General features: G+C 31.8%; 8 protein-coding genes across 17 annotated transcripts; 2 read left to right on the top strand and 6 right to left on the bottom strand.

Annotated features, from left to right (window-relative positions):
- Positions 1-32,984: 32,984 nt before the first annotated feature.
- On the bottom strand, positions 32,985-34,694 carry LOC130796749 (uncharacterized). Its single transcript, XM_057659126.1, has 5 exons — positions 34,591-34,694; positions 34,397-34,514; positions 33,581-33,700; positions 33,412-33,482; positions 32,985-33,329 (listed from the first exon to the last, which is right to left on the bottom strand). Exons 1-5 carry the CDS (start codon positions 34,692-34,694, stop codon positions 33,098-33,100), a joined length of 645 nt encoding a protein of 214 aa, XP_057515109.1. The 3' UTR covers positions 32,985-33,097.
- Positions 34,695-40,186: 5,492 nt separating this feature from the next.
- On the top strand, positions 40,187-48,640 carry LOC130798424 (uncharacterized). 2 transcript variants are annotated; one of them, XM_057661405.1, is made up of 14 exons: positions 40,187-40,434; positions 43,081-43,192; positions 44,575-44,687; positions 45,839-45,961; positions 46,037-46,332; positions 46,560-46,635; positions 46,976-47,062; positions 47,150-47,230; positions 47,343-47,375; positions 47,549-47,602; positions 47,683-47,724; positions 47,924-48,002; positions 48,109-48,179; positions 48,262-48,640. In XM_057661405.1, exons 1-14 carry the CDS (start codon positions 40,270-40,272, stop codon positions 48,328-48,330), a joined length of 1,401 nt encoding a protein of 466 aa, XP_057517388.1. In that variant the 5' UTR covers positions 40,187-40,269; the 3' UTR covers positions 48,331-48,640. The 2 variants fall into 2 exon arrangements, with proteins under 2 accessions (XP_057517388.1, XP_057517396.1); XM_057661413.1 differs by lacking the exon at positions 43,081-43,192 and having other exon boundaries at positions 40,237-40,434.
- A 906-nt stretch (positions 48,641-49,546) lies between these two features.
- Positions 49,547-51,944, bottom strand: LOC130798438 (uncharacterized). The gene is made up of 4 exons (XM_057661425.1): positions 51,674-51,944; positions 51,470-51,564; positions 50,432-50,686; positions 49,547-49,925 (listed from the first exon to the last, which is right to left on the bottom strand). Exons 1-4 carry the CDS (start codon positions 51,798-51,800, stop codon positions 49,761-49,763), a joined length of 642 nt encoding a protein of 213 aa, XP_057517408.1. The 5' UTR covers positions 51,801-51,944; the 3' UTR covers positions 49,547-49,760.
- A 1,849-nt stretch (positions 51,945-53,793) lies between these two features.
- LOC130798414 (protein DJ-1 homolog C) lies at positions 53,794-60,404 on the top strand. 3 transcript variants are annotated; one of them, XR_009039050.1, is made up of 9 exons: positions 53,794-54,329; positions 54,828-55,028; positions 55,539-55,688; positions 55,804-55,983; positions 56,870-56,938; positions 58,557-58,757; positions 59,306-59,443; positions 59,576-59,931; positions 60,017-60,404. XR_009039050.1 is itself a non-coding variant. In XM_057661387.1 (8 exons), the coding sequence occupies exons 1-8, from the start codon at positions 54,081-54,083 to the stop codon at positions 59,786-59,788; spliced, it is 1,401 nt and encodes a 466-aa protein (XP_057517370.1). In that variant the 5' UTR covers positions 53,794-54,080; the 3' UTR covers positions 59,789-60,404. The 3 variants fall into 3 exon arrangements, 1 of the variants encoding a protein (XP_057517370.1); XM_057661387.1 differs by having other exon boundaries at positions 59,576-60,404; XR_009039051.1 differs by lacking the exon at positions 56,870-56,938 and having other exon boundaries at positions 53,853-54,329.
- A 787-nt stretch (positions 60,405-61,191) lies between these two features.
- LOC130798396 (uncharacterized) lies at positions 61,192-68,890 on the bottom strand. Of its 3 annotated transcripts, none has more exons than XM_057661356.1 (5): positions 68,613-68,890; positions 64,867-65,124; positions 64,272-64,415; positions 63,036-63,791; positions 61,192-61,967 (listed from the first exon to the last, which is right to left on the bottom strand). In XM_057661356.1, the coding sequence occupies exons 1-5, from the start codon at positions 68,724-68,726 to the stop codon at positions 61,737-61,739; spliced, it is 1,503 nt and encodes a 500-aa protein (XP_057517339.1). In that variant the 5' UTR covers positions 68,727-68,890; the 3' UTR covers positions 61,192-61,736. The 3 variants fall into 3 exon arrangements, with proteins under 3 accessions (XP_057517339.1, XP_057517355.1, XP_057517347.1); XM_057661372.1 differs by having other exon boundaries at positions 61,192-61,858; XM_057661364.1 differs by having other exon boundaries at positions 61,192-61,611.
- A 4,378-nt stretch (positions 68,891-73,268) lies between these two features.
- LOC130798379 (serine/threonine-protein kinase ATR) lies at positions 73,269-97,349 on the bottom strand. Of its 4 annotated transcripts, none has more exons than XR_009039043.1 (17): positions 97,121-97,349; positions 96,882-97,026; positions 95,737-95,849; positions 89,357-89,691; positions 89,149-89,273; positions 87,133-87,277; positions 86,455-87,027; positions 86,272-86,347; positions 85,330-85,639; positions 82,933-84,207; positions 79,246-82,576; positions 78,587-79,150; positions 77,304-77,927; positions 76,910-77,104; positions 75,119-75,397; positions 74,664-74,849; positions 73,269-74,413 (listed from the first exon to the last, which is right to left on the bottom strand). XR_009039043.1 is itself a non-coding variant. In XM_057661327.1 (15 exons), exons 1-15 carry the CDS (start codon positions 97,275-97,277, stop codon positions 75,230-75,232), a joined length of 8,136 nt encoding a protein of 2,711 aa, XP_057517310.1. In that variant the 5' UTR covers positions 97,278-97,349; the 3' UTR covers positions 74,858-75,229. The 4 variants fall into 4 exon arrangements, 2 of the variants coding, with proteins under 2 accessions (XP_057517310.1, XP_057517326.1); XR_009039044.1 differs by having other exon boundaries at positions 73,269-74,408; XM_057661327.1 differs by lacking the exons at positions 73,269-74,413; positions 74,664-74,849 and having other exon boundaries at positions 74,858-75,397.
- A 5,659-nt stretch (positions 97,350-103,008) lies between these two features.
- LOC130798359 (mechanosensitive ion channel protein 6-like) lies at positions 103,009-110,927 on the bottom strand. Its single transcript, XM_057661304.1, has 5 exons — positions 108,437-110,927; positions 107,817-107,940; positions 106,671-106,964; positions 106,386-106,588; positions 103,009-106,196 (listed from the first exon to the last, which is right to left on the bottom strand). The coding sequence occupies exons 1-5, from the start codon at positions 110,638-110,640 to the stop codon at positions 105,881-105,883; spliced, it is 3,141 nt and encodes a 1,046-aa protein (XP_057517287.1). The 5' UTR covers positions 110,641-110,927; the 3' UTR covers positions 103,009-105,880.
- A 2,799-nt stretch (positions 110,928-113,726) lies between these two features.
- On the bottom strand, positions 113,727-123,370 carry LOC130798367 (serine/threonine-protein kinase STY46-like). 2 transcript variants are annotated; one of them, XM_057661311.1, is made up of 16 exons: positions 122,665-123,370; positions 122,455-122,569; positions 121,625-121,692; positions 121,364-121,480; positions 120,574-120,628; positions 119,954-120,064; positions 119,268-119,318; positions 118,298-118,473; positions 118,103-118,210; positions 117,717-117,790; positions 117,382-117,557; positions 116,283-116,378; positions 115,147-115,227; positions 115,015-115,068; positions 114,807-114,941; positions 113,727-114,478 (listed from the first exon to the last, which is right to left on the bottom strand). In XM_057661311.1, the coding sequence occupies exons 1-16, from the start codon at positions 122,904-122,906 to the stop codon at positions 114,401-114,403; spliced, it is 1,737 nt and encodes a 578-aa protein (XP_057517294.1). In that variant the 5' UTR covers positions 122,907-123,370; the 3' UTR covers positions 113,727-114,400. The 2 variants fall into 2 exon arrangements, 1 of the variants encoding a protein (XP_057517294.1); XR_009039042.1 differs by lacking the exons at positions 113,727-114,478; positions 114,807-114,941 and adding an exon at positions 115,322-115,428 and having other exon boundaries at positions 122,665-123,356.
- Between the last annotated feature and the right edge of the window lie 20,809 nt (positions 123,371-144,179).

The following is a 144,179-nucleotide window of genomic DNA, read 5'->3' as shown; positions in this document are numbered from 1 at the left end:
GATAGGTGTAGGGAAGAGGATGTTTATGATAGGAGCATTGAGAATTGAACTTATTAAGTCATTATGTGAATTTGGTTGGATTTAAGTGTATAGATCATTTTAAAATCGAATTGGAAACTATGAATAAATTTTTTAAAAATTCCCAACATTGTTATAGCAAGAAAAATTCAATCAAATGCATGTACATATCAACCTTATAACCTTATTTGCTTGTAATTAATAACCTAAAATTTGTTAATTTTTTTAGTTGGTGGAACTTCAGAACATGTATGAGCTTTATTAGATATTATAGCTGGCATATTCCCTTACATTTATGTGTATGTGCCTTTTCAACCCTTATAATTGAAATTTGACTTGTAATATTTATAATTAATAGATAAATAAATAAAAGTATTGGCTATCTTTTCATTTCAAATAAGAAAAATTATGGTTGCTTTTATTCTGATCAACTTTCTATTTATTTTTTAGCATTATTTTTTAATAATCACACTTAGTTTGGGTTTTATTTTCAATTTATAAGTTTAAAAGTAGTCAAATAAAAATTTATTTGATTCATGTCTATGTAAATTTTATTAATATATACTTTAATTTTATGTTTTCAACCAAACACAATTAGAGGACAAATAAGGACAAAATTGTAATTACAACCAAATTTTCAAAGGAAATTTGTATAGCGTACGACACTAATTTGGAATTAAAATTTGAACATTGTTGATGTTAATTGTTATAATTTATAATGTAATAACTAGGATTATCATCGTACTCAATGTATTCCGCTTATAAGAACTACGATTAGGCTCTAAGGATGAATGAAACGCAACGTACAACTCTTATCCATAAAGGAGGATAATACGGCTAAAGAGTCTTTTACAACACAAGTTAGACCATAATGAGTGAAGTTGAACCCATCAGAGAATGAGTGAACCTAAACCCGTAAGTTTGCATCTTACAACACAAGTTATACCATAACCATCAGCATAATAAAAAAAAAACTAGATAAAAATATGAGTAAACGCGTGATAATGTAAATAGACAAAGAACAAGACAAAAACAGATAAGTGATCGAGAAAGTATCAGTGGGCTAAAACACGAATTATAGGTGACCAACTACACTTATCTCTAATAAGATCTTCTAAAATAATAAGTATATAAATAATAATAATACACAGATGAAAAGTGGTGAAATAAGAATATAGTAATAATCCATGAAAAAAAGGGTAAAAGTAACATAAAAATAACCTTTACAATGTTAAAACAACCAACATCCCAGCACATACTAGGAGTGGAAAAAAGGTGGAAAAATACATATATATGAACATTAGCCAATCTCAAGCTCTCTAAGAGTACTTTGGCCAAAAAAAATCTTAAAAAATACATGATGTACCAATACTACGATCAATAATAATAATAATGTTACGTACATACCCTCAAAAATAATGGTATGTGATCAATTTAGTTGTGTCAGATTTTTGTTCAACCCAATTTGTCCGGCCCGCTCTATTAAATACCTCTATTCTTCGGGAATGCTTTGAAGAACAGGCATCCAATTGCTTGATTTGCTTGGTTTTTTCTTCTTTTTCATAAGATCATACAACCGCCGTTCGATGGAGGAAGATGAGATTGATGAAGCATTATTTGTACGGTCACGATTTGTCCCTGTTGATGTATTGTTCATAATTCTCTTTAAATCTTGTTTCTTCACCAAAATTTTCATTTTAACGGTTCCATCTTCTGTTGTGTAAGAAGCAATGCTACCACCTTGAGCAAGTATCTCTAAAAGACATGTTTTAGAGAATTTTTTTCCCTTTGTGCTTTTTAATTCTCTCTTAGGAGATGCCTTAAATTCTTCTACCATCATTCCCATAATAAACCTTTTTGCTTGAAATATGAACTTTCTTGAGTTTGTTAATTTGGGTGTGTTTTTATGATGTTTAGGAGGATGTTTGTGTCTTGCAATGATCAAAAAGTTGGATCATTGAGCCATATATATAGGGATGCTACCTAAAGTTAGTTTGTGTAACATAAAAATATTAGTTAGGTGAATTAAATATCGCCTAACTATATTAAAAATAGATTCATGGTATTATAGGGGTAAAATGGTCAACTATTCCAAATCATCATAAATAGAAAACATAGTGTAATGCCAACAATGCAAAAGTTATCGCATTAAAAAATTGAGATCAACTACAAAAACATATAGATCATTTTGTTTTACTACCATATCAACTTATATATCGAAATTTTTCATATCACTTTTCTATTTTTTCCTTCAAATATTAAATTATGTTTCTTTAAATATAGTCTCTATTTCACATTAGAATAGAGCTTTATGTGCAAAGACATTTAGATCATTTCTACTTCTATTACTTTCTCTCCATTATTATTGCTAAAATTTTAACATTTATTTTAGAATGAAAAACGAAATTCTAATTTTTTTTTAATTTTTCTCTATTAAGCAATTTGTTGAGGTAATGAAAAAGATTCTAATTTATGCAAATTAAAGTTGACGTCATCAAATTTAGTTAAACAATTTCTAGTCCAAATTAGGCATAGAAGTATTATTCCTTTGTTATTATCTCATACTTTCTTCATGATTCATGAAATTTAAAATTTTTCATTAATCATCATCATTAAAATCATTGTATTTCGTTCATAGAAACTATAATCAAATTCCATTAAATTTAGTTAATTTTGATAAGTTATAATAATTTTAATTTATTAATTAATATATTACCATAAATTATAAAATTGAAATTCAAGTGAAAGAACTAGACTTTTAGTGTTTTAATTTATGCCATCCAATAAATGAAGAAAGTCAATAAGGGCATGAGTAGGGTGAACAACATGGGTTTGCAATGATAAATGGGTTATGTTAGCGGAAGATCACACCGACTCCGCACATGCATCGCTGGTGGAAGAATCATTTTAAGACCGCGTTAATATTTGATTAGGTAACGTAATTATTAAGACATTTTTTAATTATTTAATTTAATTTACTAGGATTAGTTCAACACATACACTTTTGTTGTACAGATGGCTCCTAAATTAAGTTTGCTAATCATTGGGTGATTGTCCCACATCCAAAATGTAATTAGAAGTTACCAAGATATACTATCCATAATTTAAAATGTTGAGATGGTATTGTGAAGAGAAGTAAATCGTTAGGTGACAATTAAATTTAAATTTTTATCTGAGAAAAGTTATATTTATATTAGCTAAAATTTACTACGTTAAAAATTTGGGAAGTTTCTTTCAATTATATTTCAAACTTAGGCTATTTTGTATAAGATAATTGTGTGGATAGGTGTAGTTGTTAGATATTTAACTCTGTAAATTAAATAATAGTTATAATAGCTACTAAATATATTTTGTTGCGAAAAAAATAAATTAATCTAACTGCTTCTTTTTATTTTAAAATACTACAATTTAATTGTAATATTAATATAATTGATAAAGTTAATATGGTGTATAACTTGATCTAATTTTATTTAACCTAAACATCCTAATTTATGCTCTACGTGTTGTACAAAGCTTTTTAATGAGTTTGAAAGCACAACTACATAATTTTTTTTATAAAAAGTCATTCATATATTTCCACTAATAAGAATTAAGGTTAGTTGTAGAGAAGGAATTTAAAATTATATAGATTTAAGTCTTTCTTCGATGCCAATCTTATTTATGTAAAATTATATAGATTTAAGGTTAGCTTCTTTGAACAATTGGTAATATCGATTATTTTTATTTGATAGGTTGAGTAAAGAGGTTAGTGATAATTGAGCCCAGAGTCTTAATAACTGGAAGAGTCGTATTTGCTCTCCAATTAAGACAATGTAAAATTTGATTTCCAATGTTGATTATTTTTATTGGTCATTAGCTAATTAAATAATTCAACTCTTGATGAAGTCGCTAGAGTAAAACTAGTTACTGGTTATTGCTTCTTTATCAGGGCTAAAGTGAGCCAACAATCTAAATGTTAAAGAAAAAATTAGAAAAAAGTTATTCACCAAATAAGTTTTTTTGACCGTTGAACAACCAAAAGCTAAATGTTAATGTCATCCACTAAAATGATAAAAGTCAATTACCAAACAAGTTCACTGTACTAACGTGGACTCAGTTTGATTCAATTTAATTCAGTTTAGCACATTACTTTTACTTTTTTTATAAATTAATTTAGGAAAAATTATAAGAAACTACCTAATCTATAGGTCTATTTGCAAAAAACTACCTTACATATTATTTTTTGCAAAAAACTACCTAATGTAATATATTTCTCTGCAAATGACTACCACTTAACGGAAAACACATAAATTAACCGACCCTACATAAAACACATAAATGACTACCTTACATAAAATGTTGATTGACCTTTAAGTTTGAGGGTTTCCAATTTGAGAAGTTAAGTTATCTATGTGGCAGTATCTAATTGCTCCTCGTATTTTTAAATAATTAAAAATTAAAACACATATATTAACAAAATAAAAATAAAAGATATTTGACGTCATTTTTACCCATCATAACGATTTTTTTAAAAAACGGATTCTCGATTGCCCTTATGGGAAAACTATTTCGAAAATTTGGTTGAAACAAGTACTTATTCGCCTATTTTTCGATACCCAAAAAGATATTTAACGTCATTTTTACCCATCATAATGATATTTTTTCAAAAAACGGACGTCGCAATTATACTTAAGGGATAACTCTTTAGAAAATCCCAAAAGGGTGTTCCGACTGGATTTTCGAAAGAGTTATCCATAAGGTAATCGCGACGTCCATTTTTTTAAAAAAATCGTTATAATGGGTAAAAATGACGTTAAATATCTTTTTCGGTTTACGTGTCAAGAAATAGGCGAATAAGTGCTTGTTTCGACCGAATTTTAGAAAGAGTTATCCCATTAGGATAATCACGACAATCGTTTTTTGAAAAAAAATCGTTACAATGGGTAAAAATGACGTCAAATATCTTTTTTCGATTTGCGTATCGAAAAATAGGCGAATAAGTACTTGTTCGACAGGATTTTCGAAAGAGTTACCCCATAAGGATAATTGCGACGTCCGTTTTTCGAAAAAATCGTTATGATGGGTAAAAATGACGTCAAATGTCTTTTATTTTTATTTTGTTAACTTATGTGTTTTAATTTTCAATTATTTTAAAATACGAGGACCAACGAGATACTGCCACATAGACAGCTTAACCTCTCAAATTGGTCAAACCCTCAAACTTAACGGTCAATTAACGTTTTTCGTTAAGTGGTCCTCATTTGCAGAGAAATCTATCACATTAGGTAGTTTTTTGAAAAAAAAAATACATAAGGTAGTTTTTTGCAAATAGACCAATAGACAGTGGCGGATCCAGACCTCATGTTCAGTGAGAGCACTAGTGTAGAAATAATTCATTAAAAATATTTCAAACATACGTAGATTAAAGATATATCAATAATAATAATATTTTAGATTCAAAATTATCAATTACAAAATTGGCATACACTTTTATAATAATAATATTTTAGATTCACCTGAACCGTCATAACAACCATAGTATTCACCCCCACGATCAAATCTGACGGCTTTAATCCTTTTGTTAAGTTGATTTTCATCTTCAGCCTTATAATTTTTGAACGCGTCTAGTGATTGAGCCTTTTCATGAATGAGATACATATAGCCATATGAAATAAAATACAGTTGTCCATTCCAATAAGGACTTGGAAATGGACCACAAATATATGTATGAATAAGTTTTAAGACATCTAAAGACCTGTTGGCATCATATCTCCTTTGATTGGTTTGTTTTCCTTTAATACATTAAACACACACATTCATGTCTGTAAAAATTAAAGTACCTAAAATGCCATCAGACACAAACCTTTTCATTCTCCTTTTAGAGATATGGCCTAATCTCTTGTGCCATAATGACGCTGAATTTTCATTAGTTGTCTTTCTTTTTATTCCTTGCGAAGATAATTGTAAGGATTCGTTATATGAAGCAATAGTTACAATTGTATATAGATTATCATTTAACAATAAAGAACCAGAACCAACCAACTTTGAATCATGAAACAAACTAAAAATTACATTTCCAAACGAACAAGAAAAACCAAATTTGTCCAAAGCAGAAACTGAAATCAAATTCCGTCGAAAAGACGGTACAACAATAGTTTCATTAAGATCCCAATAAAATCTAGTCTTTAACAATAATCTAAACTTTCCAATTGCTTGTACTTCAACCGTCTTGCCGTCTCCCACATAGATGTATCTTTCACGATCAGTTGGTTTTCGGCAACTCAGGCGACCCTACAAAGACACATGATGTGAGTGGTTGCCTCAGAATCTATCCACCATGTGTGTCTAGGCACTGAAACCAAATTAACCTCAGAACAAACCAAAATAAGAAGCATACCTTTCTTAGCACGTCAAGCGTGATAATTGTTGCATTGCTTCTTCCTGTGATTAGGATTTCCACAAAAGAAACAACCCTTATTTTCAACATCGGTTGATTTATCCTTTTGTTGTTTCTTTTGAGAATCCTTATCTGCAGCTTCTTTCTTTTGTGGTCTTTTCCTTTTAGATTTTGAGGTAAAGGCAAGATGAGCACTTTCAGTCTTTTCTAACTTCAACCTTTCCTCTTCCTATGTACAGTGTGAGATGAGCTCATTAAAGACCAGGTCTCTTTCTGACAATTATAGCTCACCTTAAACTGATTAAAACTTGCAAGAAAAGATATCAAAACCAAGTACACTATTAGATCCTCAGAAATTTCCAGGTTTAGTGTCTTTAGTTTTGAAGCTCAATGAAACATTTCCATTATGTACTCCCTGATATTACCATTACCTTTATATCTCATTGAAATAAAGGTCGTCAAAATTGTACCAATTCCAGCCTTTTTATTTTTGATAAACCTTTTTTCAATATCCGTAAGGAAAGCTTTACTTGTAGTTATGTCATCAGACATTTTACCCCTGAATGCTTCAGGAATGACCCTTTTGATAATCATCATACACATGCGATTTGATCTCTTCCACGTTTCAAACTCCCTCTTTTGATCAGAGGTACTCAAATCAGTAACTGGTGCGGGAGAGTCAACCCTTAACGCAAGTCGAGATCCATAACTCCTAGAACAGTCGAAAGATTTTCTTTCCATTCTTTAAAATTTGAGCCATTCAAACTAGAAATTGAATTGATGTTGGAAGTAATATTAGCAGAGTTAGATAAACTGACAGAGAAAATAAACTTGATAGTCTCACAAACTTTAATTCTAAAACCAATAATAATACGTTTAATTAAGTAATATCCCATTACAAGATGTCGGTTTTCCATTAATATTCTATCTTTGGATGAAAACACTAACTTCTTACTGACAGCTTGTTGCAGTAATCTAACATTGATAATAAAGTACACGTCGATTATAAAACCTTCCTTTGGGCCGATTAAATAATCACATGTAATCCTTATAATTATCACATGTTTATCACCACCCGAAAAAATTCACATAAGTATATTATTAGAGACCTTCTTTTGAGCCGATTGATGATAATATAATTTTTATGAATCATCCTTTTATACTGTTAATAATTTAATTTCAACAAAAGAGGTCACTTTTGGTGACGTATTGTATCAACTAAATTACCTCCAGTATATATAAAACCATACTATAATTAAACTTAAATTATTCCGAATAACCTTATTTTACAATAACATTAAAATTATTGTAGTACAAAGGCATTTAAAAGGTAATTCCAAATACAGTATTTTTCAAAACTTAAAATAAATAGATTTCCTAAAATACTCCATTAAAAGTGGATGATTAAACCATAACCCAAAAAATTAGAAACTTAATAATCTTAGTCAAATTGTGGTAATAACCGAACAATAAATCAATTTCAACACTTAAAAAAACTAAATTTCCTAAAAAGTAGGAAACATTCAAAGAAAACCGAAAAAAAAAAACATAACTTCCAAGAAAAAAAACTGATTTCAAAGTTCATGAACAACCAAATTCTATTAACAAATATAATTAATGAAATAAAAGAAAATAACTGATTTCTTAATAAATATTAGCAAAAAAATTATGAAACCAAATTTTCTGATTTCAATGACAGAAAACGGATGAACAAAAAACTATTTAATTACTCCATACCCACTTAACCGACTTCTGGGTTCTAGAAATCGAAAAAACAAAGCAAAAATATGGCGACGGAAGACTTTGAGATCTTGAAATAAACGACTGAATTATGGAATTTTCACCATATTCCATTAAAAAACCGGTGAACAAAATAATTGTCCAAAAAACTCAACATAAGAAGTGACTGATACCACTTGATACGACAAAATATGCTGAATACTTTTACTAACAAACAAGATCGATTATGTTGAATTAGAAAAACAAAATAAAAGAACAAAACTGAAGAATACCTGGTTCCATGGCGCAGGAGATAATATTGGAAACAGAAGCAATTAGATCTTTTAGATTAACACGTATTCCCTAACGTGACGACCCTTAATGTTATCACTCTTTAATCTCTCCGATAATGGGATGGTAGGAGAAAATAAATATATATATAACCTAGGGACCATAAGTGCTTTCTCTCTATATATAATAACTTGTGACTAGTATTCGACCCATCATGAAACTCAGTCATAAAAAGAGACTCTTCACAACCTATTGATGCATTTAAGCCCAAACCTCTAACTTTAATTATATCACTTTAATTAGAACATAAAGACAATTTTAATTAATTATAATAACATATAAATATTTACATATAAGCCCAACCGTTAGACTTTGGTCGGAACATAATATTCATCTAATTGGCTCTTGGGATATTATGTACATATTTCCACATGGAGATGACATGCACATTATGGCACTAATTCTTTCCACATTTCTTTACTTTTTTATTTTTCATCGTATGATAAGATTCTTCCACATGATCGACTGAGGGTGACGGTCACATGCTAACGAGGTAATTACTAATCACTGCAAAAAGAGACATTTGTTTAAGCTAATCATGTTATCTAATCACTAATCTTGTCTTAATCAACCATTATAGTATTTTTCTGATGTAATGGCAAATCAATAACTCTAGCTTGGCTTAAACATACTAGCTAAAAGTTATCTCATTAAGCGGTGTTCAATTTATTGACTTTTATCGCATACTCATATCATTTAACACAAGATTATATTCGTTTTATTATACTATAAGCTTGAACCGAGTTATTTTGAAAAGTTTTATTTATTTAAATATTTAAAACATTTTAAAGTTTGATGAATAATTTATTTTCAAGTCAGATCAGATATGAATAAGTAAATTTTTAAATAATGCTCAACATTGTTATAGGAAGAAAAAAATATAACTAAATGCATGTACATACTCACCCTTAATTGTATGAAATAACCTAAAATTTCTCTAAATTTTTTTAGTTGGTGATGCGCTTTAATTTGTAGGAGATTATAGCTGGCATATTCCTTCACATTAATGTGTATGTGCTTTTTCAACCCTTATAATTGATATTTGACTTATTAAATTTATAATTAATAGATAAATAAATCTTTCTTCTTCTCAAAAAAGAAAAGTAATGTATTGGACTTTTCATTGATGATAACTACCTTAATATATTCCTCTAAATGAGTGTATATACATGATTGGAGTTGATCATAGGAATGATGTGAACTTTTTAACGTCTACCTAATTCAAATTATTTTCCCAAATCTTGGATTCTAACATCAATAAGAAGTGCTAGGGAAGTACTTTTGGATTTAGATTGGTTTAAAATAGATTCGACGAACTGATATTTATTCAGCCATATAATCGAATTCGACTTTGACTTAACTTCAAAATAAATTTAAATTTATATAAAAAGTAATGTAGATATAAGACTCAGATTTAAATCATATTTGACCTAAAATTAACTCGATGACCTAAATCTTTATTTTGACTATATGCAAAAATTTGATGCCATGCATGATTTCTTGATATCTTAGGGAGATTGCGCAATCAAAATTGATTAAACCTAACCTAAATGTGGCCCTCTTTTATAGGTGAATCATCTAAAAAACTCTTCTAAGTTCAATAGATTACTGTGATCAATACCTAACAAAAAATATATATTGCTAAAAAACATTAATAAATAACAAATTTTGATTTAAAACGGTCTCTAGTTGCGAGATAGTCTTAATTCGGTCATGTAACTCAACTAAATTAATTAAAACATCTGTTTTCGTACGTAAAATACTTACTTTTAATTGTTTAGTGTTTAAGCCGTCATATTGAAAGTTTATATTGACACTTTGAATATTATAATATTCATTATTAAAATTTGGACTTTTTGAAAGAATGTGTCTCATTGTATCATCATTTGCATTTACTTAAATAAAAGGTTAAATAAAAAATAGACGCAAATATTTTAATAATTTTTTTAAATACACATCCTTAAATACATTAAACTATATTGAATAAGATGTCTTACCAGTATAATATCATAATACACAAAATGATTATTGTATACAACTTATAAAGCATAAAGAGCCGGTGCAAATTAGTAATTACAATTACATTACACTAAATTATTAACCTTTTCAGTTGAAAGACAACCTTATATACCCAAAAGAAATCTAACTTCTCTTCACTCTTCTCACAAAAACTAGCTCCATTGTTAACTTTGGGTTACCCATATGTCTTTATTTTTACTTTGTTCATTTTTAATTCTAAATAGAATCAATTCTTTAAATATTATGGAGTTATTCTATCTATTTATTGAATTTGATTTAACTATAAATTAGGTTTCACGTCTCTCAGGGTAAGAGTTTGGAGTCTTGTATGTTATTAATTCAATGGTAAAAAGGTATATGACATCATCACGAGTGTTCCTTCTGCTAATACAGTCAATGTATCAAACTTATCACTATTGTAAAGCTACACCAGATCTAAAGGCCCCTCGGAGGAGGCTGTATCAAACAACGATGTGATAGAGAATATGTTTTAGTGTTAGATTTCTTTTATAATGTTAGATAATTTTGAATATAAAAGGTGTAAAAGTATTAAGTATATAAGATATAAAAGTGCAAGTATAATTATAAGTTCTAATTATACTAAAGTTTAATTCCATAAAAAGTTAATGGCAAGTACTATGAAAATAGTAGGACCAAAAAGGAATATATATATATATATATATATATATATATATATATATATATATATATATATATATATATATATATATATATATATATATATATATATATATATATATTAGTTAAGGACAAGATGCTAAAATTCCTATCCAAATTTTTATTGATTATGTATTTTTACTTAGTTGATTCTAAAAGCATTTTCTTGGGTTCATTTTCAAGGCTATTTTTCTAAGCCTATTTTTTTGGGTTTAAACGGGTATTTCAAATGGTTTAATTGGTTTTATTTATTATTAATATGATTATTTTAAGTGCACAATTTAAAATATATAACATATATTGAATGTGACTTTTCTATATAGATATTTTATTTGATTAAAATCATTATGTATTTACCAATCGATTCATGAAATTTGTCCCACGTCAATGATAAAAACAATTGCACTGGCAACTACTGATATGAATCTAATTTGTTTGCTTGCTAGTAATGAAGTTTCTTTTGGGCCAAGTTGGGTAAGAAAACTTGCAAATACTTTTTTAATTCAGAGTAATTATCTCAAACATTACTTATTAAATTTATTAATATTTTTTTTATGATTTTTAATTTTGATAAAGAGTTTATAAAAATGATTGAGTGTAATGTTTTGATGGGTTTTATCAAGTAGTTATACATATGAACGTAAGGGCCTGGTTTTTATAGCCTTTAAAGGCTTAAATATGTGGATCAGATTGTGTTATATGTCCTTAATCCAGATTCTATAAAATCATTCAACAGGGGTAAAATATTTACAAATACTAATCTTTAACGTCCTTAAACATTCTTGTTCTAAAGCTTCTTAAAAGTATCTAGACTTTACAAGAAGTAATTTTATGATTCAAATTACTCTAGATACTACTCCTTCCCTCCCTTCTCAAAAGAAGTTCCTAATTTTCATGTTAGAGTGTTTCATTTGTTGTTCTCATAAAGAATCTTTCTATTTATATTACAAATTTTGAACAAAAATAACTTTACTCATTTTCATTTTAATATTTTAATAATGATTATGGTCCCACGTATCTTCCACTAACTTCATTTTAACATTTTTATATTCCTTATAGTCCCTATATAACTTTATAAAAAATATTTTTTTATTAGTTGTGGTCTTTATATTTTTTTTACTAACTTTCTTTTAATATTTTTTTTAATATTTATGGTCCCCACTTATCTCCCATTAAAATTATTATTCAATAAAATAATATCTCAAAATATTCAACTTTTCTTAATTTCCGTAAACATTCCTTATGAGAACTTCATTAAGGAACGAAGGGAGTACTATCTAAGGTGCTTTAGGCCAGCAGACAACACAAACACATTTTCCAATGCTACTAATGTCAATTACAATTTAATATGCACCGTCATTTTTAATTTGTCAATGTGGGATAAATCATCCCAACACCCCCACATGCTAACCCCTGTTAGATATCATGTTAAATTGGATTTAAATTATTGTGAAAGCAGCATATTATAGGGGAAACACGAGGTACACACTTCATATACCAAGGATATATACCATCCCAGAACCATATGACTAAGAGAAGAAGGGCTCCAATAACTTATAAAATACGTACACCATTTTTAATTTATCGATGTGGGATAAAGCATCCCAATATTTACATTTGTTCATCACTCTAGAAACCAAGAAATACAAATCACGTCATGAAGAATTGATCAAGAATCCAGTTTGTGTATATAGTATATAGTCAATACCATCCAAATTATATTGCATTAATTAATGTAGTATACATTTTTCTATTTTGTTAAGATAATAAAAGAATATTAATTATATAACAAATTATAACTCTGTGTAATATACGTCAATGAAATTTTGATAGAATATATTAGAATCAATACTCCTCAGGAATGCTATGAAGAGTAGGCCTCCAATTACTTGATTGACATTCCTTAGCTTGACTTCCTTTCTTCTTCTTCATCAAATCATTTAACTTTTTTTCAATGGAGGACGACAAAAATGAAAATATTCTAGAAGTAAAGTTATAACTTCCACAGTTAGTATCATTCATACTTTCTAGTATCGATTTAAAATCTTGTTTCTTCACCAAAATCTTAATCTTCGTCTTTCCATATTCAGTTGTGTACGAAGTTACACTTCCTCGCTTTGCAAGCGCCTCAAGAAGAGTTGTGTTTCTTACAATTTTCGCGTTATTATTGTTATTGTTTTCTTTATTAGATGTAGACATTGGAGATATCATGAGATCGAGTTTTTCTCTTTAATTTGCTTTTAAATGTGTAAGTAATGTATTTTTTTTTCTTTTGTTGGGGATTACAGGCTAATATTTGGGAAGTATATATAATAATGTGGTAGTGTTATATATATTTTTTGGTTATGTTTTGTTTGAGTGATTTGATTTATGATGATTTTGTAGACCTAAATGAAGTGTGGTATATATATTGAGATGTTACGTAATGGTCATATACATAATACATACTAATATCCCTATAAATTAATAATAAAGGTTCGGTGAATTAATTAATTAGTTTTGATATCTATCATTATCTATAATATATTATTATAGTCTATCCACAATAATTTGCATTAATAATGCATCTACGTTAAAGTTGACAACAAATTGGGACTCGGCTTGATACATTATGTTCGTTGCAAGTCAAAAATTTAAATTAATCTAAAATTACACTTATTATCGGAATTATTATTAGTTAATACATTTTAATTTTAATATTAATTTATGTTTGATATGACTTATTTAAGAAAAAAAATTCAAGTTAATCTAAAATTAATTTATGTTTAATTCAAAAATTCTCCATATGGTTAATTATCGATCAAATCACGACTTGCAATTCAAGATATATCCTATTTTGTAACGAGTCCAATCACCGGCCATTCACCTTATAATTTTTCTTATTAACCAATGAATATATCGCTTTACTTGTTTGACTTAGACGTTTATCAGATAGATGATATAATTAATAAGTACTCCATAATTTAATTATGTTTTCTTAAAAATTATTAATTTAAAACATAAGCATTCTCTAAAATTAATTTATATTTCCAGCCAATATATACACATAATATCTAATAGATGCTAAGATACCTTAGCTTATAGAATGCAAATAGAGAAAGTCAATAAATAAAAAAGCATTATTTCTTCTCCCATAATGAACAATTTGGCTTCATAGTATTCACATACGTAAGGCAAGATAAGAGTCCAGCATAGTACAGAATAATAGGAGTATTTGCATTTCGTAGAACATGCAAGACTACGTGAAACCTGGAACTTGTTTCGCTGAAAGAAGATTATTTTATACGCATACGGTATATATACGTAAGAGCGCGTAAATTACAGCAAATTAGAATAGTTTTTATTATTAATTATCTATGTCTTGTGAAATACTCGCAATTAATTATAACATATACTATTAGAAAATGTCATTATCGATCAGTTAGAAGTATATATATGATATGCTAGAAGCCTAGAATGGGAAGAAATATAACGTTTTCTAATTTTATTTTATCTATATTATAATATGCTTTATTTTTAGCATATGTATTATACTCTTTGTCTCACGAATTTTGCTATATTTTTCTTTTTAGTCCGTCCTATAAGCTCTACTACATTTGTTTGGCCATAACATACAATTTTTTTTATTTGTCATTCTTAAATTTAACTTATTTTTTCATTTTATTTATATATTTCTCACAATGTCCCATAAAATATCCTTTTTTCTTTTTTATCTTAAATTTCTCATAAAAAAGACAGTATATACTAGCTTAACTAGTTGGTGCTCTAATTATTGCATGAAAGTTGAAGACATTAATTCTTTAGCTTTTAATTAGAGGGAATGGAATATATAATCAGGGATTTTGTGAACTTGTTGGTAACTTCATAGAAAGAGAACTGTTATTTAGCAACTTAAAAATATGGGAAATTTATTTCTTTTCTATAGGAGTACAACTGGTCAACAATCTATTACAAATTTACAATGATATAGCGTGCAGAATCAACACAAATTATTGTTGACAAGATTTTATCCTAAGACGTCACTGCAATATAATTTATTTTTAATGGGATAGATTTAGCATAAATTTTTGTGAGAGATGGCTTATTATATATTTTTTAAAATATTGTAAGCAGACATTAAGAATGATGTAAATAAATATTTAAGATATTAAAAGTAGACATTAAAAATATAGTACGTAAGCATTACGTATAATTTAAATAGACATTAAGAGTACGATAAGTAGATATTACTCTTTAACGAACTGGACTTTACATGCGTCTCTCAAAAACACAGTTTCTCAAAACACTAACTGTATATTTAGCAATATTTAATTTAAATATCACTACTATCATAATTATAAAAATTAAAAATGGATCAACCAATATTTGTTTGGTCTCAATATGAGAGTTTTGTGTTGTTTAAAAGATATTATTACCAATTAAAAATAGCCTTACAATTTTGAAGGCCCAAAAGTTTCTTATCGAAAAAGTGTTTAATTAGAATTATCTAAAATATCTAGATGTTTAGAAAATATCCTAGAAAATGTGATAAATATCTAGATATTTTAAAAATTTTTGAGAATGACAAATGTATGGTCTACATTGTTTAGACCCTACTATAAATACCTTGTCACCCCTATAAAGTTTTGTATTTAAAAAACACAATAAACACAAAAGTTATACTTTATCGTTTTAAAATATTTCCTATTCTGGACATTATTTACCATTTAAGTTTTTTTTATATATTGTAATTAAAATAACATGTAAAATTGTATAGTAATTAAAAAGAAATTTTTTCATTATCTATCAAAGTGATATTAATCACAAGAAACATGTTTTAATTGTGGTTTTTTCCTCTTTATCCTTTAAATAAAATATATTTAATATTGGATTTAAATTTTTGTTTTAAATCTGTATCTTTTTGTTATGACTATAAAGCAATTGCCTTTAAAAAGCATAAATAAGGAGAAAGTTTAGAAATTAAAATAGCAGTTTATTAAAAATTGTTGGAAAATTAAACCAAATTAGATTTAATGTATTAAAAATTCTTGTGTATTTTGGCTTTGCATATAAACATTTAGAATGACGAACTACCAAATATTCTTAAGAAAAATTATTTGAGAATGGTAATTGTTGAATCATTTATTTAAAAAATTATATTTGTGTACAACTTATAATTTAAAAGTTGATCGTGGATTAAAAATTGAATAATTAATTTTTGTTGTCAAATTACATTAAATTACACACTTAATCTCTCCTCTTTAATGTTAATTGAAATTTACGTTAATGAAAAATAAAAAATAACTTATATATTGAATTTGTTTTCAAACTATTTAAATTAAAAATAATAGTAAAATTTTAGGATGTCTTTAATATAAGTTAGCGTTAATAAATATCAAATTACTTCTTTGATGAAAAATATATAAAAAAAAATTCTTGATATATTAATTATGTACGATCTATAAGGCTTTAAATAAAATTTAATATGCTCCAGTGTACACCTAAGAAAATAAAAAACTAGAAATATTAATATGAGTTGTTGGAGCTTAATAAGTATAAAAAGTGTATAAGGGTATAAAATTATTCACTGCTTGTTTTGTTATTGAGTAAATATTTGAAAATCCGAAAAGTTTTCGATTGTTAGGGTTAGGGTTACGACTTTTTTTTTTTATTTAATGTTAAATCAGGTTTTAGGCAAAAAAAATTTTAAGCTTAAATATTTTTGGTTAGGTTAGGTTTAAAGTTATATTTGCTATGTTAACTCATCATTTTTGTTCAATTCACACTTAAGCAAATTATGAGTTAGGCTCCGACATATTATTTTATTGAATAATAAATTTATTGGGTATAAAGTGAGACCATAAACATTAGAAAAAAATAAAAATAAAATTAGTGAAATAAATATGAAGACAAAATTAGTAAAAAAAAAAAATTAAAACTATATGTATACCATGATCACAACAATGTACAATCTAATATTTTCAATAGGAAAAAAATTTTCTAGGATTATATGTCAACAACCCATAGTAGCACTGTAGCATTAAAATAAATTAGAGTTGAATCAACTATGATTTATTACTAAGAAATATTTCTTTATAAATATGTACTTCTAATCATATTATATCATCATCATATCATACAATACTATAAACGTGATCCAAGTACGCGTGGTGGTTGAAGAAATTACGCACGAATGGGATTTAATACACAAACACAAGGGGATATTCCAAGAAACTGACACGAAGAATAGGTGTAAGAACCGGACTGCCGGACTCCTTAATCACTCAACTCTACGCTTCCTCCTTTGATCTGCAAGGGAGTTAACAGCATCTTTGGATAGGGTGATGTATGATCTTGAAGAACACTCAAGATCACGTTCATCAATGAAGGGCAAACTGGCCCTAAGTAACCCAATTGCTAGGCAATTGCAAGGAAAACACTTAGTGAATTCTGAATTTTTATTGATTCAAACTTAAACTTCTACAAGGCTAGGGACGTCTATATATAGACTTGGGGAACGGGGAAATACAATGACAATGCTAAGGACACGTACAACTAACTATAACGGTCATTTAAAGCCACGTGCAAAGCATGTGCTTCATTAGAAACATAAAAAACAAGCTAAGTATAATCCTGACAGAAGGCTGCTGACTGGGTGACCTTCCACTCACTTTCTTGTGTTCTTCCAAAGGCTGATAATGGTCACTAAGAGTCCCGGTAGCAAGAACCTAGTGTAGAGATTCCATTTCTACCCTTGGTGGTCCCATAAGTCAAGAGATACGATCTGGACATGACTCACAAGGTATGCTGGTCAGAAGATCAATGCTGTTTTGTTTGAACCAGCTGTTGAGTGGGTGACCTCCATCCACTTATCTAGGGTCCTTCCAATGGCTCGTAATAGTATCCTTGAATCATGGTAGATAGATCCAAGTGTAAAGATTCCATTTCTATCCTTAGAATCCTCCAAGGAGTCAAGATACGTTCTAGACACGAAGCCCAAGGTCTGCTGGTTAGCAGATTCGTTCCCCTCTGTTCTAAGCAGATTCCGTGACATCTTCTAATTATTAAAGAGGCATGAAAAATCATATCATACAATCATACAATACCATAAAAGTGTTGAAAAATTCCAAGTGTCATCTTCTTCTAATTATTAAAGAGGCATGACAAATGGACAATATAGTAAATGAATAAATCATATCATCATATAATACTATAAAAGTGTTGGAAAATTCCAAGTGTCATCTTCTAATTATTAAAGAAGCATGACAAATGAAGAATATAGTAAATGAATAAATTGAAACATATAACAATAATTAAGAAAATAAATATAGTAAAATCTTTTACTTACATAGTTTGTCTTAGGATGGGAATTAATTAAGAACAAAAGATTATGTAAAGTTTAATCGTTGATTACATGAAAATATTTATCTATTGTAAAATCTATGATTTTTTTTGTTTAAAATTGAAGCTAAATTAGATAAAGTATTTGTATGATTTACTACCGTAATTCTATTTAGTTAACTTAGAATTTAATATGTTCAATTGAATGAAAAAGAGTTATGTATTGGGTAACTAATCATACAACACTATAAAAGTGTTGGAAAATTCCAAGTGTCATCTTCTAATTATTAAAGAAGCATGACAAATGAAGAATATAGTAAATGAATAAATTGAAACATATAACAATAATTAAGAAAATAAATATAGTAAAATTTTTTACTTACATAGTTTGTCTTAGGATGGGAATTAATTAAGAACAAAAGATTATGTAAAGTTTAATCGTTGATTACATGAAAATATTTATCTATTGTAAAATCTATGATTTTTTTTGTTTAAAATTGAAGCTAAATTAGATAAAGTATTTGTACGATTTACTACCGTAATTCTATTTAGTTAACTTAGAATTTAATATGTTCAATTGAATGAAAAAGAGTTATGTATTGAGTAACTAATCATACAACACTATAAAAGTGTTGGAAAATTCCAAGTGTCATCTTCTAATTATTAAAGAAGCATGACAAATGAAGAATATAGTAAATGAATAAATTGAAACATATAACAATAATTAAGAAAATAAATATAGTAAAATTTTTTACTTACATAGTTTGTCTTAGGATGGGAATTAATTAAGAACAAAAGATTATGTAAAGTTTAATCGTTGATTACATGAAAATATTTATCTATTGTAAAATCTATGATTTTTTTTGTTTAAAATTGAAGCTAAATTAGATAAAGTATTTGTATGATTTACTACCGTAATTCTATTTAGTTAACTTAGAATTTAATATGTTCAATTGAATGAAAAAGAGTTATGTATTGGGTAACTAATCATACAACACTATAAAAGTGTTGGAAAATTCCAAGTGTCATCTTCTAATTATTAAAGAGGTATGACAAATGGAGAATATAGTAAATGAATAAATTGAAATTTGAAACATATAACAATAATTAAGAAAATAAATATAGTAAAATTTTTTAATTACATATTTTGTCTCAGGATGGGAATTAATTAAGATCAAAAGATTATGTAAAGCTTAATAGTTGATTACATGAAAATATTTATCTAATGTAGAATCAGATTTTTTTTTTGTTTAAAATAGAAGCTAAATTAGGTAAAGTATTTGTATGATTTACTACCGTAATTCTATTTAGTTAACTTAGAATTTAATATGTTCAATTGAATGAAAAATAAATATGTATTGGATAACTAATTTAAAAAAAAACTTCAGTAATTATGTTTTGATCTAAAAAAGTCATGTATTCCGAAATTTAATAACGATAGTATATACTTGCATTATTATTTGAAACTATTTTATATATAATTTGTACTAAAAAATTCGTGCATTGCACGAGTTTTATACTAGTTTTATAATAGAATTAGTATAAAAACTCGTGCAAAGCACGAATTTGTTTATAAAATACATATATAATTTTCAAATAATGCAAGTATATATTATTGATATTAAATTTACTAAATACATGACTTTTTTAAATCAAAACATAATTACTACTCTCTCCGTTCTTTTTTGATCTTCCACATTACTATAACGGGTAGTTTCAAAAGTTCTTCCACTTTAGAATACTTTCTATTTTTAGAAAGCTTTTATCCCACTTTTACCCCTTAAAACCCCCCTTTTCTTTTAATGTAATCCTTTTCTTTTATTTATAATTATTTTCTCTCTCATACTTTCAATGCAATCATTACTTCAAACTACTATTTAATTAAAATAATACCCACTACAACCTCATACTTCCAATACAATCATTACTTCACACTACTATTTAATTAAAATAATACCCACTACAACCCAAAGATTTTATCTTCCTTAATATGTGTAAAAAATCCAAAGTGGAAGATCAAAAAAGAACAGAGGGAGTAACATTTTTTTAAAAATTATTTACCCAATACACAACTTTTTTTCATTCAATTGAACATATTAAACTCTAAGTTAACTAAATAGAATTATTTATTAAATCATACAAAAAATATTAGATTTTAAATTTGATAAATATTGTCATATAATCAACTATTATCTACTTTACATAATCTTTTGATCTTATTTCCCACCCTAATACAAAACATGCATTGAGTGAAAAATTTTACTATATTTATTTCCTTAATTATTGTTATATGTTTCAATTTGTTCATATCATGTAATTATTTTATACCTAATAATATTTTTCCGTTTGTCATATCTCTTTAAAAAATGACACTTAAACTTTTGCAATATGATTATAGATTAGTGAGTAAGTCCAAAAATATAGAAAGTTTCTCTTCATTCTACTCGAGGTTTCATTCTAAAAAAAAAACAATTCCTCATTCCCCTCTTATGATGTTGAAACTGAAAAGAAACATAGATACAAGTCATACAACTCGATTGCAAATTTAAAAATAAAAAAAAATAAAATCGAGTGCAAATATTACAAAAGTGGACAATATTGACCTTGTTGACTTTCGTATCTTTGACAAACAACAAGGGTATTATAATAATTTCAAAACGTACTAATAAATGGTGAATCCTCCTATCATTAGAAGGACCATTATTTGTTTACAAATTGCTATAAAAAAATTAAAAAAAAAAAAAAAAAAAAAAAAAAAAAAACTTAACAATACTTAAAGGATCATTATATAAGTTCCCATACTATATATTATAAACCTCATACACATTTGATATCTCCCTTCATAAAACAATACCAAAAACCAAACACAACACAAACACAATTTCATCATACACAATAAATTCCGCTAACCCATCAGAAACGTATCCTAAATTATCTGATGGCAAGAATGAATTATCATGCCGAACTTTCAAAATTAATTGAAGAAAGAAGATCATTAAGAGTTAAATTTGTGGTTAAAAAGCAAGATTTAAATCAAATATTAGAAGGGATTAAAGATGGTAAGCGCACTAATTTTGAGATAATGAAGGCATTTTCTGCAGCTGGTTCATCTTCAATTTTAGAAAAACGTTTACATGATCTTGTTATTATTAAGCAAAAAAGAATTAAAGGTTTATCAGGAATTAAAGTAAGGTGTCAACACCCTTGGACACCTTCTTTACATAGTATTCCTGAAAATTAATTAATTATTTTTATTAATATTTTTGTATTAATTACTTAGAAGTATAAAAAATATATATATTGATAGAAAAATAATATACGCCCTGAATATTCGATATATTCTCCATCAAAAATTAATAATGTACCTAAAATTTTGTAAGCAATTCATTATTATTACTGTTATAATAATAATCTCTTTTTCCCTCTCCTTACTCTTAATGAGGATTTTTTGGCGAGGTTTGTTGTATTTGTAATTCATATAAATTATTTCAATAATAGTCACAAATATTATTATGTTTTCTTTTTCTATTATTAGGGTTTAAGTTGATGCTTCTCATTCTTGATCCCTTGATTTTATAGTTAGAGGTTATAATTACAATGTGACATATAAAGTAAAACACATTATTTAATATGATATTAAATTCATATTTTTGGGAAAAAAATATGGATCAATCAATTTATTGATAGAAGTATTATATTTTTAGTTGTTTAGTTAGATTTTAATATTTTATTTTAATTATCAATCCTTTTGGTTATACATTAGCTATTTGTGATCAATGTACTTTACTGTCACTCATTTTGCATTATTTGAAAAAATATTTTCACATTATTTTTGATATGATTCAAAATGAGTGGAATAGATAAATATGCGCATTAGCGACAAAATTAGAACTCATTCTGAGCTTATTGTGGGCAATAGGGAATTAATGAAAATACACAAAAACAATTTGGCAAAATTAGAAGTATGAGCTAAAATGTGGTTGAAAAATAAATTAATCGTATTCAATAATGATTATTCCAATTTTCATTATTAATCATTAAAATAGAGACAAACAACTAGTCTTTGACTTTTATTTTATTTTTCCCATTATAGTGCATGGTGTGTACTTAGAGAATAATTTGACAACGATTCCAAGACCTAACAATTATTTTCCACTTCTAATTTGGTAAACTTAAATGATATGAGAATAATATTATCTGTCCAAAACAAACAAAACACACCGAACAATTATAATTAGGTGATGATAATAGATGTTATGCTGTTATTATTATTATTATCAATCAAATTTTTTTTTTATTTTACTTTTTTTTTTTAATATAGAATAGGTCAAAAAAAACGAGGATATTAGAAGAGGAAGGCATCGAGAACCCTATTTTTGTGGTGGATAATTGGAATATTATTATGCTTTCTATGTATGGTTAAAGTTTGTGTTTTCTTATCGAATAAATTAAACTATTTCACATTAAAAAATTATAGAAGTATTTTTTACAAAAGAAACTAAGAGGCTATCATTACTTCCTCTTTCATTAAGAATTTGGCACTTTTTATTTTAGTCATTTTTTTTATTTTACAATATTTTTATTTTAATTATTTTTTTTATTTTCTCTCATTTTTAATCTTATCTACATAATTTGGTGTTTCCTATTAATTTCTTAATTCTTGTATCAATTGGTAGTGGTGCGATATTTTAGGGACCAAGACTAATAACGAATAAACTAAACAAAATACAAAAGTGTAAGTCAATCTACAATATTATGAGTATATGTACCATTTCTTAATCTTTGATTCACATCCACATCTCCCACTATTCACTTCACTAAAATTAAATTTTATAACACGTATTCCCTAAAGTTGAAGTTGATGCACTCTATTTAGTGTGCATTAAGTCCATAAAATTATAAGATACTGCAGCAAGTTTTGTATGAAATCCACTCACTATGAGATGAGTTCATATATTAACTCATTTTTAATTGATCAATTTAAGATTATTAATAATCACTTTAAAATTATAAGTGATAATCTTAAGACAGTAACTTTAAAATATATAAGTATTTATCATGAGACCGTCTTTGAGAAAGTGTGTATGATTGGTGAGATGGTTTTGGACTCGTTATTATGAATTTGGGCTTTAAATTCCTTGACCTTGTGGATATCAAATATTGGGCTGCAGATTGGTGGACTAATGTTAGTTTTCATCAGAAGGGACCAGCTCCATTAGGGCCCATGGGAGATCCATGCACAAGCAAAAAGATTGAAATAATTAAGATTATTTATCTACTTAATTCCAAATATAAGATTCGGAAAAACTTATTACCCAAAATAAGCTTCCATACGTCCAAGCCTAGCCTCGGGTAAGTCGCTGTTAGTAACAGCGAATTAGGGGAAAAAAAAAATATAAAAAGTTGAAAGTCGCTGTTAGTAACAGCGACTTTCAGGTTTTTATTTATTTTTTTTTTAAATTTAAAAACTAAACTAGCCTTTGTTAATTAGAAAAATAGCCGTTAAGAATGTGAAAATAGCCGTTGTAATGTTGTTGTATAAATAGGTCCATCATTTCTCATACTTCATTTTATCCATTCTACATCATTCTTCTTCTTTTCCATCAATTGTTAAAGTTAACATAAGGTATTTTGTTAGTTTTATTATTGTAAATGTAAATATTATTTTTGAAAGTTCACTAACGTTAATATATTATATGTATTATGTAGATGTCAAAGGAGCATTGTATTGAAGAGCTTTGTGATTGTGGTTATGAAGTTGAGATTAATACTGATTGGAGCGACTTCGATCCAGGGCGTGAATTTGTTGCTTGCCCTTTCTACTTGGCTGACGGATTAGGATGCACATACTTTCGCTGGATTGCTCCGGAGGGTACAAAATGGCAGAGAGACTTAATAATACGGCTTAAGAAGGAAAAACAAGAGCTTAAAGATGAGGTATTTAATCTAAAGAGACAAATGGATGATATGGCACATAGGAAAGAAGAGACTGAAAGAATTATGAGAAAGTTAAATAAGCCTTCTTAGTTACGGACGCTAGTTTAACTTAATGCATGAAGTATGTAATTGGATTGGATTTGTTGAACTTGCTTGAAATTGTGTTGAATGTTGAATAGCAACATCCTTATTTGAATATGATTGTATGTTTGTTTTTGATTAAATTTATGCTGCATTGTTCGCGGAATGATTCATCGCCCAAAAGTCTAAGTAGTTAACATCAATTCACTCATAATAAACGTGTGATATTACGGTAAAAATATATACATGTACATATATGTTACAATTTACACACAAAAGACCAACAGTTACAAATGAGTATGTACAAATGTTCAATAATTACAAAACTATTGTAATGCTAATCCTCCTCCTGTACCCTGTCTAATTGTGACGGTTTACGACGCCTCCTACGATAGTAAGATGCAGTCGCATGACGCTCGGGTAGGGGAGGGGATTGATAGTGTGATGATGTGGCACCCTGTGAGGACCCGACACCGTAGTCCGGGCACGTTAAGTCAACCTCCTCAAGATGAACGTCGGTGTGATGAGGAGATGACTCGTACTCGTACGTAGTGGTGTGGGGCGCAGTTACTTCCGGAATGAAGTGTTGAAACTGCGTGCCTAGGAGTATGCTTTGGGCAATCTCCCGTACGGGCTCCTCTTGGGAGGAGCCGATGACTGATGCAATGCCCTGTGCCTGCAGTAAGACTTAATTATTAATGAAATGTTTAAAGTGTAAGTTGTATGGATAATAATAAAAGTTGAAGAATACTTACAAAGTGTGTCATCGTCGGTGCTGCGGGATTGTACTGGGATGCCGCCAAGATACCTCGTGGTGTCATCCATCGGCGAGTAATGGAGAGGAACCACGGCATGTAATCCGCCGTAGTAAGTGCGCCTGCAGCGTCGATCGGCGCACCTTGGGCAAGCAGATCTAGCCTGTGCTCCCAACGAGCGACATGGCGCCAGTTGACCTCTAGCCAATTCTTGGGATCCCGACCCTTGCGAGAGTGGTGGAGCTCCGCTTCTGTGTCATATGGTTTCCGTATCGGACACCTAAATCAAAATATTACGTTAGCTTCAATTTAAAGTATTATGAAGTAATAATTTCAAAAGGGGTAAGCTCAATGACCTGTACATCTCATAGCACACTGCTCCTATGACTCGCCTGCATCGTAAGGACACTAGGGTCGAGAGGGCCTGGAGCTGCTGGATCCATCTCTCCTGCAATTAAATAATAAGTAAGCCTTATGTAATCTAAAAATAATTAAGAAGTACTGAAAATATTTATTTGTTTGTTTCATAATCTTTACGTTTATATACTCAAATATAGATACTATTTACCTTGACGAGCAAGTTCTAGTGTTATGACCGTCAATACCACACCGTCGACAAGCGTTGCGTCTCCGCGATCCCTCGTCCATTTCGTTCGCGATCCTCCTGGACTTAGGTCTTCCTAATCCACGAATGTGATCTGGATCGTGTAACACCTCAACACCGGTGTATTGAGGCCATGCCCTCTTATCAATTAACGGCAAGAATATGCATTCATACGTATTAACATAGCTCTGGGTCTTGTAGCAGGAGTCCACAAAACGCTCATAGGATAAGTGTCGTTTAATGCAAACGGCAAGAACATGAGAACAAGGTAAGTGAAATATGGACGTTTGTTACAAGTGCATTTCATCTCGCTCATATCCACACTTTGTATTTTACCACCCTTGGCCAATCCTCTATTACCACGCCCAGTCTTAACTTGGAAAAGGCCTCGTCTGTAGTCAAATGCGATGATCTCATGGTAGTTTGCCTTCTCGGTGTTACGGGTGATAATTCTAGTGGCGTGTGAAGTGTACTTGTTTCCCCCAATTAACCACGCGTTTGCATTCTCGCGTCTTTTTACAAAATAATCCATAACACGATAGAAGGTAAACTCCACAAGAGTGGTTATAGGCAAGAAACGCACACCCTTCATCACGTTATTGAATACTTCGGCCAAGTTCGTATTAGTAACACCGTACCTATACCCTCCATCGTGACATATTGACCATTTAGACATATCACCAACTTGATCAATCCAAAAAAGTGCTTCACGATTAACAACACCAATGGCCTTTAATCCCTCGACGACTTTATTGGGTTGTCTTTGCTCTGCAGTCCTACCATACATTTTCTTCAACTTCACATTACCCATTTGACGATTGAAGTTGCTTAACAAATGCCGCAAGCAAAACCTATGATGGGCGTTTGGAGGTTGCCATTCCGGCTCCTCCATAGTTGCTAGAATGCCCGCATGCCTATCGGAAATAACGCATAACCCTGGACTATGCATCACATGCTTACGAACACAGCCCATAAACCAAGACCACGCGGCTATGCATTCTTTTTCGACCAAAGCAAAGGCAAGCGGGAATATTTCCTTGTTCCCATCTTGGGCAATCGCAGTCAACAACGTATGGCGATACTTACCATACAAATGTGTTCCGTCAATGGCAATAACGGGTTTGCAATACTTGAATCCCTCAATACTAGGTTGGAAAGCCCAAAACACGCGTTGGAAAGTTCTAATACTAGGACGGACATACACACCGACATCATTATCTTCCTTAAAGAATCACTCAACTACGGTACCGGGGTTTGAAATTTGCAGTGCCTTCAGGAAGCGTGGAAGAAGAGGATAAGAATCTTCCCACGTACCGTAGATGGAGAGAGGGCTTGCTGTTTAGCACACCATGCCCGCTTATAGGTCACTTCGACACCGAATTGGTCTTTCACCATTTGCCGGACAACAGAAACCTTAATTGATGGGTCTTGAGCAACACAATTTCTAATACGATTGTTAATCACGGAAGATGTCAAATGAATGTGCCCAGCTGACACGTTTTCAGTACTTAAAACACAACCCCCATGCTTCCCTTTATAAGTAATTATCTCCCATGACGGTGAATAGGAGGTCTTCCTAGCCCTAAGCCTCCAACCACACCCTCTCTTACACTTCAACGTGAGCACGGTTTGATTTGAAGTCTCAGTTCTGTACTCAACGTTCCTACGAATATGATACAATCTAACAGCGTCCAACAAGGCATCCTCGTTGTCAAACATCATACCCTTTTGAAACTCTCCTTCGTCGGTGTAGGTTGTATCATAATCCCAAGACCTCCAAGAGTTGTCCTCAAAGTGTTCATCTAGAGGGGGAACAAGTGCATAGGGTGTAGGAGCAACGATTGTGGGAATGTTTCTTAAGGTCATGTCATTAGCTAGAGCCTCCTCGTCAACACCCACATCGTCCTCAGAAGGAGCCTCAACGAATTCATTACTCTCACTATTAACATCATCCCAAGGCTCATTTGTATCTTGTAAGTTAAAAGTAACATCATTTGAGACTTGAAATTGAACTTGATTGGGTTCATTACAAGGATAAGAGGAAGATGGAATAAAGGGATTTTCGGTTTCTTGGGTAGGGAAGGGCGTATGAGAAGGGGCAGAAGAAGTTATATTCATAAATGCATTTGTTTCTACAACGTTCACATCTTCGTTCCCTAGGGGTACCTCTTCTACATATAACTCTAAAGAAGGACTAGGGGTAGACCTTGAATACTCCCACATTGCATCTATAGCCTCCTCATCCTCAACCGGAAAAGCTAACAAATCTCCACTCAGATTGTATTTAAAACTTAAATTAACAGTACTTCTTGTAGTGTCAATGCCAATCCTAGAGCATATAAAATGTTTAAATTCATTCAAATCCATGTATGAGTTGCATGCAAACAGTTTACGTTTTCCCCCAACATACTTAACATTATTACTAGTTGATCGAATTGAACCATTCCAAAAGCATACAACAGTCACACGAAATGAAGCCATTTCTACAACAACACATAAAAAATCAACATCACCATCAAGTTCATAAATATATGACCACTATACATTTTACATTCAACAAATAATTCTGGAACAAACTTTTAAAAGTGAGGATCAATGTAAATAACAACTACATTTGACATAATCGTAGAGCTCAAGTGTAAATGCCCACTACACATGACATACAGTTTAAAATCACCACCAAATGAAAAAATTTATAATAAAAACGAACCTCAATTAGCTGTAGATCAAGAAGAATTACGTAATTGGAAGCTTGTCAACCTACATTAATGTGAAAATTGATTAAAACACAACAAACCCTAATTTTTCGAATATTGAAAAAAAAACCAAAAAAAATTACCTTAGGTCGATCTAGGAAGACTACAACACTAATTACTGGTACAAACTTGAAACTTGATGACTTTAGTTGAACGAATGAAGATCCTTACAAGGTTCGAATGAAGAAGGAGAAATTAGAGAGATTGCGGCTGAAAAACAAAATCGCGAAATGAACTGAGGAAGAAGAAGGTTTCTGGAAAATTATAAACCTGAAAGTCGCTGTTACTAACAGCGACTTTCAACTTTTTATATTTTTTTCCCCTAATTCGTTGTTACTAACAGCGACTTACCCGAGGCTAGGCTTGGACGTACGGAAGCTTATTTTGGGACATAAGTTTTCCCGAATCTTATATTTGGAATTAAGTAGATAAATAATCTCATTTATTTCAAATGTCCGCACAAGCATTCATTTTCTTTTATATACTCCAGTTCTTGAAAATTTGAATCATTTAACAGCGAATAAAGAAGGCTAGTAAAAAAAAGTCAAGCTCTTCGTTCATTGTTGCAAACACAGACTTTGACTTTATTTACCAGGTCTTTGCAGTAACAACCAACAAAATAAAGGAGATCTGGTCAAATAATGTCAAACCTTTGTTCGTTGTTACTAACAATGAACGAAGGTATAACATTGCCCGGGTAAAGTGTTTGATCGCTGTTACTAATAGCGAACAAAGAATTTGACTTTTTTTTTTACCAGTCTTCTTTATTTGCTGTTAGTAATAGCAAACAACTCCAAACCTCAGCTCTTGGAAATTCGTGCTTATTTTAAGAAATAAGTTTATTCCATGCCTATTTTACGAATTTTTTATACTTCTTTTGCTTAAATGATTCAAATTTTCCTCCGGTTTTCATGTTATAGTCACACAAGGAGGTTGCCCCACTTTCGGCCCATTTGGTCTCGTAAAATTTTGGTACTTGAACTAGCCTTTCAAGACGGGATTCAGGAATAGTCTTTTAAGACGAAAAGTTAAAAAGTCTGTAAAAAAGCTATTTATAACAGTTTTTATTTTAACTTATAATAAAAAATCTATTTAACTTATAATAGTCAAAAATTATTTTTTTGATTATTTGATTAAATTAAATATTATTTGAGCAATTAAATCCTAACATTTAGCAAGGAAGCTTCTTACCCTTTTCTCGGTGTCAATCAGGACAAAATAATTCGTCAATATTTCCTATGTACACTCCACAACGCCAGAACAATTATTGATTCAGCTAGTCTCTTTGAGAGACGTATCTCAAGTCCGGTTTATTAAAGATTAATGTCTATTTACCGTATTCGTAATGCCTACTTACATTATCCTTAATGCTTATTTACTGTATCCTTAATGCCTACTTTTAATATCGTGAATGTTTTCTTACATTACTCTTACGGCCCGTTTGGTTGATGGTAATGAAGTAATGGGAATGAAATGTTGTAATGGCAATAGTAATGAAGGAATGGATATGAGAATTGGTAATGAAGATTCTTTTGTTTGGTGTGCATGACTAAAGAATGGTAATGGAAGATAATATTCCATTGATTGCATTTGGTTGTTAGTAATAAAAAATGGTAATGACTCTTAGTTTCATTATTGTATATTTGTATCTAAAAGCGTTATTGTATCTAAATTATTCTATCTAATGATTCTTTTTTTAATAATAATATTTTTTTGGATAATTACATACATTACCTTTTTTTTCTTCATTATTTTTTTTCTTCAGCTCAAAACAACATTACCTTATTTTATTACCACAGTAATACTTCATTACCATTACCGCCTAATACCATGTTGTTTGATGTTAATGAAAATGGCCCTTTTTGGTAATTTCATTACCTTATTTTATTATCATCCATTACCATTGAAGGCATCCAAACAACCAAAATTTTCATTACTTAATTTTATTACCATTACCGCCCTCTAATACCATGTACCAAACAGGCCGTTAATGCCTACCTACAATATTTTTAAAAATCCTTCATATAATATTGTGGACAAAGGTTGGTGTGTAATTACTCCATACTATTTTAGTGTACGTTATCCTTAAAATGTACTCCCTCCGTTTTCGAATCTTATTCCCGTTTAGAATATTTTATTTTGAAAAAAGAAATTTGATTAAGATTTTTAAGACATATGTAGATGATAAAATATATTCACATGAGATCTCATTAGATTTGTCTTAATGTATACTTTTTAACTATATATTTTTTATTTTTTTTTTATGATGCGTATTTAGAGATATTGAAGCTCAAATTTTACCTTAAAAACTGTGCAAATAATAAACGAGAAGAATAAAAAGAAACAGAAGGAGTATAAAAATAGTCAATATTTTTATTCAATAATTATAATCAAGTACATTCATTAAAAAATTCTTATTATTATGAGGTTGATATACATTAAAATAGCGTGAATTAAATCCATACAAAACTTTTACACTTCTATAAACTTATATTATTGTCTTAGACATGAACAAGGACAATCATTGAATATTTTTCAAAACGTATGAAGAGCCACATATAACACTAATTTAGATGAGATTTAGGATTGACCCGACCTACTAATTCTTTGAACGGATTTAAATTGAAACTTTTAATTTGATTAAATAAATGGGTCAATCCGACTTAATTTATTTATTAAATGAGTTAGTTTAAGGTTAAATTTTTTTCTTTAAACAAATATGTATAACTCATTTAATTACATGAGTTAATTCGAGTTAAAGAAAACATTATAACCGGAATTTGATGCATTTAATATTTTATATTTTTCATAGCAAATACAAAATAAACAACTTATGAACGAAAAGTTTAAAATTCAAGCCTAAACAATAAGATGTAATTAATATTAAAAACCTTAAAGTGGAAATAAATATCTCTACATGGGTTCAGCAGGTTGAATCAGATCAACCTAATCTATTACACATAAGGGCATAGCTGTGATTTTCAATTCAATTAAATAAACGAGCTAGGTTTGGCTTAAGAGGTTTTTGACCAGTTTGTAAATTACTCGAACCTGAATCCGACGCAAACTAACCTGGTTTCACTACAAGAAAAGTTATTTTTAGCAACAGAAAAAGTCGTTGCTAAAAACCTGATTTCGTTGCTAAAAATGTTTTTTGCAACGAACTACATTGTTGCGGGTACAGCCGTAGCAAAAGCTTTTAGCAACGACTATTGTGGTTGCAAAAGGTATTTGTTTTTTGCAACGAGATCTATTGTTGCAAAAAAAATGTCGTTGCAATTCCTTTAAACGTTTTTAGCAACAAAAAAGCTCGTTGCCAAATTTCCTGCATTTTTAGCTACAACTATTTTCGTTGTTAAATTTCTGTTTTTCACAACAATTCAAGTTGTTGCAATACATGATAGTCAATCTTTTGCAACGACTTTACTGTAGGGAAAACAATGAAGTAAAATTTGTTATTAATGTTTTTAGCAACAACTATTACCGTTGCAAAAAACATACACATTTTTCGCAACGACTATTTATCTTTTGAAACAACCTACAATAAACTAGACAATTAAAATAATAAATAATTTAAAACCAACTAAACTAATATCACCGATTATCATTATATATTAATTCGTATCCCAAAATATCACACGTCCCAAATATTATCGTGTGTCAAAAATATACGTAATTCATATACATGTAACGGATCGGATAACCAATTTTCCAACATAATTCTCCAACCATACACAAGTTTTTATGCAAAAATTTTACAAGTGATAGGCACTTTGAAAAAGTCCAAAAATATACAAGTGCACATATAGCTACTTCATAACCCAAAACATTGCGCATCCAAAATGCTTGTAGCTATCACCAACTTCGTCATTGAGTACAAAAAATTTCCAACGAAGATATGTTTCCCTACACCCAATAATTTTGTTAGTAATTAAGAATCAAATGAGCCCCAATATTGAGTACTTCATAGGGAAAGTATTTAGCATGATATTCACAATCAAACCATCCCTACACTTTTTGTTGAGACATAATAAGCAAAGCATTTAGCATGATATTCACTAACAAAAGCATTACGTGTATAGGGAATGTGAGAAATGATACCAGTTTCCAGCAAGCAAGTGATATCCCTGAATGAATACGACTAATTAGTACCACAGAATAATTATACTGTTCTTGAAACAACGCTGACAATAAGCCCAAAACTATAATTGGAAGCTGACAATAAGCCCAAAACTATAATCACAAGACAAATTGAAAATCAATACCAATTTTTAATAGCCCAAAACTATAATTGTAAAGTACTTGGCCAGTTCATTATAATTTGTCTACATTACTTGATGTAATCACCCAACTATTCAATTTGTAGCACATATATTGAAGAAGCGTAACTGCACAAGATAAGTTTAGCTAGAAAAGTCTAAAGATGCATGCATTAGCATTATGATGAAGAGGGAGGAGTCACCTTTGAAGGCTTGAATGGGACTCAATTGTCTTCAACCTCCTCTGGCTTGACAAAGAACTCAATGTATGCTATCCTGCTAGGAGGCTGATAACCAGCAGAATCAATGTGTGGGTGTGATTGCCTTGCAACGGAGACCAGATGCTGAACTTTCAATATTCCGCCTCTCCCAACCGTAACCTTGCTGCCACGGTTATCTTTGACGACACTACTTGGTATATTAGAAGTTGTTGCCTGTAAGAATTTATATTTATACCTGTTTATCAATACAATCAAAGAACTTTGAATCATAATGAATAAAAACCAAAGAGTAGAATTTACAGGATATTAGTATGTACCGATGAGACACTTCACGATCACAGCTCAAAGCTGCTAAAAGATCAGTATTTGCATAATACATAAAGTCTATCTGCAAAAAATAACCCAAAATATGCCCAAAACTGATAAATACATCTATCAGCAAGAGAGAAGCAAAGTCAAATGAGCTCAATACCCTTTAAGCTTAACCTGTAGATCACCATGGCCTTCACTTCCGAACGCAACCGAAGGAGGAGTTGGTTGTAATGTTAGTTTGATACTTGATCCGGGCCATTCCAGATCATCAATAGCTTCTTTCAAAGCTGCAGACTAAAAATACACTTTGAAAGTAAGACTAGATGAGGGTCAAATATAAAAAAATTCACTTTTACTACATGTTCACATTGTACTTTTATTTAGGGTTAAATAATTATAAAATCAATGCCTAGGCATCAGCGCTCTTCAATAATATACTAACTCCACAACAAAATCAGAGAATCATCTAGGATTTGCACAGAGTATCAGAAAGTAACAGTTTGTTATAGTAGTTAGTGTTAGTTTTTAACACGTGACTAGCATGTGCCTTTAGTAGGTTCTTATGTTTGTTACATTATGTTATAGCTCAGAGGCGGGGAAGTTAGTTATTGTCCTTTCCTTTGCTTAACTGATTTGTAAGGGGTTATATAAACCCTTAGGATGTATTGTTGTAATCAAGTTATAAGATCATCATTCCTATTTTTCCTTCTCTCTGTATTCTCTCTTCTTCCCTTTTCCTATTTCTTTCTTTCTGTTTGGTGTGTCTTCTTGAACAGACACCAACAGCCAGAAGCAGTAGCTAAGCTGTTGCACAGCACCACAAAACAATCGAAGGTTCGATTTTCATGATCATAAACCCCGAATAGCAGGCTTATACCACTACAAGTGCACAACAGGTAAATATGTGAGAGCAGCAAACCATGAAGAACAGAAGATCTCTTTCTAAATGACTCACGAAAAAATTTATAATTCTTAAGAGTAAGAAATAACAGATATAACACATGTTGACAGAACATGAGAAACTAGACCATAGAAGACATTAGACATAAGTGTAACCAAAATGAAAACCTGTAGTACTAAACTAAACTGAAGATTCACAGAAGAATACCTGCAATATCAGAAGATGATCAAATGCAGCCTAGGAAATGTTCAATATTGCATCTTGAAGTCTTCCTTGGTCATACCGCCCATGGATCATGATCGTATAACATCGCTGATCAGGTCCCAAACCGTCTCTTAACATTTCAGCCCAAGTTGACTGAACCATTTGCTCACAATTCCAATTCATATACAATTTCAATAAAAGATAATACAATTTTGCTTTAATCTTATCATCTAGAACTTCAATTTTGAAGTAACTCCATCAATTTTTCTTAGCATTACTTTGAAAGAATCTCACATTTCAAAACGCAAGTAATTAGAAAACGCAAGTAAATCCAGAAAAACGCAAGTAATTTCCAATACCAAAAAACATACAAATATAAACCCCCAAAAAACGCAAGTAATTAAGCCCTCAACATCTAATTGTAAATCCTCAGTGGCAAAGAAAAAGGTTAATCTATGTCATGAAATACAACCCAACATTTCAAAATCATGAAATACACATACATAAATCTTATAATTAGAACAAAGCCCAACAAAAAGGCGAAATCTTGTTCCTTCGCAGAGCCAAGACCGAAAATACGTACAACCCAACATTTCAAAATGATGAAATACACATACATTAATCTGATAATTACAACAAAGCCCAAGAAATTCAAAGAACAACCCATAAATTGAAATCAACAAGAAACAAGAACAACAAATTTAAAGAAAACGAAAAGCAAAAAAAAAAATTAAAACTACCTGTTGTGGGTTCAGAGGCGGCTGAAGGGCAGCGTAGCGGCAGCACCGGCGTGCAGAAGGCGGCTGAAACTCCGGCGTGCAGGCGGCAGAGGCTCCGATGTGCAGGCGGCAATGGCTTACCTCCGGTGTGCGGGATTAGGGTTTGTGAGGGAATCGGGTTTGTGAGGGAATGGTATGGGCGCCGTATGGATTCTGAAATTTCGAGGGAGGGAATGGGATTATGAGGGATTGGGGTTCAGTTTTGAGAGGGAAATGAAAAAAAAAATTATTAGTATAAGGTTTTTTGCAACGACTTTATTGTATCTGTATAATTAAATATTTTTCGCAACAATATATACTACGAATTATTTATTTAATTTTTAGCAACAACATTGTTTGTTGCAACAAATTGGGTTACACCGGGAAATTATTCTAAGGGGTGGGAAAATTTTTTTTTTATGGCAACGATTATTTAGCAACAACAACGGATTTTGCAACAACTTATATTTTTCGCAACGAAAAAAATTTAGTCGTTGCTAAAACTTGTTGCTAAAAACAAGTTTTCTTGTAGTGTTTATTTGACGAGGTAGTTTGGGTCAAGAGGTTTTGACTGGTTTATAAATTACCTAAATTTGAATCCAAGCATTCTAACCTGGTTTATTTGACATGCCTATTTATATGAGTTGCTAACTATTATTATGACCATATATTTAGTCCATTAATCTCTATTCCATATATTGAAACTCAAAACTTTAATTAGACAAAGAATAGAATAAATCGTCAAAATTTTAAAAAAAAATAATTTGGACAATTTTTTTTGGAAGAAAAGATGTAATTTACTTACAAGTTCAAATGAAGCTCATTATTAAAATCAATTGATATACTTTTTTCTCATCGAATCTCAATTTTAATAAGTGATATATATACCTTCTTCTCGTTCTTATCAATTGTTTGATAGTATCCAATTCTTAAACAACAAGTCGAACTTTAATAGCATATTAGAATTTAAAAAATAAATCTAAGTATTATAAACAACGAAGAGATATAAATAATTTAACAAGTACATCCACTTGCTTGTAGTAAGTGGATGTACTTATTATATTATTTATATCTCTTCCTTGTTTATAATATTTAGATTTATTTTTAATTAAAATTGGTAATAGAGACCACTAAAATGTGTTGCTATTATAAAAGTGAGAGAAAATATTAAATACTACATAAAATAAAATATTACAAAGTAATGAAAAACTAAAATGAAAAAATGAGAAATTTTTTTTTAGAAAGTATATACTACTCTCATCTCTTCCCGGGACAACTCAAACGTGGGTGTGCAATAATGATCAATCAAACATATTTACAAAACAAAAGCAATTAATTCATTAAGGAAAGACATTAAAAAAAAAAAATTATACTGTCTTCGTTTTTTAAAGAAGTTTATATTTGTTATTTTAGGGTGTTTTATTTTTTGTTTCCATAGAGAATTTTTTCATTTATGTTACAAATTTTGGACAAAAATAACTTTATTCATACTTTAATATTTTTATAACGTTTATGTACGCCACATATCCTCCCCTAACTTCAATTTAACATTTTAATATTTTTTATGGTCCCTATATATTTCCCACTAAGTTTATAAAACTAATTTTTTCTTAGTTGTGGTCCCTATATTTTTTCCACTAATTTTCTTTTAATATTTTTTTAATGCTTATGGTCTCTATTTTTCTCCAATTAAATTTATTATTCTAGTAAATAATATATCCACTATCTAAAATATTTTATTTTTCTTCATTCTTGTAAATATTTCTTTTGAAAAAGAAAACGAAGCGAGTAATGATTATGAATTTGTACAAATTAGCAGGAGAAATACGAAGTATTTGTTTTTTAGCAAAGAGAAAAGGACACAAGTCACAAGTGTATTGTTGCAACCTTTTAGGAGTTTCCTTAGCTTGTCTTATACTCTAAGGATGGTTTCGTGGAAGGTGGCTTGAAATTTCTACCTTTTTAGCATCTTCAAACTTACTGACAGGACAATTGATCGATTCTTTATATTTTCTCCCATTCATCATAAGTGTTTTATTTACTTTTTACATTCTATTCAATACACTTATTCAATTTTTAATATCTCTAATTGTGCATAGTTTAAAATTATAGAAAGTTGATATAAATAATCCTTGCATTGAGACAAATCAAACAAGATACTTGTGTTGAATAGGAAGGAGTATTAAGTTTTATTATCAACAAAACTATTTTATACACTGTCAATTGCATATTATTGGTTATATTTGAAATATTGCGTATATTAAAAAAGAAATTTTATTGGCATAAAGTACTTCTAATATTTTATAGAGTGACCATTGCATAACTCGACTATAAAATTTTATATATAATTTTTATAATGTTAAATAGTGTATTTATAAATATTAAGGCTTAAAATTTACTTAAAAATGTGAAAAAAAGTTTAATGTAACCAATAAAATGAAAAAATTCATTGATAATTACTGATAATGAGCTAATGTTACACTATTGTAGATGAAATTAAAACAACAAAATTGCAAAGTTCAATATAAATCAGCATTATTAGGAAAGTAGAATAATAGATAGATCATATAAACTTAAAAAATGTCGTTAATATAATTTGATAGAGTTTAAATTATGTTCAATTTAGATTATACATAGCTTTATAGATATAAAAATTAGATGTATTTTTCTCATGTTAAATAAATATGGGTCACGTACAAATCTTATTTATGTAAAATTGCAGATGATGAATTGTTATCAAAAAGTCAATAAATATTAATTTTTTTGTTATCATTATTATGTACAAAATTACATATATTCGACCCCTAAAACTTTCAATAGATCGATGAGAGCTAATTAATAACTTTGAGATAATAAAATATTAATTAATATGAGTCTGATTACACAAATAGATTAGTATATATAAATAAAGTGTCAAATAAGATTAATAATGAAAATTTGTCAATGAATTTTTAAGTAGTCATCAAGACATGCGTAATATTCTTTTAAAATTGTAAAATATAAAAGCGTGTATAAATATTTTAAAAGAATGTGTAGTGGTTTAATAAGTACATTGCTCACTAGTTGCCAATTGCCATTGATCATTCTATTTTGCAATATGATTATGCGTTACAATACTAGAAAAGAAAGGATATACCAAAACATGTCTTAAGCCTGATTTGCTTTTGGTGCATGATACTCTTATTGTGTACGACTAATAGAAGGAAAATTGTTAAAAAGTATCTAATAAAAAAAATTTTGTCAAAAAATATCTATTAAAATTTTTTTTTTGCCAAGAGTACTAAGTAATGTTTCTTTCAGTTGACCGTCAAATACAATTGTTGACTGGTCAAAATAAAAAATTCTTTTTCCTCATTTTCAATTTCTTTTCCAATTTAATTTCGATTTTGAATAAAAAGTAGAGGAAGAAGATAGTGAGAAAATTAAATTGAAAAAGAAATTGAAGATGAGAAAGAATAAAAAATGTTAATTAATACTTTTTGGAAAAGAATAAATTTTGTTATGTATTTTTTGACAAAACTTTTTTTATTAGGTACTTTTTGGGGAAAAAAAAATTTATTCAGTACTTTCTACATTTTTCCCTATATAAAATGAGTTATTTTTGTAATAAATAAAAATAAATATTTAATCGGAAAGGTGGGGCCATGGGGGTGGTTAAGATTTTTTTAATTTTGATTTGATTTTCAAAAGTATTATAACCAGGATAAAATAAAAAAAATTAACACAGTAACAGTATCTTAACATAATATACCTTTTTAAACAATATACAGCTTCGTTTTGGTGTTACCACTTACCATGTGGAAAAAACTAAGATGATATATGGTAGGACCAAAAGGTTGAAAATTTAGACTGCTCGGCCATTAAATAGCTATTCTTTTCCTTTGAACAAAACTTAGACGCTACGCATACATATCTCTAAGCAATGGCTTCATCCATTATCCATATGTAGAATGTTCATATTTAATGTCCTATGGTCTTAATTAATTTAATTTAATAGGTTTTGTGTGTTTGTTATATAGTCATGTTTTAAATAATGTTTGTTATTAAGGGTATTAGAGTATTTGTTATTATAAGAGTAAGGTACGAACTATTAAGTTTGTGAACATTCAACTATCCGACCTCTAAATATTACCTATATAAAAGCCTTAAAGTGAGAATCACTTGATGATATATAGGTATTAATATCAATACTATATAGGTATTACTATCAATAGTTCATCCATGTATCGTCATGATCATTGTCATCACAAAAGAAAATCCATGAAAATTCAAATAATTTAATTTTTTAAGTTATAGAAGCATAAAGCATAAAGCAATATTATCTTTTATTTTTTAATCATATTTTTTAAATGGATAATTTCACGTATTAATATTGCAGAAAGCGAAGGATAGTACTTGTGAGATGTGTTTGTTTACACACATTCATCATTATCATATGCGGTATTCTATTCATAAAGTTCATGATCAAATTAATTATGATCAAATGTAATTTTTGATCATCTACACACACTCATCCATTATCATATCCAGCATATTCTATTTATAAACTTTATGATCAAATTAATTACAATAAGAATAGAAGACAAATAAATCACACCCTTAAAAAAATAAAGATGTTGGGATTAGTAAAACCATCTGCTCTACTAATAATATATCCTCTACACACTAACACACAATAAAAATCTATCATTTTCATAATTCTTTTCAAGTTTAGGAGAATGAAAAGACTCATATATAATGTTAGATAGAGAATCTCTTGTTGCTTCTTTTTCTCCACTATATGTACTAAAAGCTAAAGCAAAAAATGAAAAAGAAAAAACAAAAAAGATTAAATAATTCACTTTTTAAATGTTTTATGATTTATGATGTCATAGATAAATAGTACACAAATCACAATATAAAAGCACAAGTTATAATTTGTTTTAGATACCATCTCTCATTCTTTTTATATTTACTCTTAGATAAACATTCTTAACGTAAAGAGAAAGAAAAAGAAAGAGATGGAGAAAATTGAAAGCTTAAGACACCTATTTGTGACGGTTTTTTTAGCGACGTTCTCAGGTCATACGGTAATTCCAGCCATAACAGATGTAACAATGGAAGCTCTTTGTCCTGGTAAAGATGAATGTTCTCTTGCCATTTATCTCTCTGGTTTTCAACAAGCGGTACGTTACTTTACAATATTCCTCTCTTTTACTATGCTTCTTCATGCTAATATTAATACCTCAAAAAACTGTTTTAATTAAAAGCTTAAGCGTTGCGTGCTAATGGTTGAACAATAAGATATGTTATATACACTAAAATATTCCTTTACACAAAAGTCTTTAACTGTAGGTGTAAATGTAATTATACATGTCGTCCTCATACATAAAATTGAATATTTTACTTTAAATAAGAATTAAATAAGAAATAACTGAAAATTAAATACATAACTTTTTGTGATGCTGATATTAAAAAGCCAACTCAACATACTACATACTATATATGTAATCTAATGCATTTGATCAGGCTTTAACCATCAAGTCAAGATATAAATTATAGACTTACAATATTTTTATTATGAACCATTTCTCATTGGCCTCTTCCCTAATCTACATTATTCAATCTCCATTCCATTAATTCACATTTCTTACTCATATACTGTCATACCCTTTAAGGTGTTGAGGGATTCGATAGTTTTACAGAATAAAATATCCTAAGACTTTAACAATAAATTTAAACTTTTGATTGTAATTTATAATAAATTATATACTCTATTAAAATTTTCTCAACCAAAAGATTAACATAATATATATATATATTATTTACCTTTAATATTACAGTTCACCTAAAATACAAAGAAATAACATACTTAAAATCAGGAATAATGTATTAAGTTGTTGATATTAGACTCCTATTAGTTTTAAGTAAAATAAGGTTCACTTTGTTTATTTTAAGTTTCTCACATATTACTCCACATTCTATGTTTTTGTTTATTGATATATTTGAATGTATTAGTAGTTATTTAATAAGCTAAGTCATGCTATGGTAAGATATAAAAAAAGGTAATCAAAGATATTTGAGAAATAATAACATGTCACCATTATAAAATTAGAAAAATAACCATAATCTCTCAATTTCATATGATCGTTTGGATGATATATTTTATTAATATATACATAAATTAATATAAAAAAATATATATATCTATTCTATCTAACACACCCAATCATCTCTATTTTTAATCATGTTCCGTTCTCTTTTTATAATTTACATCTATATATTTTATTTACTTTATCACTTTATCTACATATTTCTTTTACTTTTTTGTACAATTAATTTTTTTATCACTTTTATTTTATTTCATCATTATCATCTTACTTAATATATCTCGCTTATAAATTATTTTATTTTATTTACTTTTCTTAATTTTAACCTTAATTACAATTGCGGCTATTTCAACGAAAGTGACGGAGTATATGTTCAAGATTCTCTACACATAGCTACTTTAAGTAATGGAATTAAAATGTCCGGTCATACAAATGTTCATTAAATGGAAAAAAGTGGACACATATTTGTACACTTGGTTGGGCAATTTAAATAATGCAATTTCTAAATTGGAATCCTGAATAAGAACAATTAATTCGTCTGTCACTCTCAGCATTAATATTGTAGTACTTTACATGTACTTTGAATATGTTAATGGAACAATTAGTTGTAAATTAGGTAATTTTATAATAAGTTATTTTAACAGGTTAATTCATCAAATAATAACATTAGATGTTCTACTAGTAATAAAAAGCTAAATAATGTACTTTTAAGGTTGGGCAATATCATGTCATCATGTGTATCAATGAAAGAAATTTCCTTCTTTTGTTTTCTTTCTCAAAAACGTTCAAAAAAGGAGATTCTGCCTATTTTCTTGTCTCTTTTCCGCTCATAATTGGGCTATTTCTATCCCTTTGAATTGCTTTCATTCAACAAAGGTTTAATGTGGCGAAAACTTTGTCCTAAACATATTATTTACTTTTTTAACAATAAAATTAATTTATAGGTCAAAAAGTCATACCTCATCTATATTAAAATTAACATTTAACAACATACAAATATATAATAATCGATTCAAATAAAATCTTAATTAATAAAATGACGGTCGTAATAATGAAAGCTGAGATTGTTGTTCATTTGAAAAAACGAAATTAAATTAATAGCTAAGGCTCTATTTATACGGGCTTTTGTGAGCAAGTATAGCTAATAAAAAAATAGAAGATTGTAAATTAATAAACATGACGTTATAAATATTTAAGGGGTAAAAAAGGTCAAACTAGTAAAATAAAGGTAAGTGAAGATGAAAATGAAGTAATTGAAATACTTGTGAAAGATGTAAAATGAGAGTAAATTTAAAAAGATGAATAAAAAATGATAATGATTTTCCTTATTTGGAGGAAAGTATTCTTCCACCCTCCCCAAGGGTAAATTTATACTCCAATATGAGGGAAATAATTGTTGTTTTAACCATTTTCATTACCTTCTAACCAATACCTTCACCTCTCTTACAATCAAATTCCTTTAATTTTCTATCTAATTTAACTTTGTTTCCTACTTTGACTTTTATTTACCCTTTAAATATTTACACACAATACAAGCGAGCCCTTAGCCCTAACGGAAGTTAAAGTGATATATAAATCATAATAGAGATGTCTCAACTTTCATAGTTGCTCTTCAAGTTTTACCACATCGATAATCTTTTAAATTCATTCTTTCTTAATATAGCAATGAGCTATTAATGTTTATATTCATAAATCCTAACTGTGACATGAATATAATACCAGGTAACAGGAATAGGATCTGTTATAATGACACCATTAATAGGAAATTTGTCCGACATATATGGAAGGAAAATGCTTTTAACACTTCCTTTGACACTATCGATCCTTCCCTTAGGTAATTCTTTGTTTCACTTGCCAAAAAGTGTATGATTTGTTTCACTCTGTTTTTATGAGTTTGTTTTTTTTTTTTTTATTAATTAATTTATATAAAAAAACCTTTTTATTAAATAAGGCAAATTCTAAATAACAAAGCATTTCTCAAAGAACCATCTACTTCCTGTGTTTACAAAAATTTTTATTAAACTTCTTAATAAGTCTCTATCTTAAAAAGATAAGTATTTATTTATTTATTCAAAATTTCTTAACTTTAATAATAGTATATTATTTATATATTCAACACTTGATTCATGTTTATTTATATTTAATCTCAAAGTTTGCACCACTTCCAATTAGTTATGTTTAAAGTAACTACTAAGAACTTTTTGAGGAACTCAAAAGATTTAGAAGGTACAAGTGGGAAGTATCTTTGAAATCTTAGTTTGCTTTTAAGGTTATGTACTATTGTGTATTGGACTCCATTTTCATGTTTCTAGAGGAAAATTTGAATAAAAGAAGATTATTTAACAACTTAATTTCAAAAAGAAACTTCGTGAAAATTTAATTTTCGAAATAAGCGTCCGTACATCCAAATCTAGCCTTGGATTAAATCGCTGTTACTAACTGCGAAAGACAAAATAAATAAATAAATAAATAAAAGCCATAAGTCGCTGTTACTAACAGCGACTTAGAGAGTTGACCAGCCAACTTCTTAAGTCACTGTTAGTAACAACGACTTTAAGGTTAACTGGTCAACTCCTTAATCTCGTAGGTTGGAATGAGAAAGTAACTGAGAACTGAAAACTTAAAACGCATTAAGTTGCTGTTACTAACACCAACTTAAAATAAATAAATAAACAAATAAATTTTTTTTAAGTCACTCCAAGGCTAGGTTTGAATATACGGACGCTTATTTTAAAAATTAAGTTTTTATAAAGCTTATTTTTGAAATTAAGTTGTTTAATGATCTTATTTTTTTTAAAATTTTCTTTCTAGAGAAAATACTATGTGTGGCCCATTGATGTGGCATCTCTCCATTTCGTTTTATATCTTTATCCTCCAACCTTTATTTGCCTTAATTAGGGCTTTAGTTGAAGGACCATTTGGAACGAGCAACTAAAAAGCTATCAAATTTAAAAAATCATTTCTTATCTCGATTATAGTGTGCTAGTATCTATCACTTTTTCTATAAGGAATATAGATTTAATTCTCGCCAACTCTTCCTCCTTCCTTATAACAAAAAAGCAGACTACGACGCTTAAATAAGTGTTTTTAATGTTTATATAAGATTTTAAATATAATAATTTAAATTGAATTATTGCAAAATTTATATGTATAATTTTTTTTATTTATGAACGAGTGATTCCCGAATGCGGTAAAAAACTGTTGGCGTTTTTGCAGTGGTATTGGCTTATAGTAGGACAACAAACTTTTTCTATGCCTACTACGTGCTGAAGACAGTAGCATCCATGATCTGTGAAGGCGCTGTGCATTGCCTTGCTCTTGCTTATGTTGTACGTATATATATTTCTATTTTACTCCTATTTCTATTTTACTCCTATTCCTATTTCTCATGCATTGTCAATTATATAATATTAATTTTGTTAACGTAGATAAGTCGGAAGATTTAGGATGATCGTTTTTTCTCTTAACCCAAAAACTATAGATTAAATCTTCCCTACCAAGAACCAATCAATCCAATCCATGTTTCCAAAAATTAATAATTTTTCAAATTTCACAATATTTCTATTTTTCAACCATCTAACCTAAAAACCCATTTTTTCTATTACAGAAATTAATTTTTAAAATTAAATTTATTTCAGATATTTAGGTATTTAGATATTCTATAGTAATAAACATACAAAAATAAAAGATTAACCTGGAGGTTGATCCATAGAATATGATTGTGTAGCTCTAACTCCATTCCAAATCCAATCTATATTTTTTCTTGAAGTAATTTCTTCTCGGAGGACGGAGCTTCATTTTTTGAACAAATCTAGTTTCCTCTTGAATTGATTATTTGAATCAACAAATCTTGTTACCACACAGCTTGACCTAATTTTGTGCCAACTTACAAGTTTAAGTTGCAAATTGCAATTCACATACAGAGATTTATGCAATTTATTTAGTCAATCAATTTACTTCAAAATAGATATACACACCCCATAAACCTAGCTCGCCCCCTCATATAATAACTAACTAATGTCTTGAGCCCTATACTATATACCTCACGCACACTAGTTCTGTAATACATTTCTAGCCATAAACAAACACTAATACAAGTGTGGATAGTACAAGCACAGTCGATACTCGTTGACACGCCCCACCTTGAGCGAGCTCAACACTTGAAGGAGTCTGTACTTGGCCTTACATATCAGCCCCCCAACCAATGCAAAACTCAAGTCCTACCTTGCATTTCGACTGCCCAATGACCTCTAAGCATCCCAAAGAGGTTTACTTATAGTCCTTACTTAAAAGGACTTCTTTTATATTTGTGGGGATGGACCTATAGAACACCAGAACCAGACATTTTATGGGGGACGAGGGTACTAAAGAAATTTTGATTAGCTTAGGAGTAATTTCCTACTCAACATACTTCCCTACTTGACTTTAATGTATAATTTGGATACGGCAAACTTTAAAGCTTCAAATTCTGTCTTCTCAGGCAGACAGAGTTTCCGAGGGAAAACGAGCATCAGCATTTGGTATTCTTTCAGGCATAACTTCTGCTGCATTTGTCTGTGGTACTATAGTAGCCAGATTTCTTCCTACAGCTCAACTATTTCAGGTTTTCCCTCTCTCTGCACTTCCTAATGCTCATCAATGAGCGGGAAGGTTATCTCACTAATGTACACATCCACAGGTAGCTGCATTTTCATCAATGGCTGCTGCAGCTTACATGAGAATTTTCCTGGAAGAAACACGAGATATAAGTGACACTTCAACTCAACCACTCCTAGAATCTGAGCCTGATTCAATAGACAACGGCAAAAAAGTTTTGCAAGAAGAATTGCCACAAAATTCCAGTGATGCTTCAATTCAGTCACTCTTGAAATCTGATCCAAGTAATTCCTCAGATGACGGAAATTCATCACACAAGGTCAGAGGTTTCAAAAAGATCCCAAGCATCTACGATATCATGAGCTTATTGGGAAGCAGGTGCTTAACAAATCACATCTACGAGGTTTCAATGTCATGATATATGTCTAAAAAATTTAGTCAAATTTATTGAAAACATGATAATTTTGAAAACTGACAACTTAAATTTCTGATTTCTATTTTTGGTTTAGTTAAAATAACTAAAAACTGAAAACAAAACCTTAACTTTCTAATTGTTTCCTAAACCAAATAATGTATGAAAACCTAACACACTTTCTCTCACGCAGCAAAACATTCTCACAGGTTGCAGTTATGGTGTTGTTCAATAGCCTAGCTGACGGTGGCCTGCACGCTTCATTGATGGTACTGACTAAAACCTATAAACTTTCCAGTTAACCACCATTAACACATCACCGATGAAAAAATCATCCCATCTCAACCCGAGTTTCCCAGAAAACCAAAAATATATAAATATATGTTATTCAATATTCACTAATCCCAATGACAAGCTCTAACGATTCTGGGTTTCAACGGCGAGGTACAATGCAAAAAAAGCATATAGAAGTATTAAACAAAACATCCTGCAGCATGTATGCTTGGGAAATATGGATAGATGAATCATTGATGTAAAGCAGTCTTATAATAAGATAGAAAATATATAATAATATACTCTGTAATAAGCAAAATGTTTCACCTGATGCAGTATTACCTGAAGGCACAATTTCAGTTCAGCAAAAACCAGTTTGCAGACCTAATGCTGATTGTTGGCTTCGCTGGAATGGTATCTCAGGTACAACGATCATCTGAATGTTTTTGGCAAGACCAAGAAAAGCATCATTCCCGCAATTTTATAAACAAAAAATGTTAAACTGTGCAGCTAATTCTGATGCCCATGCTGCTGCCAGTAATGGGGGAAGAATGGTTGCTAAGATGTGGGCTCTTGGTGGCGAGCACAAATGTATATACTCCTCCATATCTCTCTATATATATACCAAAACTTCAATCATCTGAGCAAAAACCCTCAAGTTTATTACTTGTCATACTGCTGATATGAGACTGAAACTTTGCAGATGATTCTTAACAGCATTGCTTGGGATGTATGGGTAATATCTCTAGCCTATACCTAGTCTTAGCTACAAAGATAGTTATACAAATTCATCTACAAGCTACAGCTAACATTACCTTAAAAGATTACCCTTAATTTTCTTGCACATATATGATAAGATCTAAAATTTCTAAAAGTATGCTGATCATTTTATCATCAAAACGATTACAGGTTATCTATGCAGTAGCCGGGTTTACACTATTCGTCTTATTCACATATCCATTAGTAAGTTCCACACATTTAACAGCACCATAATCTCTAATAATTTCTGACATGAAAAATAACAGAAACACCACATTGTGCAGATGCGTAGCATTGCTTCCAAACAAGTCGGAGCTAGTGAACAGGTACATAACTAAATGTCTGAGATTTTATCACTATGCAATATGGACATATTCTATTTCACATCCGATGCTTCCGGTCTTACATATTATATTATTGTCCTTCTAGCAAACCTTAGTGTATTATTTTTTAAGATTAATTTAGGTAGTAAAAACCTCTTCTATCAATTATCATAATTTTAAAACTTATTTATGGTACTATTAGGGCAAGGCTCAAGGATGCATCTCAGGGATAGGTTCTTTTGCCAATATCATTTCTCCATTGGTTTTCAGCCCCCTAACTGGTAAGTCAAATCCAAACCATCAACAGTAACACATAAGATTTAACTGTTTCTGTCCTATGCCGCAAGTAGACTTAACCGGTTCTTTACTTCTTTCATGTGTCATCAGCTACGTTTCTATCAGATAAAGCACCATTCTACTTCCCTGGTTTCAGTCTGTTGTGTATTGCAATTTGCACGGTAAGACCTTGTACTTTCCTAATACATCAATGCCAAAGTCTTAATACCAAGTAATTTAAAGAAAACAGCAACACTGGTGCAGATAATAGCTTTCATTCAAAGTCTACTGATGAGGGCAGCTCCTCAGACACCGGGTGACATCTTAGCCTAGATTTAGAATATAGAAGTGATAGCATATATTCTCAAATTCCAGATAACCTGGTAGACTCAGAAGTGTTATAGCAAGACTATCAATTCTTTCACTTTCTCCTCTGTAGGGAGAACATCTCACAAGAGTCAAATTACGAGTAAGATATACCGCCTCAGTGCCTCTACTATTGTACACTTTTACTTTAAGTGTAAGGTACCAAGCCAGAAGGCTTTCAGCAAACCCTGTACTTTAAACTTCCCAGTTCCCATGAACCCAATGTACATAAGGCAGGGCAATTTTATAATATAGCCCCCACTCCCCAGTTTAGTTCTCTGTGATTATCAAAATATGATGGTTAGATAACTACTCAAAAAGCCAAGGCATTTCCATATTTTTCATCCATCAGCAAGCGCTGCTGGTCAACCACTTAAAGCCCCTCACAGGTGTATTTTTGAACAGAATTGATTTTTTGTTACAGGTACAACCCAATACAGATTTCTAATGATTCTACTCGTATTCATTTAAAATATGCACTTCTCTTGATAAATGTTTCAATATGCACTAGAAAGCAGGAGCACTGAGGTGCTACTACGATTCAAACCATCCTCCTCAACAGGGAGACATTTCAAATGTTAACATCACTCAAACTAAATGCAGACTGCCTCAAATAATCAAAGGAAAAACACAACATAAAAAAGGTAAGAAAAAATTGTCTATAAAAGCAGCAAGTATAGCACTGATCACCCACCTAAAGCACAGAACCTTCAAGTAAAAGTTTATACTCAATGAGAAAAGCAGAAAAAGAATAGCTAATATGAAACTACAATCAACAGTCAGGAGCAGACCCCAATGTTGCTTAAAACCAATAACATCATCATGTACGCCTTGTTACATTGATATAGCAAACCTCAACTTAAGGGTACATATTCAAATGCACTGAATTTGAACTATTACATCACTAGAAGAGTATGAAGTGGTATACCACATATGCATATCTATCTGGCTAACTAGATAGCACTAGTATGCAACATCGTTTAAGAGTGAAATAAAGCAAGCACTATCAGTTTAACAAATCAGAAGACCACATAAACACACATGCTTAAAGTCTCTTGAAACATAAAAATGTATCCAGCAACAATGAAAAATCAGTTTCTGCAAGTAAATAAATCTAGTAACGATAGAGAAAATGGTAATAATGCAAGCAAGAACAGAGTTCATAGAAACAAAACAAAGAACATAAATCATGGAAAAAACCCAAAAATATCAAAATTATGAAGAGAACCTTGTTTGCATTCTCCCTTAACACTTTATAAGCTGCGTATGAGCACAGCAGAAAATATAGTAAATAAAATTTATAAATTCAACAAGATAAAACCTATATCATAGTTACAGAGCTTCAGATACATAGATGCAGAATGTACATACTATATAGTACCATATGTCCAAATCTTTTAGATGCCAAAGAAGCCATCATCGCCATTGTCAATATCACGATACTCAAAATTAACATCTCCTCCACTACCTCCATATTTGAAACTTGAATTTATATAACATTTCATACCATCAAATAGATTCAAATTATCCACGAGCTTATGATAAGCATTACAGCCACAACACTGCAAAACAAACAAAAAATTATGCAGCTTAGGACTGATTAATGCACAAGAAAGATGACACGTTTTGAATTCTGGTATGAAGTGTGCCATCTTTAAGAATTGATAATCAAATATTTCAAAATATCTTCTTATGATCATTAGATCCCAAGCAAGTACACCCGGTGTCCCAAAGAATGAGCCTCAATTTTCTTTTTTGTCCGTCCCATTGAATAGCCCCATTTTTATTTTTGATCATGATTCGCTCTTCATCCACCCATTTATCCCACTTTCCATAAATATACTTTTCCTTTACCATTTTATTCACTTTTTTGGATTTACACCTCATTTGCAGTTGGGGATATTTATAGGACAGAAGGAGTATTTGGAGAGAAAATTGTTAAAGAACCTCTCAATAATACAAACAAGATACTCATTTCTAGAGCTCTTTAAGAAGTTTACAAATCATAGTTAGGCAATGAAACACTATCAAATATCTGGTCCACACATTATGAGAATGAACCCATTACCTGAACAAAAACTGTACCATCAGTGTATGCGTGAGGATTTATGGCGCGAGTTGTGCGTTGACTACAAATGTTACAAGTAAAAGCAATAAGCATTCTTCGCCGGGGTGATTTTGTGAATAGAGACCAAGGGAAAGTAGATATCTTCGCATTACTAGATTCGGAATCTCCAGCAGACTCAGGAGGTCCTTCCATCCCAGAACCTGTTGTCCATCCTTTGCCAGTAGCAGCACTTAATACCAAACCCATTGCAGTATCCTGAGGAAAGATTTGATCAGCATGAGAATAATAGTAAATTTATATCTAGCACATACAAATTCATATTTAGATTACCAACTCCATCAAAGCAAACGAACATACAAAGTTCCCTCAACTAATACACCAAGAATTCACAATCACAACAATAGAGGAAAAAAGGAAACAACTTAATGCAACCGCCAATGATCTTTGTCCAAGGCACGACCGACAAGAAACCTATAGATCACTCAAAAAAGATTCAAAAGAAAGATTTCACCCTAGAGAGTGTTGCTGTTCTTCACCCTGACGTTTCCAAAATCAATCCTAAGATCATCAATACGCTAAATACCTGGGTTTCAACCAAAATGATTGCTACCTAGCTGAACCTTATCAAACTGTCTTCCATCAAAAACTCGTAAACACAAATGGAAACACTGTCACTTCATTCATATTCACCCCACTAAAAACCTCCCTTTTCCCATCCATCAAAACCTTGCACCCTCATGTCCTTGGCCTTCTATAATTACCTCTCCTCACCAAATTCCACAACCCGTAAGCAGAATCTTCATCCCGAATATACCCTAGACTGTCAATGATATACATTAACCAAAAGTAACCAAATATCGACATGTTGTTGACATAAGTACTTAACCTACTTTAACATCAAAATACAGAGAAAACGTAGCATTCCAATAACTGAATCACATAAACTTCAGCATAAACGGCAACCAGCGATCGGGCAATCATCTAACCCAGCGCAAATCAAAACACCCAATTTAATTGATTACAGGGGGAGAAAATAACCTTAGAAAGAGGGGAGAGAGAAAAACGTTGATTATTAACAGGAACAATCCTTGTCTCCTTCGACTCAGATTGCAAATCACTCTCGTCATCTCTACCTGCAAACATCAAAAATCAAACTCATCACAATTCGAAAATCAAAATCAATCGTTTATTCGGCCTAAAGAAAATGAAATCAAACAAATACAAAAAAAAAATGATAATCACCTTTAGAAGCGAGTGGGTAACGGAGAAGATGAGGACGCGACGGTTGTTTAGCAGAGAAAATAGAGAGAGGAGAAGAAGATGATGATTTGACAGTAACTGTTGCAGACGACAATTTTAGGGTTTCCATGAATTTGATTGCAGAATCGTAGGCAGGGAAGTGCGAAGAGATGGAAACAATCAGAACAAAATTGGAAAGAACTAAGAGAAGACGAAAAATGTACTTCGCTGTTCTGTATGAGAGTAGAGAAGTGAGGACCTATCATTTGTCAGCCTTTTCCGTTGGTATAAATATCGGTTGATATTCCCCATTAAGTCGGTTTATATTTATTTCTACTGCTACATTTATTTTTGTATGTAATTTAATATACTTCCTCCGTTTCATAATACCTGTTATATTTTTTATTTTTGGCAATTTCATATTACTTGCTACATTTCCGTTTTTAGTAATAAAACAATCATTTAAAGTTCTACCTACCCCTATTTTTATACTATACTATACTCTATAAAGTAACCTAACAACTTATTTTTCCTTTTTCTTTTTCAATTAACAATAATAATATACTACTCTATAAAGTAAACAATCAGCTACAGTGTAGGTCAATCACTTTTCTTAATTCCCGTGCCCATGCAAATGTAGCGACTAAAATGGAACGGAGGAAGTATATTTTAACATTTTATATTTTTTTTATTTAATAAAATATTAAAAAAATTACATGTTAAAAATTAAATTTTAAGACGAATAAAATAAGATTTTATATCATTATATTATTTGTTATGCATGAGTTGGAGTTACCAATACAAAACTGAAGATTAATAGTGCTACTATTAATATGCAGCGAGTATTATGGAATGGGAGAAGTATTATATTGGGAAAATTATCAATAATAAACTAACTTTTGTTTGATATGCTAAAAATAGTTTTATTTATTATTTATTTTTAAATAAGTCTTTCTATTAGGTATATTTGCAAAAAATAAATTGATCCATTGTTTATGATCGTCTTTAAAGTTTCTTTGTAAATTAAGAATTATGAATAAAAATAGTTGAATTTATATTCAGCATTATATCGAATAGGTGGGTTCATTAAAAAATAAACAAAATTTAAATTTATTTTCAACAAATGAAGCAAAGAATAATTTTTTTTTACATCTTCCCCGGTTAATATTTGCTTATGGTTATCTACCATTCTCATATAATTTTGATGAATTTTTAAAATTCCATTCACGTAAACTACATAAATTTCGTTATTTTCATTAAAACTCTTAGAAAATTCATATTTTCTATTTAAAGGGTGTTCTATTTATTTCCCTTGAAAAAACTACATATCTCCTTGATACTAATTCAAAGGTATATATATATATAAGAATTCCATTTATTTGACACTTTATTTTTATTTGGTCTAGCAGGTTGAATGATCCTATGAGCAATTCAAAATTAGTTGATTGTTTAATTCTCAAAATAGTAAAAAGAAAAATCCTCTATCAATAGGATAAACATATGTTTACTTCACTTTATTTTTATTGTAACTATTCATTTTACTTATTATAATTGATTTTTACTTATTGTAATTAATTTTTGCTCATTAAAACTATTTTTTATTGATTAATTTTTTATTTTTTTAACTAAACATAACTGTTTCTTGACATTCTCTTTGGCACTCTTCATATACGTGTTTCTTGACATTATTCCTTTAATTATTTAAGAAAAACACAATTAAATTTAAATTCTTATTTTTTTTTATTTTTAAAAGGCTTATTTAAATTTTAAGTTAGGTTGAATAAATGTAGAGAACTAGATAATAATTAAATATAAGATATTTTTAAAAAATAGATATAATTCAAATTTTTAAAGACTTCTATTTTCACTATTATCAAATTTTTAAACCCAAAATCCATTTCCTCTCCCTTTTCATATTTAGAATATTTTTTTTAGCTTGATTATCAAAGTTGTTTTGAGTTTGATTGTTATAATAAGTTTGTATGAGGCATGATTACACATGTTTTCTTTTCGAGCTAGTATTTTTTTTAGGTCCAACCCATTAAAATTTAATGCATACTTACATTATTTTTAATATTTACTATTTTTAATACGTATTTATAATATTTTAAATGCCTACTTACATCATTTTTAATACCTACTTATAATTTTTTTAAAAATATATATTAAATCGACCCATTAAAATAGTCTCTCAAAAAACATCTCTCGCTATTGTTTTCTCTTTTAATTATAGTCTGTTTGTATAGTCATGGGAATTGGGAAGTACACTCCATACACTCCAAGTGTTCGAGGAATTGCTTAACAGAACTTTCTAGCTAACTATTTTCTGTGCTTATACACTGAACATCTTAAAGCAATTTCATACTTTGTTGAACACTAAAAGCCAGCAGAAAATTGCTACTACACCTTAATGGAGAGTTTATCATCTGTATTGGCTACAAAGTCATGTTATTTTGGTCATGTAAATTTCAATTCCCACACCACTCGAAAGAAGTATTCAGCTAGTCTTCTTCCTTGTCTTTCTTCACCCTTTTCTGTGCCATTTCGAGGATTGCCCACTTTCAAAAGAAGTCCAATAAGAGTAACTGTGGCTGCTGCTGCTGCAACTGAAGTAATAGCTACAGATAATCCAGCTTCAAGTGCATCTACTCCTAAAAAGGTACTTTTTTCCTTTATTAGTTGTGCTTAGATACTTGTAATTTGAGGAATTATATATTGATGGGTATAAAAGTTGATTTCGTTGATATTATAAACAAAAGGGTGGTTCTTCTTTCTTGTTATGCTCAGCATCAGATGACTAAGCCCTAAATAGTTGACCTCGAATTGTATTACTTGCCTTTGGTTTGGACTTGCAGTAAAAAACAAAAATTTGAATTGTATGGATTGAATGAAATGAGAGATTACGTGGATAAGAATTAATGAACGAAATTGAGGTTGTTTGGGAAAATGGGATTGTAGCAAATTTTATGAGATGTTTTAGTTAAGAAAATATAGCAAATTTAGTGAAAATTTAGCAAATTTCAAGAGGATGGGAAAGTATTATTCTTTTGTTTCAAAATTGTAATGGGTTTGATTGCTATGATGATAGAAAAAGATGGATTGTTTCATCTTTTTTTTTGCAAAGTGCTTGATTTGAGTTTTTGTTTATGTTGAACAGGTTTTAGTTCCTATTGGTTATGGAACAGAAGAAATGGAAGCTGTAATATTGGTGCGTGTTCTGCGCCAAGCTGGCGCTTATGTAACTATTGCTTCTGTTGAACTACAGCTTGAAGTGGAGGCTTCTGGTGGTGTGAAGCTTGTTGCTGATACCTTAATCAACTCTTGCACTGATGAGATATTTGATCTTATAGCCTTTCCGGTTAGTTCTTTCGTGCTTATTCGTTTAGCCGTCCTCATTAGTTTTTAGTTGTGATTTAAGCAGAGAGCATTACATTACAAAAAAGGTAGAAACGGAGTGTGCTGCAAAACCCTTTTTGAAGTCTTAGTGATTCCTAATAGCATTCTATTCAATTGGAGAATGTCTTATTATTTTAGACATATTAGTTAAAACAAGTTTATGTATATCGTGAGTGCGTGATTATTGGAGGCTTAAGCTATTGTCTCTGATTAAGGACACATTTGCTTCTTTTGTCATTTTACGTTTTATCATTTTATGAGTCTCCAAAACTGGCAACCGGTGTTAAATATTCCATTTGAAATGAGGTGTGGATGAGATTCGAACTCGTGACCTTCAGTCAGATTGACTTCTGATACCTTGTCAAAGAACCAACTAAACCAAAAGTTTATGATAGTTGAATCCCCAAGATATTTTTTTACGCTCTATTGGTTATTAGATTATGAATCATAGAGATTGACTTACATGATGCAGGGAGGCATGCCTGGTTCTGCTCGGCTGAGAGACAGTGAAATCCTTCGCAATATTGCTAGCAAACATGCGGAGGAGAAAAGGTTATATGGTGCTATATGTGCTGCTCCTGCTGTTACACTCCGGCCATGGGGACTATTAAGGAGAAAGAAGGTATTCATTTGCACTATCCTCAATTTTATGTCTTGCATTATTTTAGGAGTATAGGGTCATATATAAGGTTATAGAAGTATTAATCTGTTAACTTTTCGTGAACTTTCACAACAAGATCACTGGTCACCCTGCTTTCATGGACAAACTTTCCACATTTTGGGCTGTCAAATCCAACATCCAAGTTTGTGGAGAGCTGACAACAAGTCGTGGCCCAGGAACTACTTTTGAATTTGCTCTGTCACTGGTTGAGCAATTGTTTGGGGAGTCTGCTGCCGAGAATGTCAAAGATATGCTGGTAAGCTAGTGGGTATATTTTGCACCGTATGGAGAATCTGAATCGTTCTTTTGATCATATATTCGTTATAACTTTTTTCTTTATTGAGTTTGTAACCTGTCTTGACTTCATCCATGCATATTTTACCTCAATTGAATTTGAAAATGGAACTTTTCGTATGTCTTACTATTATCTAAGCATATGTTGTGGTATATGAGAAGGGCAGAGATAACAGGAAATTGGGAATATAAAAGGAAGGAGTCCGCAATTTTGCAAGATGATGCATAAAAAAACAATTTTGTCGACAACCTTGCGTTAATAATTCCTTTTCCATGAAATCCCATGCAACATAGCCTATGCAGAGATTTGATATCCTGAATTGTATATTATCATAGCAGATAAGTTATAAATGAGTTGCCATTGGTCATAGTTGTCCTACAAAATGTATACCCTTTACTGATCAGATGAACAAATCAAATGCAATACGAACCATTCTATTTCATATCATTTGTTATTAATGTCAAGATGCAGTGATATCTACTCCTATGGTTTGAGATCCTTTACATTATGTTTGGATAACATTTTTAGAAGGAAAGTAAGGGAAGGAGAGATTGGTGTTTCCTTTCAAAATTTTCCAATGTTGGGAAGCTTTGTTTTGTTGAAAATGTGAAGGAATTCGTCCTTCCAATTCCTGTCCCTCCTTTTCCCTCCCTTTCCCTGTTGGTATCCAAGTGTGGGAAATGCAATCCCTTCCTTTCCCTCTGTTTCCTCCTATTCAAACATAATGTAAGTGACCTTCAAATTAAGACTAGATTTATCTTTATGATAGTATATATTCTTTAACTACATTTTTACTTGCCTAAAGAAGTGTATCAATAATCCGTATATTTCTGCACTCACTATTCAGCTACTGAGTGAAGATCAGGCCAAAAAAGAGCTCAATGAAGTGGATTGGTCACTGGATCACTCTCCTCATGTAAGTATTATTCAACCTTCTATTTAATTCAGCTACCGAGTGAAGATCAGCCCATAAAAGGAACATTTTAGGTTTTGCCAGACTTAGCCCCAGTTGAGGAACCTTCAAATTGTTTGTTACCTTATGTGCAATTTGGTGAACCATTCCACAACAACTTCCACTACCAATATGATAGCGGAGAAAAAGGAACATTTTAGGTTTTGCCGGACATAGCCCAGTTTTTGCTGCATTTTTTTTTACCAATTACATGATATGTTTCTACTTGGTGTAATTTCCTGTACCAATATACCATACTGAATCTCAATTCTTCCACAGTGATGCTATTATAAACTAATAATGCAAAATACAAATTACAATTGAGAATTTGTATTTTCCCTTTGTTGATTGCTAAAATAAAACTTACAAAATACACTAAGAATAAATTTGAAGATTATCTTTGTAACGACAACCATTACCCGGAAACTTGGTACTTGTTGTAGGTGTGTAATCACTTTCTTTTTGTTATTTTTCCCCCACAAAGGTACTTGGGTTTTTGATTTGGAAATTCACAACGAGATACAAACAACACAACACACCCTTAGTACTTAGGGTATGTCACTTAACAACAAATGTTTGGTGAATTATAAGCTTTGGAAGTTCTAACAAAAGTTAATTACTCTCTTGAAAGAACACAAGTGAAAGAGAAAGAGCAAGAATGAGAATTCAGAAAATTGGTGTAGTTTCCATCCTTCGCCAAGCCCCTATTTATACTACTTCAAGTATAGCAAACATGGCACAATAAATTGCCAATTGAGATCACCCTCAATAACCTCCAATCAATACTATTAACCAAGGTATTCATGAGCATTATTGCTCCCAATTACTCCTTTGTAACATCAGAAAAGATATGGAATAAGTGAAGGAATCCAATGCAATTAACTCAAAGAAAACGTAAAGACACAACGGTCATCTCAGAAGAAAAAGCCGAGTCGGCTTTTGCTCCATTCCCTAGAAAGCCGACTCGGCTTTACCTGCTGGACAAAATGTTTTTTCCAGAACCTAAGCCGACTCAGCTTTAGGCCCGAAACTAGGGAAGCCGAGTCGGCTTTTCTTGCTGACTCGGTTTTTCAATTTTTCTTTTGTCCTATCCTTTGAACTCCTTTTGGACCTTGTATTTTAATATATATTGTCCTACTGCTATTTGTAGTACTTGGTGATTATATATTTAGGATTATTAGACACTAAATGTTCATCAGATGCATGTCATCTAACGGAAGGCTTGGAAGCACTGAGGGGACTTCTTTTCCCTGAAAGAGAAGAGAAGAAAGTGTAGGTTTCCACATCATCTCTGCTATCTAGTTGTAAACGCCTCACCCGTGAAACATCAATTATAACTACACAAATTCTTGTATGAAACGGTCTCACCGTGAGACACGCCTCATACATGGGTTAAATAGCCCAATAATACAGAGTATTAGCATTTATACTTCTTGTTTTTGAGGTCGTCTCACCGAAAGACGGTCCTCTTATAACTACTGATGGAATTATTGAGTAAAATTCACTTTTTTAACTAAATGAGTCATCTCTGTTTGCCTAGGAATGATCCACTGATTATCGTGTTCACAATTCTTTGATGTAGGTGCTCATTCCTGTGGCGAATGGATGTGATGAGGTAGAGGTTGTTACGATAGTTGACATCCTTAGAAGAGCGAAAGTTAATGCCGTAGTTGCATCAGTTGAGAAGTCCCAGAAAATTTTAGCATCTCATGGAACAAAAATTATTACAGACAAGTTGATTGATGTAGCTGCCGAGTCCATTTATGATTTGATTATTCTTCCGGTGAGATCATTGTTGTCTTGATACTTGCATGTCTAGGAGATACACGCCTTCAATTCTTACTCTTACCAAAAGATTGTCTAATTCCTGTTGAGTATCTTGTATTGGGTTTAGAAAATGAATTTAATATCAATCACAGTTGTCGAACAGTCCATATGCAAAGGGAGCTCAACAATTCAATGAAGATAACACAATCTCAGGGACATATGAAGTACTCTATTATTGTTTTATTTGTGTTTGTGTGGGGTGATGGTAGAATGGTCTGATGACATTGCAGGGGCAAAGCAAAAATTGACAAATTCTTTGAAGGACCTGTGAAATTTAAAAAATTATAATATTTTTCTAACAATTTTTGTATCTTTAAAACTTAACATATACTACGTAATCAAATATTGAGGCCTCTTATTTTGTGGGACCTTGTGCGGTCGAACATGTTGAACATGCTCGGAACCTCCTCTGTGACATTGGCTTATATGTCATTTCTACTGTAAGTTCAGGATCGTGTGATTTTTACCTGGTTTCTGATAGAACGTTTTTATGTGTATTTTTAGGGTGGCTTCAATGGAGCTAAGCGGCTAAGTAAGTCGAAGGCTCTTAAGAAGCTACTTAAAGAACATGAATCTGGTAATAGAATTTATGGAGCAATATCTTCCTCTCTGGGCGTCCTGCAGAAACAAGGGTTACTCAAGGTAATGTTCTTTCTGATCTGTTTGTATCCTTTTCTTGTCGTTAAATGGATAATATGATAATAATTGGAACCCGAAAGAGAGTTAAAGGAGAAAAGGGATTATTGCTTGACTCAACCTTCTGATGTTAAATAGGGCAAGATAATAACTGCTCACCCCTCTATATCGGACAAGCTAAAAAATGACGTGGTTGATGATGCCAAAGTAGTGATTGATGGGAAGGTTATTACGTCTAAGGGACTCGCTACTACAACCGACTTTGCCCTTGCTATTGTGAGCAAGCTTTTCGGACATGCTCGTGCAAGAAGTGTCGCAGAAGGTCTTGTTTTCGAATACCCAAGAAACTAATTGCAAAGATTGACGCTCAGCAATGTTTAATGACAAGAATGAATTCTTTGATCCCTCCGCTGTCTGAGTTTAGCGGTCGATACATCACGCTCAACTCATCGAAAACAAAGTTAATATCAAATTATTCTTGAATAATCGTGTGGGTAAGACTTTCTGATGATTTATCGTCTGATTCCTTAGTTTAGATTTTCGGTCATACACTATCTACCGTTCCTTGAATCTTTTCAGAGGTTTGGCTGCATAAAGCCTTGGAGGACTCGTAATAGACTCGACAATATTCAGTTGATGACCTGCGTTCAACATGGTTTTTCCTGAATCGATCATCTCCGAAATGTCAGACTGCTGTTAACTCATCAAACTACTGCTGGCCGCTGTTTATTTTTGCTGCAAGTGATGGAACATTCGATAAATTATAATAATGTTCATCATTGTGTTTCTGGAAAGAATGCTGCTAAGAAAGTAGTCGCCACTCGTCACTGGGTTTGTACATACAATACTGCTAAGAAAAATGGCTTATGCAACCCTAGAGTTGTTTTCCTCTAACAATCAAAAATAGTACATTCATTTGTAAAAAATGACAACAAACTTTTGGTACACAAGCATTTTTTTAAATCAATGTGGTGACCTTGACCTTCTAACTTTTCCGTGTAGTAGACAAAAGAGAATTTTTTTTGTTAACTTTACGCTATTTTTTAACCAAAGTAATGACATTTTTTTAATTAATAAACATCGTAATCACTCTAATTGATCACATATTTCAAAATACGGTAGAAATAAGTACTTAATTTAACTAAATATTTAACATTTTGTTTACCATATGGAAAAGTTAAAAGCTAAAGGTCAACATGCGGATTTAAAAACATTTGTAAAAAAATCGAAATTCAAATCACCACATAAAATTTCCTTTTTTTATTTGACCCAATTAATTCGTTCAGTGGTGTTTTTTTTTTCTTATCCACCAACTATAAACTAATAAGCTAATTTTTACAAATTAGTGAAATATTGTAGACTTTTAAAGGTTTGGATGTATACGACATGGGAATATTTCCCAGTTTTGTAAAATTTGAAAAATAGCAACATTCCGAAATAAAGCTATTACCTAAATTGGTTAAATTCTAAAGGAAAATCGAATTTTGTCTCGATTTTTCTAAAAAAATCCTAGGCTCAACTCTTATTTAGTCATTTTTTCACCGTCTATCTTGTAATTAAAAAAACATGTTACAAGTTTTAAAAAGCAGAGGAAGTAAATAATAAATGATTTTTCTAAAAAAATTCTAGGCTCAACTCTTATTTAGTCCTTTTTCCACCGTCTATCTTGTAATTAAAAAAACATGTTACAAGTTTTAAAAAGCAGAGGAAGTAAATAATAAATGCAAAGCGAGAAAGTTTGACATATGCGAACCTGAACAAGAAAAAACAAAGCTATATAAAGATTAGACGATGACAAGAACAAAAGCTGAAGATAATGCTCCCAGAAATTGATCATGTTCATGGTAAGAAAAATCTTCGATACTTTAGATGATTCACAAATATTCACCAAGACCATATATACAATTTTAAGGCTCAGACTCTCCCAATAAAATCTAAGAATAATAGTATAATCAGCTGAAAAAATCCTCAGGGCCGCTGAGGTCATCTCCTTCATCATCGGAAGGATAATCGTCGTGCCTTCTGAGTAACATAAACTCGAGGAGATCATGTCTTGAACCAGAATTATCACTGTTGCGCTCCAGATTTGATAGACGGTTTTCCTGAGTAAAGAAGTTCAAAAGCAGCTCCTGAGCTGAAGACATATACATCCAGCGCCTTTGCCTCGGCCTCCACTGGAAATGGATCAAAAATTATTTGTTAGTTTTGGTATCATCTTCATTAAAATCATCATCGTTTTTAGTTTTGATATCATCCAAAATTATCTGCAATCTTCATTGTTGCCATCTTCATCTTCATCTTAATTGTTATCATCATCGATATCATCTTCATCTTCATTGTTATCATCATCAATGTCATCATCATTGTTATCATCATCGATGTAATCTCCATCTCCATCGTCATCATAACCATAGACTTCATCTACGTCATCATATAAGTCGTCATCGTAAGAATCGGTATACAAGTCGTCATCCTCATCAAATTCGGAGTCATCAGACTCAAAGAGAAAAGTTGGAGCACTTATCAGAACCTTTACAGAAAACAATGTATATATAAGTAAGCACCTCCGGTACTTATCTGACATAACAAGCCTATAACTATAAAAGTAAAGCAACCTAGAAATGGGTAAAACATCAAAGATACGATTGCCTCCAAAGAGGCTTTTGCTGGAACAATGTATCAGCCTATCAGGGTCATTTGTACATAGACGCGTTTAATTTGGTGATTTTTTGAGTTTTATATGGATACTTTCAAGTTAAAATCAACTTCTTTTTCGTTAATCTTTATTATCTTAGTCAATGATCCACAATTTTTAATTGAAAATCTGTTTTTGGCTCAATGCAATAAGAATTTTTTAAAAAAATTTAACGGAAAACTACATGATATATTATAGCTATAAGATTAAATATATACTTGTTTGTCCCACTCAATCGGTCCTTCCCAATAAAATTTCCCTATTTCTATTTTTTAATATGACCCACCACTTTTAATGAAAAAATAACATGACTTTTTTTTTATAGCTATAAGAATAAATATATACTTCTCTCTCCCACTCAATTTGCCTCATTTTTTATTTTAGTCCGTCTTAATGAAATTTCCCTATTTCTATATTTGGATAGCCCTACCACTTTTACTCTATCTTGTGTACTTTGTATACAACCTTAATTGGAGCAACAAAAAGGCTCCATAAGAGTTATCAATTAAAAGCAAACCACAGATCAATATACACAGTCCAGGCTAATGATAACAATTGAAAAGTTAGAAATAACATCAAACGCAGGCAGATGACGATGTGAGAAAATAAAAGGCAAAAAGAACGATAAAAAATAGATTGATGATAGGTCAATTACCAGGCAGATGACGAACAATAAATGGATAATATTTACTGAAAGAACAAAAAAAAAGATACGAGCCAGATATCTTTCTTAGGTCACATTCGATGCGTGCAGCTATAAAGCAGCACAAAGTTATTTCGTATTGACAGGCGGTGTCAAGTGACAACATTTTAAGATCGATTCATTTCTAAAGCCCTAAAGTAGAAACTAATGCATATATATGAATTGCTAGTTTATAAAAAAGACTCCAGAAGAGGGAATACCTCATTAATGTTGGCAGGCAAAGTAGCTCTCTTTTCTGCCTTTGGAGTCCATATCTTGACATCATTCTCAATTCCACTACTCGCAAGAACAGCAGTATGAGGATGTGCCTCAATGCAGTTAACAACTTCTTTATCAGCTTCCATCACGCGGATGAGCACTCCATCTTTCTTTCTCCAGATAAATATCCGACCACAATCAGATCCACTAACTACATATTCACTTTTAGGCCCAAAGAAACTTACACCCTTGATTGTGACTTGATTAAGGTGACCCTTGTACACTTGAGGAACAGATTTTATTTCTGTATCCAAGACAGATTTAGATGCCTCAGTAGCATTATCATATCCAAATTCATCGAAATCACTACTTGTTGACAAAGGAGATGATGAAACAGGATTTTGTCCCCATCCCATATATTTACTGAAGAGGTATATATGCTCGTCACTATAGGATACAAGAAGCTCACTTTGGTCAGAAAATGCCAAACCTGTTATGTTTAGACTGTTATCACCAAGTAACTGTACAGGGCAGTAGTAGTTTATAGGTTGATCTGAAGCAGTTAAGCCATCTTCCTTACATTTCCGGATATCATAAACACGAGCAAACTCATCAGACCCTCCAACCCCAAACAGATTAGGACTTCTGGGATCGATTGCGATAGCATTCAAACTCACTTTTAGCCGTATGCCATACCTCCGTTCAGGAGTTGAACGACATGTAAAAAGTTTTGTAGCATCTTTAGTTCTTAGATCAAACTGCATGAAACATCGTAATGTGAGTAAAAATTCAATAGGTATACAAGCACTATCTAATAGAAGATGACCTTGTTGGTGCCTCCTTTTCGTGTTTAGGGGGTGTTTTTGTCCGTTTTATAACCTTGGTTGTAAAATGGTATTTTGGAGTTGATATATTCCTTTTAATTGCCAAAAAAAAAAAGATGATGACTGTAAAGTATGTTGGCGTGTGTAGAACACAAAATTCAAATTCCACATCACCAGAGGTATGCTAATTAAGAGTCAAAAATAGAAGTTATTGGTATAATAATATCCTCCATTTCTTTGTAATAGCTACAACTCACTATTTTATGAAAATCTTTTTGAGACAGGTGTAAAAAAGAAACAGAAGATAGTACACATATCATTATTTTTTGTTAGGATAGTATACATATTCAAAAGTGCAATAGATCTTAAATTATCTCCTGAAAAGAATGAAAATAAAGACACGGAGAAAATTACATGCTGAACCAACGCATCTTCACCGCAACTATAAAAGATGTGAGGACTTCCAGGCTCAATTACCAACTTATGAGCTTGACTTTCATGAGTGCCAAGCAAAAAAGTCTCCACACGGCCACCTTCTGAAATTTGTGCATGTCTCACCTGTAAGCATGGATTTATTGCAATAGAACAAAATTAAACTATGCCGATCAAATGAGTAGGGAGATTGGGAAAAATACGGAGAGTAGAAAAATACCCCAAAAGACATCAGTGGACTATTAAATTTAGGAACAAGGTTATTAACTTCATTGCATACTGATTGCTTAGAAACAGGCCATAAACAGAACTTAAGCTCTGTTCTCATTTCTTGAATTTTGCCGAACTGAAACTACCGACCAAATTGATGTTCCCCAAACAAAACTAACTTATTTCAATGAATGAAACTGATTCACACTAATGTTTACTTGTAAAAATTTTAACCTATTCCTTATCAAACATAAATTTCTTGATTTGAGAAAAAACGCCTTATTAGCTTGGTCAACAACTTTTATACATAACTAACCGTTATACAACTCTCCAAAATAATAATCACAAACAACTCCCATGGAAATACCTGGCCATCTGCTGCACAAGTTACCAAGCTACAGTCATCACTGTAACTGTAAGGCATAAATTTTGCCTGAAAAACATTATGAACATGACCGGAATGAAATGAGAGTTTAGCATGTCCAATTTCCCAATCCCATAGTATAACTTTCCTGTCATCAGAGCCAGACACGAGAATATCACCAGACTCATTGAAGCTTACTGTATTTACACAGCCTCTATGCTTCTCCAACTTCCTCAAAATATCAAACTTGAGAACAAGATCCTGAAAAAAGATAATAGTTTCAATGCAGCTGATCTGACTAGGAATACATATTCATAAATCAAACTTCCATATTCCATACGCATACACAAATCCAGCCAACACGCATAAATGACATACATCAAAATGCAGTAAGGAAACTTTCACACAAAACTCAACCACATACAGTTCATGTCTCTATTGCTCATGGCTCACAACTCACAAGAAACAAGGAAGGAAGAGCATGATAAGTAGTGGAGGAATAATTCTGATACATATACTGACGAAACTTTGGATTCCGAATAGTTAGCTACACTTGGGTTCTGTTTTCCCCCTACCCCTGCCCTACACCTGTCCCGTATCTCCTTTGGCTTCTCTCCTCACTCTCCATTGTCCAGAATCAAGATGGTTGAAAATGCTGGGCCCTGGCTTAACAAATTTTTTAACAAAACCATAACGGGAAGAATATTCCCTGCCCTAACTGATTATTCCACTAATACAATGTCGATAAAGTTCATCCCTTGATGTTTACTAAAATAGAAAACATCTCATCAGCGTTAAAAAAATAAGTGGCTCTTCTATGATCCACTTAATCAGGAAGAGAGTGGCAAAGGGAAACAAATTAATTGTACCATATGGCCTCATCCAAATTCTTGGATCAACAATTGTTATAACTAGCTAGTGCCGCAACTAATTAACATTTTAGCACCATGTACTAAAAATCGAATCACGAAACATTTAACAATGGCATTACTCATTCTAATCCTTCCTCGGTCAATATCTTCTTTCTTATAAACCCTTAAAACAGCATTTTCATGTTTTCTTACCAAAGTATTCAGGTATCCTCTACACATGATCAACCAATTTGTATCAGATGTCACCCCCAGTCCCCACCATATCAATTATCATTTCATTCTTAACCTCATTTCTTTAGGTAAGGGTGAATGGCAGCAGAACTAATAAAGCAGCCTCATCTCCGCTGCTATTAGTTTATAGGCTTGGGTTGCCCAAATCGCCAAAAATTTCAATTATATAAAATATTGAGACTGTGATACATAGCATGAAGACGATAGGATTAAAAATCTCCATTATGAGAAACATTTTTTAATCAAATAGAAAGTCACAAGACTCCTCGAATTATTCCGATCAGCATGATACAGTGTATACTCACCTCAATTGCATTAAGCTGAGTATCTAATTAGTGTTGTGAGGCTCTGGCAGGCAGATTTCACTTCAAACTTCTAGCTTGTCATTGTTATACTATATTGGTTTATAAAATAATATCATTGAAAAATACCAAGCACCAACGCGTTCCCCTAAGATAGTCATCGTGCGCGTGTTCGTAAAAAAGCAGAAAAAAAGTGTTCCAAATTATCCATGAGGAAGTCAAATATCAGAAGTGAACGCTTCTTCAGCAATCTCACCACATTTAAACTATCCACTTTCAAGTATATTTACGAAAACATGCCATTACCCCAATGTAAAATGGATCTCACCTTGTAATACTAATAAGAAAGAGGTTATTTTTGGTTAATTCTTGACTGCAAACAATCCCTTTGTGGTTTCTCCTTAACTGCCCAATTATAGAGGTTTGTACCACTTCTGAAATACTTCCTCATTATTTCAACTTACAAATAGTCCCTTTGATGGAAATTACAACATCACTCTAGGACAATTTGTTTTTTGGTTTCACCTTCTTCCTATCAATTCTCCCCACATCACATGGGCATCCCTTTCTTCATTTTTGACTGCCCTAACAATTATCTCTATAAAGTATACAACTTGCCTTAATTTTTGCTTTATCTATGGCGCTTCACCGTCTTAAACATAGTGCAAAAAAAGAGATTTTTGTTGCAACTGTGATTATATAGTATCCCTTAAATCGGCCTAAATCCTAATTTCTAATACCTGAGCGATAAGGATGGTATCAGTTTGATCTGAGCAAAACGATATAATGTGGCCTTGTTTTTGCCCTATGGTCTTAAAAGGTAAATATTAATATTATGTATTGCACTTCATTAGAAATATTAAAGGGTATAACTTTCATTATGAATATACGTGCAAAATAAATAGCTATCTAGAATACAAGTATCCTACTTCATTCTTTTTACAATTAGTAACAAAAAACCCTATAACAAAGTAACTTTGGATGTTTCCTTTGTTATAACAAAACTAAACAAAATATTTTCCTCCAGTTTTGTGTTTGTTCCTATCACCCTTCTGCTTTTCCTGTGACACAAACCTCTTTCAACATCTTTCATCATGACATGAATAAGAAGTCAAGGTGGGAACTTTAAACGAGCAAAGAAACACACTTGTTAGAAAACCCTCACGGCAGTTTCTACCTCTTTTAACAGTTAATGCAGCTCATGCCCATAGAAACCTTCCTTTTCATCCTTGATGCATTCACCTAGTCAATACCTTTCAATTTCGCTCCCAAATCCCAATACCTCTCCTAGAAGATGGTCATTTCTCATTTAGTGTCCTATCATACTTACAAGTCCTTGCATTCTATCGCTTGATTTTTGTACAAACTTATTCTTTAGTTCCTCAAACCTTTTCTTTTCGAAAGTTTTGTACCCTATTAAGCCTTGTGAAAGATTATTTAAGTAAATTGTGAAAGATTATTTAAGTAAATTGTGACTAGGTACTTCCATACACTATCACACTCTCACTTACTTGCACTGACCTTTGACATTCCATAACTCCACCTCGGCACCTCCTTACGAGTTCTTCAACCATTTTTTATTCTCCAAAAATTCCACGTGAGTCCCTGAGTTCTTCAACCACCCCTTTTTTCTTAAAGTTTTTATCAAAACCAATCTAAGTTTCTAGTTAAATTGAGACATACGCTATACATTAAGTTATTTGGACTTCATGCAATTATGCTTCACTAGTTCTCTTCATCACAAGTCTTGACCTTCAATTCTATGCTCATAAACTTAAGTTAAGAGATCATCAATTTGGCGCAAAACCAACAATCTTCACAACAAGAAAAAACTTGCTCTCTTTTAACTCAAAAGTAAATTTCATTCTTAATTGATCCAAAGCACAGGTATGGAGGAAAATATTGTTTTAATACAATTTTCCGCAACACCTTATTTAATATCAAGTTTCGGCATATGTAGCCACAAATTCTTTTCATTGTTACTACATTATGTCTATAATAATTTTGTTTGAGATCCAGTATTGGTGATCCAAAAAAATACACCCAATAATCTACCTTAGTGTCGATGCAATTTACAATTTCATTGAAAATTACGCATTTACTACACCAAATGTATCACAATATCATCGCCAATTAAATACAACAATGCAAAACGATTACTACACACATCAATAGAAATCACCATCAGCAATCAAAAAACTAATCAAATTGAAGATCAACAAAATTTAACAACCAAAATAACCATAACATATAAAGGAAAAATCAGAAACCCTAAAAAGATTATAGCTTGCAAGAGGAAAAATAAAATTAAAGAAAATAAAAAAATTAGGGTTTGAGAAATAACCTCAGAAGCAACAAGACGATGAGCGAAATTTCTAGTAGAGAGTAGGCCAACTTCCCTTTGCCAAACATTCACAATTGCTTTATCATGTCCACTTCTTGGTCTCTTTATACCCATTTTTTGATAAAATTTTGAGGACGGTTTTTGATCAAATCCTTATTGCTATGATTTAACAATGGAGAATAAACAGTATTTAATTTAATGACGAAAAAAAGGGAAATCACAAAAAAGAGACAAGGAAACTTAAGGGGGGAGTGGAAGATAGAGGTGATCATGGGCGGCCCAGTCCAACCCGCCCCGAAAAAATGAGGGTTTGGATGTCAAAATATGGCCCGATGGGCGGGTTTGGATAGAAAATAAGTGGCCCGATTTTTTTGGGACGGATTTGGGATTTGGTGTTTGGTCCGCGGGCAGGCCCGGCCCGAAAAAGTGTGTGTTCATGATTTGCATTTTAAATTTGTTTTATATTATGTATAATATGTAACAATTGTATTTGATTATTTCAATTATTTTTAATTTGTGTTTTAAATTATGTATAATATGCAACAATTGTATTTGTAGTTTTGTGAATTTCTTTGTCTTTTTTGGTTTTATTTATTTTAGTTTTATATTTTTATTTTTTTGGTTATTTACAAATCACGGTGATTGATTAGAAATTATTAAATAAAAAAATGAGAGTTTTTAATTTAAAGCATTATTGATGAGTGCTTTAAGTTATGGTGAAATAATCATGGTTATCTTAAAATTAATTTAAAATAAAAAAATAGAAGAAATTGTTTGGTACAACACTGCAAGCAGCAGGAGGGAGGCAGGGACCATGAGTTTGTCATTTATATTGGCTGCTTCAATCTCTTTAGATTTTCAATACTTCATAATAGTACCTTTTAGATTGGATAAATAAATTTTACATAAAAATTTAAAAATTATAAAGTTATTTAAATTTTACATAATATATATAAATAATATATAACATAGGCACGCAAAAGCCCGCAAGCCCGGGTTTGGGCAAGAACTTTTTGGCCCGGCCCGGTGTTTGATCACCTCTAGTGGAAGAGTATTGTAGTACTTGTATTTGTTGGTTGTTTTGACATAATCGCATTCAAACGCACCACGTCGGAGTGAAATTATACTGCTGAAATTTGGTGTCAAACAGTCAATGGCTATTTAGGGAAAGCAATGTGAAATGGACCTACCCTAGGTAGATCGCTTGCGAAGCTCAATTTATTGCCCATATATCTAGAATATTTCAAGTTGATTTTTCTAACAATAATTTTACCTATTCATTAACATGATTAATCCTAATTTTAGGGAGTATTTGACTAGAGTAAATTCAGTAATTAGATGACTTGCTATAAAAAATTTTATTTATATTTTTGAAAATGGATAATAACGAAAAAATGTAAGAATTTTAATTCTGAATTGTTTTATTATTCAGATTTTTTATGTAAATTTTTAAATTTTTTTTCTAATTTTACATTAATTTTCAGATTAATTTTTTGGCAAAATTACCTACTATACAAGGTCATCAAGGTAGGATTATTATAGAAAAATCATGAAAATGTTAGACTATTTAGGTAATTTTTCCTTAAAAATATTTAATTTTTAATAATATCTCTGATTGTATATATTTAATTTTTTTTAAAAATTAATATTAATAAAATTAACATTTAGACGAATCAAATAAAAACACACTTGATTATGTTTTAACTTATAGATTGACATTGAAATACAAATTAAAACTGATTAGTAAATGTTGAAAGTGATTAGTAAATACTCTCTCTGTTCCTTGAAATTTTCTATTGGTCATTTTAGGGTGTTTCTTTCATAATCTTTATAGTGAATCTTTCTATTCATATTATAAATTTTAGACAAAAATAACATTATTCATTCTCATTTTAATAATGCTTATATTCTCCAAAAATCTTCCATTAAATTTATTTTAATATTTTTATATTCATTATAATTCACACATATTTTCCCACAATTCAACATGTACATTTAACTAACAATATAAAATAATCCCATTAAAGCAGACAAACTTTACAACGTGCTTGAGGGTTTATTGGCAACCCGACTCATACACGTCCAAGCCCGATCATTGCAATATCAACCCAAACTCTAAGATCTCATCAATAATCAATAATAAATATAAAACAAAACAAATCAAACGATTCTCAAGTTGTTAGCAATGGAAACTCAATGGGTAATTTATCATATATTCAATCTATTCTTTTGAGTTTACATTGTAGAATTGAAAAACTTAAAGAAACAAATAGAGTATTAATTAGCCAAAGAGGATCTACTTTGAACTGTTCAAAATAAATTTGTGTAACATTGATGTCTCCTTTCAAGTTTCACGCGCTCTCTTGAGAGACCGTCTATAATACAGACGTCTCTCAAAAGATTCCAGCCCACATTCTCAACTTACTATATTTAGAAAATATCTTAATTTTAAAAAAATATTGTTTTTAAAAAACCACGCACGTGTCATTTCCAAGAGAAGAAAACTGCTTTTTTTTTGAAGATGAAAAGTTTTCTGATTAATTGCCTATTCCCAAGCAAAATAAAACATCATTTATTAATAAATTAGATTTTTTTCATCTCCCTTCTTCAACCATCGAACATACACACCTTCTACAACTTGAAAATATTTTCTAACAATGGAAAAAATGATGCTTGAATTCGATTATGATTTTTTTTAAATAAAGCTTTATCAATGGTGGAAAATAGTGATGTTGAAGAAGACAACAATATGTACTATTTGGGGAAGGTAATAAAAGCAATTGTGGTTCTTTTATTTTTTTTTAAAAAAATTAAGGTTCGGTGAAAAATAGTGATGTTGAAGAAGACAACTATGACTAATCTTTGGAGAATTGTAATAAAAGCATTTTTGATTATATATTCATATATATGGGGATATAACGAAAATATAATTGGTATTATAACAGTGAACATTTAACATAGGTTGATGTAATTGGAAGTAAACATTGTGTAGTAACAATATATTTGGGTTATAACATATTTGGCGTTATGACAGAGGACTTTTTATGCCTTCACTAAAGCCTCTAATCAAACAAAACTTATAAACACCTTAATTTATAAACATCTATGCTGTGTAATAGGTCTCAAGATCGAAATCTGGCAGCATTATTTTGCTGTTTTGCTACTGCTGCTTGGTTGCTGTGCTGGCACGCATGTAGATTTTGGCACGCCATTTTTCGAAGTGTGACTAGTCGATTCAAAGCTAACAAACCCAACTTTTAATATTTTTGCTTGAGTTGGACTCTTTTTCACCTCTTCCCCTCATTTCTTCTTTGGCTTTGATCCATGCTTCCTCCAAGCCTTCGGGACATTAGGTGGTGTCTCTCTAGCATGCTGTACGGCTCGAAAATAAGTGATCAATCTGCAAAAACAAGAAACAACATGCTACCCTATAAAAGGACGTAAAACAAACCAAAAGCAATGAAAATGCACAGAAACCAAGGAACAATGATCAATATTACACCTAAATAAAAGGTAAAAACGAGGTTTATCACATTATAACATAATATATTTGGGGTTATAATAACTTATATTTAGGGTTATAACATAATATATTTGGTGTTAAAACAATATATATTTGGGGTTATAACATAATATATTTTTGGATTATAACAACATATATTTATGGTTATAACATAATATATTTTGTGTTATAAGAACATATATTTGTAGTTATGCAATAATATAATTGATATTATAACTGTGAACATTTGACATAGGTTGATGTAGTTGCGAGTATAACATTGTGTAGTGTGGGTTATATCATTTTTAGATGGTTTTATAACATAATGTAGTTGCCAGTATAACATTGTTTAATTGGGTTATAATGTAGTTTAATTGGGGTTACAACATAATTTATTAGGGGTTTTATAACATAGTTTAATTGTGATTATAACATTGTTTTAGTTGGGGGTATAACATTATTTAGTTGGGATTATAACATTACTTTATAAATCTAAAATATTTTAAACTACACACAACTATAAACACATATACAATTTATTATAAACCCATATATATAATATTATAAATTCAGATACACGCTATTATAATTCCAACATAATACCAAGTATGAATACATAACAATATGACAAATACCACTATTATACACAATATTATAAATCCAAATACATAATATTATAATTCCAGCTACCATAAGACCTTTGTTTGGATACTTAATCATCCACCTTTGACTATTGAGGATTGTCATTTTGATCCTTAGAAGGAATCTATTTGATCTTTTTTGCAAATACAGAAGCCAAGACAGTATCATCACTTATCTTTCCCAATTTTCAAACCCTAAAAATCTAAAATCAAGAACATGTAAAATCAAAAAACAAATAAATTTAAAATATTAAAATATTAAACTACAAATTTTAATTAGGTTAAAGCACCAACTTACTTTCCTTCTTCAACATCACTATTTCCACCATTGTTGTCTTCTTCAATATCACTATTTCCACCATCAATGAAGCTTAATTTTTTTTAAAAAAATAAAGGATTGTAATTCCAACTAATATATAACACAATTAACCAAAAAAAAAAAAATAAAAGCTTTGAAAATGAAAATGTGAAAATAAAACATAAATACATACTTTTAATGGTCTTGCAAATGTTGAAAAAAAAGATAAATAGAGAATAAACGACAATGGAATTTATAAGAGAAAGATGAAGATTGAAAACCACAAATAGAGTTTGAGAGAGGACCATGAGTGGTTTATGTCAAAAAAAATAAAATGAAAACTGAAAATAAAAGTTGAAAAGTTAAGAATAGCGTGTGACAATCACAAAATTCAGCTATTTCTTTTTTTTTTTTAATTTATAAATTGGGCCAGTCCAAACTTTAGACGTCTCTTGTAATAAACAATCTCAAGTTTCAACACTTTGCTAATCTCAAACTCAATTCTCCTCTACAAACGTCTACATTTCCACCCAGTTGCCTTCAGCGTCTGTTGAAGACTTTTGTCATACATAAGAGTGTCAAACCAAGAATTGTCGTAGGTAAGGTGTAAACTAACGTTTAACCCTATTTCATTTTCCTAGTTACAACAATGCAACTGACAAACATCCTGACGTGATATTCAATCTGAAAATAACTGATTACAATTTGACACATAAATCATGAATAGCTCATTGCACCATCTTCAAAATTACAGTCTACAAGGACAGCGATTCAATGTTTATACTGCCTGACTAGGGTTACACCTCAAATGTCAATTACCAGTTGCTTTTCCGATGTGAAGACGAATCCCAATGGAAAGACGGATTACTTGTAAAGAACCAAGTACCTTTCAAGTGTATTGCCTCAATTTTCATGTTACCTTAGCGACACACCGTACAATATTGCTCAAAGACACCAGCAATTGTGTTCCATGACATAGAGGTTATCCAAGCAAGCAGCCAGGTACTATCTTCACTCAACTTTTACACTATTTCCGATCAGCAGTTATCCAAGCAGGTTGGCAATTTTACCCGTATAGCCCTCTATAAATATAATCTTTCTCACGAGATCAATGATTAGAATGCAGGAAAATGCAGAAACTTTTGGAGAACATTAGAGCATGAGAATGAAGTTGGCATTTGGCACTTCATAACTGAGAAATGATGCCCGCTGAGATAGGTCTAAGAAAAGTTGTCATTGTATAACATTGGTCACCTGCTTTCGCAACAAAATGAACCTTCTGCAACAATCACAGATTGCAAGACGCTTCATTCTCTCAAAGAGCCATCCTCCCTCTAAAGGTGGTACTCATTTACCTGTACTGCACAATGAAAGCGTTAATATCAGAAAAATAATTTACCAGAGAATATAGGCCATACCAAGAAGTCACTGCCAAAATATAGACCACATTACTGCATCGCGACCATATTGCTTACTGCAAGTATGCAGCCGTTAATTCTTTTGTGGGAGCTTTAATCCCTTATCCTTGTCTTTTCAAGTGCTACTTCAATTAAGAGATCTAAGATCAGTTGGTCTAAATCTTAACTTGTAGATTAAAAAACAAAACTCACCATACATATATTTCTGAGAAACTACTTTAAGGTGTAATACTCCATGCCAGGGGTTATGTTGAAGAAAGTAGCCTCCGTGACAGAACTAGGTTGTATCCCAGGAAATTTAGGACATTACACAAATCAGTATGGGGAATCAGTTATCCCGATGTAGCAAACTAGCAGTACAATGTTACGATGGCTGTGCTGTACCAGATTTCACAAGAAGATTCAGACAAGAAATAGAAGCAGAGACTATTAAGAGACAGAAAATACTGCAAAACAGATTAACATAACACAATTGCATAAAAGACTATGCTGTCCTTCTCCATCGGTTGTACATGTGTATTATGGGTGTGGTTGATTAATCCATCACATACAACATATGCTTAAATCAAAAGAGGAATTTTTGAAAAATTTAATATATTACTATTTAAAATAACGACTTTTTCAAGGACAACTGTTACACTACTTACATATGAATCATGATGGAGTATCACATCACATTTAATAAAAAGAGAATTAACCATCAAAAGTCTCCACGATCAGTAGACATGAGAGGAACTGCCAAGGAGTTCGTAATGAGATTAAAACCAAGGCATCCACCATATATACATTTTCCCGAGGTTTTTATGAGAAATTGCCTCGGTAATCAACCGACGAGCTTGGCCCTCCACAGCTAAAGGCAGAGATGGTGCTGCAGCAACCCCAACTACAATCCCTTGCAGTCTTGCTTCAATATTACTGATAGCACGCTGCAAAACCAAAGCATAGCACTTCAGCAAGGATGTCTTTTGCAATCATTTCCTCACAACAGCACTGAGGTAAGTTTGTTTTTTTGATTAAAATATTTGCTTATTAAACAGTTGCTCTTCAACAAAAAAGCACAATCAAGCACTAAATGGTCATAGGCTCACAGCATATCAGCACTCAGGCGAATGCATAATTACTGTCTTACTGATATAATCAAAACAATGCCAAAGCTTAAGCCTTAACCCACAAAAGATGGGGTTCTCTTCCTTAAACATGAAATCATCTGATGGATCACGGCCCACACAAGCCCAACATTATACATGTGTATTCTAGAAGAGGAAAGAAGCAGTAAGGAGTATGTGGCAAATTCGGTTATATGGGAATCTTTCTGTTTTTGGTGCTAGTATGGAGGCTCCTAGAAGAAGTACAATACTATATATGCTGTAATAGTGAATAGATCTTTTTTATGCTTGTAGTACAATCTGAGTGTAATAGTACACAATGGGAGTTACTGGGTCACTCTAAGACTTCAGGGGGTACACTGCCCTAATTACATAATACAAGCATTCTATTCTCTCTTTTCTTTCTACTGATCTTATTACTTTCTGTCTCATTTGCTGCATTTGATTCTTGCAATTCCGCTCTAGATAGCCAAGGTATAACATCATCTACGGTGGTTGCCTACAATATCCCCTAATTATATTAAAATGTACAAATGGCATCTGTATCTGCATGAAAATCTTCGAGTATGCAAATGTCAACATTTCTAAATTCTCAAGAATTCCCTGCTTTCTCACTATAGCCACACAACCGTGGTGTATTAAGATACAAATCCCATTTACTTGGTCTATCTTATCTCACTAGATCATGCTTCCTCTAAACCATGAGTTTCATACGAATATGATACTATTCACAGAATCACAGTAATAAAAGAGCTGCATGCAGTGTGGAACTTAAGTTCTATACCTCTGAAGCATATAAAAAACACAAGTTAATGAAAATCTTTTAATAGAGCAATGAACCAGTATCTCGCCACAGGTAAATTCCATTCTTCCATTGTAGGCATCAATGAAGGCCATATCAAATAAGTGAAATAATAGTCATTGAGAAATGTCAAACAACCATTTTATGGAAAAGTGAGTTTTCCTGAGACAAACCACTAATTGGTTCTAGTACAAAACAGTCATTCTCCTTCGACACTAAAAAACTACAATATCTACAAACTAAACTAGTGTCATGAACTCATGTTCCAAACAAAGATCCAAGAAAATGCCTTTAAAAGATGACCACAGAAATGGTGGCATACGTCATGACAAATACAGGAAGTATGATGCTTTATGAATTAAACATGAGTGTTGTTAATCTCCCTTCCCAATAAACATATTGTTAAATGAGTATTTAATCACTACAAGGGGTCAGATTTTTCAGTAACAGTTGATCCAGTAAACAGAATAACACAGCCCTGAACCAAGCGGTAAACTGTAAAATTGAGCATGCAGAAGAGACTATCAAACCTGGGCGTGTGGATTCTGAACTTCTACTCCACTTGATTTATGAGATTTTGTCCACTCAACAAGAGGATCGTGGATAAATGTTTCAAGAACACTCATTAAAGTCTCCCTGTGACTCCTGAGAACCGAAAGAGTGATCTCACAAACCTTGAGAAAAATTCCCTCATATCCAGTAATGCCCAATCCATCAATCATATTCTAGCATTTACCACAAAATATCTTGAATTAGAATCTTAACTGATACTTGATCATAAACATCGATCAATATTTGGACAAAGAAACTAATACAAAGTCTAATGAAAGAGTATAAACATGGTGCAAGCCGAGAAGTAACAGCCAGTACAGACTACAGGACACAAAGTTTCTTAAAAACAAAAATAGGATAAGCTCCACTAACCTGAGTTAACCTAAAAGGCACAAGCTCTGGCTTCTCCAACAGCAAACCTTTGTCAAATAAGCAACTAAAGTCAACATGCACACAGTCCCCAGTAGTGGAATCAAAAAGAATGTTTTCGCCATGCCGATCTCCAAGGCCTACAATATGCCCAACCATAGACCACACTGCAGTAGTGTGTGCATAAGCAACCCTGGCTCTGAACCAAGCAGCAGGCTCAGCAAAAGTATTTAAAAACCATTTGTGGAAAACGGGGGGAAACATTGGAAGAATTTTGGTCTTTAACATCTCATCTTCTGGCATTTTCCCTTGGCACTGATCATATATCCGCTTAATTTGAGGATTCGTCCTCTGTCTGTCAAATCTTCCACATGTTATGTAGATATCTTGAAGAATGTGCCGGAGCCCACGAGTGTGTGGCACCCATTCCACCATACCACAATCCTCAGTTAAAGGAACAACAGCAAAAGTGCGAATATAGAGTTTTCTACGACGGCTTTCAGCACATTTAGATAGGAGACGATTTATCATAGCGTTGAATTCCATCATACGTGCATCCTTTCGTAGATCATCTTTAGGTTTACAAAGGAATGCACGCTCGATGCCATCGCTTCCAATAAGAATAACCTGCCAACAGAAAACTATTGTGATCAGGTCCTAACGTTTTGAAACCTTATCATCAATAAGGCTCAAATGTTGAGATTTCATTATACGGGATTGCCTTGAAGCAATATGCACTAATCACAAAAGCGCAGACCAGTTTTATGCTAAGTATTCCCACGAATCTATGTGTGTTCTTATCAAGAAATTATATAAAGTAGCAGTGCACGGAGAGGGTGTTGTATATAAATTTTTGAACTGGCCACTGTAGAAAGTTATTCCATGAATTATATTTTAAAATGCCACAGTGACATCCATTTTCGTCTACTATATGACCACATTCACCACATAATCCATTATCAAAACTATTACATGCATTGAAATTACCAAAGCTTACACTAAAGATTTGACTCGTATTATAGTTATAACAAATGCTTAAAATGTAGAAGTCATGTTTCCTTCACAATATTACAAACTTAAGATACTAACGTTTTTAACAACTTTTTAGGACACAGGAGAACTTTCAGCAAGCCTTGGAGTGTAATGTTTCCATTTTCAATTTCAAGCAACTTACACACTAAGGAACAACTGGTGCACTCCCAATATGAAAACAAACCTTCATCCACTATAATAACTTGCATGCAAGCAATGCCTACGCTGAAGTCGAATGTCTATTAAGGACTTACTTTTTTGGGACGTTGAAGAGATGAAAGAATTTCTGCTTCATCGGCTATTCCTACAATTGTTGGAAGGTCAATATCCGAAAAGATATAAGATGAGTCTTTCAATTTTGAATCACAAGTCGGCAAGTTAACAGTGAGAGACTGCTGGATGGGCATAATAATTCCTAGAGGCATCATTCTCTTTAGGGAGCTAAATTCAGTGAGAATATTGATCTTCCTTGCTTTTGATTGGCCAGCATGAAAGCACAACCTAATCAGATGATCAATAAGGCTAGCAAACTGAGAAAACAAGTCACTATGACTACTGTCTGGATTGGACCCCTTGCGCGCAGCTTGCAAGATCTCTGCCACTGCTTGTCTCCTTATGGGAACAGCAGATTTAGAAACTGCAGCCATGAGCCATAAAGCCTGCTGAGGATACTGCCGGAGTACAGACGTAATAATGTGCTTGACCAGTCGAACAGTTTCATCATTTTGGTGGCAGATTCTAGAGACTAATTGTGGCAGAACAGTCAACCATTGATAAGTTGGCAAATCATTTAAACAACCTCGCATGATACTCAAAACCTGCATATTCAACAATGACAGCAAACAGGTTATCAAACATGTTTTTAAAATGTAATATGAAGATTGCACAGATAGATCCATATTCAAATTATTACCTTCCCATGAACTGTCTTTAGATCCTTATTTTTAGAGCCACTTTGTTGATATTTACTACCGAAGTCAAACCAAAGAGTCAGCAATCTTGGAAGGGCTTGGAAAAGATTCTTATGACCTCTGTGTAGGCCTTTAGCATAAAATAGAAGTGTTTCAGGAAGATAAACCCACCAAGGCTTCTCTGTGTTCAAATTATTTGAGATAACAGCAGCAGCAGGTGGTATCCTCGAATTGGTCTCAACATTCTCCACCTGACGTTTTTTAGCATCAACAAGTACTTCATCACAATATTTAGCAACATAGAAGTACCCGTTCTCCCACTTAGGTTGCAGTTCCCTCACCCTGGAATACAGGCTCATAACATCTTCTTTCTGCTTTTGTCCAGTGTAATGGATCCATCTTGAGTACAAAAGAAGGGTCTTTGCAATATCAGGATTCTCATTTGGAGCTTGAGAGTCAACATTGACCGGTTGTGGAGGTGGAATCGAAGCAAGGCTAGTTATAGATGACATTGCAGCAGGTCCAACAACTCCAGTGGGCATGTTTAAGAGAGACTGTTGCAATTCAGCAATTGCACCCTCAGACCGCTTCATGCTCCACAGAAGCTTAGCCTTCTCCACATGTACATTAGGTGCACCAGAAGACTTTGCCTCAAGAATAGCTAGATTAGCTGTCTCATAATGACCAGCAGAGCGACAGAGTTTAGCATATTGCAGCCAGCAGTCTCCAACTTGTGCACCCAGATCACTAGCCCCAAAAACAAGTCTCCGGAATGCTAAAAGTGGCTCCCTTGCCCAGAGAGATGGTTGCGTGAATCTTAGCCTATTCTCCCAATTTCCTATGATTCTCAAGAACTTTGGGTCTCCAAGATGAAAACTTTTTTCTAAGAAAGAGTGGCCGTCAAGTAGATCATGAAATTCTTCCAATTCTTTCAACAGATGGAGCTTTACAACAAAAGGATAAGCCCGTGCATAGGAGTCCATGCCAGCAGCAGCTAATGGAGCAATCAGAGCCTGCTTTGATAACGCAATTTTCTCAGCAACTGCGAACTGGTCTTTTTTAATAATTGCCTGAAAAATTTTAGCAACATCCACATCAAATGAAGCACTGCTATCAGATATACTACATTGTAAGTCTTCCTTATGAGTTCCATTTAGATATTCATCCATCAGGTCCCACCTGCCAAGCCTCCAGGCTGCCTGCACTCCTTGCATGCACCATGTTTTCTTGTTTTCAGGAATTCTAGATACCAGGCCATCGACATGGGTAATCATAGTCTGTAGGTGGCACATATTAAGTAAGCAGTTAAGTACATCTGAATGCCTTTGGACAGAGGTGGGTTCCATCTGCAATGCTTGTTCACAGGAAGTTAGGACCTCTGCCCAGTTTCCAGCTTTCTTATTTATTAACAGCTGATCTTGTAAGCTTACTGACTTTCTTAAGCTTGCCAATCCTGATAGACCATCAGGCTCATCCATAGCACTATAAATTTTCATCAAAAACGAGACGTCTTCATCCTCAAAGTTTCCATTCATTTCACCAGCTGGATTGAAGGAACCTGATTCTCCCCGAACATGAGATTCGAAGTACATTAGTGCTCTAGCATAAGCCTGACACCTAAAGGAAGCCCTAGCCAGAGTAACCCTAGGAATTGCATCCAAAAGCTCAGAAACATATTTGCATTGCAAACGAAGTTGATCTTTATCAACTGCAGTGTTGTTGAACTTAGATGCTGGTTTAGAAGACGAAGATGAAGGTGACTGAGAAAGTGCTATTTCCTGGTCCACATCATCAACCCACTGCCCAATATTATCCAGAAGAGTGAATACAGCTTGAATGCAAACCTCACCTTGCCCACCACCGATTGCATGAACTGCCGCACCACTATTCTCCGAGGCAGCTGCATTGAGGACAGCCAATATCTCTTCTGTAACACTATAACGAGCTGACTCAGAGCCATGGCAAACAACATGAAGAACTAAATAAGGGAGCAGGTATATTGCTGTTTGCATATCATCACGCACTATGCGACGACAAGCTTTGAAAATCCTAGCACGAGATCCAGTAGCATCTACAATGAGTTTTCTTATCCATTGAAAGATCCATCTCCTGAATGACAACGAAGGTCGGTATATAGCACCAGAAGATGTAGAATATGATACATCCGGAAGAGAGAATTTGGAAGTTAAGCATGGTGCTATGATCTCCTTAACGTAATTAGAAAAACGGTCCCACAGCCGTCGACCCCTTTCACTCATCGCTTGAGAGTCATTAAAGCTTTCGGACCCCAGTGCATCAAGCTTCAAATTATGTTCAACAGAGGCTCCAGCAACTTTTAACAGCTCTTGTATAGCCACTGCAGCAGAGTCTTGAATAGTAATATTGGGCGCAGCTCTAAATGCCCTGGCAAGGTGCTTATGGATCAATTCGAAAATCAAATCATCATCAGAGCACTGGATCTTAAATCTTTGACACGATGCTGCCTTTAGCTTAGCAGGATCAACAGCACCTAGAGCTCCAAGACAGTCAGCACATACCATTTTCAACCTTTGCCCAACAGAAGTCCGTGATTCCTCAGCACATCCTCTAAGTAAAGACATAATAAGAGAGCTTAAAGCAGTAATATCTAAAGCCATTTCAGTACCAATTGCTGCTGCCACATCTTCCTTCCTAAGGTTCAGCAGCTTGTTCAGCCCACAGGCAACCATATACCTTACGTTTAAATTTTCATGATTCAAGCCCTCAGCAGCATCTTGCAATTGATCCTTCAAAGTCATTGACCCTCGCGCTTCTTGTATCACTTGATTTACCTTTATTAATGCAGGAATGCTGGGCAGCATAGGAAATTCACATATATGCTGCTTTAGCACAACCTTGTTTTCACACACAAGCTCTTCCAGGATATCAACAATTTTATCTAAATGCATAGAAGGCTCATCCTTTTCTTTCTCTAAAAATGGGATGAGAGCAGCAAACACTTGAAATATTATATGCTTGGCACTAGATGGGGACAGAATTGCCAGTTGCTTGACAAAAAAATGTAGCACAGAAAGACCTTCGCTACGCAGGGATTCATCCTCAATAGCATGCATGAGAAGCACCATAAGTTTTGGTACATAGGTACTAAGGTGAGGACCCATAAATTTTATCAACATTTCGATTCTTTTAATAGCTTGCTTCTGCCAAGAGACTGAGACATCCTTTGCATGCAGCATTTTCTTATCAATGCTATTAAGAAGGCGAACAAAATGAGGCTTCAAAAATCCAGGTAGATCTTCACGATCAGTAAGAATTTTTGCAACTTCTTCAATCATCTGTGGTACTTTTTCCAATCTGTCAATGAAAATAGAAAACTTCACAAAATTGATTCTAAACACAAAAGTGAGTTCGCAAAATTTTTCCCACAAAATCCTAGATCATTGAAAATACCAATCCTACAAGTATGAGAGGAAAATGGAAAAAATCAATAGCATAAATGCACAATCTCTTGTATAACACTGTAATGCATGTAAGCTACGCAAAAACCAAAGAAAAGATGATAGCTAGAAGCAGTTTGAGAATTTGATGCCAAATTGAATCTTAAGAAGAAATTAACAAAAAAAATGGTGCAATCAATGCCAAAGGATATAATAGCAGCAATCGCTCATCAAAAGATAAATGGTCGACCATGATACAATCAAGCTTCATACCTAGGGCTAACCTCATCTGGGTCGTTTCCATCCACAAAGCACACCAAATCTTCCAACAATTCGGATAATGCAACAGCAAAAATTTCTTTCTTGTTTGATCCTGTCTCTGTATGGTAAAATTGCAATGCGGAGAGTAATTGTTTGTCATCAGATTGCTGTAGAGCATAAGCCAACACTTTAGGTATATATTTGACAGTCATTACTAGCATTCCTTTGTCTTCATCTTCGCCTTTGTCTTTGTCTAAATATTCAGCAAGCTTCTCCAAAATGGCAACTGATTGTTCATTATTATTTAGAGAGACAACAACCTTTGGCAGCACAACTGGAATCATTTCAAGGACCAGTTCTTTGACCTGAATAGCAAGAACAGCCTCAGCGAACTCCCTTACCAGTCTTGAATGACTTAAAAGCCTTAGGCAAAGATAATCGAAAAGTTTATTTCGAATATGAATGAACTTAGAAAGAAGCAATTTGAAATCTCCTTGAACATGGAAGAAGCAAAATCGATTAATTAATCTCGCAGCAGTCACTCTAACAGTCAGATGAGGGCTGTCAAGCTTGTCAATTAACAAAATAAGTGACGAGAAGAAGAGCTGACAATTTATATCAATTGCTACCATAACCTCAGCTGCAGACTCCAATAAAGTTTCAACAATTTGAGGGTCTTCAGTTTTTTTTAGAGCTTTCTCCATTATGCTGAGAAACATCTGCCTTTTACTTGTATTTGGTGAATCCCTTTCAGGAAACAAACACATTAACACATTTTCATCCAAGAGAAAGCTAATTTGGGAACAGAATGCTTCCCTCAAAGATCTCTTTTTATGAAGGAGAAAGAATTCTATACATTTGAGCCATTGAGATCTTGTTTCTAGCAGAACTTTCCTCTCTGCGTGTAGGATAATTCGGTGAAGTACTTCAATACAGGAAACTTGGACCTCTTCCAAAGACTCGTCAAAAAGAAAACTAAAGAACAATTGATGTATGTAGCTAAAGACACTGTCAGCAATGTCTTCTATGCATATGTTTTCTGGGACATGCATAACTAATGAATTCCAAGAATCAGCACAAACAGCTTTGTCACACTTTGAACACCAAAAGCCGCGCAACAAAGAATCAAGCAAGGCGTTGTGCTTTCCATCACTATCAAAGAATATTTTGCAGTCAGTCTCACTTCCGTTGTCGGAAATATGACAATATTTCTGCAGGCATGATAAATAGCCTAGAGCAAGTGGAATTACTTTTCTGACATTCTCATGCCTCTCCTTCTCAAGAAACCTATAAATTGGGACAAATGACAAAAACAAGCAATATTAGCAGTCACAACCACGTTAGTTTTTCCCGCCAAAACACCTAAGAGTAAAAAAGACAAATATTCATCAAATCAACAATCATTTGTTTCCATTAAATACCGAGCATGATATTTTCATAATAAATATAAAAATGTTCTATGTTATAAACATTTATTCAAATATAATATTTAACAATAGTATACAAAACTATATATCTTAATAATCAAATCAATTTTATAACAATATACAACAATAAGAATTTTAGCATGATTCATAATTAAGTTTTTTATTTGCTATATAAATCAGTTATTATTATTGAGTACTCTATTGGATAATTTTACAAAGTTTGGTACCTAAATGCTTGTTTAACAAAGTTGAGTACTCCATGGTTTAAATTTTATGGTTGTGTTACTCAATTGATTAGTTTTTGCAAAGTTGAGTACCCAAAGTTTAGTTTAACTCGGTAAAAATGTGTACTTTATGGAGAAGTGAAAGAAATGTTGGATGAGATGAAATGATAAGTTAAAAGTACAAATGAATATTAAAGAAATAATGAGTAGTTCATGGTAAATAAGAATAGAAATGTAGCAATATCTATAAGACGGACTTAAATGAAAGATTAACAATTCATATAGGACAAATGAAGTATTATTTGTAAGAAATGAAGAAAACTTATTAGAGAAGGCCAGTTACAAAGTGAATTGAGAGAAATTAGAAAATCTTGCAACAAATCATCACATCATTCTATCATATCATCATACTATAATTTAAAACGGAAACCAATTGATGACATGGCAACTGGTTTGACTTTTTAGATTATTTTTTATTCTAAAATCACGAAGGAATCTATCTGGTACTCATCTCATTATGATATATAATCATCACAACGCAATAAAAACTGTTCTCATTTTGTAGAGGAAATCTAAACTTTGTTTAACTTCATTTAATTGATAATCATGTTATCTTTGATTATAATAATACATTGAATCTTCTAATCACATGATCGCATAAACAGAATATATTTGAACTTAAGAATAATATTAGCAACAATTCAAATTATATACAAGTGAACTACATAGTCAGAAGCATGACAAATTTATGCACTTACTTGAGCCATGATATAACAGTTGAGTATGCACGTAAACCAGAAGACAGGGCAATTATTGGCATGGACATGACAGCTTCAATTCGAACTTCTTCTACCTCATCGAGAAGACCCAAATTCAAAACATGAAGTTGAAGCTCCGAGTTAGGAGCAATCTTGGACAATACTTGAATAGAAAGGCACTTTGATCTCCAAGACTGATGGGTTTCAATGACCTCAAGAGAATGAGTCCATGGAAGCTCAAGCACAGAAAATATGAGATCCATGTTTGCATTGTCACTGCAGAAGCGTACCACATTTCCAGAAAATGGAGCTGAATTTTAGGACAATAGAAGAGTCACATAGTCAAGAAAATATGATGAGAAATAAAACGGAGAAATAAATTAAGAAAACCATGATGTTCAAAACCAGAAAAGGCACATAATGAAGAAACGTTGTGAGTAACAAAACAGAATGAAGTGGCAGAACCTTGTGAGGGTCAATATTACTTGGAAAATGTACATGTAGACACTGAAGCAAGAATCCATATAGTGAATATTATATTGAGATATCACCCAAAATTCACCTTTCGGATTGTAAGCTCTTACAACGATCACAACAATTAAAAAGTCTTTATCCCAAAGCTCAACATTCAAATTGTCATCTTTTCTACAAGGATATAGCAGATAAAATTATGTGTGTACAATTTACAAGACCATTTTTACATGGCATGCATATCCATCCATGTTATAATAGACATAAAATTAGTTCTATACATCAGCCTAGGAGCACATATAAAACATGCATGAAAATGATATGTCCAAGTGCAGGTTAATCTGTAAGGACAAAGCAAGTAACTTCTACAACTATCATAATTTTAGAGATTAATCAAAATATTTTTAAAATAAAAGGCTTTAGAGTTTAGAGCATGCTCTTATTCATCAAATAAAAAAAATTCTTTCTTACTTGGCAACAACAAAGTTTTGTGTAATGCTTCCAGATAGCTTGACAAGTCAAACTGGATAGACTTCTCCTGCTTTGCCTACATGGGAGAAACACCCCATCAAAGTTTAATAAGATCATGACTAATGAGAATATTAGGTGGGTACAACTTAGTGAGAAAAGGCTCAACTCCAAGCAACCTTATACCTGCTGGCAGATCCAGGGGATCCACGAGTATATCAGCTCAAAGATCCGTACTGATAAGTTGGTGTTCGGGTATTTACAGAAGACCACACAAAGCATGCTAAGAGTTGCTAGAGCAAGTTCGTCTCTTATAGGTTTTGTACCAACACTTGAAGGTTTCAAAAATTCAACAGCTGAGAGAAATGAATTGCACATATCAGAAGCATATTTTTCAATTGACTCAATATTCAGTTGGCCAAACTCATCTGGTCTCTTCCCATCAAAATCAGATGTGAACTCTTCCCCATATATTTTGTGACGCTTTGACTTGGAAGTTCCTATATCTGATGCTTTTCTTTTACACTCTAGTCTGACCCTATATGCTCCTTTGTCAGGAGTGGCTGAGTTACTTGAAGTAGTACTAATGGTGCCTCCTCCAACTCTATTGGGACCAAGAATAAAAATAGCCACCTCTAAGCAATCTTGCAAAATTGAGCAAGTGCTCAAGGAACAAATCATATTTAATAGAGCTTCCGGTTTCCAGACATGAGGAGGACAAGATCTACAGATCCGGACATATGCATTACACAAGGCAACCTGTCAAGTGATATACAATCAATGATTCAGTACAAAATGCATGAACAAACTGAATATATTTCATTATTTGTTTTCTTTTTAAAGATATTGTGCAACGAACTTCACCTGTAACTCAGAACTTTTTGATTTTGTCAAAGAGTCAAAGAACTCAGAAACTAATTCAGCAGCTGTCAATCTAACAATGTCAGTGGGACACCTTGAATGTAAAGCATCAAGACAACTACCAATTGTGGAATCAAACTCCAAGTTTCTGTACAGAAAACCAGAACAATAAAAGTAACTAATAAACACTCAATAGTTTTATATCGAATAGAGAAATTTTCCAGAAACAATAAGGCATATCCACAAGACCGCAACTGAGGCAAAAATTCTTAAAGGTGAAGGAGTGAAATTTGCCCGCCAATATGTCGCCTTGTTTCCTAAGTATCACTACATTGATCTCAACTGCTCAGTGGAGTTTTCAACATCTATCCTCGCACTTAATTTCCGGCCTCTTTACTTCCAAAAAAAACTGCCTCTAAAAATTTATAAATTAACATCTCTCTGTCCTGCCAATCCAGATTCCAGGGTTATGCAGATAGTCACTACTAAGGGGTCGTTTGTTTTGGAGGGCATGAGAAGGGAATGGGAATATGAAGTCCCATGTCTTTGTATGTTTGTCTGGAAGAGGATGAGATATTGGACTTAGGAATGAAATGGAGGACAAAAACCATTGATTCATCACAGGGGAGACTAGCAATTGAGGTCAAGACCTGGAGCTGGCAGCAACGAAGACCAAAACACCCTTCATCAAATTCAAAATTCAACCTTGAACCTTATATCCTCTCTTTCACCATCCGAGGTACGAGTGAGTCATTGAAACTCCACTTACACTTACTCTTGTTTTAATTTTTCAGTGAATCAATAGTTTGCAGCTTTTGGAAAACAACCAAATTTGGGTTGTAGTTTGGACTCCGGAGATGAAAGAATTTGCTAAGACTTCGTTTTTTTGGACCTTCTAGATTGAACCTTCTACCAGAAAATTAAATTAACTACATTTTTCCATTTTTCCTTTTAGATAGATAAGAAAGACAAAATAATTAAAAAGTGAAAAACTTAGAAATCCATACAATTATCTTAATGTTTTCCACTATACAACAAAACAATTATTAACGTATATCTATAACCATTGCAGACAAAATTGAGACATATAAAGTGAACTCATACCAATCAATTCCCATTTCCAACCCCAATATATATTTTCTAAGTGTCAACCTACCAAATGCCCCCTAAGATTTTGGCCTAGAGTAGGCTCATCATTAGTGAATATCATCTTAGTAAGTAATGAAATATCAATGGTCCAAAACAAAATATACTATCTAGTTTTCCTTTTTCACTTCAAAATAATTTTGAAAGAAATAACTAAAAGGGTCAAGGAGCAAAATCGTTCAAAGAAGAAATTAAATAAAAGAAGACAAAAAAAAAATCAAAGATGAAGCAAATTGAAAGAAAAAAAGTAGAAAATTAAAGAAAAAACAATCAATAATAAGACATAAATTCAAGAAGAGGGGCATTGAAAGAAGAAAAATCAAAAGAAAGAAGACAATGGAAGAGGAGAAGAATAAAGATAAAACTTAAAAGAAAAGAGAAAAAAGATGAAACCAGAAGAAAGACGAAAACATTCAAAGAAAGAATAAGATAGAAGGTGAAAAAAAGAAAATAACAAAAAAGAAGTAGGTACTTGGTGGATAGGGCTTCCAAAAAAATCATTCCCTTTCTCTTTCTCTCTCTTTGAAAACCTAACCAAATCCTTTTTTTTTCTTTTCTTTCTCTCTTTTGTAAGATGACATAAATCCTTTTAGTTTTCACTATTTGTTATGTGACAGATTATTGAAAAACATTTTCTCCCTAAACAACAAAAGTTCATAAAGCGTGAGGTGCATAAAAGTGTGCTGCTATGCCAAGACTTAAAAAAAGCAATTTTGCTAGCGCCCAACATGGAGTCGAGCTTTTTAAAACTAAGGTATTCTTAAGAAGGGAAAGAGTTTCTACACCAAATGTCTACGTCAACAAAAGCATTGACACAAGAATCTTAAGATAACAAGAGACTTAATTTTCCATCTTTTATATGCAAAAACATACCTGAATACTGGTAGATTTCCTTCAGCTTCACTTAATATATATATTATGGAATAAATTAATTTTTCATACGGAATTATCTCATAATTCACTACTGTTGCAGCAACTCGGGCAAGGTCAAAACATGCCTACCAAAACATATTATGACAACATATCAGTATGCACCCATCAATAGATGAATCTAACTTCATGGAAAAGAAATATACATCACCATAAGCAAATCGGCATCTTCACAACAAAGCATGGAGCATGCAACCAAAATAAAAGAAGAGGTCACAAGCCCTTTCACATAAAGAGTACCCTCGGTCATGCATTTACTTAAGAGCCAAATTATCCAAGTAGAAAAAAATTTCCATCTCTCTTTTACCGTGAGATCAATCAAAATGCCATAACCGTCTTGAGGTTTATTACAATCTGGAAGATCACTCAGCAGTGCTCCACCATCAGATATATCGGCAAATGACTTTGAATAGCATTTTAAAGACACTTTATCAGATTTTTTCATGCTTGATTTGCTTGGGTACAATGATGCTACATACTCAAGATCTACACCGAAAGAAAACCCAACTTAGTTTGTAAATAAGACTTGTACTTCCGTCATCTACAGTGAGCAAGGGGAAACATAGCTATTAGCCACAAGTTCAATGAATCTCTATTAATACATATATTAGCACTGAAAAAAATGTACTATGTTGCCCTGGCACACAATACATCTACAAAAATAATTCTACAAATTTGATCGCTAGTGTGTTGGAAAAACAATTATAAATCATGCATTTTTTTCTTACAAATTTCAAGACATATTTTATCATACATATACTTCATATTAACAAAACAAAATTATGGTTGATGGTCTACATTTGAAATAAGAAATTACATAAAGTGTCCAAGGGAATTTAAATCATGGAATATTAAGTTAAAAAACTTTCTAACGTTCAAAAAGTATCTGCTATGACTAGCAGTAGCAATTCCAACCCAGACTACATAATCTTAAAACGGCATATTAATCATCAAATTAAGAGAATATTATCAATAAGAATTTGTTAGTCTTTAGCTTGTTAGAGTTTAAGGGTAGCCTATAGATAATAAGGGATGGTAGAGTGTAAGGGGAGAGAAATATTTTGTCATTGAGTTTAGATTCTTTTGGAGAGAACACGTGTCTTGAAAGCTTGTAATACATTTCACATTCTACCATTAATATCATTTCTCTTACTATATTCAATTGTAATTGTTCTTTCATGTTTGTTCTTGACTATGGCCAACTCATGTCATATCATTTGGTATAAGAGCAGTCTATTTCCCGATGTTTCGAAACATCTCAGAGGTCGTGCAACTGAGAATTTGGAGTTTAACGGAGATTGGCGGTTTACAAAAGGGAGATTTTCAGCATAGGGGTTATTGGGCAGCACAGTACCATCAAGAATTGGTTATAAGCAACAAATGGGAATAAATGAATGTTATAAAATTTCAAGTTTTTAAAACAACTTTTGTTTCTTCTGTGAATTCCAATTCCGCATTGAGGAGTGGAGGAAAATCTATTGGTACTAAATTAGACCCTTCAACTCGCTTTAATTGTGAGATATGGAACACCGGATGAATCTTACTTGAAGTTGGTAGCTCCAACTAGTATGCCATAGCCACTATTTTTTCAAGTATAGTGAATGGTCCATAGAATCGAGGACCCAATTTGTCATTATTCTATTTTGCTAAAGAATGTTGTCTATATGGCTGATGTTTAAGAAAAACCTTGTCCCCAATCACAAAATTGTCATCTTGCATGTATGTGTATCAACCAATTGTTTCATCTTTTGTTGAGCCCTAATGACATTGAAGCGAAGATCATCCAAAACTACATCACATTCAACCATAAGTTGTTCCAAGCTATCTATTGTTGTTGTGTTATTCCCATAACGTATTACCGGTGTTGGAGTGCGTCTATACAAACCATGGAACGAGGATATCTTGGTAGCTATATGTGGAGACATATTATTAGAAAATACGGCCTGATGCAACCATTTTGCCCACTGTTTGGGTTTACCATTTATGAAACAACGCAAAAAGCTTCTTATGATCACTCCTTCAGTCAGGTGATAAGTCGTGCTTCTGCTCAACTTCATCCCCTACAACCTATATTTTTTTCTCACAAAAATACTCGTAAAAACTTTATCCCTATATGAGATGATTGAAGAAGGAAACCCGTGGAGGCGAACAATGTCTTTGACAAAACAAGCTGCAACTGAGGAAGGGCTTCAACAAAATCCATCGAGACATCTTCCCAAATTGAGGAGGGTAGACAACACTCGTCGACCTTTATATAAGAACCCATGCTCCAAATAATAACCTTTACGGGACGAACTATCTTGCTTCAACTCAGCACATATTCGATTCAGCACTGCATCCCCCTCTACTTGACGTTGCAGGTCAATCCATCTTACTTGGCTACTCGAGAGTATAGAGTATAGTCCCAACTCGATCTGACTCAGAGATAAATGCCACGACATTACATTGGTAGGAGAATTCATTGTCCTTTGTTTGTATGCTGATTTGTCCACACTATAAATCATCTTCCAGGCAAATAATGCCGCCGCTTTTGGACTGAAAAACGATGGCCATTAATTCTTTTTCATATATGGATTTGCTACGACTTCTTGGACCCAATACTTTGCTAAGGTGTCCGCTTCAATCATAAAAAGTAATGCAAAGTTTGGCATCCCGAATACCAGAGCAGTTTTCAAAACTACTTTCAACTGTTCAAAGGTGAGTACTGCCTCTTACCCCATACAAAATTGTCCTATTTCAATTTCTGAAATAATGGACTTGCTATATGAGCATACCCTGGGATAAACATCCTATAATACCCAATTAAGCCTAAAAACCCCTCAACTCTCAGATTCCGTGGGCATCGACCATGACATTATTGCATCCGCTCTTTCTGGATCCACTACAACACCATTGATTGAAACTATATGGCCCAAATAAGCAATTGACTATACTTATATTAAAAAAAATATAATTACGATTTTTAAAATAAAGAGGTTCGAATCAAAATTATTATTTTATTTAAAATGTGTGAGCACACGAAAGTGAGTTTCTTAGTTGGGCCTCGCAAGAAAATGAATTTAGGTAAATAAATAAGTAAATAAATTAAAAAAATTTTAAAAAATAATTAAAAAAAAAGAGAGGATGAGTTAGGGTTTTTAAGTGAGACTCCTTCCCTCACATTCTGAGGCAGAAACACGTCTCGCCTCTTCCTCCTTCCTTCTTTCCCTCCCTTCTCCCTTTCCCCTTGTGTGCCGCCAGTTGTTGGCCCCAAGCAGCTGTCCACGGAGCCCGGCAGCCACCACCAGCTTCTTCCTCTTCTCCCTCACTCCCACGAACAGACACCAGCAACGGGCGTCTCTCACAACAGCAGCAGGCTGCGGTTGCTGCCCCAACCGGCTGTCCACGCAGCTTTTCCCCTACCACCAGTACATTCAGGTCACGCCGCCACCACCACAAAACCCCCAATCTCTTGGTCCATTCCTAGTTTCACCTATTGTAAGCTATTTTCTTTTCCCTTGAATGATTTTTTTTTAGTTTCCAATTGGAATTTTATTAAGTTTATGAGTGTTGTGTTGATATTATATTATTTCTATTAAATCTTATTATGTGTAAGAGCTTGATTGATGATTTGAATATTTATGAATTAGGGTTTGTAGTATGAATAAAAATGATGGTTGTGTGCTATTTCGATGGTGTCTTACTACATGGAAACTTCGTATTAAATGTTGGAATTTTGTTGAACACTATAATTTCCTTTGTCATGAGTTCAAGCATTCTTGTTGTCATGGTTGTTGGTTATTGTTAACTATAAGTATCACTTCAAAGTTTATTAGAATGTGGTTGATAAGTGTAATAATGTTAGTGATTAGGTTGGGTATCGACTATAATAGTGATTGTAATAATTGTTAGCTGTTGTGTAGTTATTGTTAGTGTAGTAATATAGGGTCATTATTGTTGTTAATAGTGATTGACATTGGTGCTCTTGTTTATCGTTGTCGTAAGTTGCGTAAACTTAGCCATAATTATTATGATGTGTCTAAATAAGTCGTTTCTTCTTCATTGTTTTCATTTGTTATCACTTTAAACTTGAATAATGTAGGAATGTAAATTAATACTAACATGAGTATTTTCATTATTATTTGGTGTAATACACTGCATTGTAGAGCTTAAGTCCACTAATTCCTAAAAGTTATGCTAGTGCAAAAAGTATAAAATTAGAAGCTTTCTCATTAGATTATACCTTGATATAGAGTTGAGTATAAATTTTGTGTTGTGGTTAGATTTGTAATATGATATTTTAGTTCATAAGCTAGTTTAGGATTGAAGTCGTTGTGTGTGGCTAAAGTACTAGTTAGCACAAGTTGAAACTTGTTTGAATGGCAGTTTAGTCATTTCTTTTAGAGTAAGTAGCTCTTAAATAAGACCAGAAAGGCTTATTAGTTTTCTATCTCTAACTCGTATAGGTACTCAGTATATAAGAAGGTTGTAAAACCTCACCTTGGCTAATTATTGTGGCTTTTGGTCGTATTGTAGCAGTTTCAGGTACGTACATGCAGTAATTAACCCTTGTATACAATTTTCCTTTAAGAGATCGTTGTTTATTGGTTATTGTGGTAATATGCATTGTATCGAAACTATGAGGTGCTAGTGAATACACTTTATATGAAAAGCTATCGACTATGAAATCCTTGCGCTTAGAATAGTTTAGAGAATGAGAGTGTTAGTAGAAGGCGGGGACCACCCCCTTATTTATTTAAGAATTAGATTATGCCTTACTTGGAGTTAGAATGACTCCTTTATAGGTGAATTTCATATTTTGTTTGAGTGGCTTAGTGGGTTTCGGCGTTCTGCTATCCCAGGGCACTCACACTTACTTTAAGATAGACAAGCCTATAAGGTCATGTGTTAGGTATTCTGTTAATGCCTTGGTTGAGTTGATACTACGCGTTGGTTACAAGAGTTTATGTTTTGAGAAGAGGAGTGTGAAGACCTGTATGGTTCGGGTTGGAAAGGACGTAATGAGATTAAGAAGTAGTGGACAATAAACGGTCACTACGTGTTTGTGTTTATGTTTGATTGTTTGATGACTTTCTATGATTGTCCTGCTATGAGTCATGACACATTGGCTTTTGGTCTGATGTTGAGCAGCAGGAGGATCATAGACAGGCATGGCAGGTATTGGAGCTTCTTTTGCATTGTATTGCATTGGGGGAGAGTGATGAGGGCGAAGCATAATCCGTGTCATACCGTTATCTTCCAATTTTGTAGCTCTTGTTTATCTTTTGCAAACTTTGGTTGTATACGTTTTGTTATGAGGCCTTGTGTACTCCTTTTTATATTTGTCTTTCCACTGCGTAGTTTATAACTTTGTATGCCTTAGATTAGTTTAATGTTTTATTGTGTTAATTGCTCTACCACATGTTCGATGGTTAGCAGAGATGCTGTCAAATTTTCTACTTATAATTTCTTTTAAAATTTAATATTATCTTATTTGATTTATTTCAATGTAACACCTGAATTTCCTCCCATCTTTTGCGGTCTTGGTTTCGTATAAGGGGTCGGAAATTCAAGGGTGTTACAGAACCAATGTAGATAACACAATGAAGAGATATTGACTTATGTTATAAACATGAATATCATCAAAAAAATTACTAAAATCAAACGCAGCAAATATGGTTTGTAAATTTTATTCATTAAGGATTGAAAAGTAGTGAGAGCAATAGTTACCCAATAGGGCATTACTAAAAACTCATACTGACCCTCATGAGTGCAAAAAGCAGCTTTAATAGTGTCTTCCTCTTGTACCTGAATTTGATGGTATTCGGATTTAATATCAACTCTTTGGAAAAAGTTTAGCCCTGTGCAACTCATCCAACACTCTATCGATCACCGGCATGGGAAACTTGTCAGAAACAGTTTCTTTATTAAGTTCCCTATAGTCTACACAAAATCTCCAAGATCCATCTTTCTTTTTTACCAAAGCACTAGAATGGAAAATGGGCTAATTGATTGTCTGCCATTAACACATCTTCCACCAATTTTTCTGTTTCTTCTTTCTGAATTTGTGGATAGTAGTAGGGATGCACTCTCATTGTTTGTCCCTTCTTTAAGTACTATGCAAATAGGAGGCAACCTAAATTCGACACCCTTCAATGTAAATCCTCCTTCTGTTGGAATTTCTAAATGATTTGATTCCACCAAGATTACCCTTTCTTCTTAATTTCTTTAAATATGGTTGTCAATGAAATCTTAGTCCTTGCCAAAGAAACACCCCTTGAATTACTACCTTTTACCTTTTTATTATAAACTCATTAATTTCTCCTTCCAATTTTATTGACACAGTGCCCAACTTTTCCAGCCATTGCATTCCAAGAATGATGTCAAAATTTCCTAACTCTCAATACTTTGCTTTAAAAAGCCCTCAACTTGTGTTGTCAGTGTCGTTAGTGTGCTACTTGACGTATATAAGTGTAATACAGGCACGAATTTATCCAAACTAGATTAAGACTGAATAAATATTAACATAATAAATCACTGAATATATCTTACCTTCAATTAAATACATGGAATCCATGAAAAATTGTCGATATGCATCTCGATCCCCACTTCGAAGCAAAGCTAGAAGAGAGCCAATAGTTTCAAGGATCACTCCATGTCGGCCCCTAAGGAAAAAAATAATAGTTATTTAACTAGCATATAAAGAACAAATGACACCAAAGGCAATAGACTAGAGTGAGTAAAAATGCAAACACCTTGTTAAGTAAAAATGAAAACACCTCGTTTTCTTTGCAGCATTAAGCTTTTACCAAAGCACTACATTATCAACTTCGAAAGCAATTCAACGAGGCATGTGCAGCTCTTTCAGTCTTCAGAGACAAGAATACAACAAATCAATGCTTAGAAAGTTTAGAATTGTTTTGTTGGTCACCTCTAATTAAGTATTATCTTCGGTGCACGACATTTTTGTTTCCCCTCCTTCCTAGACTCTATTTTCCTCCTAAAACAAAAAAGGCCTTTCCAGCCATAGTTGTTGAATAGTTTTATACTTCTATTTAAGGTCGTCTAACCTAAAAAAAACTTCATCTGTTCTCCTAACACATCTTTTCCAACAAAAAGGTTTGGAATTCTGTCAAGCAAAATAAAAAACTTTTTGTTATAGGGAAAAAACTAGGGCTAGCAAAAAGGAAAACCAAAATGATCCTCTCGAAGGATTGAATTGTTACCAAAAAAAAGTTCTTATTGAGACATTTTTAAAAAATTAAATGGTTCATCAGCAATCCCTCCTCAAAACACCAATCAGACGATCACAAATTACTACTTATATTTATCATAACATTGAAAAAACAGACGTGCAAACAATATTAACCTAATTCAACCAATCAAAACCACAATTAAGCAACATCAATCCAGAAGTGACATTAAAAGGGGGCTAAATTCGATACTTTTAAACCACATGATGCAATCCTCATGCTCATACTTCAAATTAACCTAATCAATCAATTTTATCATCACATTATAAATATAGATGTCCCAACAATATTAACCTAATTTAACCAATCAAAAGCTAATATATCCAGAATTGACTTTTAAAATAGCCTAAAGTCAAGACCTCTAAGCCAGAAATGTAGTCCAAATTATGTAAAAAAATATTACTTAACTTCAATCATGAACAGAAAATTAATAATTTTCCGTACCGAAATGTCGGTTCGGCGAAGAACGGCAAGAGGCGACCAATAACGGGCAAGACAGCGTTAACTTTTCCATTATAAAAAACCCCAGGAAAATTCTTCGTTATATGATTTAGTAGCTTTAATACTGCAATTACTTCTCTTTTATTAGCTACACAACAACAAAAACGAGTCACTTTTATGCTTAACTAGTGAAAAAATACGATTTGAAAAAGAAATGAGAGGAAATAAGAGATAAAGCGAACCAGAAGGAGATGCAACAACGTATGTGCTGATAAGACTGGGAAGTACGGCGCGAAATTTTTTCTCTAGAGTGAGATCGTCGCCATTGTTTGTAGGTGTTGATGAAGAATCTGCTATTCTATCTCGAAGTTCGCGCACTAAGCTTGAGAGACTAGCCATGGACGTTGGAGATTTTGCGCTACTTCCCTCTCCTCTATCACTGTTAATGTCTTTGTCGGAAAACGGCAGTGTGGGCGTGCGGGTTTTATTTTATATTTTTCCCTCTCTATTTCGAAATGATTGTCCCTATATTTTCCCACTAAGAAGAGGGAATTCCCACAATATTGCAAAATAAAAAAATAATTCTCACTTTCCTTAAAATGGGAAAGTAATTCCCACTTTACCGTCTACGTAGGATTAATTTGAAAATTTTTTTTTTTTATTTTTAATATAACCGCTACTTGAGGTAGCGGTTTTGTTTAGGGAATTGAAGAAAATCGCCAGACGAAATGGCGATTTGATAATTTTTTTTTTAAAAAAAAAAAAAAAAAAAATTGGGTAAACCGCCACTTGAAGCCGCGGTTTTGTAGCAGTACAAAACATCAGCTTCGAGTTGTTCACTGCATTTCTTATTCCTCTTTGCATCTTCGTGGCTGCTGCTCTTGTTTTTGCTTAAAAAAAAAATTTATTCACTCTCATTTACTTCAAATATACAATTCCTCTCATTCAACTAAACTAATCAACTACATTCCCATCATTTCCTTGTGTAGTAGATCATTTTCAACCTCATTTAAGGTATGAATAACAACCCTAATTTTTTTTCAATATGCAAATTGTTTTTTTTGTTCATTATTGTTGTCAATTGAAGTTATAAATACGTTGTTGGTAATTTATATTCTCTTGTTTTCATGATATAAGCTTACATTTTACACACTTGTAGTTGAATTTTAGGATTTGGTTTGTATGTATATAAAGTGTTTGATGATATGCTTCAATCAAAGTTTATTACTTTGTATTTGCAGAATATGGATCATTATCCCGTTATAGTGTATTGGGGTGGGGAAGTAAGTTATACTGGATCCGATGTTGGGTATAATGGAGGATTAAATACAGTGATGTTTATCCATCGTCAAAATACGACTTTTGAGGTATTTGTTAGCAAAGTCTATGATGTAATTGGTTGTGATCGCAACTCTTTTATGTTAAAATTAGAGATGAAATATCCGGTGACTGGGAAAAATGTGTTAGTCCCGATTAAGAATGATGAAAGCATAAGTGCTCTTGCTTATGCGGCATCACAAGCCCCTGGAACGGCAATGGAGGTTTATGTTGAATTGGTTGCAAATTTGGATAATGCGAGGGAAGTCATGACTAGCATGGAACTTCCAGAATCAGGTCCTAGTGTACGCCATGATACATTCACAGAAATGTTAAGTAACCCAAATTACGTTAATGAACACTTGGATGAGATTACCTCTCCAACTCATTCACGTGGCATTGGTGGTGGTGTAATGAACACCTTTTCCACGAGTCACTTGGGTAGCCTTAATGCGAACGAGGTTGACTCTTTAGATCAGGAGGATGAGCATATTGATTCTGATTCAGAAGAGGACGATGAAAGAAGAGAAACTCTAGATGCAGCGATTAGAGATGGTGCTCCATCTCAAGATTGGCTTAGAATTGATGAGGTTGATCAAAGATTGATTGATGCATGGATGACCTGGAACGATGACAACTCCATGAATGAAAATGGAGACTTTAGGATAGGGCAAGAGTTTAGCTCCTTAGACCACCTTAAGAAGAATGTTAAAGCATGGGCGATTTCTAATAATAGAAACTTCCGTGTAATTGAGTCGGAGCCTTCAAAGTACGTTATCCAATGCACTAATGCGGAGGATATAGGTTGTGAATGGAGAATGCGAGCTGTTATGACCGCAACGGGATCATTTAAGATTGTGCGATATAAGGGTCATAATCAAGATTGCTCAGTACATTACAGTGACGACCATCCCCTCCTTACTTCTGAATTTGTTGCTGATCTTATCGTGGATATGATTAGAGTTGATCCAGCGTTTAAGGTGAAGTCAATCGTTAATTTTGTAAAAAATAAATACGGATTTGTTATAACATATAAGAGAGCTTGGTTGGCCAAAAATAAGGCTATAACAAAAGTGTTTGGGGATTGGGACAAGTCCTTTGAGGAGCTTCCAAGGTACCTGCAGGAATTAATGCAATCTAATCCAAGAACAGTGGTGCAATGGGAAGTCCAATCGACAATGGATCCTACCAAAGTGATGTTTCAGCGAATTTTCTGGGCTTTCGGACCATCCATTAAGGGTTTTCCCCACTGTCGTCCCCTTATTTCTATAGATGGTACACATTTGTACGAAAAGTACAGAGGCACACTAATGATTGGTATGTCCATAGATGAAAATTCTCAGTTGTTCCTACTTGCCTTTGCCGTTGTGGAGGGAGAGAGCAACGACACATGGAGTTGGTTCTTGGATTGTATAAGGCATTATGTCACTAAGAGGGATGGCTTATGTGTTATATCTGATCGTCACAAGGGAATTTTGCATGCAATGAACAGAGTTGGAAAAGGTTGGGAAGAACCATATGCATTCCATCGGTTTTGTAAACGTCATCTAGCTTCAAACGTGCATAAGAAGTTTAAAAACATAGCAGTTAAGAACTTATTTGGAAAAGCTTCTGAACAGACAAAGATTCGAAAGTATAATTTCTACATGAATCGCCTTAAAGAGCTTAATGAGGACGCATATAAGTACTTAGTGGATGGTTCTATTCCCGAGCGCCAATGGACTTTGATTCATGACGGTGGGCATCGATATGAAGTGAGAACTACAAACATGTCTGAAGCGTTCAACGGCGGTATGAAAGGGGCCAGGTCACTCCCAATCACTTCATTAGTCAGGATGACATTCTACCGGGTAAACGAATACTTTGCCACAAGGAGGGATTTAGGGAGAAGCAGATTAGACAGTGGACATGTGTATGCGAAGAAACCAAGTGATACAATTGACAAGAATGCTGAAAAAGCACGCTTTCATGATGTTAGGATATATGACACAGTGCGTGGGATATTCGAGGTCACCACTGGTTGTGGCAATAGGATAGCAGGAAAAGGTGGAAAATCCTACATGGTTGACCTCACAGCAACATCATGCACATGTCAGAAACCAACCATCTTCAAGTTACCATGCTCACATGTTCTTGCAGTATGTCGAGCTCGTAACATATCGTACGATGCTTTTGTTGACCCTTCATTTCGCACTACAAAATACGTATCGACATATAAGAAGTCTTTTATGCCCATTCCAGACATGTTCACTTGCGATCCTTGGAATGGTCCTACAGTTGTTCCAGATCCCTCAACGAAGCATGCAAAGGGTCGTCCGCGATCAACTCGTATACGGAACGAAATGGATGCACCGTTGACGCGTCCTCGTAACTCGTGTACCTTTTGTGGATGTAGTGGTCATAATAAGAAAACATGCCCTCGAAGGTCAACGAAGTATGTTTTTTTTTTAAAATTTTGTAACAACATGTTGAATCTGATAATATTTAAATGATTTTTATAACACTTATGTATGTTTCAGCGATCATGGCGATGCCGGGCCCAGTAGCGGAGGTTGACGAGTTCACACCATCTCATCGACCGGTGTGCAAAACAAAAGGGGTCGGGGGTTGTAGTTTAACAAGCTTTGTATATTCTTATACGACTTGAACTTCTTGTATGAGTTTCCATAATTGTAATATATCTTTGCATTAGTTTCATAATTATTTTTTTCAAAACAAGCCGGTTCGTAATTGATTATTATGGAATAGATGGTATTGAACTAGTTTAATGCATGTTGCGTTCACTATTTTAAAATGAAAGAAAAAAAAATTAAGGCAAAGAAAAAAAAAAAATCAAGTCACAAGCAAACCGCCACATGATGTGGCGGTTTGCCTGGACCAAACCGCCACTTCAGATGGCGTTTTTGTGGTTAAGGCAAACCGCCACTTGAGGGGGCGGTTTTATCTGAAAAAAAAAATTAAATTTTCCACGTGGACGATATTGTGGGAAATACTTTCCCAAATAATGCAAAGTGGGAATTATTTTTTTTTTAAGCCATATTTTGGGAATAGACTCAAGAAACCCCCCATAACCTAGGGCTAGCACAAATTAGACACTAAATATTAAGTGAATATAAACTTTTTATTTGACATTGTCTCAATTAAGAGACAGACTCTTAGAAGAATGGCTCACGCAATAAAGGGTTAAATATAGATGGCGATGGATCAAAGTCTAATCAACATATGCGGATTCGAAATGAATGTCCTCCAACTGCTGGCATTTGAAACTGATTACATTTGAAATGGTGAGTTGTATAAATAGGCCTACAACAGCCTTAAAGCTTCGAAATTAATGTTTGTTAACATTTTATGTGCAAAAAGGTCACGATAGAACAATTTAGTAAACCTCAAAATTACCGTGTAGATTTTTTAAAAGTTTTGGTTACCATGTGGAAAACCCAAAACTTCAGGATTAGCACGTGGAATTTTCCAAAAAATAAATAAAAATTACATCTTAAAAATCCAAACAAACATCCCCATAAGAAATATAATCACGATACAAAGTTTTAATTTAAGTATTAACATTAATGAAAATAACACTACACATTGTCCAAATGTGAAATACGAATAATAAGTAATGCCTAGTGCCTTTTAGATTTAAAAAAAAACTAAGACAGTAAAAAAAAAATAGTGTAAAAAATATTAGTGGGAGAAAATAGTGAGGATTTTTTTCTCATTGATGAAATAAATTAAATTAGCAAATATTTCCATTAATAGTATGAAAAAATATAGAAAAAGATCGTTCAAAAAATTTTTTAGTCACGATTAAGAGTGTTCTTAGCAGTTACTCCCTCCGTTCTTTTTTGATCTTCGACAATACTATAACGAGTAGTTTCAAAAGTTCTTTCACTTTAGAATACTTTTTGTTTTTAGTTTGTTTTTATCCGACTTTTACCCCTTAAAACCCCTCTTTTTTCTTTTAATGTACCATTTTCTTTTATTTATAATTATTTTCTCTCTCATACATTCAATACAATCATTACTTCACACTACTATTTAATTAAAATAATACCCACTACAACCTCATACTTCCAATACAATCATTACTTTAAACTATTATTTAATTAAAATAATACCCACTACAATCAAAAAATTCTATCTTCCTTAATATGTGTGAAAAATCCAAAGTGACTATTATTTAATTAAAATAATATCCACTACAATTCAAAAATTCTATCTTCCTTAATATGTGTGAAAAATCCAAAGTGGAAGATTAAAAAAACAAACCGACATCCAGAAACCGCGTAAACAAATATTTGTTAACCGCGTTAAAGTTGCTTCTACAAACGTATATGTAGACTCCTCTCTCCCGGCCTTCCCTATCCTCATCATTGTTTCTCGGTACTGTGCGCTACCTTTGGAGCCAATTCTGGGCTTCGTAATCTCCTCCATCAAATACTGATTTGTTCCTTCCTCAGATTTAGGGTTTTTATGTTTGATTTTCCTGTCATCGGTAGGATTTAGGGTTTTTTGTGTTTTGATTTGTCGATCATCGGTAAGGTAATTTCTGAATTTTGTTATCTCTTACTGGTTTCCTAGTGCAAACTCTATAGTGAATCATCCCGTAGATTTGTTTCACCAATTTTCTATTCTTTCGGATTATTCCTTCAGTTATTGCCACGCAATTTGCATTCCGGAATGCAATTATTCATTTCTGGTTTTAGTTTGACCGACGTTTTTTCAAAAGGTTCTCTTCGGTGTTCGTTTTAGTTTGGAATTCTAATTAGTTCATAAACCATAGAAGTTAAGTTTTGTTTTCTTTGGGTTTTCTGGGGTTTGTGTAACATGTTTGATGGATGTTGATTCTCTAACCCTAATTTCTATTATGTTCTCTCCCTTTTATATGGATAATTCTGTGTTATACTTATGACCAAGGAAAATAGTGTCTTATAAATTGTTTTGAAGTATTTAATGTGAAATGTGAACCATCAATTGAAATGGGTTTTTGAAATGTTATTTGATTCTGAGTTCGTATATTAGATTAGTCTGCTGTTTGTATCTTGTTGCTTGTTTTATGTTTGCCGGTAGACAATGATTTTTCTCAAATGTCAATTGAAATGGATTATTTTGTTGCCTGGTGTTACATTTATTAATGATCTTGGTAAATAACGGTTATTTATGAAGTTAATAAATCACCTTATGCGGTAGGATGCGAGGATGTGATAGGGTGAGAGTTTTGTCATTTTAATTTATCTTTATTCTTTTTGTTTTTTACGGTGATTTATACAAATCACGGTTATTGATTAGTTATTTTTATTTATTGATGCTAATTGATTTATATGTCAGTGATGAGTCAGTTTTTATGGGTTTTTGTCCGTTTTATTCAGTTCTAATTTAAATTTGTTGACAGAAGTTTTTGATGCTCCGACTCTGTATTTACTAGAATAATGTTGGTGCCTGGGGTTGTCTCGTTTATCTCTGTCCCTAAGTAAACATTCTTTTAGCTACTGATTTTTTATCTTTGATGATATGATGTTCTGTAGTTTTTTGATGCTTCTAATACAAATTTATGTTGATATATTGAAGTTGTTTCACAGTTATGCTTATCAAGGTGTTAGGGCTGACAGGGATTTGCATTTTCAATTGCCTCATTATTTTGGTTGAAGGCGGTACTTGTTCCAATTTCTTTGTTCAGGTCCTTATTTCTTAGCCTATGTCTTATATTATAGGTATATAGGATCAAGTACTAATCAACTGTTAGATGGAGGGGTGTTTCCATCAATCTCATCTTGCTAGTACATGAAAAATTTTAATGGATTAAATTTTGGTAACGCACATCCTGTAGGTATATATGGAAGGTAAACAACTTTGAGTTCATGTTGATTAAACTCTGCAGTGATTCTTTACGTCTATTGATTTTTCTGAATGGTAGGGATATGATATAGCAGTGCTTATTCCAGGTCCTGATTTGATGACTTAAGATTTGGTTTTGGCTTTGTATTATATGTGGAGAGCAGTGGTTTCACATCAAGAATATTAGTTATGACACTGTATTATCAAGTTCTAAAAATATTGTTGATTAATGATTTTTTTATGTTGTATCACAGCCGCTATTCTATATGAAACAGTATGGTGCTTTTTTAGTTTTTGTGTATATTATTTCAGGAAGACTTGCTCAATCCTGGCACTGAGCTAGTGTTATGTTTTGGTTGCCTCTAATTTTGGTGTTCATTCATCGTCATGAACATTGTATATTTTTGGTAGTTGTCCTCGATGTTCTATTAGGTGGCTTATTGTAGTGTGTGAAACTGCGGTTTTGGAGCCCTTATTTCTCATTGTTCTTTCTTGATTGGACATACATCTCTCGATTAAGTTGAAGGGGCAAGAATTTGTTTTAGTTGACGGAATTTCAAGGTTCTATAGTCCTTAATAGATATCGAAGAGTAGGTAGTGCATCTTTTTCTTCTGTTTTGTCTCTTTTTACTTTATATATTTATTTTTTTAGAATTTTGTGGATGTCTTTTTTTTCCTCACAGGAAGTTGCTCTTGTCATTGAGCTGGTGTTTTGTTTCCGTATCAGATGTGTTGTGATGGGTGATGTTTGATTCTCTTTGTATATTCTTGCTATCATTGGATTTTGTTTGGTAAGTTTTTCTTGTGGAGGGAAACGTGGATTTTGTTTTAAAAGGATTTGTGGGCCATTTCTCTTGGAGGCAATTTATTTAGTGTACTTCAAACAGGATTTCACAGTTAACTTCTATTATTAATAAAGTAGGTTAAAGGTTTGGTTTAGCATTACATATCGGTTTGCCTTTTATCTTAGGTTATTATAGGTAGGTGATGCAACAATTTCTATTATTTTGGGTTATATAGATATAGATGTTGCATCGAAATTCCATTTAATATTTTGTTGGCCTGTATTATAGGTATGGAGCAGTTACTGACAATGGAATTTCAGCTATGATTCTGATCAAGCATTTGAGACGTATCATGCTTAAAATGTTGCTTGTATCTTTTTCTGATTATCTGGTTTAGTTTTGCTACAACTATTTCTTGGTCAAGTAAGTTCTTTATCAGACATCTCTTTCTTTTTTGAATAATTGTGTAAAATTTGATTTATCATTTGTGCTGGTACATGAAATTGGACATATGGTGCAAGGATTGTGTAAAATTGTCGACAAAGTAATATTTTGGGGGTGTCTCCTTGCCCTTGGGGTTTTGTTATGTCTAAAGAAATGGAGTAAATGTAGAATGAGATTGTACAATATTGGGATGGTGGTCTGCACGACTGCGCCTGAGTGTAGACCCTCTCCTACCATCTTCTGCGTTCGGGCCATTCTAAACTGCTTGAATAATCCATTCATAAGAATGATGATTGTATTTGTGGCCCTTGGAGTGACCAAAATGGATTCAGTCCATTCCAACATTGTTACACTGCTCACTGTCTAGAGTGTATTGTCTGTTATTAACCGATAACTGATGATTATAAGGTTCTCTATCTATATCACTCATTTTAAAATTTGTTGATCTGTAACACGAAAGGACAAACCAGACCTATTGGAAATAAGAAGCTGCAAATCAGCAACGGACAATACAACAAACCGCAGAAGAACAATCTACCTTCACAAAATAAACCGCAGAAGAACGAACAATACAACAAACATTTTAGTAATCGAAACTAAAACCTCGATTTCTAATGAAGAAGTTCAATGATGAGCAATCTCCTTTGCACCTTCAGAAATATAAGGATCTGAACCGAATGTAGGAGTAGGAAAACAAACTGCTGGCATTGAATTAACGCTGAAATTCATAGGATAAGATCTATATTCAATGTCCATTTCTCTGAATATTTTTATACATTCTTCTACCAGAAGTGCTCTTCTTGTCCATCTTTCTCCCATGTCTTGAAAGTTCATTCTGTGTGTAACCCAAACTGCCATACGAATCAAGTACAAGCTCTCTGCATCTTTCGTTACTACCATTGGGTCAGGATGCCAATGCTCCTTCTTGTTTAAGATGTAACTGTCCAACATATTATCACATCAATTTGATTGAGTTAAGCTCACCTTTTTAAAGAGTCAAGTTGGTTCATTTACCTTGTCTAACTAGCTAGCACAGAGCCAGAGATGAAGCTAGAATTTTTTTTGTGAGGGGAGATTAACTTTTTGAGACACTCCGTATATTTAAAGGGGTGATATAATTAGGACTGACCTTGTTATTCTCTGCTTCATAAGAGCAATTTTATCTGGAGGAGTAGCAATATTGACGCAAAATTCCACAGCATCTCCCATATCAGGGCTACGGTAGAAGTTATTAATAGGCTTCGACAAAAGGACATAGTTTGGGTATATGATCTTCTGGTTGTCATATCTCAAGAAAACTGTTGTCAAAATGTTCATCTCTTCCACAATCATCTAGAAAGATTAGCAGAGGCGAAGTCAGGACTTAGGCATGAAGAAGAGTTACGTTGGATTAATGGTGATTATTATTATGTACCTGAACTCCTTCTATCTCGCAACGATCACCCACATCGAAAGGATGAACAACAAACAAGAAGATGATGGACTCAAATACATTTTTGCAGGTGTTGCCAAAAACAAAAGCAGCAACAACAACTTGAGAGCTTAGGAACACAACTGATCTTGAGGTAATGATGTTGAGCCAAACAGCAGCAATTAAGATTATGATAATGATGACTAAAACATCCACCATTTTATGAAGCTTGTTCACTGCAGTTTTTGTGTCACTAAGAGTTAAAGCAAGTGCTCTTCTTTCCCTAAATGCATTAACCTGTTATAGTTGTTGGGTTGTGGTGTAAGTATACATGATGGAATGATATTGATGAGCCGTGTAAGATTCAAGTCGGCCAAAATTTTTAACTGACAATTAAGGTCTCAACATGTTATTTACTTTATCATGCCCCTCACAAGAGTCCTTTGGGCAAATATTGTGGATGCGACAGACGCTTATAATTCTACTTGATAGGGCGTGGGTGAGATCCAAATTCGTGACTACTTTAGCCGATGGTTGTTACCTCAATATATATATATATATATATATATATATATATATATATATATATATATATATATATATATATATATATTACTCTTGCCAATAATTAGTTGGTTATATTATTGTTTAGCCCAAAACTTAGCATAATCCTAGTCTAATTACAATGAAACAACAACACAGACGGGAATTAGTAATGAATGACCTCAATAACCATAGTAGTTCTATGTACTCCCTTGAGAGGTTTTGGGATGTGCAAGGTGTTTGATCGTCACTCCAAGGTTATAGGATCTGCAAGGTATGCGATTGTCACCCTAGGGTTTTGGGATATGCAAGGTATGCGATCGTCACCACAAGATTCTGGGATGTGAAGGTATTCGATTGCCATCTCAAGGTTCTGGGATGTGCAAGGTATGTGATTGTCATCCCAAGGTTCTGGGATGTGCAAGGTATTCGATCTGTCACCCCAAGGTTTTGGGATGTGCTAGGTATGCGATCATCACCTTAAATTAAGGGTCCTCAAATATCATTTACATGCATTTTCATTGGGTTTGTATTAGTTTTGTTGCCATTAAAAAACAATTGAACGAAGTTCTTAAAAATGCAATCTAAGGTAAAAATTTGACATACCACCCAGTTTTTCAAAGCTGACTTGCTTATCTTGCCAGTTTCAGAAGCTCCTTCAAAAAGACCCATCGTCTTTAAAGCCTCATCTTCTTGCATAAATCGTAGAAGATCATTATAACAAAGATACCTGGTATGTTAACAGATATGAAAAAAAATATAATCAATCTGTTGTAATTTGAAACCAAACTAACTATAAATATTTGGCTCCAAACGAAAATATCAGCTCCAGACAATGAATGTGTCTTCTAAAATTGCAACACAAATTGAAGGTAGTTGGGAGCAGAGTAAAAATTGCAAGATTTATATTATGATGACTCAATGCGCTTTTAATAAATGAAACCCCCTACGGATTTTTCTATATCAAAGCCTTCTATCACGCACTCTATGTTAATATGCCCGAGTATATAATGTATCTTAAATATTTGATGCTCTTCATTTTTTAGAGTCCAATGCATTTAGGGCATGTTGCATATGCAGACCCTCCTATAAAGGCTGCATGTAAATAAAAAAGTTTTTTTTTTCCAGTAGCTTTGTTACTTATAGTGTAATGTTATGAGAAAGTACGTCATTATCAATAGTAAATTTATCAAGACAGGAGTATTTGATTAAAAAAATTTACTTACTTAGACCTTGGCTTAGCAACATTGCGGAATATTTTTCTAGCAGCAGCTTTAGCCTCAACCTCACTCCGAATTTGATGAGCATATTCATCTTCATGAATAGCATTTGTATTCTCTATATGTTCATCCAATGTTGTCAAAAACCCATGTCTTACAATCTTGATTAGCCTCTTCATATTCCAAGCTGAAACATTTTTTTGATTTAGTTTATGCAAACGATCAATTGTAATCCCTTCATCATGATATTTTCTTGAAATTGGGCCTGAAAATCTAAGACTTTGCCTTACAGGACTCTTAATTGGGGGTGTTGTTGGATTCATTCCAAGAGTCTTGCTCCCTTGACTATTCAAATGTTGCAAACCTTTTCCACTCTTGGTTCTTGCAAACATTGATGCTTTGAGCTCAATTGGTATGTTGATTCCTGCATTTTGTAGCATTTGTACTTCGGCCATAGCCCTATCATCTTCTTCTTCTTGAGAATTTTTAAGCTCGAATAAGGGCGGAGCTGAAAGTGTCTCGATCACAAACTGATTGAATAGCGATTCTTGAATTCTTTCAAAAAACGCCTTAACATGAAAACTCGAGGCACAGACTTTAACCATTAATATCTTTAACAGCCATAAAACCGCCCCGATTTCACCTATCACTAAAAGTTTAGTGACTACCTTAAGAGGCTCACTATTGGCGCCATTCTCAACTTTTCTATTAAAGATACAATGCCAAGTTAATAGAACAAGCCCTAACCAAATCACATTTTGAACTGCCTTTTTTAACCCATAAACAAAGTACAAAACCCTTTTCCTAAGCAAGAAATTCCTCTCAATGAAGAATACAATGATCTTAATCCCCCATCCTGAAAGTAATCTCCCACAAACTAAAGAAAGCCCAAAAACTTCCCATTTCCATAGCTTAAGTTCCCATATAGATTTAACCTTTAAAACAGGAATAACAAGACTACAAATCAAAGAACCTACTAGGGCTACAAGGCTTACCCATTCAAGAATCACCAAAGTACTTATTTGTGCTTTTTTAAACTCCTCAGGAAAATCATCCTCAATGAAAGGATCATCCTCTTCTTCTTCAAGATTCGATGATTTAATGGCACCCGATTTATTGATATTGTTATTGTTATTGTTACTGATGAGTTGCCCTGATCTATGTAACACCCCGGAACAAGAAAATTGGTCTAATGGTGGATCCATTAGTCTAGACCTAGTCTTAGAAATGGAAACAGCATTACTCATCTTTTTGGGTGAAGAATTAATGGATGTACATCTCAAAACCTCATGATGATCATCCCCTCGAATGGCGTGCTCATGCATAAAATTAGCTTTTGAGAGTTTTGATGATGATCTTCTCTTATGAACATGCATACCACCACCATTCATCTTCATTGCTGACGACCCATTATTATCCTCATCATGAACAACACCATCATGATGATGATGATGATCATCATCATCATCATCATCACCATCATTATTATCATCATCATGAGAAGAACATGGTTTTTCTTGAAAAGAAACCCTTGTATGATCTCTAGACCCATGATCATTATTATTATTACTATGATTACTTTGCATGCTTAACATATGATTTAATCTATTATTACTAACAAAATCAGAGCTTTGAACATCACTTAAACGAGATTGATTATCATGCTTAGGTAATGGTGGAAGACCTGATCCTTGACGCCAAATACTATTATTTTGATGATCATTTTGTTGATTATCTCCCATTTCAATATCTAATGATTTAACCCTTTGTAAATCTTGCTCTAAAAATTTACCCATCAACAAAAAATCCGTCGATGAAAAAGTGGGGTCCTCCACTATTGCTGAACTTGTTCGTTTAAAAGAAAAATCCATGGAGGAGGGCGAGGTATAAGCAAGAGAACGTCCATGACCTTCCTTCTCTTTTCCATCATCTTCAAGGTTTGAAGAAATTGAATTAAACCCATTAATATTAACAATTATTTGTTGGTTATTAGCTGCAGAAGGAGTAGAGGTCATCGAATAATGGCCGCCAGCATAGTCGGTGGCGGTCATGGAATAATGGCCGCCAGCATAGTCAGTGGCGGCAGGTAGGTTGAAGGAAGGAGAAGGATGATCAACAATGGAGGATGAAGGACAGCTATGGTTTTTAAAAAAGGAAGATTTATAAGTTGTTTTATTGAGTGATATAGATTTTCTTAAGGAAAAGTTCATTTGTATGAAAAAAGGATTTATATATCTATAAATAAATTAAATGGAAAAAAATGTGTGTTAAATTTGAATATACAGGTAAGAATTAAGATGGAATAAAGTATAAAGTTGATTGTTATTTTATCTTAAGTTGGATGAATTTGAATAATATTTGAAAGGGTAGAGAAGATTTTAGAAGTTTTTAGTAGGGTTTTTTGAGAGATTTATTGTTGAGGAAAGGCTTATGGTATTGTAGAATGTGGAAAGTGGATTGATTTAATATAATAAGCAAATAAATGAGTTGCTTTGGCTTTTGGGATTTTTATTCTACATATTATTTTAATATTTATAATAAAACTTAAATTTTAAATAAATAAATATTAAAAAATCCTTTTATAAAGATACATTACATTTTAAAAAAATTATTCAACATTATTTCTCTTGTATAAAATTTTGTTTTTATTTTGAAATTAATTATTATACTTATCATAATAATAAAATTTGATTTTTTTGTTTTTTTTTTACCACATCCTTCTACAAATTGTGAAATACTCAGAGTCATAGTACTTGAGTCTAAAGATGCCGTGAAAAATTGGCAAGAAAATACCAACATCTACACGAGCAATTGAAAATGAGCAACTTCTTTGTTAGTTGTTATTTATATTGCTGACTCATTTTACACTTTACAGCTCTGCCTACACCAACATTGATAGTTGACCTTTTTAAAAAATAGCTAGGGTACGTGAGAATTTTTTTGATTCCGAGAGCTTGGTTAATAAGAATAATGAAGTAATAACATATTTACGGTCCGTTTGATAATTGGTACCAAATAGTGAGAATAAAAATAATTTGTAGTGTAAATTTTATAATAGGTAATATGTATCATGTCATTTCCATAATAATAAAAGTTTGATCATAAAAGAATATATATTTGTTTAATTTTTCATTACTACCTAATACCACATATTTAAATAATAATGCATTAAAATGAATTTTGTAAAAAAAATAAGATTGTTAAAGAAGAATAAACATAATTACCAAACGTATCGTTAAAAGAATAAATTTGAAAACAAAATATAAAAGTACTTCATAAGATAAATACAAGTCAAATGCAAAATGTGTACAATAACGGCTTTTTGGTGAATAGCAAGCTGGACGCAACGCTTGTACATTTATTTGGCGGGAAAAAGATCAACTAAAAAACATGATAAATCACGTGACACTTTTGGTTCTTGTTGACCATCACAAACAGCTACAGTTCATTGTTTTGAGCTTTTGGGCACACCACACCTCCAAAGCGTGAGTATTCATCAGCACGAGAGAGGATAATTTTCTAGATACATGTCACGTTCTATCATCTATGTTACGCCTCGTCGTCGATGTTAGTTGTGGTGGCGCAACTAATGCCATCTTTTCTTGTCTAATATAGATGATATTACTAAACTACTATTACTATTATTGCCAAAAAAATAATACTATAAATATTAAATCTGTCAAGATCAAATTTATTTATCAAAAATACCAACTATTAATATAGATAATACTATAGATATTACTTAACTACTAAGTATTACTACTATTGCCAAAAAAATATGACACATCAAGATTTTATATATTAAGAGACTCTCACTTGGACATGATTTTAGAATGCTAAATATATACAATTTTATCCTTATAAGTTATAACAAAAAAGTTTGTAATAATTAAGTTAATAGCAAACATAATATGTCATTTACATTAGTTAATTTACATAATTCTATAAGCAGGGCCGGCTACCAGGGGGAGCGGTATGAGCTACCGCTCAGGGTCTCAATTTATAGAGGGCCTCATATTTTTTGCTATATGGTTAAAATTAAAATGAGGGCTTTTTGTGTATTGTGTAGCAAAATTAGATAGGAAAAGTATTAAAATTTATTCGTATTCATATTCAATCTATTTTTTAAAAGATAATTGGCTAATAAATTTGTTTTATCAGCTTGTATTGAATGATTACGATATGCTAGTATAAATTATTGTAGGTGAACAATATAATCACTCTTGATAATTTTTAATTACTACTTTTATTATTAGTTCAATTAAGCCAAGTGATAATATATAGAGATTTAAACATTAAACTTAAAAAGAATGGCTATTTGAATTTATAATTAATAGTTGTTTGTTCCATGTAATTATAAAATTTAGCAATATTTTATTATATTGATAAAAAATAATTGTACTAATTGAAGTATTGATAAACAAATTTACAAATACCAAAATGTAATAGAATGTAATTTTGGATTTAAGGGGCCTATAATTTATATTTTGCTCAGGGCCTTTAAAATGTCAAAGACGACCTTGTCTATAAGTTAATTTATTACCCCCTTCAATTCTGCCTATTAGTCTTATTTGTTTGAACATATTTTCCAGTACACTATTTAATTGTTAATATAGAAGTATCTAAATGTACAGAATCAACAATTATAAAAGATTGATTGATAATTTTTGTTTCAAGATACATCAAATAAAATCACTAATGAATAATTAGATCTTATTTCAGTTGGAGCAAGTATCGTCTTTCCTAGACAAGGTCTTGGAATTAAATCTCACCCAACGTTCCCTTTCCCTCACCCTATCCAATAATTCATAAAAAAAATATCACTTCACCATAATCATAGATTAAGAATAAAAACAAATTAAAAAGTAGTTAAATAATATTAAAAAACAAATAGGACTAATAGCTTGAATTATAGAGCATAACCTCTCATAAATTTTGAACTAAATGACTATAAATATTTACTTTCACTACATAATTGTTAAAATTACAATAAAAAAATTCAACCAAAAAAAATATGGTAAGAATCAAAACAAGTTATAATCAATAAACTCTTCCCAGTCTTGCTTACTTTTATTATTGAAAAAAAATATGATAAGAATCAAAATAAGTTATAATCAATAAACTCTTACCAATCTTGCTCACATTTATTATAGAAAATTTTGGTGTGAAAATTTATATTTATGAGAAATAATTTTAAATTTTGGCCTCAAATGGAGTAGGTTTGTTTTACAATGAAATTATTAAGCCAAAACATGTTTTGGCTGAAAAGACATGTATACAAATTATTGAGAATCACTTTTGAGTGCAAGATGAAAACTTCGTTTATATCATAAATTATGCAAGCCATATATTCAAATAAATTAATAGTGCCTGTATTGAAATGAAAACATGACACACTTAGACGCTTTTAAAGCAAAAAGTTCTATTTCGATATTGTATGGTCTTCGACACAAGTGCTTATTTCCATCATTACCAAAAAAAGCCCTCTGATGAATACGGATGGGCTGATCAAGATTTTTGCATTTCCTTGATACTTTAAACACTAAACTCAAGCTGAGCATTAAAGGATAGAGGCACGGGTGCATGTACCTTAAAGAGAAGTAGCAACAAAGGACAATGTCAAAGAGTTAATTCCAACTATGTCAAACATTCAGCAAGAAACCTGCAAATCCCACATAGCCCTTGATAGAACAAAAATCAGCACTTTGTCATTTTTAATTCTTGGCCGCAGGAGGTTTCAGTCTACAAAAATCACTCAATGTGCCCCCCTTATGGATGATGAAGACGGGGCAACAAACGCACAGCTATAAAGAATATGCTTACTTCGACACAAAGAAACCTATAAATAACAGTTGTATTGACAAATCACTGTACACTATAAGAGGGGTAAAAATATGCAGAATGGCCCTGGCAATTAGAAATTAGTACAAAAAGATAAACCATTTAATAAGACCCAAAACCTTGATCAGCTTAGTGATGATGACCTCTTCTAAGAGATGAGAAGAATCCGCCCGCATGTTTGTCCTTCTGGCCTTCTGCACTAGCAACCTGTTCCATTATCATTTATTAATTTAGATTATTACAGTCTTTTTTATGCAAAAGAACAAGAGCCTACAAGCTCCTAATAATTTTTATTGTAACAAAACAGCATTTGACAGCGAAGAAGGGTCACATCTGTACAACTACTAAAACACAACCGCAAGCAGTAGAATAACAGCTCCTGGGTTTCAATGTTCATTGAATTAGGGGGGAAAGATTTTAGCAAGGATGTGTTGAGCCTTTGGCTGATTCCTGAAGGAAGGTCAAAAGCATTCATGCACCAGGAAAAGAAAACAAAACCGCTGTCATGAGGGGGGGGGGGGGGAGGGGAATCTACCTCTTTCGCTATTTGCTGCAGGACTGGTATTATTTCGGAGAAGTCGGGTCTCAACGCAGGATCCTGCTGCCAGCATCTTTCCAGCAGCTCGGCGAGCTTAGGATGACAATTCTTCGGAATAGTGGGCCGTAGACTCTATTCAGAGATACGAAACATTGTTAACATTAATCATCAGAAAAATTTTAAGAGTAGGGAAGATCAAGTTTACCTTTTGCACTACTCCAACAGCAGCTTGTAATGGGGTTAAGTACTCATATGGTAGCTGAAAACAGGGAAACTATCATTTAAAAGAAAAAAGCAACATAGCATACAATTGTACAAAGAAACTGTAAATGCATACCTTTCCTGTCAGTATCTCCCACAGTACAATTGCAAAACTGAAGACATCCGCTTTGTGATCATATGGCTTATGTTCAATCACCTTCAATTTGAGATAAAAGCTAGATTAGTCAAAACTCTGATCCTACAAAAATCTTTACCAGCCAGCATGCCCAGTTATTCCATCAGATTCAAACCTTTGTAACTTTAAACCTACGGATTGAAATGCTGTACTAATAAGTATCAATGATAGCACTCCTCTCTGCTATTCATCATCCAGACTTCAACACTACTTCCCAACTTTCTATTTAGAAATGTGCAGAAAATGATGTCTTAGCGAGTGATAATCAAAATATTTGGAAAGCAACAAACAGCAAGGTCATTTGGGGGGGGGGGGGGGGGGGCGAAGTGTTAAAACAAGATAATTGTAAAAGAATTGGATAGAGTAAACCCATGTATCATGTTTGAAAATTCAAATAAAATATTTTCTAGTTCATTCAATAGAACACAATATAACAGTAAAAGACACTACTTCCAAGAAGGTAACCTCGTGTATATACTTAACAATGTTATCATGAGAATGTTATTATGAGCAACCAAATGGTAGTAATTATCGACTTTTTCAACCAATCCAATTCCATCCAAAAAAAACAAGTCCTATATGAAGAGCACTGAGGAAAAGAAGCTAAATATAGTGAATGTGAAAGATAGAGCTGAAACACATTCTTATACAGGGTCCTGGAATATTTACTATGATGGCAATAGATACTAAACCTACAAAATTATAATTGAAAATGTAATTAGACCCATTCACAATTTCACATACAGGACAAAATTATCTTGCTAGCACTTTTGGGTATTAAAGGGAAGAAACTGGTAGCTTTTGCCAGGTAACACAAGGCACTTAGAAACATTAAATGCTTCAAACCAGTGGCAAGGAAAGCTGAACTTATTCAACTTCTAGATGCAATTAGCAATGTCTCAAGTCTCAAATGTTTCTCTTTCTTGATGTGCAATATTTGCCAACACATATTTCCCCAACACCTCCCCCAAAACACACAAAAAGATACAATACAGAAAAGAATGAGAAACGACAAACGCATAATTAGAGCGCTGTAGCTGTATCACAAAACTTTAATATTGAAGACAGAGATGCACCTCTGGAGCCATCCAACGATAAGTTCCAGTTTCAGCTGTCATAACACCAGTTTGGGCCTTTACTCTTGCCACACCAAAGTCTGCAACTTTGACAACCTACAGCACAGTATAAAAAAGAAATATAATATTAGCTTTAAGATTCTTGCAGCCTAAAGAACACTGGCAAGCAGCTTAGACAGAGATCATATGACGAATGAATAAAAGGTTAAGCAAATACGAGTTACTGTAAATATTAAATACTGTACTACACATCAAAAATAAGACTATATAGGTTTTAGAAGAGTCAGCTAACAAAACAGTAAAGAATAGAAGCACATCTAATTGCAAACTTACAACTAACATACAAGGTCCCATTAAGTAAACAAGATGAATGCAATAACATTACAAAATAAAAAGGGATCATTCATTCTCTTCTTACGAAATGCACTGAGATTGACCTTAAATTTCTTCCACCCTAATTCTTTCTTGAGATTATTTGGTATTAATAAAATCTCCACCCTAATTGCATGCCAAGCTCACTATCCTTAATTCCATGCACTTGCTTGTATTGCAATGTGATAGCTGAAAACTTTTCTGTATAAAAGATATACAATATAGGAGCAGAAATATAAATGACTTCAGATTTCCTTACCACTTCTTTTGCTAGGAGAAGTGACCTATGTCAATAGAGTAAAAAACTAAATCATTTGACACTAGTATGATATTTTATGTTTGGAAAATAACAGAAAGATCAACATATTAGCCACAGTCACATTGCCCTATCACAACGAACAGATAGACAAAGTCAGAGTCAAAGTTGCAAGCACACCAGATTATAGTGAAATTGAACTCCTTAGCAGGTTACCTCAGGAGTATCTTCAATCGCATGAAATATCTCCTATGTCCTATTAAATTTATATTCTAATGGACAGAAAAATTCTTTTTTGAGCTCTAGTGAAAGTAAATAACATGTAAAAAATTGGATTAGCTGATAGCATCAAAAGAAACTAAAATATTAGCATCCGTTTACCATTAAATTAATAAATAAAGGAGCATCACTATACAGTCAGCATCACAATCCATATAAGATGTAGTCGTATAAGATATCACAGTTAAATACCTCATTTTCATCCATCAAAAGATTGGCAGCCTTCAGATCCCTATGAATAATATTGTTCTGATGCAAATAGTTCATTCCTTTGGAAACATCAATTGCCACTTTCAACAGAGATGGAAGCTTAAATGATCCCTTGTGCTTGTGCAAATAGTCATAAACACTTCCTCCAGACATAAACTCTGAGAATAAACCAAACAAAACAGATATGTTCATGCGGCATGCAAACAAACCAAACAGAGAAAAACAAGACAAAAAATTCATCATGATAGTTCAGCAAAAAGAAAAGGCTCCAAAACAAAAGGAATAAGACAAAAGTCAACATTAAGATTACATGTTACCTGTGACAATGCATAGACTTGGAGGCTTTGTACAGGCACCAATGAACTGAACAACATTCTTATGACGAACTTTTCTGTAATATATCAGATGATGTGGGTCAGCAAAGACAACTTAGATATCAAGGTAACCACATTTTACACTTCATAAATCCATGCATCGATAAAGAACACAAAAATATCCTAACAGGAACCAAGCCTATTATTATCACTTAAATACTTGTGCAAGTGAAGCTATACATCACAATACTTAACAAGATACAAAGAACGTGAAAGAAGTCCAAGAGTCAGAAAAGGCAAACATAAAACTCAACAGCTCTAGCAATTTTTGCATGATACAAAAGAGGGAGGGAGATTGAGGGCACAATAGGGCTAGGAACAAAAATTACCTCATGATAAATACTTCCTGAGCAAATTCTTTCTGCAAATCTGTATTTAGGCGTTCAGGTTTCAGAACCTTGATTGCAACATCCTGACTGCAGTAAGTACCCTTGTACCTAAACCAAGAGAGTAAAAATAAAAATTAACTAAATATTTAAAATACAAAAGGAACTTGTAAAACAACCAAAAACTTGATGACTTACAAATCACCATATGATCCAGCTGCAACTTTATTCTCAAATTTCAAAAGTCTAATATCAATCTCCCAAACATCAGTTCCGTCATTTGGTATTGCCACATGATCATCCTTAGATTCAGTAGGGGTTTCCTCTTGCTCATCCATGGGAGATGACGATTGTTGGCTGCGCCAAGATGCATTCTGTGGAGCCAGAAAACATGATACTGTAAAACCGCAGAATGAAAAAACACAAAAAGAGGGGTCATCTTTCAAAAAGCTAAATGAACTTTAGAGCGTATCATTTTCAGAAGAGATGCATAAAGTTCAGAAAAATATGATCACCTAAGAGTAAAAAGAAATAAACAAATCAGAAAAACATGGTCACGGGTGGTTTGACTCAGGTCACCACTTCAAGTCTCTGATACCATTGTTATAGAGCAAATGAGAGAACTCACCCGAAAGACTAGCCTAGTAAGTGAGAGAGCTCGTTACTTTATAAATTCACATTAGTTGTCCATATAACCAATGTGGGACAAAGTCCAATAACCTTGTAATGGCCGACTAGCCTAGTAAGTGAGAGAGCTCATTACTTTATAAATTCACATTAGTTGTCCATATAACCAATGTGGGACAAAGTCCAATAACCTTGTAATGGCCTCAAATCCATTCCATTACAAATTTTTTAGGATGCACTTAGGTCTAGTTCAACAATTCAAGTTACCGTAATACACACATAGGTCCAAGACTTCTTTTTAGTATCTATCATGTGATGACTAGTGAAAAAATATTCAATGGTCTAAGAACGTGTTTTATCTTGATGGGAACTAGAAAAGCCTATGCTTCCATGCAAGATAACTGGTCCAGAAAAAAAAAATCAAAGAAACATGCAAGATGACTCAAACTAGTGCCAAAGTAACATGAACAAAGCTTTTAAAGACATGAAGCATCAACGGCTTGACTAAACAATATAAATAACTTCCACAGCAATGCAATACCTCAATTCTTTTAAGTTCTTTTTCCAAAGCACATCTGAGCCTTTGTGTCTCCTACAAATTCAAGGACATAAAATAAGAAAATTTATCTTCAATGGTTGATAATTTAAATTCATTATTGGAGCTCGTTGTAAGTAAGAACATTGAAATTTAGTGACAAAAGGAGCCCATGCATTCTTAAAGAAGAGACAATCAACAATTTGAAGGAAAATTAAAAAAATTGTGGCAAACATGTGATGCTGTGGTGCCAACAAATAGGCCAAAGACTAAAAAATCCAAAGAAAATACTCCATGTATATTATTTAGAATCAGAAAATTAATATGCCTATGTTTATCAACAGAATGTTAATGTCAAGCGCTTTATCATGAGAACAATGGAAAAAAAAATCTAGATAATCTGCCAAAACTTAAAATTCTCCAGACATTGTTCCGGTTAAGAGCCTTGAGCACTGCACTGTTGGAAGCAACTTCATTTTAATCAGTAAAACGGTCAAGCTATTTCTTACTTGACGGTAACCTAAGAAAATAACAAAATGTAATTCTTCTACAATGACTCAGATTAAAACCCTCTTCAAAAGAGACAGAAGCAAATGGGATTTAAGATTACTTAAACTTTCATAAGAGAAGCCAGTTCCTTGAACATCAACCAAATAAAAACATCTAAGAGGTGATCATAGATGAAAGCATACCTCATATGGCCAACCATCAACGACAAAAACATCTAAAGAGTAGCCATCTGTGGTGGAAAAGGCATGCGCTTCCTGAATATTCAGCCCGACATCTGCCAGTAACGACGTTAACTGCAAAAATTGAATCTCATTTAAACCTGAGCCATTGACAAATTATAGTGCTAAAAAATGAGGACAGATTCAAGAATATAGTTTAAGAAAGACAAATAAAGAATCATACAAGTATGATAGATGCAATCATTGTCGGCAGATTAACTACAGAAACTGACACTTTAGATTTTGGCATGCATATAAGATAAGGAAAGCATTAATATCATCTTCAAAGGGCAGAAAACATAGGGAACCAATGAGATGAAAAAAGGGTGGTAATGCAAGTATCTCTCCAGATAAAACGTAGAAGAAAAGAGATCTTATGTCAATTGTCAAATATCAAAATACTGCTCATATTTCATGCAGCTTTTATGAATGTTACTATATTCTATGGGATTCTTAAGCCTTCTAAAACAGCGAGAAAGGCTAACAATTTAGCATGAAAATTCGCACACATACACCAACAAAGATCAGAGAACACTTATATAAAACTGCAGATTGGGTATAATTTGGCCACTTGAAAAACCAACCTGACTAAGAAGTTTTGGTTTGTCATCGGTGGAAAAGGTAATCTCATGCATGGGCCTGCACATCCATCAGCTTCATTTGTAAGAAACAATGTAAAAAAGTCTCAAAAAGCATGCATGAGGGAACAGCAACTGCAATCATAAGCAATAATAATGGAACAATAATGCAACATAGGAACTATTGAGATATCAAATGGATGAAGATGACATATAACAGCTTTGCTAGCAAGGCCAATTGATAATATTCCGGGACTAACTCTTTTCATTGCCAACAATAGAAGGAATAAAGTATGGTCCCAACTTAAGTGCCAGATTTGTCTTCTACTCATCTTAATAATTGATTAATCTTAGGTCAATCAAGATTACTTGATCACACAAACTTGAAATGTCCTCCCCTTTTCAGCAAGTGCACTCAGTGAATCATGTTGCAGATAAGATAAACAATTCAGTGATATTCTCAGCCTGAAGGGTCATTTCTCAAGATAACATTGCTCTATAACTAAAAGTGCCTCTCAGAGGACATGTTTCAATGTCAAGTAGCATCCATACAAGAGAGAAAAACTTGGGAATAGAAATGTCCCTGAAAAATCTTTCAGTGCTACACAGTACACCTCAATGAGGTTATAGCCTAGTCCATTTCGCATGATTCAGATTATACTTCGATGAGGTTATAGCGAACTAAGTAAGACTGGATGTTCCCTAAAAGGATGATTGTGTAAACATGCTACATAAATATAAATATATACATTCTGAGGAGTATACATAATCAGGTGAAATTACGTCTAGCATTTACCGAAACAGCCTTGAACTAGCATGTGCGTCATCATCTTCCTCATCATCGTTCTGTTTGTTTCCTTCAAGTGCAAGTGCTTCAAGATTAGGTGATGAACCAAATGCAGGTGGTGGGTGACTACAACATATAAAATAGTGAAAGTTGTAGCATCAGCAAGGCATTGAGTTATTAAATATACTAATATTACACCCTCAAGATTTACTAAATCATCACAAAGTGTCCATGTGTGACCTTAATAGGTAAAAACATAACAATGCACACCTTTTTCGAGCTAGTGGCAAAGATTCTTGAGTCTTGTCATCTGAATTTCCATCAGTAATGGGATGAACCTGACCAAAGTCATTGCAACATGATTAGTCCCAGGAAAATTCAAAGGCACCAATATTGAATTAATTATAAATCTGAGAGCAAACTTCATTCCAGATTTCGACTATTTAATCTGGAAACCAATGTTTACATTTACTACCACAAAACAACAAATAGATGTGAACGTAAATTTTCCATCATCTGTATTACTAAATAGAATATGCAAAGTTGATCTCTATTCCTTAGCGACATCATCTAAATCCACTTGTAATAATTAAACCAACAAAGTCCATAAAGCTACCAAAATAAAATTAGTACATAAAAGAAAATAAAAGATGATGATGATGATCTAAATCCAACTACTGTACAAATAATCAACCGACCATCATCTCGTTTTCAAAACAATAATGAACTGTAAAATCTTCACAAAACTTGAAACCTCAATCTTTAGAAGTTGCTTTCAAAAATTTACACACGATTGGCAGAGAAAGTCTAAATTGATGACAAAAATTGATTCGCAAAATTAATTACCAGCCATGAACAGTAAAACACAAACAGCGCCGGTCTGTTCACTATTCATGCCTCTACTAGGCTCTAAATTATCAAATTGCAAACCAATATCCGTAATTACTTTGATATTTCATAATTCACATGGAACACATTGATTAAAAGATACTTCGTATAATAAACTAAGAAAATGTCAAAAAAAAAGTTAATGCAAAGTTCACCAAATAGATATACTCGATAAATTTTTATATAACATTAAGAAAGAGAGATTCACAAACCTGAACTAATCGCACGTCAAATGCAGGTCTATTAACTGGATCATGAGCAAGATGTAACAATTTTTTATGCAACAACACATCTTCAGCTCTTTCAACATTTACATCCAACGCATACCTACATTTTTCCACCAAAACATTAAAAAGAAAAACTCAACATCTTGTGATTTTATTATCTTGAAAAAAAGGATAAGATTTGGAAAGGGAATTAACCTAACAGGCAAACGATTAAAATGAGCCCAAAGTTCATCATCAAAACAAGGAACAACAGATTCTTGATTTTCCGATTCCTTCAACCTACGCAAAACCTCATTGTACACCTCAAGTTTCTGCCTATGTTGCCTTGAATTTGGCGCTGCCGTACCTGAAGCCGACGACGTCGTCTCCGCCGCAACGGCGACCGTCGTCGCTGCCCTACTGCTATTACAACTACTCTCGTTATCTTCCATAACCATTTCCGACTCTTTCTTCTCCGATTTCGCTCAAATTAAGGCCGAAACTCCAAATTTCTCTCTTTCTCTGACCTCTCTCTATGTATTTGCTTTTTCTCACTCTAAATCACAGAAAATTGCCATTTTCAACCTTCTCTCTCCTTAAATTTCCCTTTAAAATGTAAATTAGAAAAACCTAAAACCACAATTGCAAGAAAGGAAAGAAAACTTTTCACAATAAGAAAATCAAAATTTCTCTCTCTACTTTATAAGCTTTATAGAAGTATATAATTTCTCTCTCTAAATCAAGATTAAAAAGAATAAATTAAGAAGAAAATTGAGATTTGTAAGATAATATAAAGAAAATGGAGGAAATTTTTTTTTTTAAAAAAGAAGCTGTACAGATTATTATCGATAATGAAGAAGATTATGTTTTTTGTATTTGCAGTATCTTTCTCTTTTCGGGTTTATGAATTTATTTTTTATTTACAAAATTTACATTTTTGCAGTATTTATCGGCGTAGCATTGTGAGTGGGTGACCCATCCAAGAAGAAGCTGACGTGGAATATGCTCAGAACTGATCCACTTGATAGGATATTGATTTATTTAAATTACTAATTTGATTTGTAGTACTAAGTAGATTAATTATTTTCATTTTTCTAAGATTTAGGTAAAAATCGGTAATTATTTGTAATTTTATATTATATATACCTAACTTAGAAGATATTTTGTATTACATTCAAAATAATTATCAATTATTGTCTCAATTTTATGTTCAAAAGTAAGAAAAAATCGTAATTATATTTGTCAATTTTCCTATTGATATGATCAGTGATCAAAAGGAAAGAATAGTTTAGCGATAAACATTAAAAGCTAAAAATGAAAACATATCAGTATTAATTACATTGATTAATATTTTTTGATTATAAATTTTCAACTATTTTTTTATTAGGAAGTACATATTCATCATAACAATCACTATTACAAAAAAATATTAAAAAAAACCGTATAATTAATGAATTAAATTAAAGCATATTTGAGGGGGATTCACGTTTATTGTTTCAATTTGATTTCAAAAGATTTTTTACTTGTTATCACATAAAGACTGAAATTTGTAATATTGTCAACTTGAGTTCTTGACATAAAAACTTATTATTAATTAATTTAATATCAATTCGCACTTATGAGCATAACTATAAATAAGCTAAGGTTCCTTACTTTTCATACGAGACCAATATACTTAGGGGTGTTTGGTATGGGAATATAAAATGTAATGGAAAGGAAAATGATAAAGAGGAGTAAGGGTAAGGGTATGAATTGTAGTTATATGTTGTTTGGTATGAAAATCTAAGGAAAACACTTAATTGATCATAGAAAGGAATTATTACTTGACATAAATGGATGGTAACAAAGTAAGGGTATCTATTACCCTCAAGAAAGGGATTGGGTTAACCTAATATCATACCAAATAAATATATGGAGTAATGGTAATTGAATCCCTTACTTAGTATTAAAAAGTTCATACCAAACACCCCTTAATGTCATTGATGAAAAGACAAATATTACTAAATGAAAAATCAATTAATACATTTTAAGACATCTTTGCAATACTTGAAAGAAAATAAATTGGATATGACAAATTATAAATTATGATGTGATCATTTGCTAAAAGTATTGCAAGACGTATTTGGTTACATACCTGACTTATATGTTTCATAGTGTTTTAGTAACGAAATGCAGATTGAGATATACCATACTTAGAAAGGATAATCTATAGAAATATACTTCATTCGTTAGAAACATTTTAAACAATTTTATGACGAAATGTGGCAAAGAATTTTCATTATTTATATAAAAAAATACATTCATCTGAAAATTTGATAAACTTGTCTCGATATATGTTTTTAATAATTAATTGTTAATAATTTTTGGAATTCTCATAACTGATATTATTTGACTTTTAAATTTGTATCTATATCTAATACTAAAACAAAGACCACCTAAGAACACATGTCATTTTCTCATGAGTTTAGTTCTCACCTAATAAATAGAGTATGAATACGCTATTACCTCAAATAACCTTTAATATTAGATTAATCTACTATATTGACTTTCTTTATCTCATTAAACTAGGTCTCACATTTTTTGAAGATCATTGCAGCTTGTGGTGGAAGACTATTTCTATCTTTTTCAAATAAATTTTTTCTATCTTTCTTATATTTTCATATCTAAAAATTGAGTTTTTTTTTATTCTTCATTATCTCTCTCAGTAGATTTTTTTGGTTTAGTTAATTCGAACAAAAGTGACAAGTAAATTTTTTTATTTATTGATTTTTGATATCATATTTTCTTCTATGCATGTGAATGATTTATTTAGAAATTTATATTTTAATTGCTTTTTATTGTTATTATTTTGAATGATCAAACATGGATCTCTTTTTTCTAATTTAGCAAATTTGTTCAAGTTGATTACAAGAAGTCAAGAAGGGAGACACTACTACTTGCGAGAGATATGAGATGTCCAATAAGTTTTAAAAAAATTTAGAACCCTTTTTCATTTAAATTGGAGTCTTTTTGATATATTTTTAAATCTTATATTTTTTATAATTTATTTTAGGGTTTATGAGCGTGCTCTTTTAATATAGAGTTTAATTTTTTGAAAATTTCTATAGAATATTTGGTGTGCTTATCTAATATTAGTATTGGTTGCAGTGAGGAAAGACATAAAATTGATATAAATGTGTTATGTTTTTCTAAATGTTACTTTCATTGTCATTAGAATGCTTTTCTTATTATTAATGAAACTTCAAAGTTTTCGTACTACTACTCCCACTATTATTATTTATTTAACTGCACCATATAAAATATTTTTATTTTCTTACAAATTGGTATAATTGTGTTACATTTGTAATGATTTTTCTATTTTGCGATTTTCAAATAAGTAGATAATAATAAGATAAGAAGACTAGATGAAACTTGAGAATAAAGTTAATTCGATTAATATAGATTAGTCATCTCCCAAATTAAACTTGGAGCAAAAGTAGGTGATACAATAGACATATGCGGCAAAAAAATTTAGCTACAAAAAGACAATATATTTCAAATATTTTTTTTTACAATATATACTCTTAGCACAAGTTTTGTGAAAGTAACTAGGGTTAGCCTTGAGATTTGAGAGGCTTGGTGTAAAATATTTATTATGGGCCCCTAATTACTAAAAATACTATTATAGGCCCTTAACTATTAAATAAAACATCGTTTTTCTAGCTTTTTATGGACCCAGGGCACAGGCCCCTCATGCCCCCTTTTAAGACCGACATTGAATGTAGACGTATTGATATAAAGTAGTGTTTTTGTTTATTATAATCTTCTTATATTAATATTTTGAGAAATTGATTGTTGTGGCAAATTTTTTAAACTTTTACCATCATTTTAGTAAATTTATAATATATTGTATAATAAATATATTATTGTATTATTTACATTGAATAATAATATATGTATGTAAGGAAATATAAAGTATCATATGTTACATTCTTTACAAATATTACATATCACTTCTTTTAATAAAAATCTTAAATTAATGCATTTTCTTTAAAAGTGAATTTTTTCCATGCAAGTTAATTAACAATGAATGAAGGATATTTAAGACACTAAATTTCAAGTAACAACACCAAATATATTTAATATTTTTGTATGAGTTTTATACTAAGTTTAAATTTTATCAACTGTTAATAAAATAATTGAATTTAAATTATGGATATGAATTGCTTCGATTTGATTTATTGGAGGTTTTGATTGATGTATATTATTTTATTACTGATAATTTATTTGCTTGGCTAGTAAAATTGATTTCTTTATTCAAATTGAGGCGAAATAAGTCGTGCTTAGAGATGAGCGATATTTAATATGTATTAATGCGTGATCGATCATATGTAGTTGTTTTATGGGTCAAAAGTAGGCAAAAACTAAAGATTTTAATATGTAATGATTGTAATAATAATTATACTTTAACGTTAAATATTTATACAAAAAAGTGGTTCAATATTTATAGTTGATAAAAGTTCTTATAAATGTATCCATTTAACTAAGTTTACATATCGTTTAACTTTATTTTCCGTCTTAATGTATATTATGGTACACAAACCTATATTTCAAATTGCGTATCAATATTAATTTTATAATCTTATTCATCTCTTTTAATATTTTTTATCTATTTATGTAAAAGTATTAACTAACTCGTGCTTAGCACGGGCAATCACCTAATTCGGTTCTAAAAAAATACTAAATGAGAATAACAAATGGAAGTAGACAAAGTATTAATAAAAAAATAAATGTTTAGTTTTTCTTTTTACAAAAATTGACTAATAGTGTTATTCTTTTTACAAAAATGTGATCCAGTTCCGACTCGGATTAAATTGGGTACCCGGATTTCGGATATCCGGTTTTATTAGAATGTTTTTTTTTTTTTTTTTTTGGTCTTTTTTTCGTTCAACCATGTATTTTTTTATATAAAATTTAAATACTAACTTTCCAAAAATATATAGCTTAATTAGTCATAAAAGACAAATTAAAAAAATTAAAGAAAAGAATCCGGAAGAGAACAATTATATTAAGATTCAACTCAAGGTTAGCTTGAGAGATACTATCATCATTTTATTTAAGAAAAAAGTAAAAATAAATATTAAATAACTAAAATCGGATACTGGATACCTAGTTTAAAAAAAATGCGATTCGAATTTGAATTCGGTTTTAAAACTAGGTACCCAATCCGAATTTTCCGATTTGCAAAAAAGAGTAAATTATCCAATTCCGGAAACCGAATAATCCGGATCGGGTTTTTATACACACCTCTGGTTATTATAGTGGAGTCTAATATAAGCCACGTGAATGATGAATGCGCCTTCCTAATGACACTTTTTAACAATGATGACGAATTTGTGGCAAGTGATTGTTGTTGTCATGGTAACTTTTTATAGAACTGTGTCCTTGTAGCTTGTTTTAAGAGCTAATTGTTTTTGTGGACAATTACTTCACGACCTTTTGTTTTGGGAGGTATTTGTAATAACAATGTTAAAGAGAATTAGATAATTAATCAAACCATTATTTAAGGGTTACTCATCGAGTGTATTGTTATCAACTTTTCCCTCATTTGATGACGTACATAATATTTTTAGGCTGCTAATTAGTTAATATAAGTATAATAAAAAATTAAGAAAAAAAAGATATTTTTCAAATGTCTGATAAAGAGATGAGAAATCATTTTTTTTTCTTTGTTTTCAGCTTATTTCATTTTTATTCTTCTTTCTTTGCAATTTGTTACTTCACTTTATGGTCTTACCAATTATCATTATATATCTTTTAAGTTTGCCGCCTCTGAATAACATTTACCTTTCAACCTAGCTATATATGCTTTGAATTATACATCATAAGTAGATTAACTAATCTCATAAAACTCTATATGTGTTGTGAAATTCACTCTTTTTAGTAATAATACAAGTAATAGCAAATATTACTCGAATAAAATCCTAAATACAAAAAGATAAATGAGGACCACAATGATCCTTGGGCACGAAAGGGGAGTAAAGTTATGAGGATAGATAAAGTGGAAAGGCCAACGGAGGGTCACAACTCACAACCATATTAGTTTAGCTCACTTTCATGAAAATGCAAGGTTTAATTGACTAATGATAGATAGCTTATATGGTTGTGAGTGACCCAACACAGATAAGAATAGAACATTACTCTTTCAATATAAGGGTGTCACTTTGTGGAGGTTATATATATATATATATATATATATATATATATATATATATATATATGTATATATATATATATATATATGTATATATATATATATATATATATATATATATATATATATATGTATATATATATATATATATATGTATATATATGTATATATGTATATATATGTATATATATATATATATATATATGTATATATATGTATATATGTATATATGTATATATATGTATATATATATATATATATATATATATATATATATATATATATATATATATATACATATATATATATATACATATATATATATATACATATACATATATATATACATATACATATATATATATATATACATATATATATATATATATACATATATATATATATATACATATATATATATATATATACATATATATATATATATACATATATATATATATATATACATATATATATATATACATATATATATACATATATATATACATATATATATATATATATATATATATATATATATATATATATAAATTTTGCGGAACTATAAAATAAGTTTATAATATTGTATTATATTTTGAAAAAATTCATCTATATTATAATAATGAGATCTTGAAAAAACAATAATTTTTAAAATAATTCAATATTAATGTTTTTATTTTTAAATAAAAACATCATTGCATAAATACTCCATAATCAAAAAATATATAATCGAAATCCCTTAATTTTATAATTTGAATGGATGTTCACGTTCTCTGTACATATAAACTTCTTTATTGTTTCCTAAATATTAAATAATACTCCTAATTTATTTAAGACATTCAACTAGTAGCGCTAAATTTTATTTTATTGTTTAAAAGTGAACTAAATAAAGCTTAACATTTTGAAGATAAATTTCTATTATTATTTAATGTTTTTGCTTGGTGTGTGTGGTTATGACTATACTCTAGCATTTATGAACCCCTAGATCCTCTAAAATTATGTATTTTCTTTTACAGCAGTGAAGTACTATCTCTCGTATTTTGAGTTTGCTCTATATTAAAAGTGATATATTTTGATGAAAATATCTTTTACGCAGCAAATTTAAAGGCATTATAAAGATTTTATGGGTTTTATATCATATATTTTCTTTTATTTGTCCACTTTAGCTTTTTTCAATTTAAGAGAAAAAAATTTTAATTAAGTTTTTGAAGAATAAATTGAAAATAAAATATATTTATATAAGATTTTGTTAGATTAGTGTAGATGTAAATTTTATAACCATACAATTGTTATAAGATACTCCTATATTAAATTTTTTTTTTTATATAAAATACATGTAAAAATAATGTAGACAAATAAAAAAAAAGGTATATCTAAAGTTATGTGGGTCTTTATCATTGGATGATACCATCCAATCCATCCCATCCCAAAGGTATAGGCATATGATATCCTATCTCCCAACAATTTTTTTTTTTACATTAAAGGTTCTTTTTTGGTGTTGTTTGGACCACTAAGCTTCAATTTGTGGACCATGATCATAATGTACTCAAACAAATAGTGCTATTGATACTATGTCATATGTGCTCCAAATTTCAATCTCATTGTACGGCCACGTCAAATGCAATCAATATTCAATATTATGTAAAAAATATCCATCACATATCACATAATATGAATATTCTTGAATGTTGTTTAACTATTTTGCACCTTAAAAGATGGATGTGGTACACCACAATTTATTTATATAATTTATAATGAATTTAAATTATTTTTATTTTTTTATGTAATTTATAATGAATTTATTATTTTTATCTATTAAGATTGGAAATTTGAAATCAAGTAAATTAATGTTTATTGATGATGTATGAGGATTTACAAGTAGGGTCCTACAAATCTCATATTTATTGTTCAAGAATATGAAAGGAGTATAATACAATTATCCATTAATTACATTCTTGTAAAGCATCTATACTAATTGTATATAAACATATTTATAGTAACTGATAAATTAGCAAAGTACTTATTTTTTAATGATATTATTTTGACTAAGACTCTAAATTACATATGTTATGATTATGATCTTAATAACTATATATTTTGGATGCATATTAGGCTTAGCTATTTATATTAACATACTACTCCTAATATATATATATATATATGGAGTTGGAGCAAACTTATGTATAAAGAGCTGAAAATAGATATATCAAAGTATTAATTATTACGTGGATTATTTAACAATTTTTCTCATTTCATTCAAAACATTGAATAGGAGGTTCCGACATACTATTCTCGACTAAATGAGCAAGGGGTGCTCAACTGCTCGTTCAAGCACAACACTCAAAATATCTAATATGCGCTTTTACAGTTTTTCTTATTTCATTTAAAACATCTTCAAGAATGAATTTGGTTTTTTAGAATTAGAATTTAAATTGTGATAGTATATATTAAGATTTATTTATTAAATTGTTAATCTGTATTTATATAGGTGAGACTATGGTATTTTTTCCTCTCTACTTATATTTCTATTAAATACTATTTCATCTGGTTTTTAATAGTTGTATTTCTTTTTTCACACTATCCAACACATGATTTAATTTTTAATATCTTTAATTTCATATAATAAAAAAATTTAAAAAGTTCATATTATGAAAATACGCATTAATTATATATGGAAAAATATACGAAATAAGATCAATTGAAAGTAATAAAATCCAAAGGAATTACTTATTGAATTAGGAGGGAAATCCTAATAATTGGTTAAGACTTCAATTGCAGTTTTGGTACGATTGGTGAGGGAGGTATCCTACGTGACATCTGATTTTTGGAAGTAACTTAAAAATGATAGATTTGCGCCATTTGGCAAGCGGCGTGTAGCATCCGTTTGACATGGAATACGCGATCGGATATTCCTATTTCATCGTTGGGCGGTTGGGCGGTTGGGCGGTTGGGCACCTGGGCTCATATACTCTCGAGTATCTACCTTAGTACTCCAATTTATTACCAACATATTTTATACTTTGTTTCTTTTTACTCTTATTATTTACGTTTTGTATAATTTTCAAAGTAAATTTTAAATTTTAATATTTTTAAATACATGTAATAAAAATTATTAAAAATACATATAAAAAAAATATACATCAAGAAGAATCTAACGAGATGTCACATGGATATATTTTATTTCAAAAACATTAATCAAATTTTTATCTCCTTAAGATGAAATATTCCAAATGAGAAGAACATTAGATAACAAAGGGAGTAATAGTGAAATAATATTTAATTTAATTCATTAAAATGTATATTTTATAATATCAAACGTTTTATAATTTTAATACATCAAATTTAGAATTATTGAGTTTTAAAAAAGTACATTGACTAGATGACATCATAACAGTAAGAAATATAAAAACTATTAAAATCAGATAAGAAGAAATGCATAAAATATAGAAATGAATATTAAGAATAATTCAACATTTTTATAATTTTTATATAATAATCGCACTTATTGATTAACCATTAATAATCCCAATTTTAGAGTTATTTACATGGAGTAAACTCGGATAATCGAGTGACCTGCTACTGCTATCATAGGCAATTTACCATAAAAGTAAACTGAAAATTAATGTAAAATTAGAGAAATTTTGAAAATTACATAAAATAATTATGAATAATAATAATCAGAAAAAAATTTAACATTATTTTTTTTACTTTCTTTTGACATTAATTTTAATTAATTTTTTTTAAAAACTAAAATTTACTATAGGAAGTCATTCAGTTACCATGTTTATTCTAGGCAAATATCCCTTAAATTTGAATTTTTTAGTAATTAATTAATAAGTAAGATTATTATAAAAATATCATAAAAAAGTTAAATTATTCTAGATAATTTTTACCAAAAGTATATGCATAAAAGAATGTAGGAAATTTAGTAGTTGATATAAGGACCGACTCCCTAGCATGAGCATCATAAGTTATTGAATTTTTTGAAGGGCCAAAATTTTGATAAACACGATATCATCATCATCATTTTATTCAGTGTATTTCACTAAAAAAAACTATGGACAAAATCTGAAAAGAGAAGGACGGCGACAACTCATACCCATAAAGAAAAATACAGGCTGTACGGCCAAAGGAATTCCCCGGCTCGAGAAAAGAGACGTAGCTACACGGAAAAGATAAATCAAATGCATATAAATAAAATAAATAAGTAGAACCAACTAAAAAAACAAAAAAAAACTAATAATAAAAGGAACGAGAGAAGCAAGATGGCAAGAACACTAAAATGTAATTTAAGAGGACATCAGTAGTCTAAAACACGGATATGACGCCTCCAACTACCCTTATCCCTAGTTAGGCTCTCAAAGAGATTTAACTCATTTAAGTCAACTTTTATTTGCTCATCCCAAGTAGTCTAAAACATGAATATTCACAATATTTATTGACATTAAAAATAAATTATTATTGTAATATAATAAAACTGAGTATTAGCCATCTCATAGACTATGATAATAGTAGTTTTCCATAATCAATGACGAACAATAGTTAGTGGATTCGTGTTTTCTTTCTTAATTATTAATATCAGATTATAGTGGTTACTGTCTATTTTTAGGTTTTTATCTTTAGTGAGAATCATTCAATCCACTTAATGCATTTTTTCTTGGTTAATTAGATTAATGAAGAAATTGGTGCATTTGTCTATTTGAAAAAATTAGTACTTCGTCCATTGTCACTTCAAAAAAAAAAATATATATATACACTCATAATTTTAAATGTCAAAGTTTTAATTTTTATTTAAAATGTCCAAAACAATCCAATTAATATAATCTTGCTCGTTTAAATGTATACTTTAGGATGACAATGGTGTATACACATTACAATGTCTATATCTCAAATCATATAATTTTATAAAGTAAGTCACAAGAAAAAATAAATTAAATCTCATCCACGTCAATTCTTATAAAAATATATACTACTTGTAAAATAAAATAGTATCTCTTATTTAGAACTAGTTCTATTTAATTTTTAACACTATTTATTAATTTTTCTTAAATTGTATTATATTTATAATTTATAAACTATGACATAGTCATATAAAATTTTATTTAATTCGTCTCATTACAAAGATTATTAATATTAATATATTATTATGATATTAATATTAGAAGTCAAATGAGAAATATGGACTAAATAGGAGGGAGTAAATTAAGAGAGTAAAGGACTAAAGTAGAGTTGAATAAAAGGGATGTGCATAACATTAGGGTAGATGAGTTAGACACGAGGAGATCACGTGAATACAGAAGGACTTTCCGACGTGGCGAAGTGGCCTTTGGAGAAGAAGAAGAGGCAAAAAAGAAAACATTAGACAGACAGCGTGATGTGGCGAGTTGTCGCCGTTGGGAATCTAGTAAGAATATGCATGCTTTTAAAATAAAAAAAAAAAAAAGAAAAGAAGAAAGAAGCAAAACACACTTACAAAAGCTTATCCACAATACACGAAAGGTTTAGTAGACCTCAGACCCATATGGCATGATTAAATAATGCGACTAATAAATATACAAATGGATTAATTCAAATAACTTTTTTAAGGAGAAACCACCAACTTACTTTGTGATCAAATTTGTACTATAAATTTCGCATTTCTTCATGTTATTAATTTTTAATAAAATATTTTTTCTTTATTTTTGCAAGGATTATTAAAATTTTTAAATTACTTTTTTATTATATCTATTAGTAACTACATTTCTATTTGATTCTCCGAATAACCTCGATTTTTGATAAACTATGTACATTTAGATTTGTCTTTTGATCATGTTTTTCTTCATTATATTTTTAAAAGTTTTATATTTTATTTACAAAAAAGCAATTCTTTATATAAAATTTTAACTTAAAATATTAATTCGTTAATATCATTGTACCTAAAATGAATACATAACTCAATAATCTTAATAGAGTACATCTAAGAAAGACAGTTATTGCTCTTTTCTCCTTATTATAAGAAATCTCTAGTAAAAAAATAATAACCAATTATCATTCATTCTTATTTATACCCATATGGTCATTTAATCGGTAATGACTAACTTATAAATTTTATAAAGAAAAAAATAGAGTTAGATAAGCATGAGAATGAATTTTCACATGTCATTTTTCGTTGCAGAATAACATTAAATTCATTAATATTATAATTTTTTACCGTGTTGTTAATGTGCCGCTAGTACTTTTTATTTATGATCGAATGAGCATATGCAATAACCAACATAAAAGTCCTCCACATTCAATCCAACTTGGACGAAATCCTATTTACGCGCACACCCATTTTTACCTATAAATATTGGTTTTTTTGAGTTGAAATCAGCTAAGCTCATTTTGATCTTCACATTCACTCTTTAGTTTCTACTCTCGGTCTAATTTCTTCATGACTCCATTAGTATCTTCTTTATGTTATACTATCAAAAAGGAAAAAACCAACTAATTTGAATTCAAAAAAATACAAAATATAATAAATTTATTGTATTAGATTTATAAAATTACAATTATAGCAAACTGATTAAATCAACAGAATTCGAAAAACTAATTGTTGGAAATACTTCACATGTGAGACAAGATCCCACGTCGATAAAATAGTGGGTTATTGACTTACATATATAGTGGGTGAGCTAATCTTTCTACCACCATATGGTTTTGGGAAACAATGAACCTCACCAAGTATATGTGCAAGTCAACGCTCTTGACTCGTGGATTTGTATGCTCAAGCTCACGGGTCTCCCGTGTGCACACGAGTGGGCCACAGTAAAAATTATGTGACGAATTGTCACGGCTTAATACTAATAAGTCAAATATATAATGTCATGTATACTTCACAATCTTCAAAACGGGCATGCATGCATGGCTGGCCTAGATACCCTCCTTGTGAGCTAGATCACTTTGAAGCAGTTGGTAATTATTGTTGGAGGTTTGCCCTACCTTAGAAAATAATTTAAACACTTCCACGTAGTACTCCTACCATAAATTATAGACCATTCATTCTTTGATCATCTGGAGTATATATGTTATTATAAGACAAAATATTTGTCAAATACCATTATATAAATAAATTATTATGGAGATGTTGATTAATAATGCATGACGAATTAAGTCAGAATAACGATAGTTGAGGTGATATTATTTAAAAATCTTGTTAATCATGTATTCTAGAAATTGATTTTAGATCTACTTAAAAAAAATTTGATTTAAGATCTACTTTAAAAAAATTTGATTTTAGATCTAAACGTATATAGCCTTGAATAAGGGAATGATACACTTTATTAACATTTTTCATTTACAAGGTTAAAATAACATGATGTTATGTACTCCGGTATAATTAGAATATCGTTATTAGAATTAATATAACATTAGTAAGATTAACCAATAAGTACTGCTAATTTCATTTTTGTTTTATTAAATACCCAATTAATTTATCAAATAAAGAGTATGTATCATACATAAAATGAATAAATATATTTACTATTTCGATTAACATGAATTAGCTCATAAATTGTATCAATCATATGAGGATATGTTCTAATTGTTATCATCAGTAACCACAATTAATTAGTGATAGAGTGCATAACATATTATATAGTTTCAACCGTCAACTTAAACATTTGGTTGAATTGGTTCCTTAAAACGATATTAGAGCAACGTGATGAAAACTTGAAAACTCATAAGTTTGAATCTTATTCACCCTTCTTTCAAAGTGGATAATTTAGTGCCTTGAATGATGGAAGCATGTACTGCAGCCTGCATACACAATTCTATCCCAAGTGCTCTTATGTAATTAAGAAGTCGTGATAGAATTTTAACCATTGACTTATTTTGATTGAGTTGATTCAATGATAATTAGATTGAAGTTTTTATATGACGTACAAACATTTTAATTAGAGGGATTCAATGAATTTGGACATCATGTGATCTACATTCATTGAACGTACATAGACACATCTGTTTCTTGGCCGGATTCTTCTAGGTGAGCAAAATCATGAAAAAAAGATAATGTGAAATGTCATATGACTAGTTAAAATAGTTGCTAAATTGATGTTGGTACGTCATTGGTTGTCTTTCAAAGTAGGACAACCCTTTGTAAAAGGATTAGATTTAAATTTATCTAAATTAAGGTTATTGCTTATTGCGAATTTATTAAAATACATAATGCAATATATTCTACAATATTCTTCCATTTTTTAGAATTATATCTTTTATATACTTTTTTTTTAATGGCTATTGTTATTATAAACAAAATGATATTATTAGCTTCATCAATTTAATTAATACTTCTTTTGTTATATAGTAGTAAATTATAAAGTTTTGCCTCATTAATCAAATTAAGATATAACTTTAAATGACCATTTATTCATTATTATACCCAGTGTATCCCGCTTATAGAAAGCTATGGTTAGGGTCTGGGGCGGGAAAAAAGACGGCAGCTCATACCCATAAAGGAGAGTGCGGTCAAAGAGTCTCTCGGTTCGAGCAGGGTCAAACCTGCAACTACCCAGAAGCATACAACTTATAACCCACTGTATATGTAAAATATTAGTTATAAGTAATTTTAGCAGAAAATCTTTTGGAAAGATTTAATTAAGGTTAATCTGGGAGAAAACGACGAGATTAGGTGAAGATCTGGGAACAATTATCAAGAAAGATTAATGAAGGCGTGAACATGCATTAAGAATGTTAGTACATGAGAAGATCACGTACAGTTATGAGGACAATTGTCCTCTGTTGAGACAAATACAAGATAATGGGACACATGTTAATAGAGGAAGTGAAGAGCACCATTTAAACTAGAGGAAAAACCACCAAAGTGAAGGAGAAATAAACACGTCAAATACAATAACAGTGACATGCAAGAGAATTTTGGGGATTGATGAAATATGAGAAGGAGCATTCTACATGCACAATGATGAACTATAAATACACTTCATGGGACACATAAATGGGGTAAATAAATTCTACTATTGAGAGAGATACAAAGAACTCTTAGTAATTTATTGTAAAGAATTATTACAACTAAATTTCAAGGACCCAAATTGATTTTCAGAAGAACATTAAAAGCATAATCATAAATAAAAGAGAGTAATTACAACTGTTCTAATTAATCTTCAATAAAACATTTGTCAAACACTAGGAATATTTTCTAGTAAACATCTTCTTCATAAAGACCTCACGTCAAAATAAGTCCTAAGTAGTAATTCACCTTGCAGCTACTGTGCTCCTATAAGGACCTATTAGGCAAATTGTATTATATAGATACTAACTTGGGCGTCGGAGTGGGTCCTCGAAAAAACATTCCGGACCCTGCTAACCCCTTGTTGCATTTTATAGGAACAAAATTCGTCCACATCACCGGCATTAACTTCTGATTAACTTTAAATTAGAGGATTAAGTTCCTAATTAATTTTTCCACAAAAGCAAACAGGAACACCCACATTGATCATTTATTATATATCATTATTTTTCTTTAATAAAATACATAAGATATTAACATTATTGTTATGATTAATATGGATTATATTTCATGATTTAATTGGAGAAAGGGATTTTTAAACTTGAAGGCTCAACTTTTTATGTCTAAATAGAATAACCGATAATTCATAATGTGAAAGTATTTTTAAAATATTAATTCTAACTAAAATTAAGAAGAACATTTTATTAATACGTAGTACAAAAATTCACAATCACAGAAATATTGCCACATGTCATACATTCAAAACATTCCTTGACATTAAACTTAAATAAAATAATGTTTTCTTTAATTAATCAATTTGGGACCGTCTCCTTACAAAACAAGATTTTTAAGTTTCAGGGTGATGTCAGGAGATTTTATAGATTTCAGGCTCAAACCTGTTCAGGTTATAATCCAAGTTATTAAACTAAAAATTTGTTAATATAGAATTATGTAAAATAAAACGTAAAAGAATGGCAATTAAATTGATTTTTCAGTCAATTATAAATTAGTATAAGCTCATCGTGTATATATATACCCTAAATTCACCATTGCATAGTTTGATAATATAAATGGTATTCTAATTTCTAAGTCAAGAGAATAGTAGTAAATGAATATCTCATTAGGAAATCTAAAAAAAAATGAAATATATATATATAATAATAATAATAATAATAATAATAATAATAATAATAATAATATTTTGAATTAAGACGATAGACATATTCGATTAAATATATTTTTTAAAAAGCACAAAGTATGCTGGAAAGAGAAAGGATATTTTGAGAATTAAACTCAATTTTTTTTTAATAAGTGGTGCTATTTAATTTTCAATTTAAATTATTTCAATGAAACTTTATATATGTACATTATTTTGATGAAAATTACAACCACATGTTACTGCACATGGTTTCAAATTAATTAAATAATCCATTTTAAAACCTAGCTAAGCTAATCTCCCTATGATTTATAAAGATTTGACCCCACACTTAAGAGTTGGTAGATGATTGGTACGTACGAGTAATCAACCCAAGCCTTCACTTCACATCCTCGTACGTGTACAACTTATCTAGGTAATTAGGTATAATATTTAACATCATGTACATATCTAGGTTTACTCTTATAACTGACTAAATAATTGCAATAAAATTGTTTGTTATACGATTCAAAACAAAATTAAAGTTGTTCTGTGAAATATGACTCTTAGCTCATTGACTTTTTTTCCCTAATACTTAAACAAGCATTTTATAATCAATAAGTAATTATATCAAACATTTATATTAATAACATAGATTAATTGCGATTTCATAGGGGTGTATGATAATCATACTATATTTTTTGTTTTATTTTTATTTTTGGTTATAATCTACTTTTTTTTTTTAAATTCTCATTCATATATTAAATTCTTATTTCATCCATACATTTAATTAATTCTCTTATTACCCCTCAAATTTTATTTTTATCTATTTTTTGTTTCACCACTAAATACCTATAAAACAAATTTATTAAGATAGGGGTAATTTATTATCAAATTCCGTTTATAACGTGCATGTCATTTTAGCACTTTATAAAATGTGGTGACAATTATTTCCTTTCTATGAGTTGACTCTTAAATGTATGAATGTTTGAAAAGTAGAAAAAACTTACCAATCAAATTAAATAGTATTTGTTATATGATGTATGAATGATATAAATAATTAATATCGCTATCTTATACAGATAAATAATGTAAGTATAGTTCGCCCTACTAATAATAAGTAATAACGTTGACAACTAAATAAATTAACCAGCATTGTAAAACTATTTGCTGGTGGGGGATGACTACAAGAAGATCAATAAGATGGGATGATAATTGCTAAACAACTTGAAAGTGAACCCAAAGATATTGTCCAGCAAATAATTAATTTTACTTAATCACTTTGTTTTCTTTAATTATTATTATTGTCCACTAACAGAAAATTAGACAACCATCGTTTTCAATTTTCATAAGAAGATCGTGATGCTTTATAAATAATTAAGCGCACTGCCCTATTTAATTTGAACTTTTGCACTTCTAACCTATCAAAAATAGTCCTTAAGCTATAAATGACCGGGATGTAAGGACTCAATGAGATTTAAATTTGAAACTTCTTGTTACGTTATTTTTTGATATCACATCCAATCAAAACTCAAGTTAATACATAATATGTTATATACTTTATTATAGTTTTTTACTTTTTTTTGTAGATATATTCAATTATCTAAGTGTAAATATTAATAAAACTAATTAAATTTATCATTTTTATTTTTTATTTGTTTTTAATTATTTATTTTTATCTATATGCATTTTATTTATTTCCCGTTGCAGAAACTTCTCTTAATCTTTGTCGAGTCGGAAGACTCTTTTGACCGCGCTCTCCTTTATGGCTATGAGTTGCCACTGTCCTACCTTCTCCAGACCCTGACTATAGTTTTCTATGAGTAGAATACACTGGGTATGATAATGATGATGAATTAAATTAATCATTTTGTCTATGTTTATTGTAATGCAGGGTTAAGAACAAATTTCGATTAAGCTTTATTTGTAGATAGTAAAATAAGTCAAAATAGTGCAAGTAAAAATATGACAAAATAATCAAAAAGGATTTGATTCAAAAGATTTATCACTGATATGTGATGACTCTGTGGTTTTTAAATATTTATCCTACTTACCAGGGATTGTTTCAAATTAAAATATTTACCTAAATTTTTTGTTTTTTCAAAAGGTATTTACTTTCTAATTTATTCCATATCATTCTTTAGTCTATTAGTTTCTTTGTGTTTTTACTTTGTAATTGTATTGTTTATAAACTATAGATTATCAAGACATTAATAATAATATAAAATCTCATACAGTTATATGTATATATTTGGACTTCTATATATCACTAAAATACCACATTCAAATTCTCTCTTATTGAGTGGAATGTTCAAAATTGTAGGAATAAAAAGTTATATAGTATACTGCATCTCTTTTTGCCTTTGAATTCGCTACAGCCTACGATATATGTAAAAAGTTTCCACTTCATTTTCCACAATTTATCAAATTCAAGGGTCATATAAATACTTCTTTGTTGTAGTTAATTTGTTGCATACGTACAAGTCCAGGATCATTGAGTTATAGGAGTAGTAGATAAACCAGTGGGGGATCCAGAACAGATCGTGGTGGCACAATTAATAGAAAAAATTCAATAAAAAAATTCAAAAAATCATAAATATTATCATCATCATCATACCCAGTGTATTCCGCTCATATAAAACTATGATCAGAGTTTGGGGAGGGAAGAATGACAGCAGCTCATACCCATAGAGGAGAGTACGATCAAAGAGTCTCTCGGCTCGGGAAAGGTCTTCAAAGAGAGGGAATCCTGTAACTTACAAATAGAATAAATAGAATACGTAAAAATAATTAATAATAAAGATAAAAGTAAAGAAAAAGGTAAAGAGCGATAATTAAAGGCAATGAACAACAACAAACGAAGAGCAAAAGGGACGAGTTTAGTAATCTAGGATGTGGATAAGGCGCCGCCAACTGCCCCTATACCTGGTCAGGTCCTTGGAAAGATGAAATTCATGCATGTCACTTTTAATCTGTTCCTCCCACGTTCTCCTAGGTCTTCATCGACTTCTCTTGCCCTTCACTATGATGCATTCGATCCTTCTTACTGGGGCGTCATGTGTCTTTCTCTGCACATGCCCAAACTATCTCAACTTGTTCTCCCGCAACTTTGCGGAGATAGGTGCAACCCCTAACTTCTCTCTGAACTTATCCTATCCATCATAGTATTACCACACATCCACCTCAGCATACACATCTCTGTTACTTCCATCCTCTGTTCGAAAACCTTCTTTACGGGCCAACATTCTGTCCCATATAACAACGCCGGCCTAATTGTAACGCGATAAAATTTACCTTTTAATCTCCTCGGGAACTTTTTATCACAAAGCACCCCGGTTGCTGCTCGCCACTTAAGCCAACCCGCTAGTATACGATTAGTAACGTCTCCATCAATCTCTCCATTACTCTGAATCACCGATCCCAAATATTTGATCTCCCCATGCAACAACTTCCGATTGAGTTTGGGATCCTAAACCCCTCCACAACTTAATCGGAATGTTATCAGGTCCAACTGCCTTTGATCTCCCCATTTTTTGAGAGCTTCTTCTACTTCCGTCGTGGTAATATCAATAATCGACCCATGATCCTGTGTTCTTTGGAAGTATGAAGTTTGTTGAATTTCCTCCTTTAGACCCCTAGTCTCATTGAGCAGTTGGGAAAAATATTGATGCCATCTCATCTTGATGTCCTCTTGTCTAAGGAGTGTTAATCCACTTTCATCCTTAATGCACTTCGCTGTCCCTAAGTCCTTCTTCTGCCTAGATATTGCTTTTCCCAACTTATAAATATACTTCTCCCCCTCTTTGGTATCAAGCTTTTAATAAAAGGCTTCAAACGCACGATCTTTTGCCTCCGGTACTGCTTTCTTTGCTGCCCGTTTTGCTCCTTATACCTCTCCTTCTTATGTGTCCTATCCTCCTCCTTCGTGCAAGCCATGAGCTCCTTGAATCTCCTACTTTTGTCCTTTATCTTTTTTTGCACTTCTTCGTTCCACCTCCACGACTCTTTGTACACCTTTGTTTTCCCTGTCGACACCCCTAATGTCTCTTTTGCCACCTTTTGAATGGTTTCCGCCATGGTCGCCCACATTTGATTTGCATCTTCTGATATACTTGGGTAGCCCGACGTCTTGATCTTTTTTGATACGGTTACGGCCATATCCCCTTTAAGTCTTCCCCACATGATTGTTTGCCTAACCTTTATCTTCTTCTCGACAATCTTTCTCCTCATACGAAACACTAGTACTAATAACCTATCTTGGGTGGGCATCTTCGTACCTAGCACGACCTTACAGTCCAGGCACGAGCTCCGATCTACCTTCCGTACTAAACAATAGTCAATTTGGGTTGCATGCCTACCACTCTTGTACGTAATCAAGTGCTCATCCTTCTTTCTAAAGATCGAGTTTGCTATAACCAACTCCTTTGCTAACGCAAACTCAAGCAAGATCTCTCCACTCTCGTTCTCTTAGACCATAACCAAACCCGCCATGAACTGAGTTATAGTTAACTACCTCCTTACCTATGTGCCCATTGAAGTCTCCACCTATAAAAACTTTTTCATCGACAGGGATGGTATCTATAAGGTCACCTAGGTTATCCCAAAACTCACGTTTGACTTCCTCATCTAGCCCAACTTGCGGCCCATATGCACTAATGATCGATATGACCTCTTCTCCCACTACTATTCTAACTAGCATAATCCTATCATTGCACCTCCTAACTTCTATCACTTGCTTTAGGATATCATTAGCTACAAGAATACTGACTCCACTTCGCTTTCCATCTAAACCTGCATACCATAGCTTATAACCTTTTAAAACACTTGCCTTTTGACCCTTCCACCTAATTTCCTGAACGCAAGCCACTTGAATCTTGTATTTAGAAAGTTCGGTCGCCAACTCCAACGACTAGGCTTGTAGCGTGCCTATGTTCAAAGTCCCCACTCTTAGTTCCACATCCTGATTACGTTGCCCCTATGCCCCCCCTCCTTGGACTTGACCTTAGGTTACCATTTGTCTGCCTTAACTCTATAGTCGACTACCCTTGGACCAGACTAGATGGTAAAGGACAATGACGCCGTTAACTCAAACATAAACAAGCCAAGACCCAACAAAGGTTAGAACAGAGACACACAATAAAAAGATAACTAACTATAAATAAAGGCATAGGTAGGAAAAAAAAACACACTCCGCTTAGATTGAGAATACGTTAGGTAAAAACAAATTACATTAACGATCAACACAAATAAAAATAATAATATAAGATCAAAATGCAAACACTCAAACTAAAATAGGATCTTTCAACTCAATAATTCCACTTAACTAGAACAAACAATCGAAAAATGGAAATGGAATTCCAAAAACCTACAAAATACGCATAAATCTACCAGTTCAAATTGTAAAGCAACCGATAGATAGA

Source organism: Amaranthus tricolor, chromosome 1 (assembly GCF_026212465.1).
Source record: "Amaranthus tricolor cultivar Red isolate AtriRed21 chromosome 1, ASM2621246v1, whole genome shotgun sequence".
Taxonomy (NCBI): domain Eukaryota; kingdom Viridiplantae; phylum Streptophyta; class Magnoliopsida; order Caryophyllales; family Amaranthaceae; genus Amaranthus; species Amaranthus tricolor.
Note: the sequence above shows the minus strand (reverse complement) of the source record. Positions and strands in the feature narration are given on the sequence as shown.

Bases quoted from the DNA above. Each gene is read 5' to 3' on its own strand.
- LOC130796749 (XM_057659126.1), bottom strand. From the start codon at position 34,694: ATGAATTGGAATTGTGAGCAAATGGTTCAGTCAACTTGGGCTGAAATG. The intron at 34,515-34,590 runs GTATGACCAAGG...CTGATATTGCAG, and splicing joins ACGATCATGATCCATGGGCG to GTATTCTTCTGTGAATCTTC. The intron at 33,701-34,396 runs GTTATTTCTTAC...GTGTATTTTTAG, and splicing joins TGTCAACATGTGTTATATCT to TCTGCAGCTTTGAAAGAAGC.
- LOC130798424 (XM_057661405.1), top strand. From the start codon at position 40,270: ATGGAGAAAATTGAAAGCTTAAGACACCTATTTGTGACGGTTTTTTTA. The intron at 40,435-43,080 runs GTACGTTACTTT...ATATAATACCAG, and splicing joins TCTCTGGTTTTCAACAAGCG to GTAACAGGAATAGGATCTGT. The intron at 45,962-46,036 runs GTTTTCCCTCTC...ACACATCCACAG, and splicing joins CTACAGCTCAACTATTTCAG to GTAGCTGCATTTTCATCAAT.
- LOC130798438 (XM_057661425.1), bottom strand. From the start codon at position 51,800: ATGGAAACCCTAAAATTGTCGTCTGCAACAGTTACTGTCAAATCATCA. The intron at 51,565-51,673 runs GTGATTATCATT...TGATGTTTGCAG, and splicing joins TTACCCACTCGCTTCTAAAG to GTAGAGATGACGAGAGTGAT. The intron at 50,687-51,469 runs GTTATTTTCTCC...ATCTTTCCTCAG, and splicing joins CTCTCTCCCCTCTTTCTAAG to GATACTGCAATGGGTTTGGT.
- LOC130798414 (XM_057661387.1), top strand. From the start codon at position 54,081: ATGGAGAGTTTATCATCTGTATTGGCTACAAAGTCATGTTATTTTGGT. The intron at 55,029-55,538 runs GTTAGTTCTTTC...TACATGATGCAG, and splicing joins TTGATCTTATAGCCTTTCCG to GGAGGCATGCCTGGTTCTGC. The intron at 59,444-59,575 runs GTAATGTTCTTT...GATGTTAAATAG, and splicing joins AGAAACAAGGGTTACTCAAG to GGCAAGATAATAACTGCTCA.
- LOC130798396 (XM_057661356.1), bottom strand. From the start codon at position 68,726: ATGGGTATAAAGAGACCAAGAAGTGGACATGATAAAGCAATTGTGAAT. The intron at 65,125-68,612 runs GTTATTTCTCAA...ATCTTTTTTCAG, and splicing joins ATCGTCTTGTTGCTTCTGAG to GATCTTGTTCTCAAGTTTGA. The intron at 64,416-64,866 runs GTATTTCCATGG...CCATGCTTACAG, and splicing joins CTTGTGCAGCAGATGGCCAG to GTGAGACATGCACAAATTTC.
- LOC130798379 (XM_057661327.1), bottom strand. From the start codon at position 97,277: ATGGCTAGTCTCTCAAGCTTAGTGCGCGAACTTCGAGATAGAATAGCA. The intron at 86,348-86,454 runs GTATAAGGTTGC...TCTCCCATGTAG, and splicing joins TCCCCTGGATCTGCCAGCAG to GCAAAGCAGGAGAAGTCTAT. The intron at 79,151-79,245 runs GTAATAATTTGA...TTGAATATGCAG, and splicing joins TAAAGACAGTTCATGGGAAG to GTTTTGAGTATCATGCGAGG.
- LOC130798359 (XM_057661304.1), bottom strand. From the start codon at position 110,640: ATGAACTTTTCCTTAAGAAAATCTATATCACTCAATAAAACAACTTAT. The intron at 107,941-108,436 runs GTAAGTAAATTT...TTAACATACCAG, and splicing joins GTTGCTAAGCCAAGGTCTAA to GTATCTTTGTTATAATGATC. The intron at 106,965-107,816 runs GTATGTCAAATT...CAACTATAACAG, and splicing joins CAGCTTTGAAAAACTGGGTG to GTTAATGCATTTAGGGAAAG.
- LOC130798367 (XM_057661311.1), bottom strand. From the start codon at position 122,906: ATGGTTATGGAAGATAACGAGAGTAGTTGTAATAGCAGTAGGGCAGCG. The intron at 121,693-122,454 runs GTTTGTGAATCT...GACTTTGGTCAG, and splicing joins TTGACGTGCGATTAGTTCAG to GTTCATCCCATTACTGATGG. The intron at 117,558-117,716 runs GTAACATGTAAT...GTTTATTCTCAG, and splicing joins AAGTCTATGCATTGTCACAG to AGTTTATGTCTGGAGGAAGT.